General features: G+C 42.0%; 6 protein-coding genes and 1 long non-coding RNA gene across 10 annotated transcripts; 5 read left to right on the forward strand and 2 right to left on the reverse strand.

The window, feature by feature from the left end:
- The first annotated feature begins 3,383 nt into the window (after positions 1-3,383).
- On the forward strand, positions 3,384-4,410 carry LOC135432529 (uncharacterized). Its single transcript, XM_064688254.1, has 4 exons — positions 3,384-3,531; positions 3,592-3,665; positions 3,730-3,877; positions 4,298-4,410. The coding sequence occupies exons 1-4, from the start codon at positions 3,417-3,419 to the stop codon at positions 4,408-4,410; spliced, it is 450 nt and encodes a 149-aa protein (XP_064544324.1). The 5' UTR covers positions 3,384-3,416.
- Positions 4,411-6,314: 1,904 nt separating this feature from the next.
- LOC135432055 (uncharacterized) lies at positions 6,315-7,990 on the forward strand. 2 transcript variants are annotated; one of them, XR_010436881.1, is made up of 3 exons: positions 6,315-6,739; positions 6,873-7,225; positions 7,455-7,990. It is a non-coding gene; the product is annotated as an uncharacterized LOC135432055 (long non-coding RNA). The 2 variants fall into 2 exon arrangements; XR_010436880.1 differs by lacking the exon at positions 6,315-6,739 and having other exon boundaries at positions 6,763-7,225.
- A 2,279-nt stretch (positions 7,991-10,269) lies between these two features.
- Positions 10,270-68,616, forward strand: Sema2b (Semaphorin 2b). Of its 3 annotated transcripts, XR_010436879.1 has the most exons (16): positions 10,270-10,524; positions 27,351-27,969; positions 53,509-53,596; positions 55,173-55,224; positions 58,232-58,300; positions 58,554-58,664; positions 58,884-59,021; positions 59,580-59,712; positions 60,035-60,391; positions 62,316-62,544; positions 63,076-63,579; positions 64,288-64,440; positions 64,690-64,798; positions 65,383-65,497; positions 65,648-65,774; positions 65,881-68,616. XR_010436879.1 is itself a non-coding variant. In XM_064687513.1 (15 exons), the coding sequence occupies exons 2-14, from the start codon at positions 27,783-27,785 to the stop codon at positions 65,488-65,490; spliced, it is 2,235 nt and encodes a 744-aa protein (XP_064543583.1). In that variant the 5' UTR covers positions 10,270-10,524; positions 27,351-27,782; the 3' UTR covers positions 65,491-65,497; positions 65,881-68,616. The 3 variants fall into 3 exon arrangements, 2 of the variants coding, with proteins under 2 accessions (XP_064543583.1, XP_064543582.1); XM_064687513.1 differs by lacking the exon at positions 65,648-65,774 and having other exon boundaries at positions 58,557-58,664; XM_064687512.1 differs by lacking the exon at positions 65,648-65,774 and having other exon boundaries at positions 10,271-10,524.
- On the reverse strand, positions 49,747-51,968 carry LOC135432091 (NADP-dependent malic enzyme-like). The gene is made up of 4 exons (XM_064687564.1): positions 51,809-51,968; positions 51,633-51,759; positions 50,377-51,576; positions 49,747-50,298 (listed from the first exon to the last, which is right to left on the reverse strand). The coding sequence occupies exons 1-4, from the start codon at positions 51,850-51,852 to the stop codon at positions 49,846-49,848; spliced, it is 1,824 nt and encodes a 607-aa protein (XP_064543634.1). The 5' UTR covers positions 51,853-51,968; the 3' UTR covers positions 49,747-49,845.
- Positions 68,617-70,279: 1,663 nt separating the features above from the next.
- On the reverse strand, positions 70,280-72,243 carry LOC135432112 (NADP-dependent malic enzyme). Its single transcript, XM_064687593.1, has one exon. It carries the CDS (start codon positions 72,187-72,189, stop codon positions 70,351-70,353), a length of 1,839 nt encoding a protein of 612 aa, XP_064543663.1. The 5' UTR covers positions 72,190-72,243; the 3' UTR covers positions 70,280-70,350.
- An 8,462-nt stretch (positions 72,244-80,705) lies between these two features.
- On the forward strand, positions 80,706-83,555 carry LOC135432054 (protein G12). The gene is made up of 3 exons (XM_064687514.1): positions 80,706-81,399; positions 81,812-82,020; positions 83,329-83,555. Exons 1-3 carry the CDS (start codon positions 80,742-80,744, stop codon positions 83,434-83,436), a joined length of 975 nt encoding a protein of 324 aa, XP_064543584.1. The 5' UTR covers positions 80,706-80,741; the 3' UTR covers positions 83,437-83,555.
- A 1,146-nt stretch (positions 83,556-84,701) lies between these two features.
- Parp16 (Poly(ADP-ribose) polymerase 16) lies at positions 84,702-86,149 on the forward strand. Its single transcript, XM_064687604.1, has one exon. It carries the CDS (start codon positions 84,855-84,857, stop codon positions 85,944-85,946), a length of 1,092 nt encoding a protein of 363 aa, XP_064543674.1. The 5' UTR covers positions 84,702-84,854; the 3' UTR covers positions 85,947-86,149.
- Positions 86,150-123,120: the final 36,971 nt, after the last annotated feature.

The raw sequence follows: 123,120 nt of genomic DNA on the forward strand, positions 1-123,120 counted from the left end.
AGCACGCATAAAGCAGGAGGCAACATGTGTGTGTGGCGGCAGCAGCTGAAATTCCTTATGCCAGGCAAAGTGAAACTGTCACTGCAAAGGTTGGGGTTTTTTTTCCTCTCCGCTCTTGGATTCTCTTCCTTTTTTTTTTTTATTTTGGCAAGAAATGTAAAGTGTGTGGAATGGTGAAGGGCGCAGAGTAACCCAACATACTTACAGAAGTACAAATGGTGGGGCTGCATATTTAAATTTATGATTATGTCGTTATGCTGTCTGCCCACATTGCTTAGGCGAACGAAAAAGTGACAGCGGCAAACTTAATACAAATTTATGTGCAACATATTTTTGCACTTTTTGTGCTGGGCATAAAACAGCTCACAGCCAGTCAAGTAAGCACCCGGCTCCGGACTCTGGCTATTCAGTTGGCCAAGAACATATGCTGCCTGCTCTGGACAAAGTTTCACTTGATGAGCCCAGGCAGCACGGCTCAATGGCCGCATTTTTGTTGTTGTTGTTGTTGTTTTCTTTTTTAAAGCGAACATTAAATAAGAACATTAAAATGCCTATTGCTGGGCTAAATTGCATTTCATCTAGTCGAGTCATGCTCGAAAATGACAAATTCTTACATAATAAGATGCCGGCAAGAAAAATGGCATTCATTTGGCAGGTGAGACGGCGTGAAATTGACTCAAAGCTGCGCAACAGCAACAACAAAAAACAACGCAGCACAAGCTGCGTAGCTAACTCATTTTTAAATACAAATTTATGTTGTTAAATTTTTGTGAGCGAACGGCAAATAAAAAATTTGATTAATTCGCAGCGCCTAATGGCTGGCTATAAATTCTGAGTTAATAAAACAAGTAAGCCAGAACATGCCAGCCATGGAGCTGTCAGCCTGAAGCCTTCTTTGCCTTGTGCTAATAACAAATTTGTCACGAGCCACTTTGACAGTTGTGTGTCACAACGCTGAGCTCCATTTCTGGCCGCAAAACCGCAAAGGGGAAAAAAATAGCAACCCGCCCAGCCACAATGTCAGCTGCCAACTGCTGCTGACAGCGCGACCAAAAGCGCACAGTGGGCCAACAGGTCAAGATTAGGAGTTCAGACTATTTTCTACTTGACATATAGTTGGGCATCTTCGGAGTGTTCGCTGGTAACAATTTTTGAAATGTTAAATTTTGTGACTATCAAACTTATGCACGAAACCCACATTGAATTAAAATATAATCAAATTAAGTTTGTACCTTATTGCAAAGGTTTAAAGCTATCCTACGGAATTTTTTTATATATCTTTTAAATCAGCATTTTTTAACTTATTATGATTTTACCCATGCAAATGCCGCATAAGGCGACCTTACAAGCCGATTAATTAATTAAAAAAAACCTTTTTAAGCAGCTTTTATCAGCTATATTGAAACATTTTGTTCCACTGTGCTTCAACGATAACAGTTTCTACCACTGTTGCTGCGGCTGTTCCTTTGTATTAAAATTAGCTTGTACAAAATTTAATTTTATTTCTTAAACATTGCGCGATTAGCGAATGTCTTGTAGCTGGCCATTGCCCCTTTAATAGTTGTACTACTTTATCAAAACAAGAGCTGTCTAGTCGGAAATGCTTCCTTTTGACTATTATACACAGTTTGCTACAACTATGATATTCTTTTGGCCCATTTCAAATGGGTTGAGGGTGTAAAAAATAAACACTAATAAAGTAAGTGAATTATTAAAACATGGCTAATCAATGGCAGAGGCGCACGCACAAAGCTACTCGCAATTCGATTAGTAAACCGACGCTGCCAAACTGTCAGCGGCAATTTCCACATAGCGCACACATTTTGAGCGTCAGTTGTAATTACGAGCAATCGGGGCGGGGCCAGCAACAGCTAGAGAAACACGAGCTTCCAGGAGCTGGGGCTGGCTGGTAGATTTGGAGGTAGCTGGTCGTTGCCTGGTAAAGTGCATTCAAATTGGCTTAAACTAAGACTGTTAAGCGTGCAGCTGTCTAATTGTATTTGGCCCCGCCCCCGTTGAGAGCAACCCTTTGGCCTGGCCCGAAAGTAATGTGAAAGTGCCAGCAACTTCAAGATTTATTAGCATCAAGATTAAAGCATTAAAAATTTGCAGACTGCGTGGCACACGAACCAGCAGCAGGCAGCTACCCAAAAGAAAGTACCAGCCCCCGAGCTACTACTGGAGAAAGTGAGTGCAATTTTCGCTGGGCTACATCATCAATTTAGAGTCGTTGCTGCTGCTGCTGCTACTGCTGCTGTTGTTGCGGTTGCTGCTGTTGACTGTTTCCGCCGGAAGCGTGGCGCGAACAACAACAATAATAACAACAACAACTACATTGCGCTGCGCACTTTGGCGGTCAAAACTTTCAACATTAGCACTTAATTTACTGGCGCTACTTAATGAAGTCTACACTTGGCTAATTTACGCGAAACGCGTTTGCCTCCCACTTATGCTGAGCGTGCGTGTGTGTGCGTGTTTAGGTGTGTGTGTGTGTGTGTGTGAGCGTGTGTAGTTCCTATCCCAAGCACGATGTCGTATACCGACATTTTGGCAAAACTTTTCACATATCCTGCGTTCAGGCACACTTCAATCACTTTACATTCTTGGCAAAAAAAAAGGAGAAATAGAAACTTTACATGCATTGTTATAGTCAAGGCATTAGCGGCATTTTTGAAGTTCTCTCCAAGGTAACCTGTTCTCTAATGAAATTTACATTAGCACAATTTATATATACTTGAAAGTTGGTTGTACTTTTCATATTTATAATTATCAAACACAATTAGGCTCAGGATCACTGTGCTGGCGTTTTCCCGGTTTTGCCTGCATATTGCATTGATATACATATTATTAAGTCTCATCTGAAATCAGTTTTGCGATAAGTGCAAAGATAATATGCTGCTGATCTGTACTATAAACTTATTGGAGATGTGCTCTTCAATTAGATCAGAGCCCCTTGGAATAGTGCAGTATATTATATAGCTCCAGGGGAAGAAATACTAGAAAAATGCTTGAATAACTATTTTTGCGAGCTTTACTTTACTCCCAACATATATGCTTAACCGTATCAAACCGGGATACTATATCAGAGGGAATGACTGGGTAATTAAGACAGCTTATCATACCAAGAAACCACATTGATCGTTATAAATATATGTATATGCTATAGAAATTTTTGCTGAATATAGATGACTGTTCATTCATTTTTTGTGTGTAAAAATATATATCGCAAATATGTTATATGTGGCATTAAAAAACTCATTTGCATTTAATTGTGATAAGGAATACCATAGTTTTACATACAAATAATAATAGGTTATGCGTCAGTACCTTCAGCGGGGATTTGTGTGGCAATATCGTTCAGTTCTTCAAGTGGGTTGCCTGCAATAGGTTCGGTTATTTAAAGCGCGCTCTGCGAAATGTGTCTAAGGTGCTCGAGCACAAACGCGCGCCTGGGAATTGCGGCGCTCTCCCTGATCATCTCAATGGTTGTCATTGTGTTCGTGGAGGGTCTGCCCCGGCGGTACAAGCAGGGTAAATGTGCGAGGCCCTTGCCTAGACTGATAACAAATTAATAAGATAAGGAAATTACAGATCAGCTGTTTGTGAATCATATATGTCTGCTACAGATATTTGCCAGCTTGCTGCTATGTGTGGGTTCCATTAAAGTGAGTTGTATATTTTTATTTCCATGGAATATGTTCTCTAAAAAATTGCGGCTTTTTTTCACAGTGTAATCATTGGTACTTTATGCCTTGGCTGCTTATCGCTGTTGTTTTTGTATATGCTTTGGTCAATAAAAGTCTAAACTGTTGGTTCCACATTCTGCGCGATACGAAATATTCCCTGCTGATCATTGCGTTGCTTTACATCATATCAGGTGGGCTTGATTACAAATGTTTTCTTTTTTACCTTGTGTCCACTGAAAAGAAGTAGAAGGAATTTCCTATTTGACAGCCCAGTCGACAATGTCATGTAGATCTGTTACTGGTTCTTTTTGTTCCGTATATTAAAGAGCGTCGATCTAAGAAGACTGTAGGAGCTAGGTATATCAAATGTTGAAGGTAAACCAAATGCAGTTAATATAATTTCCGCTATGCGTCTGTCTGAATTGTTTATTTAAGAAATTATCTTCCAATAACAAAGTTGAGGTGGGAAGAAAAGAAAGAAAGTAAATATTAACGTGGAAATCTGGTTTAAATCTAATTGGAGTTGGGTGCATGGCATCTGCCAGTCGGGCATACCCGACTAGAGCACTTTTAACACGCAATGAATAATCTTATGTACAATATTTGCTTAGGTTTCTGGTGCTATTTTATAAATGCCGTCTTGCAGGATTTTCAAGAAATGCGTCGGAACCGCAAGACAAATGCTCAAAAATATGTTTATAATCAAATAGTTGAAATTATATAAAATATAAAGCTGTATTCGATACCAAATGCCAAACCTCGTTGACTAATGGCTGGCCCTGGAATGGGAGGCAACAAAGTTGACGCCTGGCAGTCAAAGCCGAAGGGAATCGCTGCCAACTGCTAAGTGTGAAATGCAATTGAGCTGGAAAAGAACATGCAATGCGACGTCGACGTCGACGCTTGTGCAAATTAGTGTGAACATTGCGGCTGCCAGCATGAGTGTGTGCGAGTGAGTGAGTGTGTAACCGGAAGCGTAGCCTAAACTAAAATAAGCGTTAAAATGTCTGCTAAAGAAGTGGAGCCCGGCACCAGTCGCAGTATCAGCTGCGGCTGCGGCAGGCACGCGTCTGCGGGGTTGCGGTGTATGTGGCACGTTGCATGCGTATTGCATTACCAGTGTATAGCCATACACACCTACACACCGACACCCACACACAGACACTCACTCGCAGGCAGGCATGCACCAAAGTGGCATATGAATAGATACATGCGTTGTTGTTTGTTTGTCTCCCTCTGTCTGTGTGTTTGTCTAACCGTGGCTGAGTTGTCGTAATCCAACGAGCAGACAGGTTAAATACACCGCAAGGACAGGCCACATACACACACATACACACAACCTGCACAAAAAAAAAGATATGGGCAAAACGAGTTAGGATAAAGTGGCAACGCGGCCCGACAAGGCGGCAAACATGTGCTGCGTGTTGCTGCAACTGTCGCAACAACGCAGCTTCACTAAGGACCTGCGTCTGGGCAGGGGCGTGCAGCCAGGGGCGGGCAGCCACCAGGCCAGACGCAGCCAACAAACAATAATAATGCAACAATAGTGTGCGCCGCAAACAAATTGCTTTTGTGTGTCTGTCTGTGTGTGCGCGTGAAAGTGTGCGTGTGTGTGTATGTGTGAGCTGTTCATCGGGTTCACTTGCAGATTAGTTTTGTTGTGCATTTTTATTTGCGTTTTTACACACACATATGCACAGAGAGCGCCACACTACGGTGCACAGGCGTAGATTTCACAAGCTTGTGGAGGGGTTGCAATTAGCTGAGCAAAAACTCACACAAAACTTGCCCAAATCCAGCTGCGGGCAAAACTTCCGTTCACTAAATAGCAGTCTGCCAGCAGCCGTGCAGCCCCCTCCACGGCGGCGCTACTGTGTACGCGGCTGTCTGCCCTCTGAGCTTTTGTTGTCTGCGAAGTTTGGCTTTGACACAACATTGCCACCTGGACGCCCGCCCCCCCAGATCCTGCTCAAAACACAAAATCCATTCACTCAAACGTGTTCAGCTGAATTGAAAATTAACTATAAATTTGATGGCAACACGGCAAAAACTGTCTGCCACAACGGCAACTCTGTCCAAGTGCTACACATTGGCCAAACGAAGGTGTCAACAACTCCGGCAGCAGTTGACACCTCTGTCTCCAGCTCCGGCGACTCTGCTGAAATTTAATGCGACTGCCCCGTCCTGCAAGAATTGCCAATACAAAAAATTCATTAAAAAACCAGTGTGGAATGAAAAACCCAAATTGAATTGCCCAAAAATTTGTTTGCCGAGCGTCGAAGCCACACAAAGGTGCGAACTACTTGTAAAAATACAGGGGGGGGGGGGAGAAGGGTGGCAGGGAAGGGGTCCGGCTGTTAACCCTCTTGACAAGCCGTGCCCCCTGGAGAAGTGGGCCATAATAAGTAAAACATGTTTTGTTTCGCATGAGTGTTGCGCAAAAAGGACACCTCAGCCCATTTTATGAGCGCCGCCTTTTTCTTTGTGCGTGGAATTAACTCGGAGCTGTAAATATAAAAAAGTGTTGAATTTAAAAGCCTTTAAAAAGCCGCTCTTTTGCTTTTTTTGTTGTTGTTGGGGTCAGAGACTAAAAGCAATTTACACAAAATGGCAGACGAATAAAATGAAATTCAATAAAATGTTGGGCAAGTATTTGAAAGGACTGTGAAAACAAGCGGAGCGCCGAGCGCACCCACACGATAAACAATAGGCTGGCGCTGAAACTAATAAATTTTGTCAAATTCAACAAATCACACATATTTACTCGTATTTCCAGCTAAGCACACACACCAACACACACACACATTGAAACGTTGGCGGAAATCATTTAAGCTGCCAAATCAGCCAAGCAGCTGGGCCAAAGCCGGCGTCAAGCTGAAGGTATTATTAAAGTAGTGACTGCGGCTGTGGCTGTGGCAGCAGTATGGCCAGATGCCGGGGCAAAAAAGGCGATTAATATTCATTCAGTGTCGCGCGTATATCACTTTTTATTTGCACAGCCAACGAGCGCGCGCCGGCAAGTATGCAATGGAATTCGCCGCACGCAGCAGCAGGTGAGCCAGCCCGCGCATGTGTGCGTGAGTGTGTGTGTGTGTTTGTGTGTGTGGCGCGTGTTGATGTGTATGAGTAACGCACAATTACATACAACAATTTGTGCTTTGTTTCTGTGCACGTCCGTGTGACTAGCCATCGCACCCAGCTCCCAAATCGCCAAAGAGCAATCGTGCAGCAACAGACCAGACCAAACCCCAACAGAACCAAAGCAGACCAGCACAAGAGCCGACTCGTTCTGTGCGTGTGTGTGTGCCTGTGTCTGTGTGTGTGTCTGTGTGAAAATCTCTTCGCTTTTGGCCCCCCGCTTCCCAAAGGAGACGTGCACTTCAAATTGGATGCCCAAACATCAAGTCAGCGTGCTGCGAGTCTGCCAAGACGAAGGCACTTGCAGATGCAATTTCGCAGCCTTTCGATGCCCGATGCTCCGATGCTCGGGCACTTTTCGGTTTCTATGTGAAAATTGAGAAAAATTGCCAAACGACTTGGTAAGCGATATTCTGTTTTGACAAGCTAACACACTGCCAAGCTGCCAAGCGCCATTGTGCAACGCTCAAGTGGGCCAGGGCCAACAGCAGCCAGCAACCAGAGTTGGTCTGCTGCCAGGTGTGGCAGCTGCATAGCTGTTGAGCTTGTCGAGCTGCTGCTGCTGCTGTTGCACAGCCTTTTGGCACTTATTGTTAGTTTAGTTGGATATTTCTTTTTTGACAACTTTAGACACTGCCAGCAAGTCACAAAGGCAGAAACGATGTTGCGTCAAATCAAATGAAATTCGACTGCTGTCCAGCGTGTTGCGTTACAGTTGAAATGTGGGCGGCCCAATGGGCACGGCCCACAAAATTACCACTGGGATCAGAGCAAATGACGCGAAACAGTCACACGAGCAGGACCAAAGCAGAGAGTGAGAGAGAGAGAGATTGTGGGCGGTAAAGCGAGTAGCAGCAACAACAACAACATGCCTTACATAACAAGTAACGGGTGCTCCAGTTGAGAGTAGCCGACTAGAAGATGCCCTGTAGTTAAGTGTGCATAAAGCAAAGATTAAAGCTATGCTATCATAAATATGCTGCTTCTAGCTCAGGTAAACCTTGGCTGAAAATCTATAATTGTCGCATGGTTTAAAAAGAAGAAACTACATTTCAATTTTATCTCTAGATCTAAGATCGAAGATTTAATACGGGTTCATCAATTGACTCCATAAAAGATGCTATGTAAAGCATATTAAGATATATATCTCATTCTGCCTGCCATAAGCAATATACCCTCTCTTAACCAATTTTACTGCGCTTAGGGTATAAAAATCGTGCAGGCCATGCTAAACGTTTATCCCTTTTAGCCCCCAGAAAGCAGAAGAGCCGGGCCAACAATGGACGTCTTCAGTTTCAATGGCCCGTTTAGCTACTGCTGCCTGCTTTGCTGCTGGCTCGTAAGCTGAGACTGATTGTGGGGCTGTTGTAAGTCGTATCCAGATAAATGCCGCATCATTGGTTATTTATATGCGTGCATCGCAGTGGGGCACAGCGGCTCAAGCTGCTGTGCCAGCCACCTGGCCCTTATCCGACTCCTACCTGGGCTCAAACGATATATTTATTTGATTTCATTGATGAATGTATGTAACCGCTTGGAAGTATTTCGTCATGGCTACCGCTCCAGTGGCTTATGTCCTCTCCTGAACTTAACTTGCCCCAGCAATGTGCATAGTTTCAGTTTTGATGGCTGGCAAAACATATGAACGCACAACAGTCTGTTGAGACACGCGCAATACGTAATTGAAGCTGTCTGAAACTTGTGTGTGCGTGTGTGTGTGTGTGGGAGTTTGTGGCGAAATTAATTAAATGGCATTCAAATGATTGGCTACGTGCCATTATTAATTTGCGCATAAATTATGCACATGTCTTAATGCCTAATGATTTCCTTTTTATGGCCAATCACTCGACTTGGCCACAAATTAATCAGCCAGCGTTTCCCCATTCAATCTGCATGAAAATACTCGTAAATATTTAAATGCCGCACGTTTTCCATTTGCTCGATTTGTGTGTGTTGCTCATTAGAACGGGTTGCTTTGATTTATAGAAATTGATTTGCGTGCCACAAAACGCGCTGCGCAATTTATATTTCCGCTTAGTAATTCGGCATAATAATTATAAAAATATTATATTAAATCACATAGTTTCATTTTATGTTCCGATTGAACAATTCCAATAAATATTTAATAAAAGGAAATATATGCACACATTTATTAATCAACCATTGAGTCATAAGCAAGTGGGAATGTTGCAATCAAATGCAGACCATTGCGTGAAACTCATTAAGAGTCAGATTAAACAACTCAAATAAGCTACTCGCTTAATTATACATGTAGTTTTTATAAATGCATTGATAGACGGCATCGTGAGCTTAGCTGATTTATATTTGTATTTAATGAAAATATAAGAGAAAAATAAAGTTAGTCTGTACTAGGTTCAGGTAGACATGTTGATAAAACTTCTGTTAAACTTATTAAAACCACGCTCATATATATCTTTAATTTGAAATCTATATAGCACCTATAGCAAATATAATTTTGTTAACAACTATATTTGGCTGTATTATGAAAGATAAAGAACTCTCAATCGTTTTACGTTTTATTTGAATTATGTTTGTTAGTTGATAACTCTACAGACTTGTATGTCATTTCTTGGATCGCATTTCTCGGCCTATAGAAAGTATAATCATACCCATACTTAAGCTATTGATGATCTGAAACAAAGATCTGTTTCAGTCCATCTTGCAGTCCCTATTAAAAATTTATTGCCCATAGAGCTGACGCTGGGAGCTTGTCAGTTAGCCCTGCGGTCATCAGTGTGGCCTTTTGTTTTCCAATTTATTTTTGCCCGTTGCTCGATTAGTTCGTAGTGCTCATTGCCATATAGACATGGGCAGGGTTTGCCTGACAGTGTGAGGTTTTGGCTAAGGATTTATGTGCTGTGCACTAGATTTATGTGCTTTTTCGTTGTGAAATTGAGAGTGCGCGTGTGAAAGCAACTGAGCAACTGTGCTAATTGAGTAGAGGAATGAATGTGGCTCCAGCAGCGGAGGGCAAACGGAGTTCTTCAGCTATATGCTGAGGGGAGGCATTACGTTTTCAGTGTAAACATAAGCCTTTGGATTGGCCAACATGCAATGCCAGCATCAAACAGCTCGCAGTTCGTAGTTGATGCAGGAACATATTCTGCCGGTGCCTTAACAGTGGCCAATTGAAGTTAACAGCTGGCGGGGCGAAACGCCTGCGCGCTGCAACGTAAACAAATGTTAACCAAAAAGCCGGCAAGTGTACCCAGTAACATGGCGCAAACGTGGGCAGCGTTGCCAGCTGCGAGAGTGAAAAAAATACTGGTTTATTGTCTTTGCCATGCAGCCGAATGCGAGAGAACGAAAGCCCGACGAAGCGGCTGACGAATGCGAAACGTTCGGCAATGGCAACTTGAACGTCGACAACGGCAACAGCAGCAGCAGAAACCAGAAACAGTTTCAGTTTGTGCTGCAAACGCGTTTGGAACGGTTGCATGTTGCATGGGGCGTGTGGATAAAAACCAGAATTAACTCGTATTAGCCAAATACAAGTAGAATATAAATAATAAGAAATACATCAGTATAAAATACGACATGTGCTTAATGCAAATAAATTGTGACTGTGTGTGTTTGTGTATGTGCAGTAACTAAAATTAAAAAGAAAATTAATTGTTTTGACAGTTGTCGATTGTGAACTGCAAAATTGTGAATTGCATGCCAGCGGCGCGCACACAAGGTGAATATATACAAATACAAACAGCATCAGTTATAACTCACATATCCACATAAATATATATACACATATGTATCGAAGTAATGTTAATGTGTGTGTGTGCCACAACCTGAAATTTAGTTTGACTCGTTGTGTGCAACATCAAGTGTCCCTTGTTTGGTTTTTTTTTTTAAATTTTTATATATGCATCAACTGGCAAACTGGCAGCGTCAGCTCCTCAGCTCTTAAGTATTCATGGGTCTGTACTCGATACTGCGTCTTGTACCTGTTTGCATTTGCCAGCACAGCTCGTTTTGTTTTTATTTCGTTTTTTTTTTATGTCTTGTTCGCCATTTCATGAACTCAAAGTCGTTTGCATTTGGCTGACCAGTTGGACCAGCTCTTGGCGGCGCTTGACTCTTGACTTGCTTGCAATATAGCTCTCGCTCTCTTATTATTGGCCATCATTTGTGGGAATTCTCAGGCTAATTGCAAATAAATTCCAATTGCTATGCGAACATAAAAGTAGCTCAGCGTAGGGCAAGCGCAAGCTTGTGAAAACTTAAGCTCATGGCAATGAAAAAGCGCAACAAAAAATGCATAACATAAATTCTATTTGCATAAAACATAATTGTTATTGCCACTTAGCAGCGGGCTAAACCCAGCTGAAATGCAACAAAAAATAAAGCTAAAACAAAAAAAAAATGCAGAGTCTGCAAGCAGAACCAGCGGCAGTACCTGGCTTATGCCGGAACGTGGCCCAACAATAACCAGAAAGCAACGTAGAAAACGGCCAAAATGCAAGCCAGACACAAAAACAAAACCGGGCAGCGCATCGCATGGCGAGGTCATTTTACATTGCCCTTGCTCTGCCGCTATCCCCTCGCTATCCCCTGCTCGACCCGCACCTTTTCGCGGCTGCGACAAAGAACTTCAAAAGCATTTCAGGCTGCGCAAAACTTCGCATCGTCTGTTTTTGGTCATTATGAAAAGAAAATATGCGGCAGTAACTGCGACAGCGGCACAGCTCAAAAGACCCAAAAAACATTGAACCCCCAAAAACTGAGCCAGAGCAAAATTACAACAACAAAAAATAGCAAGAAAATAGTGAAAACAACCAACTATCGCGGCATGCTCAAAGCATTTAAGCGCCTTTGACACCCAGCCGGCAGTTGGAGTAGGAGCAGAAGCGGCAATCAGGCCAGGCTGGAGCTTAGCAGCGGGCTCCAGGTGCGGGCAATTTGGCGCGCATTTTGCATGTGCGACAGCTGCCAATCAACGGCTTCGCTTTTTGGCCATCGCATGTCAGGTTACAGCCAACAAAAACAATGCCAATTCCAATGTTCTGTACGACAAAGAATAAAACCAAAAAAAGTTGTTCTAAATTCTTGTCAAATTGTAGTAATTGTGCGATAATAGGACAAAGTTATTTGCATAAATAAGCAACTGGTTTTTAGCCTAAAAAAATCGAAATATTATATTCGGCAGTTCGATTATTAAATTCCCTCGTAAATATATGCCCTTTATACAAACGTTTTATTTCCGATCATAATTTAAAATATATTTATTACTTATTGTATAAAATATTGTTAATCAATTATTTGGCAAAGTTTTCCCTGCACAAGATTCACATTTCGACCGATTCTTTCTATAGAACAATACGATGTAGCAGACGCATGTTGAAAGACAGATGTTGCAAAACAGAAAAGTTCTTTATAAAAAACCTGAGCTTACGACTGATCATTTCCATGGCAGATAAATGATATACTATTCCAATCCGACCAACTGCTATCAATAGCACATGTGTACAGAAAGGCGTACCTATGCAAAGTCAACATCTTGTCGTTAAACATTTCGTGGCATAATCAGAATACCCTCTATTAGGGTATACAAAACAAAAATTAACAATGAACGAGGGAGAAGTCCACGTAATCAACTACTTGTGTCGTAGAGTCGTTGGTAAATTGCCCAAGACTTATCCACTTATAATAATAACTTCACATTCAATTATTGGACAGTTAGTGGGGCAACAAAGACATTTTCTGATCATTATACGAATGAAGCAATTACTTTGTTATTACTGCATATTTGATTTAGGTGAAACAACAATTTCAATTCTTGCAAGTTCAACAAAATTACGTTTATAGATGTTCACAATGCATTTTTATGCTCGGTTATGGTTTATTTTAATATTGTGCCTACATTTTTGCAAAATCGTTTCTATGTCTTTTAATGAAAACATTTTATTATTTCCTAATTGGCTCTTTTCTTTTTTTTCCTTTAATTTTTTAATTATTTGCTAAGCATACTATAAAGAACTACAATGCAAAGAGTCTGGTAAAATAATTATTTTAGCTGCTGGTAGTACATATATTGGAGCTGATCAGCTCAGATACTGATATATAAAGCTACAGTAGCAGCTATAATTATGCTGAACATGATGTTGCTGAAGACTTATTTAATTTTTTTTTGAATATCATTCACATGTAGCTTGGCAATTGTTTTTGGTAGTTATTATGGCTTACTTTCAATACGCTAAAATTAATTAGTGTATATTTCTATTGAACCTTCAGCTGCCCAAAAGTTTTATGTACCAACTTTCCTGTTGTAGCAACAAACATTTTGTGCTGTGACCGCAATTAATCAAAAGTCAAATATTAAATGTTCTATTGCACCAAAATAGTTAAATTATAATAAGCCTGCAGTCGGAGCTTATCGATTCCTATTTCTGGCCAAGTTAATGTTTTCATTGCGTTTGCCGGAAATGCCGTGTCCCGTTTTTGCCTCCAACACCAAACGAAGAAAAACGAAATTACGCCTAATGGTTTTTTAATTGTAACAATAATTGCTGTCGCCATTGCATGAACAAAAGAAAAAAAATGAAAGCCAAAAAAAACAATTAAATATACGGCACGCCGAAGCTTAAATACCCTTGCAGGTATACAGCTTGGAAGTGCTTTTATGCAATCATTTTCTTGCCGTTCAAATGTTCTACTATAGGAAAAGTATGATAACTATATCATATATGGCATTTGGTCTTCTAGATATGTTAGAGAAATCTGGAGAACAGAACAGTTTTCCTACAAACTAATTTTTGACAAATTCTGCCTATATGATTAAAGTCCCATGTTGATAATATTTGTCTTGAATGTAAGTGAAGCATGTGAATGGTTAAGATATCTCCATAAATCGAACTAGACAAAAAAGTTTTTCCAATAAAACTCGTTAAAGCTGTGCTAATCCAACTGCCCTGAAAAACAAAAAAATTTATAAGCAAGAACTGAATATTCGACAGATCCATTCTATGGCAACTATATGACTTTTGATTTAGCCAATTCCGAGATATGCAAAGTACTTGGCGAAATCGATTCGTCCATTGATACAGATCAGGAATTTATATACACTTCATAAGTTGAAGCCTTACACAATTCATGACAAAATTAAAATACCCTCAACAAGTGTATAAAAAGCTGGTAACATCGTCGCTATTAATGAATGGTCTACGCAAGTGTTTAGATGGCTGTGAATTGACCAGCGACCGGACAAATGGAAGAGGAAAAAAAAAAAGAATTCTTTGGCAAAGCTCGACACATAATCGCTCATTTGGGCCGTGTGTGTTGTACTTGTTGTTGTTGTTGTTGTTGTGCGTGTCTATAATTAAGCCTAAAAGTGCTGGCCTATGCCTTTTTTATGAGCCAACTGTCCCAACAGCGTGCAGAAGCCTCGCAACTTGCTGACTTTCCATGCTGAAATCTCGCTTTGTTATTTTATTATTTTCTGCTTTTTGTTGCTTAAGGCCAAAACTCGCCTTTTTGTGGCACGGAGTCCAGTTGATTATGAGCATTTTGTGTAGCTTGTTGCTGGTTGGTTTTGTTGTTGTTGTTGTTGGCATTTGGCAAGTTGCACAGTTTTTGGTTTGCTGGCATCGCACACTTTTCTAGCATACTCTTGTGCGTTCTGCGGTCTCTAATGTGCGCCATTTTGGTTTTAAGCGCATGTATGCGTGTGTGCGAACTGCTTCTGTTTCTTTGTTGCCGCATTTGCCCAGAGGTCATTATAGACGCCTCGCCCGTTGCTCAAACGCCGTGCTGCCGCCAACTTCCGCTGAATCTGCTGCCTCGGTGCCTCTGGCTTTTGCCTCTGGCCTCTAAAGTGGCAATTTGTCTAGTTTTGTAAGCGCCTCTTTTAACGATAATGATGATTGCGCTTTGTTGCGTTTTTATTTCACTGCACAGACACACAACGCACACACTCAAACACATACACTCACGACCCGCCGCACACACACACACACAAAGACAGTCGCACATGCAGATCCACTGTGGTCAAGCATTAAAATAACCTGAAACCGAGTCCATTTTCATGGCTCGAACTTTGTTTTGCTTTCATTTTGCGGACACATTTGTTCTGTTTGTCTCTTTCGCAGCGTTATTTGCTTAGAATTTTCCGATTTTCATTCATACAATGTAGGCGCGCTCCGCCCACCCAATGCGAGTGTCAGTTCATTCCGTTTGTGAGTAGTCTAGTTCAGACAGTAGCTATTTTTACTTTTTATACGCTCGCAAAAGGTATTTTTATTTTTGTCACAATGTGTGTAAGGCATGGAAGGTATTTCCGAATCTAGAAAGCATATTCATTACTAGTATCCACAGTCGAGTCGATAAAGCCATGTCCGTATGTGTCTCTATGTTCTAATTTATATCTATCGTCCTGGAGCCTTGCATAGATCCGGCTTTTAATTGCAGGCAGCAGAAATGTAAGAGTTCATCCCACCTAAGCTCTATGTGATATGTCTGAAAATAAGTTTGTGTATGGAAAAGTCAACTTTTTGTCAAAATATCTTCAGGAATCTTGGCATTTTTGAGTTCATTTAAGCGACGTATCCTATCAACCCTAGATTACTATATATTAAAGCTCCATATCATATAGCTCCTACAGGAAAAGTCGGCTTAAAATCAAGCGAATGCATAAATGCAGTTCAGTCATGTGTCCATAAGGGTATTTAATCTGCGGCGTGCCGTTCTCTCTGGTTGTTTCTATTTCTGCATTGTCCGTCAACGTCTGTCGCTGGGCTGAGGTCCTGTTTTTCTTTTTTCGGACTCTTTTGCTGCCGTGTCGTCGCCATTGTTAATTTTTATGTACGGTTATTTTCGCATTTGCTTTATTGGCCATGTCCACGGTCCACTGTCTAGACAATTTGCGTGGCAGCTCGCGTGGCCACTCGTAATGCCAATAATTTTCCGTCTGCCTAGGCAAATGTTTATTTGTTTTTGTACGTATTGTGTGCACAACTATTTGATTTTTGTTTTGACATCAAATTTGTTGTGCGTCTGTGTGTGTGTGTGTCTGATTTATTTTCATTTTGTGTTCAGGTAAATAAAATATGCGCCTTACAATCGGAATTTGTAAATATTTTGCCGCAAACGTGCATAAATAAAATTGAATTGCAATTTGCAGACGCATCGAAATTGATGTCCATTCGAAATTTGGGCGCACAGTGCGTATGATAGATGCTTTAATATAGCATGCATATAAAATCAATAAACGTTTTGCGGTTTCGGCCATTTTATTGCGATTGGACACCAATATTTGCGGCTGGTCAGTGACAAGACAGCAGCTACGTAGCTGGCAGCCAATCTATCGATTTATCTTCGCCTTTGTCAAATAACATCAACTGATTACTTTATCACAAAAGCGTAAAATGAGCAACACACATACGAACACGCACACACACATACACACATTACTGTTCCAGCCACTGAGGTCAGCTCCATAGAGAGAGAGAGATTCAGAACTCCGACGGCATTCACGTGCTGTGGCTGCCACATTGAATGACTTTATCGGCTGCTAAACGTCGCTTGGTCATTTGAAGCGCACACGTTTAACCCGCTTTTACGCACACACACTTACACGAACACACACACACTTATAAATGTTGACTGGCATTACTGATTTTGCCCGTTAACCCTCCGTCCCTCTGCGTGTGTGCGTGTGTATGCGCTCGACTATTGGCTGCCGCTTGGCCCTCTAAAAGTTTATTGCTTCATTCTGTTGTGCAATTTAATCGATGTCGATGTCTGCTCCTCCATCACCTCCTCGCCACCCTGCCTCTCTGCCATGTCCTTGTCTGGGTTTTCTGATTTTAAAGCGCAGCTAATGTAAATCGCTGTAATATCGCCATTTAGGGCTTAATGAGGCCTGCACAATTTAAGAGGCTTGTTCCCATGTGAGCTAGGGGGCTCAAAGTTACGAGCATTTCTGTATTTTTGGCATTATTTTCAGCTGGCCTGAAGTATGCTAGTCTATTTGAAAACAGGCAGATTCACATAAAAGCCAAATTTTCCGAATTTAATCATTGCATTCTCCGTTGGCAATTAAGTAGCGAATGTTGGGCTAGTGAAGTGAGATAAATTATAGTTGAGTAAGCTTATAAAGTAGATACATAGCAAATGGCTTACTTGGCTTAATTTTCACAGGAGAATGCTAGATACCAGATAGTGTAATCAATTTTTAAGTTTATTATTTATTTTACAATGTTCATGGCAATATTTGTTGTGGAGGACAAACTTCCCTTTATCATAAACTCGTCTACCTTCTATTTACTTTGCACAATAGAGTTTAAGATACAATTTAATGCAATCAACTATATTAATATGTTTTGTCCATGGCAATATTTGTCGTGAGGATAAATATACCAAATGCACCTACTTATCTGCATTTCATTTATTTTGTACTAGAGATTTTAACATACAAGATAATGCAATCAATTCTTAAGTTACTTGTTTGTTTTGTTTATGGCAATTTTTGTCATGAGGATAAATTTTACCTTAACTATAAACTCATCTATTACATGGCACTTACGTCTTTATTCTTAAAAATAGATAAGAATTGAATTTAGATATAGTAAAACTGCTAACAAATAGAAAAAAATAAAGTATAGTTCAGTTACACATATTTATTAGTAACTAGAAAAGTGTGAAAAGCTAATCTTTTAATTGGCTGCCAATGAAAAATACTTTTCTTATACAATCAAAATGCGCTTCCAATTCATGAAGATGGGCGTGAATCAAACTCCAGACTTTGTGTATAAACTTTTTGGTTCGTTATTTGGTTTAACCCTAGCCAAAAGTAGCTTTATTAGCCAGACCGCTTTCACGGGGACTTAAATATTTATGCTTTTCATTAAGTTTGTTTGGTACCGTGTCAATCATCAAACGCCCCCCAAAAATGTTTGCTTGTTCTTTGTGTTTTTTGTTGTTGCTGCTGCTTTTCGGTTTCTTAAAGCAATTATCTTATAACACAACACGCAATCCGAGGGGTCAATCTGTGCCGATTGCTCCTCATTTTGCGCTACAATGCGCTTTCAAAGTATTTAAGTACCCCGAGCAGCAACAACAGCAGCAGCTTCAACAACAACAACAACAACAAAGGAGCCAGAAATTCATCCGTCTGGCAGTTAGGCAGGAAACACTTTAACCCCTTTTTGGCCATTATTGTGTACGCGTTTGTATGTATACGATTATGTATTTTGTTTATCTTCAAGCCGAACGCGACGGGAGCCCCAAAGTCGTCGCTGTCGTCTCCTGCGTCCTTGTAGGTCCGCCACCAAAATACGTACACACCCACACACACACACACACTCATAGCGGAATTCCCGTCTGCGCCAAGCAAAAACGTAATGAAATGCAAAATCGCTTAAGTTCGTTGTGAAAGCACCCACCTCTAAAAAGGCAGTCCTCGCCGTAACCCTGTATTCCCTAACACACACCACACCCTGGCCCCATGCCACCCCCCCCCCCCTGCACCCCATTCAATCCCTTGCCCTTTGTTGACAGCGTGTTAGTGCAAACTAAATGAATTTCTCCACGGACTGTGGGTTTTTGTTTCGGTTAGTGCGTTTTTATTCGGGATTACGTCTGCCTGGGTGACTGCCTGGCTGGATGCTGCACTCATTTAACTGTGCTAATGCGGGCACACATAGACACACTCACATACAATTAAAGCGCTTTTTCTGCCTGCGTGTTTGTGTGTGTGTGTGTGTGTGTGTGTCGGTGGGTCGCGTCAACTTCAACATAATCATCATCATCCTCATGCTCAACAACTTTACATCCACATAATAATCGACTTTACGAACATGACTGTGGCCATTGTATACTTATTACTGCTGTTTATACCCTGTAGCAACTACCCTAAGGTGTCTTAATTAAAGGTTAATGTGTACACAGAACCTATGAGAAAGGTCTTGTGTCATATAGTAAAGGAATTTTCTATGAAGGCTTGCCTTCAATTAAGTACGCCATCTAACAACACCTTTCCGATGGAAGTAGCTTAATATTTTAGTAGTGAAACGTTTTAATTGGGAAACTAATTAAATACCATTTTGTATATGCTTAGAGCAAAATAATAAATGATCTGCAAACAATAAATTATGAGTAAAATTTGATGTAAATAAACGCAGATGGGTTCAACTCAAAATATCCAGATAACTTTCGATTATTATCTCATTGAGGCAGTCAACGAACGGTAAAGTTTTATAAATACTTATAAATGTTCTTTCAGTGTAAAATTTATGAAGATATGCCCAATTCTTCCCAACGAGCATTTATTACGAATTTCATTTAAAAGAACTTTAAAAATTTCTAAAGATATCAGAGATATAGTCAGATAGAGCATGACATGTAGTCGAATACCCTGCTTTAATCCTCAGACCTTTAAGTTATTTCGTTGTTGTCTCTGAGCATAATTGAATGCGCAGACACTTTGAAATTGTGCTTCATGTGTTCTCCGGCTGTCTCTCCGTCTGTCTGTGTGTATGGGAGTTGTTTTCAATGACTTCCGCATAAGTGTTTAATTTCCTGTGTATTAACATGCTTAGCAAACGCACAGCAAAAAAAATAAAACGCAACGAGCCACAGGCGGCTATTCAGCGCAGCAAACGCACCTCTTAAGCGTACAGCAGGGGGTTGCAAAAAGGTGCGTGCCACAGCCCTCGGGCGGCATAACGATTTGTGCCAACAAATTTATTTAAAAAGGATTATCAGCAGCTAAGCGCCATGCTGGCACACTTCAAAGGCACAGACCCCAGACACGCCCCCTGTCTACCGTCCCGTTTCAGTTGCCAGTTACCCCGCCAAACCTCGGTGTTTGTACGTGTAGAAATTTTGCACATGCACAAATACACACACCCACACACTCACACACGCACACCCTCACAAAGGGCATGAAAACAAACACAAAAATGTAAGCATTGATGGCATATGCAAATTTCAATGTCAAATTCATGCCACATATGAAAATATATATAAAATTTGACATTCAATTTTCTCTGGCACTCAGTCCGTGGTAAGCGTGTGTAGGCGAAATGGGGAATATTCAAAATGACAGCACAGTAGGCTAAGTGGCTTTATTTAGCGATATACTGAGTTAACCTGAGCTATTTCCATTCAGTGTTGCCTTTGATGTCGCCCGGCGTTGCCAGGCGTTTGGCAAAAGTAGTTGTTAATTAAAATTCTATGCGATTATTGAATTTATATTACTTAGCAGTGTTTAAATAATTAGATCTCACAGCAATGCTTTAAGCTGCTCTCGCTTGAGATCCCTCGCGCATTTGTGTGCTCCATATGAAGTGTTTCTTATCGCTGGAAAGATAATTTGGTGACACTTCGTTTTGGAAATAAAATATTTTTATACTGCTTAAGCGGCAGCTTGCAGATACCACAGACTAATAAAAAAAATAAAAATAAAATACAGTAATAAACAAATAAAATAGTCATAAAGGAAATCCGTAAAGTTTTGTATATTTGTGGTTGATTTCCCATAAAAATATTTGTAAGTATTTTTAATGTACTTTAATCTACTTTTTCCAATCACAAATGCTTTACTTAAAATCATAAAAATTTGCTTCAAACAATATTTTTTTTTATGGGTATAAATATTTGCTGAGTCCAGAAATAGAATCCTATTTTGAGCTTTCTCTAAATATCTGCTTGGAAGTATAAATAAATGAAATAAATAATTTAACCAATGAAGAACTTTTAACACAATTGAATGAAATTTGATTCCCTTAATGGGGACTCCAGGTGCGAGTTAAATAAGTAACTTGATACGAATTCAACCCGAACCCTGAAAGGAGCTTGTGCAAAATTTTTGACATTTTTCTACGGCAGCTTCTAGACAAGTGTTCGTCATGCCTGCCTGCAAATGAAGTTCCCCGACAATTTTGCTTAAATTTGACTCAAAATTACAAATTTCCAACGCCCTTGATCTATATATATATATTTATATACATTTGGGGCGTGAGAAATTCAATTTGCAGGCATGTCCATCAGCGCGACGGTCGAAAACCGCGGGGGCAGCAGCGAGCTGGCCTTGGTTTGAGTTTCACTGTTATTGAATACTTTAAAAGGTTTTACGGCAACAAAAGTGTCGGGTTGATGTCCATGAATGCCATGAGAGTTGGCAAGCGCCTAGCGCCCCATGGCAATTTTAGTTGAAATTTATTTTCTAATTGCTTATATTTGAAAGATTTCTGCTGTGACTGCCGCCGCCGCCGCTGCTGCTGCTGCTCCTACGGCTGCTGCTGCTGCTCTGCTTTCGTGGGGGTTTTTGTGTGCATGTGCGGAAGTTCACACACGCCTGAACACCACTCGTTGTAGACATTGACAACGACATGCGTGCTGTCAAACGCACTCCAAGCAGGAGCAACAACAGCAGCAGTAGCAGCAACAGCAGGCACATACCCAGGCTCGCAGCCAACACGCTTTTGCTTGAGCAGCTTGAAAAGCAGAAAGGAGTTCTTCAACTTGCACAAAATTTCAAATTTCCGGGCGGTTTTACCCACGTGCCATGACTTGCAGAGGATTTAGGAAATTGTGTACGCATGTTTCTGGCACTTTGCATGTGTGTGTTCGTTTATATGTGTGTGTGTTTGTGTGTGTGGCCTGAACTATTTAGTATTTTAGTATTATTAATGCATGATTTCAATGCGAACACAAAATTTCAATTTACACAAACTTTAGCCACAGGGTCTGTGGCTCTGGCCGTGCGACGGCTTAAAGATTAGACCATGTTGCATTGGCTATTAGCAACAAATTTCAGCTAGACGATAACCGTTATCGCAATCCAACAATGCACCCACCCTTAATGCCTGCCATATGCGTTTCCGTGTGCGGTCGCTGCTCGTTTCCGTTCGCCTCTGTCCCCTCCACCCTTTGCCCAGCATCCAGTGCCTGTTCGGCGTGCTGTATCTCGTTGGTTGTTGCCGTGGCTGTTGCTGTTGCTGTTGTTGTGATGCCTTGTCTGACGTGATAATCCGCAGGAATTAATAAATAAACCATTAACAAATAAACTAGAGTAAATCCCATGCAGCATTGCACTGACTGACCAGGACTTGGGCGACCCTTATCAGTGGCGCACGCCCGAGCAGGCGTTGTGTCGCGGTCTCTGGAGGGGGGGTGACTTGTCGTTGACTTTCTGCAAACATCAGCAAACAGCATTGTAGCAGCCGCCCTTGGGCAATCGCAATCGTACAGTGGAACGTCTGTTAACGTGGATTTACATACCGGGTGTCCCGTATATCAGTGCCTCGCCAGCTTTTGCACTCAAATGTCCTCCGTTGTCCTAGCCTTCAGTTCCTGTTGTTGCCTTGTTATTTTTGCTTATCAATAATCGCACAGCGGCAATAAATTTTATGAGCGTTGCCTTACATTATATTCATGTATACTAACGGGTATAACCCGGCTTTGCTCGGGCCACTTTTTTAATTATAATATTTGACATTACTTTTTAACCCATTATTCAGTGAGATATTGAAATGCTTCGCACTATATTTGTATATTAAAGTTCATTTGAATTCGATCGGATGAAAAACAAATTGTAATTTACATTTCACCTTAGTGTTGGGCTTCTCGTTGATCATCAATCAGTCAATCAATCAATCAGTCAATCAATCAATCAGTCAGGACATAGTGTTTTGTATACATAGACAGCATTACATACGTATAGTTTAGTCGAATTTTTATTGTTGAAAATGACATTTGTGCGTGTTTGAGTGTGTTTAGAAGACGACTCTTGAATTATTAGTTAATTAAATGGCAGCCAATAAATAATTGACAGTGGCGGCGGCATACTTTCAGGGCCTGTCGCACAGACACAATGTCACTTTAATTAAAGGGTGCGTCGTTTTAGGAAAAATGTCATTTAAATATTTAAAATATATGTAGTGGAACGCACTGGTGGTTGGCCATTGTCATTGACACTGACACTGCGCACGACTTGGCCGCCTCGCGGCCAGAACAATGACGTTAATGACAGTGACGAGTGGCTGTGCGCCTCCAGGCACGCACATGCATCGAATACAAGCAAGTAAACAAACAAACAAACAGATAAAATGTGCGCAGCAGCTAAGGCTAAGGCAATAGGCAGGACACGGCACACGCACACACAGACAGCAAAAAACAATCAAATGACACGGGCATGCAAAATGGAGCAGGCGGCTTAGCTAAGTGTGTGTATGTGTGAGTTGGGTGTGTGTGCGTGAGGCTTGCACTTGCCAACACCCGCTCACACACTCACGCATGCAGATTAACAAACACCAACACAGACAAACGTCAACAAATGGCGCCTGATTGCATGGAAAGGCAACAGAAACAGCAGCAGGACAAAAAACGACAACCAGTTTGTCTGCGTGTTTGCATTTCTAGTCCGTCTGTCTGTCACTCAGTCTCTCTTGCTCTCTCACCATCTCCCCTTCCCTCTCCCCCTGTACGACAAACATTCAACATTTTGCCGCCATTAAAATCAAATTGCGCTTTCGTGCACGATCCCGGCTGGCATAACCAAGCAGCCAGCACCCAGCGAGTTCTGCCGTTTCGGCAATTTCGACTATTTCAGCATTTTTATACCCTAAACCCATTTAAAATACTTGCCAGGGTATAATGTTTTTGGGCAAATATATGTAACAGGCAGAGAGAAGCATCGTCGAGCATGTTCGTCTGCCTGTCTGGGATCTCAGAATCTGGAGATGTGAAATTCGAAAGACATATTCTCTTATACAATATGCAGAGCGATATGTGCTCTTCGATATATACTTTTATTGGTTTCCAGAAATGTTTTTTAATTCATAACTCGTACAGATTTTTGTTTCCCATTTAGAAGGAGTCTGGCATCTTTCTGGGTATCTCCTGGTCGGGCACTCCCGATTGAAGCACTCGTACTTGTTTTATGATTAATAAAAGCAAATGTAAATAGTACCAAAAACCAGCTAGCGTAATGAAAGCGAATGTGCGTCCGCTGCTCAGTCCAATTCCCTGCTGCTGCTGCACTTCGTTTCAGCTCGACCTTCACACGCTGCAGGGTGGCTCGAATTTGGCTGGTTCGGTTTGCAGTTGGCTGGCAACCAGCTCTGCCCCCTCCATTTGTGCACCCATCAGCATCGTGCAGCACTTTCGTTTAATTTCTATTAGCGCTGCCGCGACGGCTGTCATTGCTGTGGCACGCGGCGCAGGTTGCTGAGGTTACCATTGCCATGCCCATGAGGGTGGGTGCAGCAGAGGTAACATGGCTTAGCCAGAGGGTGGAGGGCGCAGGGCAGCGGGCACAGCAGACTGGCTGCTTGATGATTGTTTGTATTTCTCATGGCACTCGATGTCAGTCAAAATCGTTTCCATTTTCCCAATGCGCCTGGCTTTACGACTGACAATTTCGTACCAGAGGCAGCGAAACAGTTTTTAACCTGTCAAAAAAAAAAAAAAGATCCCATAACTGAATTAGAGATGTGCGTGCCTCTGGAACGTGCATGTTTAATATTGGTATATTTAAAAGGGCCCAAAGAGGGAATTTAAAAAAAAAATATACTGACTTTAAGTGCTATATATGTTTAATTTTAGTTCATTTTTTTTATATTATAAAACCTAGAAATTATAATCCAAATAAAAAGAAAAATAAAATAAAATAATAAATTTATAAATACATATTAAAAGATTCTTATATAAAGGAGTGTGTTTTTCGCATTATCCCTTTTCCTTACATATTTATTTTGCATTTGAGATCCAATAAATAACAACATTTGACGAGTACTAATTGTTGTTTGCCTCTAATCGTAAACTTAACGTCATCTGTATAAATCGTAAATCTACCAAAATATATCTTAAGGTTCCCTACGCGTATTGTATAGATATTTTAGTGCATATTCGTCAGCTTCTCGAGTATCCGTCGCTGAAAAGTATGCAGCACTTTATTCCATTTCCTGATTACCCCTTTGCTTATTGTGGGAGCGCATCTGAGAGCCATGTCAGCCGTTGGCGGCGCCGGTTCCCACTCATTTTGTGCTGTTTGTTGTTTGTTTTACAACGTTTTTAACTTGTTTGCAAGGATTAGGTAAGCAACTCAAACACAACAACGTCGAGCACGACGTTGGCTCTGGATGAATAGCAGCCAAATGCAAACTCATAAAAAAAGGCGAAGCTGAACCTGAACCTGGTATCGTCGTCGCATTTGGCAGTGGGCTGGTCTGCTCCCTTTGGCTGGTCCTGAAGGGTAACCTGCAGCGTTTGGCGTTGCCAACATTAAATGCATCGAATTACATTTTCTATTAACCAGCGCGGGCACGGGGCCCAAGGATGCGAATGCGGGTGAGCTTGAACCGGTCTGCTGACTTTGACGTTGCCATTGGGCGGCGGGTATCGCCCAGCTGGAGAAAGAGCAGCCGCTGCTTGTGGACGTTCCGGGTCGCTGCGGGTCGCTGGCTACTTTGTGGCTGTAGCTGTGTACGTTGTGTGTGTGTGTATGTGTGTGTTGTATATGTGGGTGTGCCCTCGGCAAATGTTGCTCGTTTGTTTGCTATTTGTTTTGCAATTCATTTTTTAACGCTTTTTCGCTGTGATTCCTTCGGCCGCTGCCTCCTGTCGTCGCTGTTGTCGCTGCCGTTGCTGACATTGTTGTGCGGCGCCTTGAAATTGCAGTGCCAGTGCCTTGCTCCTGGCCCTGTTTCTGTTTCGGTTCTTGCTCCTGTGGCTTACGTAGCCGCCTCCGCCTCTGCTTTGCGCCTTGCGCCTTGCCTTGATTGCATAAGTTTTTTGCTGCGCTTTGGCCAAGAAGCCGCCGGCTGCACGCGGTCTACAACCGGTCGGTACCGTCCCAGCGCCGATGTCCCGTGTTTTGTTTGGCTGTGTGTTGTTAAAGTTATGAAAACTTTTGTCCTTGTTTTTTGGAATAAGCCTTCTTCCTCCACGTATTTGCCGGCTCTTTAAGCGCACATTAATCAAAGTTTTTTCTACCCCGTGTTGGTCCAAGTTTGAGGGCATTTATAAGGCAATTGTTGAGCTTGTTTTTGTGCGCTCCAGTGCACAGGACAGGTGCGGGTTCCAAGCGAATCCATGCAGGATGCCGTGGTGTGAATGCGCTGGCTCTGCTGTCTGGGCAATCGTCTGAGTTCCCTTGATGGAACAAATTAAAGCCTTATGCTTTTCGCTGTCGCACAAAGCAGCCACAAATTGTCTTGGCTTCCCAAAACACACATCCACACACACACACTACCAAACACGCATACACTTACAGAGAAATTCCAATGCACAAAATTTGAGCCAAAATGCAGCAAACGCCAAATGCCAAAACTTTGTTTAACTTGCGGTCAGCTGAGCAGACAGTTTGCTGCTCCCGCTGCTGCTGGCCTTCGTCTGATCTGGAGTCAAGTCCAAGCGCGCCATAAGTAGCAAAAGTATGCGGAAACTTGTTGGGCTGTCTGAAAGTTATTACACTGCAAATAAAGCGGGGTGAGCCCGATAAAAACAAATGCTATATGCCTATTTTATAGAGATTCAGGGCGCCGACAGCTGTCTTTAGTTCTGAGAATTCCATATTGTATGTGAATCAGTTTTAATTATCGAGACTCTACTGTATTAGAATAGCTTTTAGCTTCTTAAGAACCTTGGTGCAGCTTGAGTTTTATATCGTATTTTTTCGCATTTAAGAAAAATAATAAAATTTAAGTTTTCATGCAAGTGTACTATACACACACACGCAGCTACTGCTGGCTATCGTCTAATTGTCTTTGAGTGTCTGCCCTGCAGCTCGGGCCGTCTGCGTGACTGTCTGAGTGACTTATGTCTGGCCTTAAGAGAACTTTTTGCAGCCTATACAAATGCAGCATTGAAATTGTGCTGAAATTTCCACAAGGCAACACGCGAAGCCACAATGTAAAGAAGGCAGGCAAAAAAAAATGAAGGAAAACATTTAGCCAGAGTCTGGGCACACAAACACACATACATACAAAGTATTTCTACTGCAATTACAAGCATATGCATAAATAATAATGCACGAAAATGCTTTAAGTGCAAGTGTGTCTGGGTCTGGGTCTGGTTCTGGTTCTGTTTCTGAGTTGGAGTCTGGTTTGGGGCCGAGTCTGGCTGTTGGGCCAGCTTGGCTGCTAACGGTTCCTGTCTGCCGTCTCTAGTGTCCTGTCTGCTCCTGGCTGGCTCAACTGGCAACAGTCTCGTCTCGCCGGCTCTCTGCTTAAAGCGAGACTGCATTTAACTCCGTCGCTGCGGGGGTGTCAGCAACAGAGGCAGCCGCTGCTCTTCAGTTTGAATGTGTCTGCAGTTACCCTTGAAAATTGTGTGGATTGCATTTGTTGTTGTTGTTGTTGAACGCATAGCGTTGCACGTTGCACGTTGCACGCTGCATGCACTAAATGAGTTCAATACACTTGGCTGAAGACTCGTAAACATAAACAAAACTGGGAAATATACAGGGATATTATGCGCTCTCCAGGCGCATGCGCACTCGCCATCTCTCTCTCTCTCTCTCTCTCTCTCACTCACTCACTAACTTATTCTCTCTCTGTCTCGTTGCAGCACAGGTGTCTGGAATTGCCGAGCCGTCGAGCCGAGCTGTCAGTTCGTGTCGAATCGTTCGTCGTGCTGTGTGTTTATTTAACACAGTTACTCGTGCTTTGGCCACTCAGTTCGTATTTGCAGCTCGTGCCGTGCGTTCGTCCTTCACACACACGCACACACACACGCATTGTGAATCCTCAAGTTTTCGCGTATATCGCGGCGAACATGTGAAAACAGTCGAGCACTTCCGATCAGATCAGAACTTTTTTCTGGCTCAATGGTAAACGCCGTGCTCAAAACGTGTTCGTCGATTTTGCATCAATTTAGTTGGAATTGCGATTGAATCCTTCTTTTTTGTCGCCTGATCGCACGCGTGTGCGTTTCTCTGTGTGTCTGTGAGTGCCACCTGTTTTTAGTTACATAGCCCCAGAGCGCGCCACAGGACCAGGCATGTTGTGCTCCATGGCCAAGTTGCGGCGGAGCCTGCTCAGCGCTGCTTGGCTGCTTGTGCTCGGCGCGCAAATAATTTATGTGGATTATGCTCGGGCGGATTATGAGAACACTTGGAATTTATATTACGAGCCGCCTTGTTGCACGGGCGCAGCAGCTGTTGGCCATCACCTGCGGCATCACAAAGGTAAGTCCCGCCGCAATTTCCATAAATCCTTCTCGGCATATTTCATATTACTAGTTTTTAGTTTTAAGTAAGTGCAGCAGCTGCTGTCAAATATGTAACTTAATTTATCAACCTTCAGGCCCATAAACTTATTGGCCATATGAAGCCAGCCCACATTCGTCTTATCTATTTCACGCAATCTGGCTAAACTAAATGGGGCGCCTCCCACAAAAAAATTGTTGAGCAGCTAAGCCGTGCATACAAATCTTAACACAACAATAGGCGGCCAAAGCAAATCGAAGCGTGGTAAATAAGTCAACAGCTTAGGGCTTAGACAGCCGCGAATGGCCAGCAGAACAGCCGCTTAGCCATTTTTGTACACATGCACGAGATTCCCTTCGATTTTTTTTTCTTTTTCGGCTAAGGAATAATTTTCACTTTAAGCGGATTTGCTTTTGTTGCCGCCCACGTCTGCAGTCGCCGTCGCCGTCGCAGTCGCAGTCGGAGTTGCTGCTTCCATTGATTTGCCATTTCGTTTCACTTCCGGCGTCTGTTATCCTTTCGCAGGACTCGTATTGCTTTTGTATTTGGCCATTGTTTTATTTGCTTGGCAAAGACGTTGCTCCGGAATCGACTCCAACTTATAGACTCATTCGCGCCAACAGCAGCCTGTGTTGCCTCAGTCCTCAACTTGGGTGAAATTAAAAAGTTTTGCGTTTTCCACAGCTTTTCTTTTATTCTTCTCTGTTTTATTCCATTTATTTTTTTTGCGTTGTTTTGTTTGGTTTAATTGCAGGCTGCGACTGGGCGACTGGCCAGTCCGACTTGCTGGCATTTCCGCCACTTGAAGCTGCCTTTGCGCAGCTTTTTGTTGTTTGCTATTAGTGTTTAATTAGTTTTCAAGTGGTGTTTTTATAGACTTAAAGTGGGCTTATGCCTGGCCAGATTTGTTGCCCGATATGTGGGTAAGCGGCTCTTGGACAGCATACACATGTGTGTGTGTGTTTGTGTGTGTGTGTGGCCCACATTTTGCCTGTTGAATAATTAAAAGTCATTTGGCTAAATCAAACATGAAAATTACCACAGAAGTGCATCAAAAATGCAGCTCACATTAAGTAATCCGCTTTAATTTACTCGCATCCACATCCATTTACCGTCCACCCACACACACAAACACACACACGAGCACAGAGCTTTATTCAGCGTCACCCGCTCATCCGCTTACAGTGCGCCACAAAAGTTTGCTGCCTGTTGAAAGACAGCAACTGCTATTGCGATGGCTGCTGCTGCTGCTGCTGTTGCTCCCGCTTTGTCGCTTAGTTCATTTGCAGAGCAGTAAATAAAAAGTTGAGCGCAAAAGTTTTAATTTTTATGTTAACACACATGTGGAATTATGACAGTTGCGCCATGTTTTGTGGCACACGACTTTCCTGCTGACCAAATCGCCGCCAGTTGCCATTATTTTCGCCTGCAGCTGTGTTGCCAGCGCATTGGGGTTTGTTGCCGCCGCACAGCCCCAGCGCAATAACGAACCATGTACAACAACAACTGGACAAAGCGAAATATTTAATTCAAATTATAAACAATAACTGCATTCATGTTTGTACATTTGTTCGCCGTTCATTGTTTGCAAATGCTGCGCAAATTTAATGCAGTTCAATACAATGTGTTGATTTTACGACTTAAACTTAGTTTATTGTTGTTGGATAAAAATTCCTCTTAAATATTGTCAATCTCGTTGGGTAGGATAGAATTAGCTAACTTTTTCATTTTATTAATTTTTATTGAAATTGGTAGTACTTTATTTCTGTAATTCAGCATTTAATATGTCAATATGAATAGAAGACGAATTGTCACGGGAATTAAAAAGAAGTCAGCTTCTTCATACTTTGAAATTTTCCATTTCGTCAAAATTGAAAAAGTAAAAGCATTTGCTATGCATCTATTTAGATGATTTCTAAACCACACAGAGGATGATAAATATGCATTATATATAGAAATTCAGAATAAATATATATCCCTTATTGAGCTCTGTCTAAAGGAATGGGATCTATAATTATTTAATTGGCAATTAGCTGAGTGACTAAACCTTTAGGATGTTAAGGAGAAATATTAGGAGTTTGCATTTTGAAAGCCGAGTACAAAGACCTAATGGAAACCGAGAAAACCGCAGCCAGTTCAACAATTAATGCAATCAAATCAAAGACAAAGCGCAATTGTTCTAAGATGGTTTTGTGGGCGCGGCGCGTGGTTGGAAGTGGACGCTTGCTATGCAAATAGAGAAATGGAGTAATAAGGTGCTAACCCTTTACCCAGCCCCAACATAAAGCAAGCAGCGAGTACAAATTTTAAGCACCAAAGTTTCCCGGGATACCCACAAAAAGTAAAAATAAAACGGAACTTAATAAAGGTATGCAATGGCTAAAGTAAGCAACAAAAAAAAAGGGAATGGAAAAAGCCGAAAACATAACAAAAACAAAGGCGAAAAGCAAAAGCAAAGTAGAAAGTAGCATATCAGATGTTTGTGTTGTTAATTAAAGAAAAACAAGCAAAAGTTTAATGGCGAATATTAGCGAGAGCCCCCCCCCCAACCCTCTACCCGCTGGCTAGCTGGAAAACCAAATGCCAGGCCGAACTTGCGGCCGTTGCGTAAATAGAAACAACAGCTAAAAAAAAAAGGAGAAAATACTCTGCCAAAAAAGGGTGTAAAAATACACAAAAACTTGCTACACTTTGGCCAACAACGCTCGGCCCTCATTTCGTGCACGCACGCAAGCCCCAAAGAAATAAAAAATATAAAAAAGCAAAAAACCAAAAAGGAAAATGAAGAAAACTGAAAACTGCGCACAAATGTTTTGCTTGTAAACTTAAAGAATTTGGGGCATTTAGCGCTGCCCACTTTACAAAGCAGCTCGACAAACTTTTCCTGGCAAAGTTTGGCGCCAGGTAAGTATGTGGGTAGCCCTCGACCGGCCGGGTAAATTAGCCAGACAGACAGAGAAAGGTGCGACGGGCGAGCGGAGGCGCGTCCAGGCTGCAGCCCAGCAATTAAGCAACAATTTTCAGCTGTAATCGCAATGCCAAGCATCTGGCAGACCAGCACCAAAGTCAAAGAAAAAATAAATAAAGTTTTGGTCCGTCTTCCATAAATCCATCAGCAAATTTACGCAACTGAATTGATAGAGCTTTTGGCTTCGTCGTATATCGCAGCATCAATTATTAAGGCATAATAAAGTTGATGTGCGGCAAACAATTTGAAGGCAAAGCAAAATGCTTACATGTATACACACGCACACACTCTCGCACACACGCGCGCATAGCCACACACCCACATTTGCCCGCATCAAAATCAACAGCAACAACAACAATAACAACAACAAAACAGCGACAACGACAAATAATCTTGAGTCAGGTATTTGTTGATGTGCACACATGCCCACACACACACACTTGCACACACACACATTCTTAAACAGCACACACACACACACACGTTGATTGTGCGATGCGGCGTATGCGCAATTTACTGGCTGCGCCTTAAAGTAGGCACTGTGAACTTAACAAAAGCTGACAAATTGTCACACCGACGCACATAAAATCAATACATTGAGCAAACTGACGCAAAATAAGAAGAAGAAGAAGCAGAGGATGTGGGTTGGCCTGTTGCTCATTTTATGAGATTTGGGCCAAAAATAAAAACACGTCCAATCCTTACCCGAGAATCCACAAGCCTAAGCGGTTTTGCTCGCCTTACTCGCTTTTCAGCTGGCTTCTAGGCAGCCTTGTTAGCGCCCGAAATTCGTATAAGCCATAATTTACGGCACACACTGTTGACCCAATTTCGTAGGGTAACGCGTCGTCTGCGTTACGCGAAACAACTTCATTAGGCAGCTGCAGCTGCAGCTCGGCTGCCTTTGCACTCGGCGTCGGCAAGTGGCAAATGCCATAATTCAACTTATGTGTAACGTTTGGCCAAACAGTCGAAAGCCGCAAGTACAAATACTTGTCAGATACACACAAACACACTCACACACACACGGCGCGTTGGCCGCAAAGTGTAATATATCTTGGTACACACACACACACCGATACTTGTACATGCTGCTTAGCATCACATGTGGCATACATTTTGGTGCACCACAGCGACTGGTAATACATTCTCTTTCTCCTGTTCAGTGTGTGTGTGTGTGTGCCCTTGTATTGACACCTACTAACACAACGACAAGAACGCACACAGCAGGAGTCTTTGGGCTTGCCGCTTCTCATTTAAAGGCGTCTCCAGTTAATGACTACAAATTAATTAAACCAAAAATGTCTTTGCCACTAAATTTTATTATACAAGTTTTGTGCTTTTTTGCAGTGTTTTTCAGTTGTTGGTTTTGTTATTTTGCTGTAGACTGTAATGAAAGAAGACGACCCTGACCGCAGAATATATATTATATATATATAAAAAATATATGTATATATTTTTTGGATGCGCCAATTGAGCTAGCTACATATGTCAGTCTGTTTCTAAGCAAAGATATTTAAATAAAGATTAACTTAATTTAATTAAAGTTGACTGAGATGGGTTTGTTGGGATCACTATATCATATGTAAGCTGACATTGGAACTAACACCGCACAAGTATTATGTCTATATATCCTTGATCTCTTAATGCTGGCTTAGGCGACCTTTCCATTTTATAAATATTAGTTTAACTGCCTGGAGGTCTGATCTTTATTAACAGGCGAGTCGATATAGCCATGGTCGTCAATCCGTCTGCTTCTTTGCTCCTTCGTGTTAAAGATATCTTTCTTCCTTCAAGCGAAAACATTTTTATCAATTGAATGCTGAGTCTTACAAGACTATCATGATCATGAGTTTATTTCGTTGTATTTAATCTGTGACACTCCACAGATAATATTTTCTGCATTTTTGTGGTGGATGGTAAATTGTGGCTTGTCAGCCACATTTCAGGCGCACATTTTGAAACATTTCAACTTATTGGAATTTTTTATTTATTTATATTTTGCACTTAAGCACGGCGCTCAACTATTAATAAAAATAAATGTAATAAAATGTGTAATTTATTTAATTTATTTTAAACACATGTCGCTTGATTTAATTAACTGGACATGGCCGTTGCGGCTAGGGCCAGGAAACAGGCTATCAGCCTGTTGTGCTGCCAATGCTGACACACGACTGCCAGGAGCGACAGCAACAACAACAACAACGACAACGACACAGCATTGTTTTACAACAAGCATTTTGTGTGTGTGTTTTTAATTAAACGCTCGCCGTATTGAACAGTTTATTGAGGTTGAACTTAAAGCTTTAAAGATGCCCGATAAACGATTTAAGCAAATACAATAGTAAATAATAATTTAGATTGGCTATTAGCCATGGCTTTCAGGCACACACACACACACGCACACACACACACACTCACACACGCACACCTCAGTGCCACTTATTTACACTTAATTCAATTATCTGTTAATATTTGACCATTACATTTACAACTGGTCGCACATATCATGGCTAAAGGCAATTCGAGCTGTTTGCCAAACATGCGAGTACTTATTCAAGTTATGGCAGCAACTACTTTGCCAGTAATAGCATAAAACACGCTACCGGGTGGTTGAAAATTCACTGAAAACGCTGCCGAACGCCACGTCCAGTTCTTGTGCGCGTTATTGTTGTTGGGGTTGCTGGTCAAAAAGTTCAGTCGCATAAATAAATACTTACAGCTATCATAAAAGCAAACCAACCCTCGCCTCATATCCACCAAATTTGTCTATTGTGAGTGCGCTGCATTGGACGCCAAACTATTTTGACCAACGGCATCTGCCAAAAGGGCGCATAGCATCTGCTTGCCGTGGGGGTTGGACTTGGACTTCAGTTGGTAATTCCAAGCATATTGCAAAAGTTAAATTGGTTTATTGTCAGCCGTGGAATTTGGCCATAGAATAATTGCATTAAGTGCAGCCAAGCAATATGGGAAGCTGTTTGCCATCAAAGAGCCTGTGTGTGTGTGGGTTGTGTCTGGTCATGCATAGGAATGAACTGCTAAATGCTCAAGCGCCCCCCCAGTAATATGCAATATGACCAACTGCTAACATACTCTATGTGGGCCACAAAATTAACACATCATTTAAGCGACACACAATGGCAGCCCTTAACAAAGCAATCACACAAAACTCTAGCAAAATATGTGTACAATATGCTTGTGTATAAACAAACAAACAACCAATTTCTAATTATTGCTTGCCTATTCAAGAACTTGATTATTGAGCGTGTGTCTGAGTGTGTGTGTGTATGTGCAGGAGTGTGCGTGTATGGCTTTGAAAATTGTTCACACAACGAAACGCCCACAAAGGATCTGGCTAGAAAGCGGTGAACAAAATCGATTGACCCGTTTCCAAACAGATAGCGCCTGCACGTATATACATATGTGCCGACCCCTACATCTAAACCCGAACCCCAACTGCCGCCCCTATGCCCACCCCAACTAGGATCACAACAATAGCAGCTCACAGACAAAGGCCGGCACGCTCAATAATATTATTAAATAATGAATGATAGGTGGGCGGTGCGGTGGGGCGGGTAACGGCTGTGTGCCGACTGCTTGGTATGTGCAGTCATTTATTATAAATAATAAACGTGAAACAAAGGATCTCATCCGCGCCCACACCACAGCGCACACACACAATAAATAAAGTGGCATAAATGCAAAAAGGCAGACAACAGCCAACAGCCAACGGAATTATGACCACGAACTTGTTCATATCTCTGTTGCATGTGTGGCAAGATGGCTGCCTAAGAATTCATTTTGCTTCAGCTTCTGCAGCTTGGTATCAGGCGCCGTGCAAACTATATTACGTATACGCAGCGTTGTGGCTCTGCCGGCAGGAATATTCAAAATATAAATAATAAAAAAAATAAAAATTGACACGCAAACAAACGAAATCAATGCCGGAATTATGCACTCCATTTATGGTTTAATTTATATGACAACGTAACGCCAGGGTTTATGATAAACAAGCACATCTCAAGGGCGTTTCAGCACGCCAGTTGCTAAAGCCAGAGAAAGCACAGCTCTGAAATACCCTATAATAAGCTTTAAGTTCTCCTAAAAAAGCACTACTTTTTGAGAAATATTCTTGTATTTATTTTAAGAGATTTATTTTCTTACCCATAAGCTAGTGTGTCTCTAGCTCTCTCTCTCTATAAGATCTTGAATGTCATCACAGAGTCAGTTCACATTCCACATCTGAATTTCTTTAGTGCGCATAGTCTCTGAGAGCGAAACACAGATATAAGCACAGCTAGACATGCTAATAACGTCTTCTCTTTAAGTCTTGATCATAAATATATATGCCCCATTCGGTCGCAGTTATTACTATCCTTTCGTTACATGCAATTGCACAACTTTATCATCCCCTTTCTAGACATTTAAATGGGTACAGGGCATATTGAGCGACTCAAACACGAAATGCTTTATAAATGAAGACAACAAGAACTGCAATAAAATGCCAACAACATGGCATATCAGGCACACCAAATGTCAAGTTAAACAACAACAGGCAGACACGTGTCTAATGTGCCAGTCGTTTAAAATATACAAATTCTCAGATTTGTGTGTGTGTGTCAAATTTGCGAACATTTCGTATGTCAAATGTGGTCTAATATGAAAATATAAATCTCGGCGAGCATTTTGCATGCGGCTTGGGCGATGCTCAAATTATGCGTGGAGCATAAAAGCCGCATGTGGAACATGTGGTTGGGCGCATTAAATTGCAATTGCGCTCAAAAGTATGCAATAAAAATTTGCTAATGCGCACAGCCCGAAAACGAGCTTGGGCCAAGGCAAGGCGTGCGTGTATGTGTGTGTACTTTGGCATGACTAACACACACACACACACGAACACAATTGCACATAAAACCGCCAATTTAAAAATGAAAACTGCCGGCCATGCGGTACTGAGGGCATGGCACTGGCAGTGCCGGTTGCCCGCCGACACGCTCTGTTGCCGCATAATTCCCTTTTTTGTTACTGCTCAATTTCTGCTGGGCTGCGCCCTGGCTGTAGCTGTAGCCACGGCAATTGCCATTGCCACGCACACACACACACATATATACACTTGGCGCGCAGCTCGGAGTGCGGCTGCGAAACAAAAGTGAAATTTAGCGGCTGCAATTACCGCGCAATTTCGTCCAAATTTCCTTTTTGCGCTATATATGTGTGTGTCTGTGTCTGTGTGTGTGTGTGTGAGTGCGCAATTTGCCACACTTATGCCGCGAACTGAACGTCCTCGAGGGGGTGTTGCCAAAATAAAGTCTAAAGTATAGTATAGCTAGCCGCAAACAACAGCCGGCTAGCAATCATAAAAGGTAAACACATAAAACCCAAAGGGAAGCGCGCTAATTTGAGGGGTGTACGCACTGGTCTCTTTCTCCCCAATTGCTGACGCCTGCAAGTATGCAATGTGCTTTGAAATTTAAATTCTCTACCATAAATAAATGCTGAGGTGTTGCACAAGTGTGCCGTCTGTCGTCTTTACCCGGGAGTTCTTTCCAAAGGGCGCTTCTCTTTAAATTTTGCCGCAAGACGGCGCCGTCGGCGACATTGGTTGACTCTGTCTGCCCGTCTGCCCGGCTGGCCTCAACATTACCACAAAGCTGTAGCTGTAGCTGTATCTGTGCCTGTCTACGGTCAACTGCAACTCGTCTCGTCGCGTCGCTTTGGCTTAGCCTTAATTTATGCACCCTTCTTAAAGGCAGCCACGGGAAAACCTGCTGCGTCTAGTTATGGCATTGCATGTGGCCTTCTTCGGGCTGGGGCACCCTTTGTGTTATTTTTTCCCGTCTTTCCATATTTATTTTTGCTTGGTTTTGCAGCTTTGCTTTTTCCCTCATGTTGTTAGTTTTTTTTGTGCTTTTTTTTGTTGTTTTAAGGTTTACGTTTACCCAATTGAGGTGAAACGGAAATGAGCTGCCGGAAATACCTGACGGCGTGTACATATGTACCTATGTGCATATGTCTGTATGTTCGCATGTGTATGTGTGTGTGTATTTGTGTGCTGCATAGTTGTTTGTGCGCCTGCCCGCAGGATTAACGGCCTCACTTTAATGGCCGCCTTGTAATTTAAAACAATTTAGGCCACGCGTCGTTGAAACTAAATTGGCTGAGCGTGAGCTGCTGCCAAGGAAACTGCTGCTGCTTCTGCTGCTGCTGTTGCTGCTCTCAAGCAAGTTAAAGTTAACCACATAAATGTAGTAAATCTTAAAGCCTTGCTGTATAGGCGTGCCACTGGGCGACAGTGGCTGGTCGAATAACTTCTGTCATAAGACGACAGCACGCACATGCCTGCGTCTCAAGTTGCCTTTGTCGAAATACACGAAAGTATGTCTCAGTCTGGGTCATTAGAGATGGAAAATATTGTGATTTTCGGTTCACTGTGACTGCTACTCTCCATAGTAATAATTGTGGTATCATTCAAATGAATTTATTTTTCTTAATATTGGAAAAAGCCATTTAATGAAGTATAAAATTAAATGGATATCTTTTGAATGTTCTAAAGTTTCCAAATGACAGAGCTCATTTTATTAGGATTTCTTAATTATTAATTTGTAGTACCAAGTGCAGTCCGTTTAATGCGACTCTCACTGTTCAGTCCTCTGTTATTTAAGATTGACCTTGATAATCCCTAGCTTATTAGCTCTTATTTCTCTAGTATCAGCTGTCTTAACCCGAGCTAAGATAGTCTCAGCCTGACAAGCCGCTAGAATGTGCTCTGCGGTTGCTGTCTAGACGAATGAAAGGGTTGCGTTCGAATACTTTTACAACAAGCAGTTAAAAAGAAATATATCTCAATATACCTTCTACATTTTTTACATATTCATTGTCTTTCTGTTAAAACCAATTCAAGTTCAAATTCAATTGTTACCATTTCTATTCTAGATGTTTGGGTTTTGCTCTAGGTCCTAAATTTAATCTATTTTTTCGCCAGGATCTTACACCTAGCTTTGCAAGCACTGGAAGAGCTCGTACCTGTAGACATAACTGCGACTCGTATCGTGTATATAAATATTGCTCATCCCTAGTGGCTAGTTGTCGGCAGATATTTGATCGAGGTGCAAAGTTATGCGCATACGGCAGGAGGGAAACCTGAGCGAGAGTTGGGAGGGCAATACGGCCAGGAGGCGGCAAAGCGTTGCGTGCGTGCTGCAAGACGTTAGCATACTTTCAGGTGTAAATACATGTAGGCAACTCGAAAAGTAGGCAACAAAGCCGCAGCCCAGTCGCACACACGCACACACACACACACACACAGACATATGCACATACACAGCGAGTAAAGTTGCCTTTTGTCACGAAATAGATACGCCTTTGTGTGGCAATTCGTTTGGTGGCGCGTCTTGTGCTACTTCAGTTTCCGTTTTGCGTGGCGCACAGGCACCAAAAGGATAATCAAGTCGAAAAGAAGCAAACGTGTTGAAAATTAAGAAAATAACAGGCTAGCACCACCCAAAACAAGCCACCCAACCACCCAGCACACGCGACCTGCTGCCAATCAACGCCGCTTGGCACGACAACGCCAGCGGCATTATTTTTGTTGCTGTTGGTTTTGCCCAGCCACAAATTTGCTGACACCACATACAGACAGACAGAGAGATGGCAAGAGAAAGAGAGACAGAGCAAGCTCTCTGAAGTTGACACAAAAGGTGTATCTTGAAATAAGCATATTATTATGTGCTATGTTTTGTTGGCATTATGAAAGGCGCCAAAACGACAAAAATGGCCAAATCTAATGAGGAAACGCAGAGCAAAACGAGAAAAGGCTCCCCCCTTGCACAGACAAGTTTTACGCTTACCGAGCAAACAAGCCACATGATTTATGGGAGCAAGAGGCCAGGGCCAGGCCTCAGACACACATATAAAAAGTCCTTATATTATTATAAGTAAGGCGACCAAAGAAAATCATTTGACTGGCACACCTTAAGTCTTTTATTATGATTGGACTTTTTTTTTTGTCTACGTTTTTTATGATTTTTATGAAATAAATCAGACAACATGCAATGCCCAGCCTAAATAACCAAGCAATGCAATTGGGGGACAGTCTGTTTATTTCCAAAATGAAATGCATATAAAGAAGGCAGCACATGCGACAACTGCCAGGCACTCTAAGGCCCTTCAATCTGTCAGTTTGCGTTAATTAGTTGAGGACTGTTTAATAAAACGAGCTACATTATAATTGTATAGTACATACGTATGCACAGACAGACCTACCTAGATAGAGTCGAGTTTCTGTTATCCTTTTACTTGAACTTGCAACTCGTATTTACATTCAAGAAACTCTGCTACAATGTGGGTAATTAAAATTGCCGTCGCTGCGAGACTTTGTGCTTGGTTGTATTTATGTTGCCAGCGTGTTTGCCACACACACACACACGCAGAGAGACAATGTCTTACCTCTTTCAGTTGAGTTACTTTGTAGGCAGGCTGCACGGCTCAGCCGTGTCTGCCAAGCCATCATTATGCAGTACTCTTTTAACGCACAGTTTCAGTTTTTCCAACTTTAATAATGTGTCTTATTTATGGCTCTTACTGCCGGCGACTCGTTCCTGTACATCATTTTGCCAACAAAAACGAAAAGAAAAAAAAACAAATAGCAACATAATTTCTGCCGCATAATTGCAACATTAACAGGTTAATGGCTGTCAGCTTACTCACGAAATGCCATTCTATGTGCTACGAAATGTGGGTTATTATGATGCGCAAATGTGTTATAAACAAATAACGCCAAGTGCTCGTTGCTGGCAGCGTGGGGCAAGGCCATTGGCCTGGAAAATAAATAAGCTGCGGCTTATTTAAGAGAACGCAACACAACTAGCTAGTTAATTACACAGAAAAAGAAAAGCAAGCACGTTTTTCTAGCAGCATGCTGTTTAATATCGTTTTCAACACTGAGAATGCTTAAATGTACTAAATAAAACCTCTCAAATTTAAACATCTTCGAAGGAAAGAATACACTGAATGATAGCATTTAAATTTTATAAAATAACTAAATGAAGGTCGCAGACCTGCTAGTTAAATATTTATGTATTATAATAAATTTATGTCCACTTGTCCACTTTCATGGTGAAAGAACTTAATCTTACCTTAACTACTATTGCTTTTAATGGCTGAAGAATATAATATAATACCATACACATGCATGAAATACACTTATTTTTACAATTTTTCCTTTTTTTCTTAAGTATTGTTATATATGTATATGCAAAGTTTCTGATCCCTTCCAGAAAATATAATCTCCATCTTACCCCCCACTTCCAACGTTTTTCAACAGCAAACCCAAAACACAAGTGTTCAAAAGTATTTTGAAAACAATTTCAAAAGCAAATTGTTTAGCTGGCCATAAACATTTTAAGGACTTGTAAATTGTTAGCAAAGTTACAATTTCACAATTTCTAGTAGATAAATATATTTTTGTTTTGAGCATGACATTTTTTGATTACTTATGTCGACATCTGTATATATAATTATGATTTCATAAAACTTTGAATTGTGCATGATTCAATTATTTATGATATTTCATTATGGCACAGACATGAAATGTATAGCAACAGTGGGTCGTCTAGCAACCACCCTTAGTACAAGTCGCCACCCCAAAAAGAAAAAAGGAAACAAGCGCAAACATTTTTCCACTTAATTAACATGCAGGCCGCACCACACCGCACCACCCCGCACCGTGTCGAACCGCACCCGCTCAGGGGTTAAACACATTGTTGCAGTTATTAAACTATGTAACATGTTGGTCCAAGACGAGCAAAAGTTGCGCTCTAGATATAGGTATAGGTATACGGATAGGAACATAGCAACCACCTCCGTGGTGGTCGAGGTGGTGGTGGTGGTGGCAACGCCTGGCCAACCCATCCTCTGGCCAGCTGTTGTGTTCATTGACTTGATGGGCAACAAAATGGCAAATAAAATGCATGCAATGCGAGCTAAACTTAAGCATTGGCAAAGCCAACTTTTGCCGCTGCATTAACATTTAAATGAGTTTATCTGAGAAGCCGAGTGGTGGGGGAAGGGGGGGGGGGCAGGTGGTAATCAGAAGGCGCAACTTGAATTGAAGTTCTTTAGGCGTTCAGCGTGGCAAGCGGTGTGGCGCATAAATATTTATAGTCGTCCCGCAAGGGCACTAAAAAAGCAAACAGCTTGGGCGAGCCAACAGTTTTTTTTGTTTTTTAGCGGCAGCTTGAAGTCCCGAATGACGCCGTCTGATTTATGTGCTTTTGAACATTTTTGCGTAATTTAATTAATGACGGAAATAAGCTGCCACAATAAGGGGCAGGCTACGCAGCAAGGCAGCCAGGCAGCCGAGCAGGTGGGCTGCGTCTGGGCGCGTTAGTTGCCCAGGGCGTGCACTTCATATCACCTGGGCAAGGGCTGGTGGCGAAGATTAATTAGCGCTTGTAACGCAGCCAAGGCGCGGGGGCAGCTTGTTTAGTGCCGCAAAACAAATTGCCGGCAATTGCGCCAGTCTATCGCTATGTGTGGGTGCTTCTGCGTGTGTGTGTGTGTGCGTGTGTATGCCTGAGGCATGTGTGAGCTTTGGGAAATCAGCGCAAAGTGCGCGGGTGGCTGCAACAATTAAAAGACCATTTTATGTAGGCGTGAAACAGACAACACACGACTGCACACAGTCCGCTCCTTACCGGCATCGTAGTTGCAACAAAATGGGGCTAGCTCGAAAGTATGCTATATGAAATGGGGCCAGAGCCCAATGGAGATGCTTTATGTCAATGTCACAAGTTGTTCATTCAGTCGCCAACTGGGCAAAAACCCAGAAAGCACACACAGAAGGCTCTAAGCGAGCGGCAGAATGTGAGGCTGCGGTTTGGTGGAGGTGCCACAGAGTGAAAGTGTTGCAATGTAAACCGTTGCAACGCCATTTGCCAGCTAAGCAAGCATAGTTTACGGCTAAGCACGCAGCTAGCGCAATCAGAGCCTCAGCTCTGATGCTGCTAGCGGTGAGAGAGGGAGAGGGAGGACGGAGAAAGAGATAGAGCGGTGCAGTGACACATAACCCCAGGGATATAAAAAAAATTTACTACGCTCTTAAAAATTCAAATCACCTAAAAATATGCAAGAGTCAGGTTCCCTTGCAGCGTGGCTCTCGTTGCCGGTGTTCACAGCCATCGCATGTTACTTTGTATTTGTTTTGGGCGCCGCTGCTGAAAAGAAGTCCAAAATCCAGCCCCACAGCAAATAGTACCCACCTAACAGCCTGCACTGAAAAAAAAATTAATACTAACCAAAAAAATAACTGAACTAAAATTATATTCACAAGAGATATTTGAAAAACTTATACCTGCACATTTAGAGATAGTTTTCAATTACTTTACTGCGAGGCTAAATTATGTATTCCATTAGCAACTGGGATCAGGGATCAAAAGCAACTTAATGACAGCACACTGGTACCAAATGTTGAAATCCTGGTCTTTGTGGACAAAAAACCCATGAGAATTTTAATAAAATAATTAAAGCATCAAATATCGCTAGGTTTGCCTCTACCAGAAGCATCATTATTATTAGAAAATTTTACAAAAGGAATATTTATAGAAAGGTAATGGAATTATTCTTATATGCATTCTGATTTGTTCTTCCCAAGTTGGAATTATGCACGACAGGCTCTTTTTTAAACGTTACGTTTTTCTCAGTGCATGTATGTAAATATAAAATATACAGCTACATAGTACATATACATATATGTATCCGCATGCCCGTATAAACTGCATAGACCGAGACACTCTTTGGTTTTTCCCGTATAAGAGAATGCGGCGTATCTTTGCACACGTTTAGTTTTCATAAATTTTCGCTATAAATATTTATGCTCGTGTTTTGAAATATGTAAAATCGGTAATTGGAAAATTTTTATCATGCTTGCATTTTCATGAATTTTCGATAGCACCTCACGGTGCGCCCCCCAACATGTTGACCCCTCCGCCCAACTGTGTCTGATCATATGGCCAGGGCTTTATTTTAATTTCGCTTGGCACATATGCACGGTGACCCCAACGTGGTCTGATATTGAATTCCAATTATGCAATCTAATTATAAATTGCTTTACAGCGCACAGCCAATGTTGAATTTTCCGTCGAATTCCGTAGGAAAATTTTAGGTAAACTTAAGTGGAGGACTGCAGCTAAAGCTATGCGACATGCCACAGCTACACAGAAATGACAACCCATATGTGTGCTTTTGTGTGTGTGTGTGTGTCGACATTTTACTTACATGTGTCAAAGAGCAGCCGCCCAGAAGCTAGCAGAACCATCGACTCTGCGCCTGCACAAGGAATTCGGGCGCAAAAAGCGCAGCGCCAGAATCCAGGAAGTCGGGACGCGTATTTTTCAGCATATTAAACAAGCCAAAGGTTCGCATGCAGCTTCGACTTCGACCCCTTCTTCTACACGGAAATGGGCGCAATGCATTTGCCATTTGCCATTCGCCTCCGCCCCCCGCTCTCTACATCAAGAAGAAGCTGCTGCTGCTGCTGATGTTGCTACTGGCTTTGGCTTTGAGACTTGCCGCTGAGACTTTGCCTGGCCATGGCCTCTTGCCGGCTGTCTGGCTGTCGGGCCACGTCCTTGTCTGCCTGACGTCTCAATTTTTGGCTTTCTTTTTTACATCAGCGCTTTTCCTGCTCACGTTTTTGGGCTGCCATGACGCATGACGTAGGTGTCTAGACTTGCTAATGTTTCCTCTTGCAGTTGCACACACACACACTCACACACAGAGCCTTACACTTACACACGCGCTCTTCTTTTGCTGCCGACTCTCCAAGATGAAGACATAAAATTTTCTGCTGAATTATGTAGTTTGCTTTTTGTTTGGCCAACTGCAATTGGACTTAAAGTTGAACACGTTCGTCTTGCCTGTGCTTGATTTGAGTGAAGTTGACCCCAACTGCTTTTATGGCTATAATGCACTTGAGCCTTGTCTGGCCCTGTCCGTCTGTCCAGGCTCGTTCCTAATTGCCTGCCTCGGTTTATTTCCCAGCTGCACATCTGTGCGATCTGTGCTGCAAGCCAAATGAGCCAAGTGACAGCCAAGGATCATCAGAGCCACGACCCGACTGCCGGCCTTTCTGTTGGCTTCTATTTATGTTGCATATTGCTTTGGCGCCTGTTTAAATATTTAGTTTGCTTTAAGTTGTCGCTGCCATTGACTCCAGCCGCAGGCCACTGACATACTTCTGGTAATGGCGGCAGCCAACTTGTAATATATTCCCACGCCGTTTCATGTCGAGTGCATATACACACCCACACACATACACACTCACACCCAGTCTTACTCTTGGCCACATTTACAGCAACACAATTGCACGTTTGTGTTTTTAGATTACAGCATTGTCTAGTTGCCTCTTCCCCTGTCTCTGCTACTGCCACTGGCTGTTGTGCATTATGGTATGAACTATATCTTAATGTACGCTTGTATGTGTGTGTGTATTTAGTTCAAGTACTGGCAGGCGGACTGCTTGTCTATGGCTTTATTATACCCTTGCTATGGGTTTTAAGATTATTTCATGACTTGTGTAAACTATACAAGTAGACATGTCGTACATACTCCTTAAGGTATATATTTTCTTGATCAGCTCATCTGTCTCTTTATTATGCAAATCATTCTCTCAGTTGTAGGGCTCATTTAGCTTTATATGAATAATCGATATTAAAAAGACCCTACGAAACATATCTACTAGACTATTAAGTTGGACTACTATTTTATATGGCTTCTACAGAAACAATCGATTGTCAAAAAATTGCTTGTATTAAAGGACTTCTAGGCAAGGGTATTCAATTTTCGCTTTGCAGAAGATAGCTGTTCCTTCTTGTTTTACCATACATATCTCTATGTATCTCCCGCTCTATCTCTCTCACTTTATGTTTGTGTGTGTGTGTGTGTGTGTCTCTGTGTCGCTTGGCGCTGCTTTTTACGGCATGGTTTTGCGGCCATCATAAAATGGCATAAAGAAGCAGCAGCAAAATGAAACCAAAAGCACAGCGCAGTAAAATGAAGTCTAAAACTAAATCCCACCTAAGGTACAAACGTGCTCAACACAAATGCCAGGTGCTTACTTCTACACGTCACTGTTGGCACCCGGCGCCTCCGCCGCTGCCTTCGTTGTTTACCTGACTGGATTTTTACAGTGCCAGCCAGCTATTTGTACCGAACGTTTGTTGTTCTTACACACACCCGCTCAAATACATGCATTTAAATATATGTATATCTATATACATATGTATATGTTGCGGCAAGTTGATGTGCTCGAACAAAGCGCTGAGCAAACTTGCCAACGGCAAAGCTAAATTTAAGCCAACAGGCAGTTGGCGCACACTTTGCATCTTTGCATATGGCCCGAGCTCCGCTCAACTGGAAGCTGTTAAATATCGAACACACATTTCTACACTCGCACACACACTATAGCACACGGCTCTGGTTTGCAGCAGCGATTGCGAACAGACCCAACTGACTTTGGTAAATGGTCTGAGATTTGTGCGACAGTTTCTGCTGCCGGACCAGATAAGCCTGATGCATGGCCACCAAAGGCACAACTTAAAGCCAAATGGCAGCTAATGCACCTTCAATTTAACACACACACAATCGCACACACACACACACATAGTAACATATATAAACACACACACACACACACACACACACGAGCAATTAAAGCCCAAACTCAACTAAGTGTAGTCAAGTTTTTTTGCACCAGGCTTACACTAAGAAAAAATTAGCCTAGTTAAACAATTAAATTAAGTAAAAATATTTAAATTGAGAAGTTAAGCAATAAGTAGATTGACAAGCAGAAGGTGAATTTTAATAAGAATAGATATAATTATAGATAGATAGATAGATATAATATTTAAAAAAAATGTTTTGTTAAGATGAGTTCTACAAAAGGCTTCAACTTAAAGTACAGCAAACCCAGCCAATCTCATTTTTTTTAAGTGTATTAGATGGTGTCTTAGCTGGCGAATTGCAGTGCCACAGCAGAGAAAATGAAATCAGAAACATAAACTCACAGAGACACTAATGAAAACACGAGCACGCACCCGACTGAGGCAGGACTCAGAGCTGTCAGCTGCCGGCCAAATCAAGCTGAAATCTGTCAACACCTGCTGTTGTTGCCACTGCGAGTTCTGTCTTCATATGAACCGATTTTCTTAGCAATTCGCATAGAGTAATTGGTTCTTGTTGTCCTTGCTGCTTGCCACAGTGGCATTTGTCTTAATAACGTTGACTTTGCCACTGGCTCTTGCCGCAGCTGCCATTTCTAAGCCATTTGGCTTGCGCCGCAGCTGAGTTGTTTTTGAATTTGGCCGCCATTTTGCAGCTGCAAGTTCTGAGTGCTTGGAGCCCAATCATTGTAAAATTAACGCCATAAAAAATGACGCACTTGCTCCCTGCTCCTCTCAAGAGAGAGAGAGAGGCAGGCGCAACCAAGCTGGCAGAAACTGAAGTAAAATCAAATAAAAATTAAGTGCTGACTCAGTTCGTCTGGAAAAACCGGAGAGTGTGCGGCATGCAAAGCACAGATAAGAATATTTTCCACTAAAAAAAAAAAAAAACAAGAAACAAGAAAAACAACAACAACAATAAAAGCGTGCGGAGGTATGGTCGGGTGCCCAAGCAATAGACAGAGCCAGTCATTTACATGGCCACAAAATACAACAATGTAAGGCAGAATTGTTGCCCAGGACTTGAAGGCGAGCTGCTAACGCATGAGTGCGTCTGCTTTGCTGCTGCTGCTCGTTGGCCATTGAGTAAGTGAAATGTGAGGCCAAATACTCATACAAATAACGGAGCCTACACATGCTTTGGCTAACACAAAAAGCGATTTGAAGCTGGCCCAAAATGCATTTAGCCAATATGCCCAGCCGAGCCGAGCAGAGCAGAGCGCGCCTCCGCAAACTGCTGAAACAAATGATGCAAATACATTTTCAGTGCCCTTTTCCAAGAAAAAGAAAAATCGACGAGAATTTTTCTTAGCTCTCTGGCAATTTTTACCTGCCGCCAGTTGGCTGCCCCAAGCCGCATGCTGCTTCATGCCTGCGCTGTGGCTGTTGCACGTGTTTGTTGTGGGACCGTTGCCGTTGGAAGTTAAGTATACGTAACGTAAACGCAAATTTAATGCTTGAAAAATTCGCTTAAATGGATTTAAGTGCGGCATTATTTTTTTTCTTTACGTTTATTTTGTTGTTCTTGCCCCCGCTGCCGTTCCAGTCGGGCGGCTGCTGGCGCTGTGTGCGTTATCTTTGCGGCCAGCGTTTGTCGGGGCAGATAAATCTTTAAAAAAGATGAAGTAGCAGTCACGGTCAGGGCATGGCCTCTGTCTGAACAGCAGCAGCCGCATCAGCATCAGCATAAGCATCAGTTGCCGAGTAGGCTTTTGTGTTTATTGAGGCTACTTATCGACTGTACACAGTCAAGTTCGCTTTGACCCTTGATACGCTTCAACCCAGTTGACCCAATTGATGCACTGGCTGACTGTGATGAACGCTTCTAGGCTGAAATATGTGCTATTAGAGGGCAGCTTAGAGCTACGACTTGAGTGCACAGCACTGCGTATACGCAATGAAAACTTAATCAATTGCATTGCTTGACCATGAGCAGGCACCCCGCCCTCGCTCAGCCTACATTTAATTGAACATTCGTTTGTTTTAGTACTCACGCACACACAGCTGGAAATGCATTTGCATAATAAACTGGCGACCCAGTTTGCAGAGAGACTTCAAATGTATGCCGCCTGGATAAATCAGTGCACAGTCTCTGTATGTTTTCTATATAGAAAAGCAATCACTTTGATGCACAGGCACATGAACAGCAGAAGGACACGGCTGCAATAACTGTAGATTTGTGTGTGTGTGTGAAAAGGATTTGGCCGCCTGCTTGGCTGCTTTTAATGCAATTGACTTGCATTTGATTCGAAATGTCGAGCGGCATCCAACTGTAGCTTGTTTTGTTTATTGAAACACGAACAGGCCGAGAGTGCACACGACCTACTGCATGTTGCCCAATGCTTTAGATGCCATGAAATTTATATGCTGACGCACTATATAATCTACGAGCGTGTCGCTGGCCAACAGTGCTTAACCTCTGATAGCGGCATTTAGATTCAAGCGTTTATTTTTGCGTGCTCCACAAATCGATGGCAACAGCTTCTCTGGCACATTGCCTTGGGCTTTGGGTACTCAATATTTACGACTCAGCTGGGTCTCGCCGGTTCAGCAACAAGCCGCAATTTTTTTATAGGCAATTAAATTCTATAAGCCATGGCAACTGGCACCGAGCGGAACCAATGGCTGCGACGTGGGCGTAACGGCTTGAAGGATCTGAGAACATAAGATTTGCATTTTTTCTATTTATTTCGCCAATGTCTATATTTTGTTAAAGCTTAAGTGCAGTCACCGCCCCTCACACTTTAAAGTGAGGAAAAAGGTCAAATGGAAAATGGAAAATGAGTGCGGCGAAAAAAGAGACCCGAAACAGAGCAGCCGGGTCCGGTCAATGATAACCTTCAGCATTATAGTGTGAAGTAATGAATATTAAAATGAAATTCGCAGGGACATTTTACACAAATACACACACACACACACACGCACCCACATTTACACAGTTGGATGGAAAATCGAAGACGCAGCTTGGCCAACAACAAGAACAACAACAACAGCAAAAGTAGCGCACGTTGACAGAGAGCAAATATTTTGACAGCTGTCAGTTGAAGAAAATGATTTTACATTTTCCTTCTTTTTTTTCTTGCCACCATATCGAGCTGGCGGTGCCTTCTTTGTATATTTTAACGGGTATTGTATGTGAATGTGTTTTTCTGTGTGTGAATGTGTGTGTGTCCTTTTCACACCAGTTGGTGCTGGAGTAGGGTCTCTCGAACTGGCAGTCAGGCGAGGGGAGCTGCAACCGCATGCCAGGCTGATAGACAGGCAGACAACGTGACTGCTCCTTTAACACCAATTGCTTTTTAATGCATGCATGTCCTGGCAGGCGGACTGAGAGAGAGAGACAGGGAGGGAGAGAGAGCAACAGAGAGGGTAGAGAGTGTGCCAGAGGAGGTTGCAAAACAAATATATGTACGCAGGACGTTTAAAAAAATTGATTGACATTTTTGGTGAGCACACATTTCGTCTTATTTTATATGCAAAGCAGCAGCGCACACACATGCATATGGGCATGTCTGTATGTGTGTGTGTGTGTGTGTGTGTGTGTGTGTGTCTGTGGTATGGGCGTGCATACATATGTCAATGTCGCACTGACAGACAATAATGACGTTAAAATTCCCAGCATTTTCCTGACGCTATTTGGGTCGCATTTGTTGCTATTGTTGTCGCCTCCATGTGGCACATTCTGACGCGGTCGACTATTTAAAGTACTGCTCGCCCACTGGCAGCAGCACACCTTTTATGCTATAACAAAAGATTGGGCTATTTTTCGCCTTTGGCCGTGACCACATGATGGTTAATTACAGACACCTTGCTTCAAATTGGCAAACGATCGGGTTGAGGATAGCCACAGCGGGTTTAAATAAATTTTAACAAAGACTGGGTGATGCACATTGGACAGCTCTACAAAGTATAATGACTATAACCATATCAATTAGTTAATCAAGTGTTTGTATAACTAGTTAATTGGCCACGTCTGTTGTTATGCCAGCTGACAGATCAATAAGCTGCTCAAATCATTTGTCTAGGCTTACCCAAGATCCATATTAAATAAATACTAAACGATATTCATAATATTCAACTATACCAGCTACTCGGAATTTAATAAGAACAAAGTGTTTATGGAATTACAATTTTATAAAAATATATGTGAACATATTATTCTCCCACCTAAATTTTGCACCCTTTATCATCGCCTTTAGGCAAGGGAGGTGGCATTTCTGGATACTTCCAGGTCGAAGGTAGAGCTGCATGGCGATCCGTGTAGTACTGATAGCTCTGCACAAACTCACAAATATTCGTAGGTATCGGATACACATTTGCGTTACCCTCGTCTATTAGGAGCTTTGCCACAGCAACAGCCACGGTAAAGGCCACATTTGCAGCTTCCTTAATTGGTGGAAAAAGTGCAGCGTCGTCTGAGGAAAATTCCCTTGAGTATTTGGCGATTTCGTGGGCCGCTACAAGGAAAACTTTGTCCGGTATTGTACGGGGACGGGTACATAACACACCCAGCGCGACGCCGGGAAAAGCAAACGCGTTGTTGGCCTGCGTTGGTATCAGCCGTTTGCCGTTTATAACAACTGGCGGGAAGGGTGAGCCGGAGGCAAACAGAGCGCGACCCTGAATTAACAAGTAGTTAAGGCACATATAGTATTTGTTAGTGTAGTAGTGTACAAGTGTGTATGTGTCTGTGTTTACCTCTGTAATGTTGTATGCCTGCTCGGCGGTGCATTCAGCTTTGTTTGTCGGATTCGAGCAAGCGAAAATTGCCGGCTGTTTATGCTCGGTTCCCATGATACGCAGTATGTTTTCGGTAAAGATGCCGCCCTGACCTGTGGCGCCCAATATAATGGATGGTTTAAGGTTCTTCACCAATTCCTCAAGATCCTTAATGGGTGGCGTGTCTTTGGCAAATAGCTTTAAGTCTGGAATAGCAAATTCCTTTCTATCTTTGGTTATGAGACCTTCTACATCGGTTATGTAAATGTTCTTGACAGCGTCTTCTTCGCTTATCTTTCGGCTGATCAACTCCTTGACCAGCAACTTGCTAATGCCCAGCGCTGCACTGCCAGCGCCCACAAACAAGACAACGTGATCTTTGAGTGGTTTCTTTGTGATGTGTTCGACGGCAAGAAAGCCCGCTAGGCCGCAGGACGCTGTGCCCTGTATATCATCATTGATATAGCAAAATTTGTCCTGGTACATGTTGATAAACTTAAAGGCATTTGGCGTAGCAAAGTCCTCGAAATGGATGAGCGTCTGGTAGCCCCAAACCTTGACAACAGATTCCATGAACTCTTGCACAAGATCTTCGTACTCCTTGCCTTTGCAACGCTCTTCGCGCACGCCAATATACAAGGGATCGGAGAGCAGCTGCTTGTTGTTTGTGCCAACATCAAGGACAACCGGAATAAGGTATTGCGGCGGTACTTTAGCCAGAGCCGTGTACAAATCCAGCTTGCCCACAGATATGCCCATGCCACCGGCGCCCAGATCACCTAGACCAAGTATTCGCTCACCATCTGTAACGCATACAGCACGTATATCCTTGCTCGGCCAGTTACTGAGAACATGAGTCATGTAGCCCTTATCGTACTTGCTTACATACAGGCCCATGGTACTGTGGTAGATCAGGCTGAATGCCTGACATACCGCGCCTACCGTGGGCGTGTATATAATGGGCATCACATCCTCGATTTTCTCGGTGACAAAGCGATAATAAAGGCGCTCCTGGCGAGAACGCAGCGTTCTCAGATAGAGGTAACGGCCAAGATTCGTCTTCTGCGATTGAAAATTGGCATTTACAGCATCAAGCTGATCGGTTTCGCTGCGATAAGCGCAGGGCATGAGGCCAATTACATTCAGTCTTTGCCGCTCATCATGCGTATAGCCCATGCCCTAGTAAGTGGTAGTTTTAAAGACTACTTGTCAATATACAATCCCATGTTGCTCACCTTGTTGTAATGCGGATCTGTGACTTTGCGATAGTCTGCTTTTATGACATTCGCATGCCGGTAACGCTTTGGCGGGTTGGGAAACTCATTTATCTCGCACTTCTGCGGTTTGGCGCACAATAAAACTCTGTGATGAGAGTTGTAAATAAGTTGCGAGACATGCGCTCAGCGCTTACCCGAAATTTCGTCTAATCCCAACCAAGAGTTGACTATAAGCCATCGCGTATTTTAATTTAGCCTAAAATTAAGTCAAAGCCTAGGAAAATATATGAATTTAACCAAATCAGAATAATAAAACTGTGTATTTAAATATTGAAGCTAAAAAGGAAAGGCATGTATACTTTGTGATCCAGAATATTCAATATTCTGTACAAAGCTAATAATGTTCGTATGTTTACATGTATGTGTGCATGTATTGATCTTTATATGCATGCAAATATATAATTGTTTGTATTTGTGTGTGTAAGGACTTATGTATGTATCAAACTCAAAGAAAGTTACCTACTCTTTCTTGCCTTATTGTGTGATTCTCATGAATTCAAGTTAGCCCTGGTCTTCACGTTTTCGCAGCAAGGATATGTGTGTAAAAGTACATGTATGTTTGTGTGTACGTATATTTGTATGTGTGTATTAAATTAAATACATCAACTTATGGGTAAAAAATAAAGCCAAATAACGCATGACACAAGAAATAATGAAATCATTTCAACATAGTTAATAAAGAAAGTTAATTCAGTAAACTGACAACGAAGTGGGCGTCAAATATAAAAAGAAAAAATTAGAAAACATTACAAGAATGCTCTTAAAGTTTAAGCCCTGGTCTGGTCAACAATGACTAATTTGCATAAGGGTCATCTTGTCAGCAAGCCAGCGGAGACTGGCAAATTACTATTTACATAGATACTTACTTATTATTCATTATGTATCTATTATTATGCAAATCAGTGGCAACTCAATGTCTAAGGCTTTGCTCATTTTAATGAGCGTGTTTTGCCATTATTGTTGCTGTAGCTGTTGTTATTGCTGTTGCTTGTTTTCTTTTTATGGCGGCACAAGTTTAGGGATCTGGACCAGAAAAGACCCATTGTCAGTCGGGCTGCTCATTATTTGGTGTTTTATTTTGTATGTTGACATCGAAAAAGAGCATAAAATGGGGAAAAGCAAACACAAATTGACTCTTAGCGCTGCCATCAAAGGATTTGCCTGAGCAGAGAATGGAAATATAAAAAAAAGTTGCCCACTCACCCATTGTCTGTTGCCTACTAATTGCGCCAAATTAGTTGACAACTTAATGTCGTAAAATTTTTTAGCTAAATGCCTCAATCTTTCGTTAATGGCATTGACAGTGGTGTTACCTACATACATATTGCGAGGATGCGGCGCACGTGATGTTTCTGAGTACGTGACACTTGGGCCGCAGTGGCTGTCAAATCTGCAAGGACATGCTTTGCCTGTTTGTTTACAACAGCTGTGCATGTGTGTGCGTGTGTGTGTGTGTGTGTGTGTGTGTGTATTGTTCCTGTTTTATAGACGACTTCTTTTGTCTTGCTGCTGTGCCTGCAGCCGCCCTATAAATTAACTTTCTCAGCTAAATTATAATAGTTTAATTAGTTTTTTGTTCGCCTGACACACGCTGCTGCTGACAGTTTCATTAATAGATGCATAAACTTTAATTAACTGGAGTTGAAATCTGCAGAGAGTGAGAGGTCCAGGTCCAGATCCTGGCTGACAAGCGCGACCCCTAGCAGTGACCTTTAAACATGCTGAGCTTTTGTTGGCTTTTGTATTTATTTTATAATAAGTAAAACACGAGGCGTATGCGCAATATATATATATATATACTCATATCACTCTTATCTCTTTTGGACTCTTGCAGAGCATGTCAAGGACTTCAGCTGTGGCCCGCTGCACTACAAAACCTTTTACATGGATGAGCGCAACAACGCGCTCTATGTTGGCGCCATGTAAGTACCCAGTTCAGAGATAGAAAAGGACTTTAAAGGATAAGTGCTTGATTTATAACTGCATAAATATGGGGCCAACTATGCAGACCAAGTTCAGTTCACTTCGGTTCGGTTCGGTTCGTGTCGTTTCGGTTCAGCGAGCATTTGATGCCCTCAAATCCTCCGCAGCCGCCCCACCTAACGCATCTGTAAGCGATAATTACAAACTTCCGCTGTGACTGTGTGAACTTCCGGCTGGGGCTAAAAGCAGAGCTACTCAAAAGCTTCAACGCATTTTGAGCTGCATATTTCATTTTTGGACGTCCCTACGTCCAAATGCCGAGAGTTGTTGGCAACACTGTCGGCATACATAATTATGAATTAATGCTTGACGTGCGGTTCGAAGGGGACTGCGGTAAGGGTCGGGTCGGGTCGTGTCGGGACGAGTCGGTCCAGGTCAGAGTGTAGAGCAGAGGACAGAGGGCAGTTCGTTAGTTCTCCAGCTCAATTTGACAATGCCCGTCGTCGTCGGCGTCGTCTGCTCATTTGTCTGCCGCAACTTGAACATGGCCGCATTTTAACAGTTGCGGTCTCCGACTGCGACCCCCTAAAAGCAGCCAAACAAAGTAACCAAAATTACCACTTGACTCGAGCGCCATTTTTCCAACGCAGCCCACAGCCGGCAGCCGGCAGCGCTCGTTGGGGCATCATCAGTGACTGCTCCTGCGGCTGTGGCCCCAGTCTGGAAATGAAGATTAATGGTTTCGAGTTGTTGGGGCTGCCTCACTGGCCTCGCTGGCCCCACCGGTGCCTAAAACTCTGCCGGCAACTACATAAAACACACTTTAGCGCCGAGTTTCGGCGTCGACGCGTTTCCCCTTTTTTACAGTCGAGCCTCAAAAAAACTTTCGAGTAGCCGGAAAGTGGGTGATGCCATTGCAAATGCTCTTGCCGCTTAAAGTTGGTCCGGTATAGCTGGGCGCCCGCCCCCATTTCGGCCACGTCCATAGCCGCAATATTGCGACATCGATGTATCAATCCATCAATCAATCAATCACAGACCCGTTCAGTGCAATAAACGTAACAGGGCACCGGTGACGAGCAGGTGCGTCAAATCCAAAAAATATGCTACACTTCAACCAAGTGCAATGCAACGATTTTTCAAAATACCAAACACACACTCACACCCACTCGCACACACACACACACACTTGGCTGACAGAGATACAACCAGCAAATAGACAATTTCAATTGCTTGACGGCAGGCAAAGTCGTTCTCGAATCTCGCTGCTTTTCCTGTGATGCCACCAACTGACAAGCTGACGGGCTCCTGCTCAGCGGCAGCCGCTGTTGAATCTGTGTGTCTCTACGAATCTTGTGTTTGTGTGCTTGTGTGTGTTAGTGTGTGTGATGGCATAATGTCACGCCCTTGTGCTGATTGCGTTTTGCAGCACAGCATTAACTTATCGTATGTCACGGCACGAGCGCGGGATTAGCTCAAGTGTCACTCTAGCAGACGCATATCTAAACAAGTATTCCGTAAAACAAAAGGAAAATACAACCAGCCCTAATCTATATTTCTTGTTGTCTCTTCCAGGGATCGCATTTTTCGTCTAAATCTGCGCAACATCAGCCAATCGATATGCGAGGTAAGCAAAAGTAATCATTCAAGTCAAATCAGAATTGACTGCAGCTAAAAAATGAAAAATTATTAACAAAATAAAAAATTCTTAAAATATAACTGATATTTCGGCATGCCGAAAACTAAATACACTTGTATACATATAGCTTTTATGGTTACATGTTAGCACACAATAATTGAATTCTTGACCGATCGTTTCTATGGCAGCTATATGATATATATGATATCTGCAACAGAATAACGAAGCTGTGCAAAGTTTCATGACCAAGACTTTAAACTGAGAGACTAGTCTGCATTGAAAGAGACAGGCAGACCTGGCTATATCGACTCGGGTATCATAAGAGCGCATGTAAATGCACAAAACGCTTACACCTACACATGCAGACACTCTTAGCCACTTGAGTGTTGCCTGCCAGACAGACCGTTGTTGACACACTACCACACACACGCACACACACAAACACACGCACACACATACTAACAGGCTAAGTTCACTTACAGGCTTTTCACCTGGCCAGACAGACTGTGAAGATGTTTGTCGAGTTTGCATGTTGGTTGTTTCTGTTTGTGTTCGCACACTTTGTGACATGCTCTCTATAAGTATACACACACCTGCAGCATATGTTTGTTTTTGCATATGCTTGGCTGCGATGCTTCTCTTAAGAGTTTTGCTCTGAATTTGATGTACTTATTCATTTGAAAATTGATGCGTTGAATAACAATAGTCAAATATCAATCAAGATGCCCGACTAGCAGATATTCTGTAACCAGCTACGATTCTGTATTGTGCACTTCACATTTGTACTCTTTGCTATATTAAGCGTACGAATACCCTAGTAGATTCAGATATTCTAGCTCTCGATTTTGGAGCATTTATAGCCTGCATTAATGCAATATTAATGCTTGACCTACTTTAATATATCCCTTTTACCATTTGTTATGGATACAGGGTATAATAATCATAGTTATTTCTGAAGAGAAATAAATATTTATAATAAATGCCACATATTTAAACCGACAATATATACATGCATAAATCTCAAACTGAATTCGGAAAAAAAAAATTGAATTTATAAATTGTTTAGTATTTTCATTATTTGTTTTAAGAATAATTTTGTTTAGCAAAACCAAATATCGTTGCAATAAATTTACGAAGATAAACCATTTCAAGTCAATCGATATTTGTTTGCAAGGTTTCAGTATATGTCCTGTAAGCAAAATGATTTAGAACCATGAAGTATTTGCGATTTACGATTTTCGGAACTGGCAGCCAAATCGAACTCGAAAAACTTAGTTTTTTTTTTGCCTGTTCGCCTTCGCATCCGTTGCAAAAGATCTAGACAGCCACCCTCAGTTGTCCAGGGGCAGGCGCACAATTGCACTTTAATGATTTCGTCTTCAACTATCAATATCCGTTTCCGTTTCAAGTTCATTGCATTCGCATTCGCATTCGTTTTTCGCCCACTTGCATTTCGCATTTGCAATGGAACTGGAAAAACTGGACGAACCATTTTCAGCCGTTTGCCACATCTTTTGAGTCATCCTTGCGCCACTTTGCCCAGGCGGCGGCAAATGCTTTCAGCAGCAATTATTTGTGCTGACTCCTAAACTCCTCCTAGACCCGATCCGTGCTGCTCGGCTCCGGGCTGCACAAATTGCGTTTCAAGTTGAATCACACAGCACTTAGCCGCTGCCCAGAGTGGCGGCTTAAAGTGCAGCCAGTCAGCCAGGCGGGCAAACTGTAAGCTGTCAACAGGACAGGATATTGTGTCCACATGGCCACAGCGCAAAGTGTGTCAATTTGGAGATTTCTATATGAGACTCATTGAATTCACGAAGAATTCACAGTACCGATTGCCCTAACAAAAAAAAAAGAAGTTATTTCGACGGCACGTGCGGGAATGTTATGTTGCTTTTTCTATTCCCATTCGGCAAAACTTCGACTTTCAAGTTATTTTCAGCAATAATTCGCATTGGCGTTTAAAATTCAAGTGCAAGCGAAAATCGAATTAAATAAACAAATGCTCAACGTGAGTGAAATACCAACAACAATGGCTAAAAAATAAAGAGCTGTGCCGCCTCGCCAGGCACATGCACAATAAGAAACCAGGAATTTTTCCGCCAAGCCATAGATCAAATACACTTGCAGGCGACTGGCAAAGTAGAACAGTTTGATAGGGGCTTGTGGATATTTTGGGTTAATTGTAAAGCTATTGAAAATTATGTCTTTGTTATATAAATATTAATTTTTCCATTAGATCTATATGATATGGTGTTGCCATGCTCTTGAGATTATAATTATATGTAAGAAACATTCTTCTGAATATCTTGAAAGACAATTAAGTTTTCCATGCTTGAACTTAATTTTCGAACAATCATTTTTCTGATATATCTAATTGATATAGTGGTCCGATCCGAAGACTATGTACTATATTATACTCCCAAGAGACTAATAGACTAGATTGCACAGTAACAGACAGAAGGATCGAATAGGCTATTGATGCAGAATAGGGACAAATATACTTAAGAGAGAGACGTCTTCTTTTATGCGTCACACAGTTAATTGCACAATTGGAACACTTTCTGTTAGGGTATACAAATATGTACGTACATACATACACATTTATGTATATATACCATTTGAGGTACACAAATACAGGCACACGAGATGGGCGCCATGATTGTACGTGTTTGGAGCATGTGCCCACGCACACCCACACCCTCACTTATACACACACCCACACACACACACATGCGCATACAAAAAATCTTCAATTGTTGCGCGTTCTTTTGTTGTGGTTGTTATTTTGGCTGTCGCGTCGCCTTCTTGATAAGCATGAAATTTTATCACGCTTTCAATAAACTTTTGGAATATTTGTTAAGCGTATCTCATTGGCAAAAGCGTAAAAAACACTGTCAGTTGACAGTGAAAACGCTTTAAATATATATATAAAAAAAAGTAGATGTGTATTTTCTATATTATAAATTTAATTTGAAAATATTTTTCATTCCAGCGCGACGTTCTAATACTGGAACCCACTGGCTCCGATATACTCAACTGCGTTTCCAAGGGCAAGCGAGAGGTTTGTTACAGACATTAATAACATAGATAAATGTGCATACATGTCCATTTCCATGCAAAGAAAATTAAACAAAATTGCATGCAAATATTTTGGCCATCATCTTGATTCGATACTCATGCATTGCCTTCACATTTCTGTCTGTCCCATTATTGTATCCATTAAACACGCACACACAAACACAATTATTTTGTTGCTTAAACAATTGTTTCTATTATGCATAAAAAACAACAACCACATTTGGGCACACATCAAGAAGGTGGAATGCCGCAATCACATACGCGTCATCCAGCCCATGAACTTCAACGGCCATCGCCTCTACGTCTGCGGCACGAATGCGCACAACCCCAAGGATTATGTTATAAATGTAAGTATGAGATTCAAATATATATTTTACATAAAAGATTCATTGGGCAGGTCCAAGGGTTACACCGGGACCACGATAAGTCGTTGGGCCTGGGGCTGGCTTCGTCAACGCCTAATTGTGGTTGTCAGTCAAGCTGGAAGTTAATTTGGCGAGCAAGAGCAGCAAATTCCAAAATTAAAGTCAACTAATGCGCTTTTCTCTATCCTCTCACACTCCTAGGCCAACTTAACACATTTACCCAGATCCCAGTACGTGCCCGGCATAGGGTTGGGCATCGGCAAGTGTCCCTACGATCCCGCTGACAACTCAACCGCCGTCTATGTGGAAAACGGAAATCCCTTTGGTTTGCCTGCGCTGGTAAGTCCAAGTCTCGCTCCCAAGTCGCAATGCCGACGGAAAGAAAAATAAAAGCAAAAGAAAGCCGGAGGAAAAAGAACGAAAAAAAAGGGAAAAATGTCAATTGTAATAAAATTACAAAAGTAAAGTAAAGGCAAAGGACGAAAGAAACAAGTTGCAAGTAGGAAGCAGCAGCAGGTGGGGGGAAGCTAAAAGTTCTGTGCGGCTATGGGAGGCCAAATGGCAAGAAATTTAAAAGAGTCGCAATAAAGCAGCTGAAATTAAATTAGAGTGAGGCACATACACACACACACGCACACATGCTCACACGCACAGCCCAACACTGTTTGGAGAATCGGGTCGGAGGCACGTGCTTACACTTTACGCATAATTGTGTGCGTGCCTGTGTGTGTATGTGTGCCTGTATGCCTGTGTATGTGTACGCCTGTATGTGTGCTATATTTTGCCTTTGCCTTTGGAAAATCAAATTTCCCGAATATTTGGCGCTAATTTGCCGGCATTGCTTGCGATCCAACAGAGACTTCCAGTATAATCCATTTCCCTTTACTTTGTACGCAGTACGCCGGAACCAATGCTGAATTCACCAAAGCCGATTCGGTTATATTCCGCTCGGATCTCTATAATTTCACCAATGGACGTAAAGAGGCCAATTTTAAACGCACCGTCAAATATGACTCCAAATTACTGGACAGTAAGTATTCTAAACTTTCATATATTTTATTAAAATGTTTCTGAAACTGACTTTATTGATGAAAAATATAACATTAGTTAGCTAATCAACTAATCTATTGTCAATTTAACATAATACATCAACTAATAAAACATAATACATAAGAAAGAAATGTTTTAAAAGATCAAAATCTAAAAATATAAAGATATGAACCATAAAGATAGTTAGTTATGTTTAATATAAATACGCATTTGGATAAAAGTTTTATTTTTATTACTAAATCAGTTACAATGATTGCAGAAATATTTTAAACTAATTCCTTTCTTTTTGTTTTATTTTTTAGAACCGAATTTTGTTGGCTCCTTCGACATTGGCGATTTTGTGTACTTTTTCTTTCGGGAACACGCCGTGGAGTACATCAACTGCGGCAAGGCTGTCTATTCGCGTGTGGCGCGCGTTTGCAAGAACGATCGCGGTGGCAAGTACATGATCAGCCAGAACTGGGCGACATATCTGAAGGCGCGCATGAACTGCAGCATCTCAAGCGAGTTCCCCTTCTACTTCAACGAAATACAATCCGTCTATAAAATGCCCAACGATGATAGCAAATTCTATGCTACATTTACAACGAATACAAACGGATTGATTGGATCGGCGGTCTGCAGCTACGATATAAGGGATATCAATGCGGCCTTTGAAGGTTAGTGGGTGACTGGGTGTGGTTAGTGTGTGTGTGTGTGTGTGAGTGTAAGCGTGTGACTGTGTGTGTGAGGGAACATGCTTGGGTCTGTGTCTGCCAAGTGTAAGCGTGAGATTTATTGCATTGGCAATAATTCTCTGCGGCGCCATTTTTACGAACGTGCATGTGGCTACGTTTGACTTCTTCCAGCATTTCCCATTACGTACGGCTGCAGCTGCCGGAAGAAATTACGCTCACAGGTGCTGCATGTGTGTAGGAGCTTGCGTGTGTGTGTACATATATATATATATATATATATGTGTGTGTGTGTGTCGTGCACAGCAGCTTTGGCATTTTAGCGTTAAATGGTGCGAGCTGAATTGATGTGCCTGCTGCCACTGGGGGTCGTTCTGCGGGCGGCTTTAAATGCTTTAACATTTGCTACAAAACGGCTGGCAGTGCAGCCTGCTGCCTGCTGCTTGCTGCTAACTGCTGGCGTGCTGCTTGGTTAACGGTAACAAGATATGCGTGACAGGTGCTAACAACGCCCCATGAACTCACGTGCTGCCACGCACGCAACCAAACGCATGCAATTTGTAATGCAACAACGTTTCATGCACACAAAAATAACATTTGGCGGTTGCACAAAATCTGGCGTGCAGCTTGAAATGCATGTCATATTTGCATCCCAGTGGCACTCTCCTCAGTTGCGCATGCCACTTATGCGGCAAGTATATACATAAAGTCGTATGCACTTACCCATTCTCGATGAGCATGCAAAAGGCAGGGCTGCCGAAATGGCTGCAAGTGTAGAAAATGTTGTATATGTCAGCATAAGGGAACGACAACAACAGCAGCAACTGCTGATTTTCCAGCAAGTCTCAAAATTCATTTCCGTTCAGTTGAATTCAATATGCGAACGACAGAGCTGAAGAGCAAGATTAATCAGTGGTATGAAATGTCTGAAGAAAGTTTGAAAAATTATTCAAGTGCAAAACATAAATAACTCTGTCCTATCATTTCTCATTTCTAATTTAAAAAATTAAAATTCAAATGATTTTCTGAATTCCTGACAATTTAAGTCAAACAACTAAATTTAGTTATTCATTTAAAAAGTAATGAAATAAATTAATTAAAATAGCTTCACACAAAAATATTCCCATTTTTGGGAAATTTTCATTTTGAATAGTTCTAATTATTGAGCAATCATTGAATTTATAATAATTATATTTATCATAAATTTATTCTGGTGACAGCTGCCAAATTCAAGTAGTGCCAAATGCATACGCAAATTTTACGCTATGTGTGTATGTGTGTGTGTGTGTGTGTGTGTTCGAGTGCGCGTTAGCACTTTGCTGAAAAGTTCATTAACACCATAAAATTGTGTGTATGGAGTTGTGCCAACTCTCTCAGCGAGACCAAGAGACAGCCAGACAGACAGACGCACATCGTGGCAGACACAACGCCAGCAGGCAAATGGCAGTAAAAAATCTGGCATACACTTAAAATTCATTATGAAAAGTTTGCGGGCATGTTGCACACACACGCACATACAATATCACACATATGTATATACATATATATATCTATATATATATATAAAGCGATGTGTGAAAAAATGTTCCAGAGCTATTGCCAACGCAATTAATTATGAAAAACAAATGATTATGCAGCAAACACTTCAAGTACTGGCTCAGTATATCTGTATGTGTGTGTGTGTGTGTGTGTAATTAGTAGCTCGAACTGTTTCACTTTTGGCCAGTCTCTGTCTGGCTGGGCCACAAATCAGCGCTGGGAGCTCTGTAATTTATCATTTACCACAGCGCTGACACACATAAATTTAACATAGCATACTTTTCTGCGCTGCACTTTTATGCACCATATAAAATATAACACTCCATCTCTCTCTCTCTCTCTCTCTCTCTGTGTCTCTTTCGCTTCGTAGGCAAGTTCAAGGAGCAGGCGTCATCGAACAGCGCCTGGTTGCCAGTGCTGAACTCAAAAGTGCCGGAGCCACGTCCGGGCACATGCCACAACGACACCGCAACACTGCCGGACTCGGTGTTGAATTTCATACGCAAACATCCGCTAATGGACAAGGCGGTCGATCATGAATTTGGCAATCCTGTATTTTACAAACGAGACGTTATACTCACCCGCCTCGTTGTCGACAAGTAAGTAAAATGTGTAAATGTATTCATTAGCGAGCTGCAGCAGCTCCAGCTCCAGCTTCAGTTGCCTCTTGGCAACTAGCCACCTATTCGCCTGCATGTGTGTGTGTGTCTGTGTTAGTGTGTGCTGCGCTTGTTGACATTTGCCAAGTTTATATACTGTGCAACCACAGCCAGGACAACAGGCAGCCCAACGCTGACATTTGGGAGCACTCGCTCACTGACAGCCAAAATGTTTTTGTTGCACCGACTCAGGCTCCGGCTCTGCGCCCGACTGTTGTTGTGTAACATAACGACTTGTAAAATAACTTGGCCGGAACTTATGAACATTGCGCCGCAGGATATGCTTTTAGTTAAACGTTTTGTTTTGCTGGGAGCAAAAAAAAAAAAACAAAATGGAAGAAAAAACAACTTGGCCAAGTCGCGTGCATTTGAGATTTGTTGCACAAAAACTGTCGGAGCAGGAGACTTGTGCGATTTATCAACTCTTGCTCTAACTCTTTATCCTTCTCTCTCCTTCTCTTTCTATGGCAGAATACGCATAGACAAACTGAACCAAGAGTTTCTCGTCTACTTTGTGGCGACCAGCACTGGCCAGATCTACAAGATAGTGCAGTTCATGCACTACGGCCAGCGACACTCCAATCTGGTGGACATCTTTGAGGCGTCGCCGCGCAACGAACCAATACGCGAGCTAACACTCAGCCAGAAGACGGCTTCCCTCTATCTGGCCACCGACCATCAAGTGAAGCAAATCGATCTGGCCATGTGCGCACGCCGCTACGACAGCTGCTTCCGCTGTGTGGCGGATCCCTATTGCGGTTGGGACAAAGAGGTCAACGCCTGCCGGCCATATCAGCTGGGCCTGCTGCAGGACGTGGCCAATGAGACGTCCGGCATATGCGATACGAGCGTGCTGCGCAAGCGTGTTACTTCCTCCTACGGCCAGACGCTGCATCTGTCCTGTTTCGTCAAGATGCCCGACGTGCTGCGCAAGAAGCAGACACGCTGGTACCACCACTCCACGGAGAAGGGACGGTGAGTGGAATTTGTTTTTTTGTCATTGCATATTTGCAGGTCGAAGCTTAAATACCCTAAGAAAGGCTGCCATAAGAAAGCTTTATTAATGACGGATTGTTTCCATAGGAGGCATGTGATATAGATGTCTGGGGTTCGTTCCGATCTTATGCCTGCAGAGTTTAAATTCAAAATTGGCTACAAACTTATTATGCCTTATAAAAAGCAGTCTTAAATGCGCGTAACCTTAGATTAAACGCTCAGACAGGCAGCCTGGAGACTGTCGTTGGCTGTCTTAAAGCCAGCCAATGAAAATTGAAAGCAAATAATGAAACCGGAAGTGTAACCGAAACTTCCCTTCATCTCAGTTAGCGATGGCTGCGGTAAATTGACACTTTAAAATGTGCTGTTGAAGTCTGCTTTTTGGCGTTTACGCTTTTTTGAGTACGCACCACGGCGGCCACTGTGCACTGTGGGGGCAATAAGTAGTCTGTCTCTCTGTCTGACTGTCTGTAATGGAAAAAGTTTCAGCTGGCGCTGCCAAAGTTTCACACACTTTATATTGATTTTTATTGTGCGTTGCCAATGAGACACTTTTTCACGCACTCGCGCTGCGCTGAACTGTGCTGGCAAAACAAACTGAAACTGGAAAATAGAAAATAGAAAATAGAATATATAGCAAATAGAAAATCGACTTATCGTGCTTTCTTTTTTGGTCTGTCTATGCAGCTACGAGGTGCGCTACACACCCACCAAATACATTGAGACCAACGAAGGCGGCCTGGTGCTGCTGGCTGTGAACGAGGGCGATGGCGGCCGATATGATAGCTATTTGGATGGCACCCTGCTCTGCAGCTATGGCGTCACTGTGGATGCGCACAGGTGAGAGTCCTTGTCCCAATCCCACACCCCACACTCCAATACCCACCCACTCCCCCTGCCCAGCAGCAAGCAACCCACCCGGCTGGCATTTAAATTTACCGCTTCGGGCGTCAAAATATCCGTTGCGCAATTAGAAAGTTGAAACTTTCGACTTGTGTGTGCTGCTGTTGTTGTTGTTGGGTGCACACTTTAATTTCCGTGCACGGGACATGCCGATAACTTATTGTGCTGCTCTTTTACTTACATTAGATGCTCGCCGCCTTCGCAGAAGCAGGACTACCAGAAGATCTATTCGCACTGGTGCAACGAGTTCGAGAAATACAAATCGGCCATGAAGCAATGGCAGGCTAAACAGGAGGTAAGCGAAATCTGCCAATTAAATATAGATTTAACAACCGGCAGCAGACGGCACAACTGTTATTCGCAGCTGCCGTTAATTGTTTTTAATTAATTCTTCATGCAAATCGTTGATTCTGTGCCTAATTTCCTTGCCATGCAATTAACGAAATTATATATGTATTTTTATGCCCAGAATACCCATTAAATATAGTTAAGAAGGGAATGATGGTTTGTCGAAATGTTTGTAACAGGCAGACGAAAGTAGCTTCGTCCCCATAGTGCATAGTTATATATATTCTTGTTCATAATGGTAATCTAGCCGTGTCCGTCTTTCCGTCTGAGTGAAGCTCAGATATAGAAAACTATAAACACCGAGAGACTTTAAGATACTTAAAATGTGAAATATATATATTCTTCCATGCCACACGTTTTGCAAGTTTAAATATTTTTTCTTTAACATTTTCTTCTATTCTACAATGTATGCCATGTTTGTGAAATCAGCTTGAAGTGTGGTTCAGGGTATCTCCTAGTCGAGCTCTGCCGACTCATCTTTCTTGTTCTTGTCATTTTTATCTAATTAAGTTTCTCGCTTGTGTTTTGCAGCAATGTGGCCTCAAGGATAAGACGGCAACAGGCAGCAGCAGCAGCGGCAGCATCAGCGGCAACGGCAAACATGTCAACGATGTGTTCAGCAACGACGCCCTGGTCTGACCCAGAAGTGAGTAGCCGGCTTTAGAGCCAAGTCAACTTTTAGCCTAGTTCCTACCCACTACACAAAATTCCATACAAAAAAAAAAAAACAAAATTAACTCACGGCCTTTGCCCTCCTCTTCTGTGCCTTCCCACCAAATATGCTGCCCACTCTCAGAGTACTTGTACAGCTATGAGTTCTTGTCGGCGGGTGTACGCCCAAATTTCGGCCATCATTTGTACATTTTCGTGTTTCTGCTAGCCCTGTGTACTAGTTACTAAAGTCTCTAGTCCAACTAGTTAAAGTAAGTTTTAGAAAGCAAAAACACCACCACGCCACGTCTAATCCTGGCCAATATTGAAATGGATATAAATGTTTTGTTTTGTTTGCCAATTCAATTTCGATTACAGCCAGCAAAAACGCCAAGGAGCAGCAGCAGCAGGGAGGAGAGTAACCAGCACCCAGAAAGCAGTGACAAGAGCCGAGCAACCAACTACAAAGACTGAAATTTTTAAGCTTTTGAAAGACAATATTTCAATATGTTTTCAATATGTGTTTTATTATTTGTTCTTTTGCTTCATTTACATGTACAGCAATTGTTTAGTGCTCTACGTTTGCCATTCGAATTAACAACAAATATCAGATAACAAAATTCAAAGCAAAACCCAATAGTGCAACAAAAACAACAACCACTACTACAACAAAAACAACAACAACAAGAAAATGTTTGATTGATTTGAATATTAAGGTACACACAACTAGCCAGAATGCAGCAGAAAGCGCTAAGCAAGTGAGTAAACGTTAAAAGTTACTAACAAAAGGATCCTGCCATAATGAAAAATGGAAAATACGGTTTTACATAGAACAGAGTCTCTATTTCTATTTCGAATTCTATTTCTATTGCGATTGCTTCAAAAAGAAATCACTAAATTATGCTAAGATAAATTACGAGTAATTTAAAAAGCGCAAATACAAACCACCTACATGACACACTGACACAAATACACTTACATAGGCAACACACACAGACATAGGCTACAAGGACATCATTCAATTTGAGCTCAACGGTTTTTTGCCTCAGTTTGTGTATAAATTTTACAAAATGCATTTGAGTTTAGGTTCTAGGATTGTGTGCATACCCTTCGGCACATACACTCAACAAAATATTATGTCTACATTTTAGGAAATCGCTTTCAAGAGAAATATTTCTTAATATTAGACATGTTTCCTGTTTAAAAGAAATTTTCTTTATAGGAGAATTTTCTAAAATAAAGAAAATTGTTGATGGCGATTTTCAATAATTAAGGCTCAACATTTTTTTGAGTGTACAAAATACAAATGCAAAACAAAAAATATGAGTTAGCGTCGCTTGGCCATGGGAAGATCTTAAACGAATTTGTATATTAACTAGCAATATTTGTTTAATAATTCTAGTATTAGTTATATGAATAGCTATGTATAAATAGGTCGTAGATATTGTATTTAAAAAAATATTTAGATACAACCTCTGGGTGTGCATTGTATTTTACGGAACCAAAATTTCACAAAATATACAGAAAAAGCCCAACTCTGGGCTCTGATATGGTCTCTAGGTTAAGGCAAGAGTTTGTACATAAGGTCGCTTTAGTTATAATCAAACCTCTTTAACAGTTAATAAGCATTTAGTTTACTTAACTCAAAACTCAAGTATTTAGTATTGGCATATTAAAAGCAAAATTCGTCTAAGCTGGCATCTAATTTGAATATTTAATAGACTTTGGTTTAAAAAAAGAAAAACGTTTTTGGGCAAATGAAAAATAACACGCTGACGGCATTTTGGCCGTTGTTGTATAGATTGCGCGTTAGCCTGATGTTTACTATAAGCAATATATATGCATACATATAGTTACTGCAGATTGAGACCAATATGCTCATATACATACACATACACATACACACACACCCACACCCACACATACATTTACATACACGTATATTTAACCATAGATATTAAGTAAGTTGGTGTGGCAAATACATTTTAGTAATGTTAAACTAAATTCTCAAATCGCAATCGTTGCATTATATAAACATGTATGCGTAGTACCCCAATTCGGAATTAAGCAAAATGCATTCAAATCTATTGTATGTAGAGTAATACATACGTATATCTAATAGATGGCCGTTGAATAATTCAATATTTAATGAGCAAGCGATAAAACAGAAAATAATTAACTAATAATATTAACAAAAAACAACAACAATATAACTGCCATTAAGTATGGAAATGCATTTTGAAATACATGGAAAACTAAACGCTTCTCTGAACAGTAAACCATGCAAATTGAGAAAGTGCATTAACATAAATCCCATAGGTACTTACAACTGCCAATATATATACATATATATATATACAGTATATATATATGCGTAAATTAACAAAATATTTTTCTAAAAGTTTTCTCAGCAAAAGCAACAAAATTTTAATGTTTCCATCTAGAAGTTACCCACAAAAACACACACGTTTTAGCTTAGTACTCGAATCTAATCCATTGTAAATGAAACTACAAATAAAATATGTATTTTTCAGCTAATAATGCTCTGAGCTTCTAACTTGAGATACACAAGTTTCTTTTGCTTTTTGTAGACGATTTGATTTTTGATTTACTGTAAATAATTTAAAGATTATGTGAAATGTTTTGTATGACAATCACATGATGTTGAGCAAATAAAATATGATGACCCGTAAATGAAGCTAATTGCAATGTCTGTATTTGAAGTAAACAAAAAGAATTCAAATAATAAAAAAAAAACGTAAATTAAAAAATTTAATATAAACACAATACATATACACATATAAATATATATATATATCTTATATAGTTAAAATAGCGAACAAAGGAACCTTGTAAAAATAAAAATACTAATCGAAGCGTATTCTAGGCAACACCCGTTTTACAAAGTATTCATACAATAAAAATAAAAATAATTCGCGCTTGAAGTACATTTGCATATATACTTATGTATGTATACAGTTTTCTGTCTATGGTAAAATATATTAAATATATAAAGAATTATTACAACAAAATAAAAAAGTAAAGAAAAAAAAAACACAACAAAGCTGCCCTGAAGAACGTATCATGAAAAAACAACAAAGCTGCCCTGAAGAACGTAGCATGAGCTATCTAAAATTTCATAACAAAGAAAAAGAAAAAAAATAAGAAACGACATAAATAATTATGAGAACTTACAATTAAACAAAGAACTTAGCTGTAAACATTAAAGTAAAATGCAGTAAATAAATGTGATAAGATTCTTTAATAGAAAACATTTTACTTCATCTTTACTTGGCGAAAACGGGTTTGTTTATAAACAAATTTGTTGTGTTAATTTTAATAAATATGGTTTAAAGTTAATAAACAACAAATTTTTATATTTATCTTGTTGCTTTTGCAGTAATATTTTACATTAATCTATTGAAATGTAGAACTTAAAAACTACCCAGTTTTAATTTTAATTGTACAGTAGTTTATTTTATTATTAGTTATTTTTATTGTATAGTAGCTTATTTTATTATTTACGTTCTCAGATAATTCGAAAACTAAAAGCTTTTGTACTTTAGAAAGTATTTATTTTACTTTTTTGCTAAAATGGTGTCGCTCGCTTGAAACATTTTTCCAAGTTTCACTCTGCAAAGTTAATAGGTCTAGAAACGGGGCCATTCATAACAACTAGCCCCAGTTGCGTTTTACCTTCGGGTCGCGCAGATACTTTAAAAACTTTTCCTTAACCGGGAGCATCAGTTGTGAATTGTTTCCGGGGCTTAAGTCTAAGAAATATTTAACATTTACGGCTGGTGTGGCCTGTGTCTGGGCAGGCGCTGTGGCTGGGGCGCTAAGTACATTCCTGTGTAAGTACTTATTTGTTTATGTATTAAATAAATAGGAGGGGTCTTAACTATAACAAGTTTAGTTGAATTTTACTCGCGGCTGCTTTAAATTAATAGAACTTTGCAGGCAACAGCACATAGCTGTTACTTCTGAGCGAATTACAGACTTTGATTTGACTCGAAACGTGGCGACATATTTAACAATTAATCAATGCACAACTTGAGCTGCAAATAGAGACATTTAACTGTTATGAAATATTTTAGAGCTATATTGCTTTCAATTAAGTGTAGCTGGGCAAATGCGATCGCCTGACCTCGGGTCATTTGCCGTTGTTAACCGCAAATAGAATCGAATGTGGTGAGGTGGCAGTTGCGGGGTCGCATGTATTTCATTTGGCATATTGATAAATGAAATGAAAGAGCGAAAGAGAGAGAGAGAGCTCACAAAAACACGCTCCCCAGTGGAGTACCTGTCAATGGCAGGCACACGCACACACACACACACACACACACACAACAGTCGCATACTCATTCGCATGCAATTTAATTTGACTGCCTTTTTGTTGCGGCTTTGTTTTCCGCCATTTTACGGTGGTTGTTTCAATTTATTATACAATACAACTGCAATTGGGATTGTTTTTAATAGTTTTAAACTCTCGAACCAGCCGCAGGTCAATAACACACACACACACACACACAGAGAGTGGGAGAGACGGGTTGACATGTGAAAATTGCATGCAGCTAATTGGCCACTGGCTGTGACTAGACTACAATTCTATGCAGCTCAGCTGAAGGCTGCCAAAGGAGGCGATGCCAGCTGTGGCAGCCGCATTGAAATTACGGGTTTGCTTTGACTTGTGCAATTTGTGGGGACCTGGGGGGACTGAGGGGACTGCAGCAAGATGCGACATGCACCGCTATTAGACGCATTCCCAGATATGCAATTTGTGTTGCGTTTTTTTTTTTAATAATTATTCCGAATTATAATTAAATCGATTAATATGAAAGTTGTGCGCTATATCTTCTGTTTATAATACTGAATTGATTCGGTGGTGCCAATTTGATGATCCGTAGTGCAGTATATCGGCTGAGTGACCTCAACGTAGTTGGGATTGTACATCCTGCTCTCAATGTAGTGCTTGGGGTTGCTTGGCTCCGGCCAGAGGGTGGCCAAGCCGCGGCGATAGGAATAGGTGAACACTGCGTGGGCTATTTGCATATTTATGCATTTCAGTTTGCGCATGGGCGGAAAAACATCGCGCTTGGCCATGTCGTTGGGCCACACCAAGCTGGCCAGCCGATCGGCGGCCACCAGGAATGTCTCATCCGGCACGCTCTTCATGCCCGACAGCATGACACCGAGCGTGAGGCCGGCGAGCATATACTGGACATTGCAGTAGCCGGGCTGATACACTTTATTGGCATACTTTAAGGACGGCAGGTGAGCGGCCGAGATAAATATGCAGCGGCCCTTGGTGTACACAAAGGCGTCATTGGCACTGCATTCCGCCAGCTCCAGTGGGGTGGACATAGCGTATATTATGGGTTGCTCTGCGCTCTGCTCCATTGCCCTGATGATATCTTTGGTAAAGACATTGGGCTCTGAGCTGCAGCCCACCAGCACATTAGGCTTGAGCAAATTAATTGCTTCAAGTAGACTGCCGACTGGCTGGTGCCTGTGCTTGAATTCCAACAGTTCCGTGGGCACCTTGTGATCACAGCGACCGTGGACTATCAGCCCATGAGCGTCACAGAACCAGATGCGGTCCCTGGCTACACTGTCATCCAATCGCCAACGCTTCAAATAGGCCAGGCACTGGCGCGCCATGCCAATGTTAAAGGTTCCGTTGCCATAAAAGAGCAGCTTGTTTGACTTAAACGTGACTTCACTAATTTTGTTGGCGCACAGCAGCCCGGCCAGACCGCAGGCGCCCAAGCACTGCAGATTAATATCCATGAAGCATTGCTGGTAACGATAGCGCTCCAGCTGTTTGATGGAGTCTACCGCACCAAAGTTCTTCGTTTGGATGATTACACGTGGTCCAAAGAGCCGCAAGACGGCAATAGTAAACTCCTCGAAGAAGGCCTCGTACTCGTCTCCTGTGACACGACGTTGGGGCAAGCCCAAGTATAATGGATCCCGCAGCAGTTCGTCGTTGTCAGTACCAACGTCCAGCATAACGGGCAGGCAGCTATCGGGATCAACGCCGCCGTAAGCAACATTTTGGTACAATTTGTAAAATACGACGGGAGCTGCATTAACCCCATAGTCGCCCAGACTCAAGACGGATTCGCCATTGGTCACAACCAGATAGCGCACATTGTGGCGTCGCGGCCAATTGCGCAGCACATCGTAGATGTGGCCACGATCCTTGATGGTTACATACATGCCCCGGATATTTGTGTGAAGGATGCTGAAATTCTTAACCGAAAATTCAAATTCCGAACTCTTAAACACCGACATATAGGTTCCTGGATCGCTTATCAATAGATTAAAAAACAGCTTGCGATTGAATGCCTCCAATTCCGTTAAAAATATATACTTCTGAAAGTTCGTGGTCCTGGTGGGAAAATGTTGCGCGCACGCCTCCAGTTGCTGCTCCACAGTGAACACGGCGGCTGGCATAAATCCGTGTATGCTGAGCAGTTGTCGCTCCCGATGCGAAAACGCCGTCGCCTTGTTGAGCGCGCTCTTACTGAACATACTGTGTCCGCTCACCCGGCAACGTGGCTGTTGCGTATCGGTGCGCCAGAAGGTGTCCAACTCTCGGGGCATGCCCTCCAACGCGAGGAGCTTCGCGTCCTCATCAATGCACTCTTGTATAGGCTGCTGCTTTTGGGAACGCATTTTCATTCGAAATTAATATAAGTGTATGTGCAGGTTGGAAAAAGCCGGCTAGGATAAATACTAATGTAGCTGTATAAATATACATATAAGTATGTATATGAATATGGTATTATATATATGTATATATGTATTTATATACATTATACTTCTTAAGTTATGTATGTATGTATTTATGCATGTATGATGTTTAATACCTTTACTGGAAGCGTACTTTTATGCAGTGCCCTACTACGCGATTCTCATGAATTGAAGTAGTCGCCACAAGTCAATATTTTGCAGTAAGAGAAGTGTTACATGTATGTGTATGCATGTGTGCCGTGGAAACAGCGAACGCAGGGTAATTTTGGTCCGGTCAAGAAGAGTATCCTCCCAGTTGTCTGATTTATATTCATTTGAGAAAAAATGTTCCCTCAAAAGGGTTGACCACCTAATTGGAGTGTCCGTTAGAGGGGTTTTTACTGTATAAATATATTCTAAGGTTTGTATGAACTATTTATTTTCGCCAGCAAGTTCAGAAAGTTTTCATAAATAAACGAGTTTTGTTGACAGTCTAATAAACTGTATCTCTGTACTCTCACACTAGCTCCATTTTATTTTATACATCTTTCTCTCTCCTGATTTTATCCTAAAAGAAATTACTTCTTTTGTTCATTTGGTGATATGTATTAATTAAAGTTCAATGTGAACCTTTGGCTTAGTGCGTATTTACATATTTATATTTTATACACAAGAATATTTTATATGTTGGTGAAATTCAGACATAGGAAAGAGTTTACTCATAGCACCTTATATGTATGAATGTCGGTGTGTAAATATGTAGCTTGTAGCTTAATGCACTCTGGCCACATTTAATTTGTACTCATTTGCATATTGGAGGTCCTGGGCATTATGTAAATGTATCTAGCGCACTTTGTGGCGACCTCAGACCCAAAGTGACACCTCAAAATGTCGTTGTGGATTCCTTGTCGGTGCCCTTTCGGTCCCGGACGCATCAAATTCTCGAAATTTGATGCAAAACATCAACTGCGCCAAACTTGAGCCCAAGACACGCTGGCGCCCAACTCGCACACCTTTTATGCTAAATATTCCGCCAAGGAGGGCGGGGGTGGGAACGGGGCGGACAACAGCCATTTGTGGTGAGCACAAGTGCACTTGGGCAGCGGCCTTAAGTGAAATGGCAACATCGTAATATTTCGACCAAAGATTCGGGTCCTGGCAACGGCAATGGCAACGGAAACGGAACGCAGCGCATTTAAAAACAAGAGCCTGGAGTACCAAACGGCTGGCCATAAGCGGCTTAATTCCAGTGGGAGGGGGGGTGGTAGAGGAAGACGCTTGGTTAGCGTTACTTTTTAAAATTCCACAGAGATCTGGGCAGTCGAACTGGCCAACTGTTGTCGGACAATTCCAAATAAATTTGCATCAAACAGAAAAGAAAATGCCGCAACTAATTTGCAACGAGTGAATGTACGAAGTGCGCCCGTAGTCAAAGCAACGCATAAATTGAAGATGAATGGGAGTGAATAACACACACACACACACACACACAAGTACTCGAAAAACAATTCAGAAATCCAATTAAATGCCGGCAGGTGTGAGCGGGAATGCATCAAATTCTCTCATAATGAAATCAATTTTCAATCAAATGTTCTCGGACATCGAAGCAGTCAAAACTCGAACCCAAACACGGAGCGGAACGCATTCGACGGGGCCCAACAACTGCGACACAGCAACAAAGTGACCAAAGTGGCCAAAATGTTCGACAGTTTGTGTGTGTGTGGGTGTGCGAGTGTATGGGTGAGCGGGTGTGAGTGTGTACGTTTTATTTCCGTAAGGGCCAAGAGCGCTTTACGGCAATTTTTTGTGCGCTTTGTTTTGCCCGGCAGTGGCGGCGGCACATTTGCACTTTTTGGACATTAAAGGCAACACCATTTGCAGTTTTTTCTGCCATCGACTGCGGATGTGCTGCAAATTGAATTTCTGCCACGGGACATATTAAGTGATCGAACTCGCTCGCAGCGCCTACGGCTTTGGCGTTTTAACATAAAAATTTATGCGCTAGGTGTAAGCAGAGTAAAAGGTAAAGGCCAGCCAACAAGCAGCCCCCTGACACAAGTCCCCTGAATTGATCGAAAGGTGTGTGGGTGTTGGGAGACTGTTGTGTAGCATACACATATATTGTTGTGTGTGTGTGTGTGCGTGTGGTGTGTGTCTTTCAGTTGCAACGTAGCAAAAAAAAATGTTTATGCGACGTTTATACTACAGCGCAATTTGAATATTTTATGGATGAAATTCGATTTCGGCCATGCCCGGCACGTGCACTAAAAACTTTTGCATATGGAAATTGATTTCCTTTGGTGTCATACCTTATGCATGCTTGTGTGTGGGTGTGTGTGTGTGTGCGTAGGTGTGTGTCTGTCCAGTTTGGCCATTTGTTGGCTGACTATTTGGACAGTTGTCAAGAGCATAAAAACAAACGTAATTCGCACCTCTTCGATAACAAAACGAGTTTCAAGCAAATTTGAAGCATGCTCAAACTAAGCAATTTATATGCTGAACATGTTGCACAATCGCCAACATTATTACGCATACGCCATATTGTACAAATTGAAGAGAACTTCAATCATTTTTGATTAAGTAGATCAGTTCTGAAAGAACTCTATTTGTGTCCCGTCATATAAATCGATCATAAAACAAGTTTGTCATGAGCAAAAAGTTAACTTTTTATTTATGACAATTTATTTTTTAGTCCGTTAAAAGACTGGGAAGTCCGCCTTCTAGCCTTAAATTAAAACCCTTAACTATAAACACGGGAAATTGGAAAATGAAAGATATATATTTTGATTACGATGTCGAATATGATTCTATTGTATCATATATTGTACATAGATTTTAAAATATTATAATTAACACGATAGTCTTAAAGCAATCGATTTTCAAACATTTTGTTCTCTTGATCACCAGTCAGTCCATCAGGACAAACAGTTTTTTATAAATTGATAAGCGGGCGGGCTAAATAATGTATTTATACCTATCAAATGGTTAGACAGCATATATGGATACTTTTTATGAATATTGACACATGGCATTTCATAAAAAATAAGCCAGTTAGTGAAATATTGAAGGCTTGTTATGCAATTGTAAACCAAAAAATGTCACAGCCCCGATTTATTTGTTGATTTTTTTGTTGTTAGCTGTTTGCCGTTTGCTAGTGGCAAATATTGAAAGCCGATATGTAAAGCGACGTCCATGAGTTAGTCGCACAAAAAGTGGCCTTTCTGATGTGCCGCAAAAGCGACCAAAAGCACATTGCAGCCGTTTATTAAATGATATGTCCGCTGCAGAGAGCTCAAGTGGGCCAAAGCCAAAACCCAGTGCTGCAGTTTTCCATAGAATTTTTGGTTCTATGGAAAATTTCAAATTGATTTGCAGCCCGCCGGGCATTCAATGAAATACCTCATAGCTATTTTTTGGTGGCATTAACGGTTTTGATAATTCACGATGCCAATTGACAAAATGCTGTCCGAAATTTTTGGGGTTGTTGGGGGGGGGCGGCATGATTTACTGGCAGCATTCAATGAAGAGAAACTCAAATAAATGTCACATGAGTGTCGTAGTTTTCTTTTATTTTGGCCGCGAGCCTCGTGCAACTCGTTCAAAGTAAAAAGTCTTAAATAAAAAATTTATAAGCTAAATAAAACCGCTGCAGCAGCAAAGGCCACCGAGGACGGGGGCATGTGCAGAGCTCGCACGACTCCTGTTGTTGATGTCGATTCCTTTTGGCTTTCCGGGCAGGCAGCCGCGGCTTCAGCTTGGCGTGTTGCTGTGCCACACACACACCACACACACACACACACACACATACACACATACACACACGCGCGAACTCACAGGAGAAACTTTGAAATCGGCAGCTACGTGCGTCAAAGCCAAAAAGCGCCAACTTTATATCGTTGACGTTGTCGTTGCTTTTACTTGGGAACTTCAAAAGACTTTCAGCTTATTTTCGTACATCTTTGCTGCCAGTTTGTTATTTATTTTACTTATTTTTTATTTTATTTTTTTTGGTCCGCATGCAGGGCACGCTTATATTTTCTTTGAGCATCCCAAGGCCCAATTGTAGGAATTGGAATGCCAAATAATTTAAGCAATAATCAAAATAAAATCACAATAAATATTAAGCAGAACAGCAGCGGCTAGAATGGCATAATTAACTTGTTGCACGCTCCTTTTGGCTTGCAATCTGGGCCAATCTAATCGCATGTATCCGGCAAATATTTCTATGCCACAAATGGCACAAATACACAAATCCACAAATACTTGTGTGTGGGCATTAGTGGCAAATTAAAGAAAGCATAAACACGAAATCAGCACATGCGAACTCTCTGTACAAAGCAGCTCTGTCCGCCTTTCAAATCCGCACATAAAAATTGTTAACGGAAGCGAAAATTAATTAAAGCCATGGACAAGGGCAAAGTACGCGCCGGCACGCAACTCACTGGCTCTCAGGCGGGGACTGAGGAACGTGGGGAATGACTCCACTGTTGTGGACTCTGGCAGAGCAGGAGTCTGGCCAGTTGGGAGGCTGGTGGCTGCAAAATCAAAATATGAGCACCCCGCGAACGTTACGCGCTTTTAGACGTGCTCAAATATTTGCGAAACGTGTCAAAAGCGTTGCAAACTTTGCGCTTCAAAGCACCGACCACCGCGCACCCACGCTCCCGCTGCCAGCAGTAAAAACAATTGATTGAACGCTGTGCCCGTGCAGCAAGGGGGCTGGGCACCGGCAGTCCCAAATGTCACTGGGTTAGCACAGGCAGCTGCGAGTAGCTGGCAGGTGCGTCCACACCTGCCTCCCTTGTGCTGCTGTGCGGTCAAGCAGGCAAACGATAACTAGATAGTCGACCAAATAGCGCCATTGAACACCAAAAACAACACGCTGCAATTGTTACCAAATTCATCAAAATTATCAAAGTACTTTTTTTGCCCGGACAGCATGCGAAAAACCTTGTGATAGAGGCCATCTAATAAAGGTACTCAGGCATTCAAAGGTATCCTGAAGATATATTTGTTACACTTTTTATACAAATCAAGGCTCAACTTATCGCTGACGCCTGACGGCTGACGTGCTGTGGACAGCTGCGGCTGGCTGGCAAACGAAATGTCAATGTTAGTGTGACGTTTGCTAAGTGCTTGGCTGAATCATAAGCAACAGTGATAGATGCCTGTGTTGAGAAAATAAGGAAAAACTAAATAATTTTGCAATCAATATTCAGTGGGGCTTTCATTTTGCGTATTTCACGACTTGGTAGCTTTAAAGATTCTTTGAGTACATTTTCAAAACGATTGATTCTCAGTAAGTAACAAGAATATTGAATAGAAATGTAATTTGCCTACTTTTGTATCTCGCAGATACTTTTGTAGAACACAGGTACTTAAGTAGGCTATAGAAATTGTCTGACTATCAGTTACTCGTACAATACTCCGCAACTCTTGTCTCTTGCAGATGCTTTTACACTGAGAGATACAGATACTTTCCAACCTCAATGATACTTACTGATACTTACGTATCTAATTGAAAGTTTCGTGTTTGTTTTTTTATTGCCTAGATGCATTTGTTTCTAACAGATACTTTATACATAGATACTCTCGTATTGGTTTTTGCCTAATGTGTCTTTTTTCATCCCAAAATCTCCCGTATCTCACAGATAACTGTCAGGCATTTGATGGAGATACATTTGTATCTTGCAGATATTTTTGTATCTTACAGATACTTTTGTATCTTACAGATATAGCGCGGAGTAACTTGGCAAACAAACTCATTTGGCACGCTCCGAGTCTACAGGCACATAATTAAAACTACCCGAAACTCAACTCGGGCAGCGGCAACGACAACAATAATAACAACAGCAACAATAACAAAAGCAACAAACAGTAACAGATTAAACAAAAATCTGGCAAGTCACAGTCGACAACTAGGAAAATGCTCGCGCAAGCAGTTTGCCGTTGCCAGGACAAGTTAATTTATGGCACTCACTGAACCAGGCAGATAGCACAGACAACAGGCAGCCGCCAGAGTAGGCAACAGCCAACAGACAACAGCAGCAGCAAGTCAAATGGCGGCTCGACGTTGATTTTGTTTTGCGCTTGAAACTGGATTTTATTATACCCCAAACAAAATGTCTAAAAGGGTATAATAGTTATGTGCAAAAGAAGAAGGAAGCACGATCGCGCCGATTAAGTTTCATACAAATCGATCGATAGCCCAATCGGTAAGTAAAGACTTTCAGATTATGTTTTTTGAGATATCACGGAGCTTATAGAGCTAGAGAGCGTCTCAAAGAGTTCACACACATTCCGTATTTTTTAAAGTTTTTTTTTTATATTTACCACTCTCCCGCAAATTTGAAGGCATAGCCATGGGCTTTAGTATATATATACATTTGGATGCCATATTTAAGCTCTCTAATTTTCAGAAAGATCAGACAATTAATACCTTAGTTAATCAAGGAAGCATTTCCCATACCTAGTGTGAGGAAAATAAGACATGAAAAACATATATGTGTGTATAAAATATAGCTAGAATATTTAAACGGCAGCTGGCTTCAGGGTATCTCCTAGTCGGGCACAGCCGACTAGTGCACTCTTACTTCCTTTATTTTATTTTTGTGTGTGTGTTTTTTTTTGCGAAAACTTTTGCTAATTTGCGGTAATGTTAATGCTGAACTTTGCACAAAATTAGTCAAGTTCTGGCGCGTCGGATTAAGCGCAATGTTACGCCAAAGTGTTAAGTTGGAAATAAATGTTGACACTTGCGGTAAAAAGCGAGTTCTTGGGCCGCAACATAAACAAAAGCGCCGAACGTTTTAAAACAACCAACCACGAACACACACACACACCGACACACATCTTTGGCAGCGCCAGGCGCCATGAAATTAAGTTTGCGCCCCCCCCAAAGGAAGCATGCAGCACGGCGGCGGCTGTCACAGGTGCGCGCCGCATAAAAAAGCCGCCTTGCCCCGCCTCCCCAGCCGACACCAATCAGGGCGCAACCCCTGCTGCTGGCAACGCGCCGGACTGCAGTTAATTATGAGTAAGTTGGCCATAACCGCAACACTTGCGCCTTGCAATTCCTTAGGCCGAGCGGAGCAGCTGAGGCATGCCAAGCGCTTGCCAAAGTATTTTGTGTGGCAAAATTAATTTATAAGTTGGGTCCGCGACAGTTGCGGCAGGCCGGGGCGATCAGGCGACGTTGGGAGCAGGGGCGACGGGACGATGGGCATTGGCAACCTGGGACAACTTTTGGCGTGTTTCGTGGCAAAGTTACGACACTTGCCAAGAGTTTCTGGACGGCCGTTCAAAATTTATAAAGTGTCATATGTTAGGAAATTTGCCACACGGCACTTTGCATAAAGTTAAGCCAAGTCAAATTATTTACGTAAAAAATTGCTACAGCAGAAGCCAGTTGGCGGGAGGAGGGGAGGGGCTGAAGCTGTCACCCGCTGACGATGATACAATTATTGGTTTGTATGCGCACAATTTACATTCACATTACAGACACCCACAAACACACACACACGCTGAGGCTGTTGTTAGGGTGTGGGGCTAAAATCGTTAGGGGCAGAGGCTTGTAATAAATCAAACCAAGTGAATAAATCATAACTGTGCGAGAGTCTGTGTGTGTGGGAGTGTGTGCATTCCATAGTCGCAGCTTGTCACATGCGAAAGTGAACGCGCCGCCCGCCGTGAACGACAAGTTGAAATAATGACATGAAAATTGACAATTTTATTCCTACTTAACTTGCTGAATGAACGAATGAATATATCAAGCCTGAATGTGTCCCACTCTCCCACGCCCACTCGCACACTCTCCCTTTCAATGTATGTGTGTGTGTGTGTGTGTGTTCGTTATACTCTATAGCAGATATTTTATGCACAGTTTGACGTGCGAGCGAATTGAAGCCAGAATGAATGACAGCCAGTGACTAACTGAGTGATACAGCAACAGCTGTCAAAGTGTGAATGGCACACAGACTGACTCACACACACCCGCTTTGGTTTGTTTTTCTTGTAAATTGCTTTTGATTTGCATATGCGGAAGTGTATTTAATTATATAGTCAGCATATATATATGTATATATCCATATCCATTTCCATACTCAAACTGGACAGGAAATGTATCGCTGCTTTAATTTCAATCTGCTGCCTGAGGCTAAGTTTTATTGTCCGCATCGAATTGTCTTCTCAGGCATTGATAAGCTAGATAAACATAATTTATACGCAGCATATAAATCAATGCTTCTATTAAATTATGAAATTTGCCTGCTGGCCCAAAGATGATTCCGGGTGGAACTGGTAGCTGTCAATTGTGTTGCCCATCGCTCGCGTCACACACAATCAACGCCACAGAAATCGCACATAAACATGTACCTAAAACCGACTGAATGGCTCAATTAAATAATCGCCCACAATAAATAAAGTCTACAGAAGTCTACAACGCACTCGCACTCGGCAGCTGTGGAGGCAGCTCTGCTCTTAGTTCACTTACCAGTAGCAAAATGAGACGACAACGCGACGCATCTCTGAGCCTCCATGGGTGCCTGCTTGTGGCGATCGCGATCTGTGCCGTGGTCAGCGGCGCGCCACAGTCGCAGGCTACAATTGAGGAGCTGCTCAAGGATGACGACGTTGGAGGCTCGGACACCAAAGTGGCGCTGGTCACGCTTAGCGCGAGCAGCTCCAGCGAGGAGGACAGCGCATCGAGTAGCAGCAGGGAGGCAAATGTGTCGGACGATTTGATATTTCTGGCTCGCAAAACTGCGACACAAATGCCGGCTGCACAGCAGCAGGAAAAACACATGGAGGCATCCTCTTCCTCCGAAGAACTAGACGAGGTGCCACCAACTGTTGCCGAAGTCGTGCCGCCCATTGATATGAGCGCATTTGTGGCACTGATACCAGCTAGACAGGTGCAGGCCATAGTCGCCAATTACTATCGCCATGATAAAGAGGTCCAGCGTGCGTATGCCTTTCTGAGCAGCGAGTTCTTTGCCGAGATGAAACAGCAAATACTGCAGCTGCCTGAAGTGCTGGCATTTACGCGCTATCTGAACGCCAGCGGGCTGGATGTGCTGAAGCTGACGCAGACCGTGGTGCAGGCTACTAAAGCAACCACATTGCCGGCCTTGGAGCCGACGGACAGCACAACGGTCAGCGGTGCGTATGAGTGACCGGGCCGGAGTAGCCCTGGTCCTGGCCATGACATGGCACAAACAACTTGCTGCATAACTCTCAAGTCATCCAGTGCCAGCCGGGCTCAGTGTCCCTTGTCCGTTGTCCCTTGTCCGTTGTCCGTTTGTCCGTCTGTGCCTATGCGACCATGGCATTATGCTCAATGTCATGGTCCAACACAACTGTCTGCTGCAACCTTATCAATGTTCACACATGCTCGCCTCTGCCGGAGCAGTGACAGCACCTGGACTGAATTATTTGCAAATAGCAGCAAACTATGCAGACGAGGCCAAACGAAAGGGAGGGGTTAGTCAACATTGGGATAGGGTACTAGGACATGTGCATTTAATTAAATATTTTGCCAGTTATTAAATAGAATTTGAAATTTTGCTTGCAGCTGTGGAGGCATTGGGTGGCGTCAATGGGGAGCCCAGCTCGAAGGAGCTGAATGGACTGCATGGCCTGGTCGACAGCGTGCTGGATGTGCTGCCACAGGATCAAATCTTGGCTACGTTTTTCGATAAAACCGAAACGGATCAGCAGTTCTCCAGGCTCATCGACAGCATCGGCACGCCCAAGTTCTCGAAAATCTTAAGCAATCTGCAGGTGAGTCACAGCAACTGCCATTCCCCGTGGCGCTCACCTCCGGCACGTACTTGAATTTCAAAAGGTTCGATCTGGGCACATTTGAAATTTTCTTTAAACAATTATTGAAGTGTGTGCGTGTGTGTGTGTGTGTGTTGGCAAAGGCAACAGCACTTGGAACTAGGCAGACCGCGGATGCCTAATAATTTTCGAAGCAGACGTGAGAAAAATTTCATAGTAGCATTTTATTGGGCCTAATGCTTTATTACGTTCGGAGTGATTCGTGTTTCGTGTGGCACATCTCTTACGCGGCTGCCCCGAGCATATGTACTCGTATACAAATCAACTTCCGCCAGTTCCGCCGCTGAACTTCACCCGAAGTCCCAATTTTAAAGCAGACTTGCCAAGTGCCCTGGCATTTTTTCCTTCTTCTAATTGGCAATTGAGCTGGCCTACGTGCGGCACATATTTATGAAATGGCGAGATGGCAAAAAGCAGAACGCGTTTGTTTTCCCTAATGCGCTGCGCCCGGCATCGAGAAGCCAATTTATGTTTATGTGTGAAAATATGCCAATTGATTTGGCGCAAATGGGATGCCTATAATTGAAAATAGAAAACCTGAGCATGTTCTGGCTTAGGTGAAAAGCACTCGCAAATCGCAATAAAATATCCTTGATTCGCTGTGCTGATTGACAAACAGCCTCCAGCATATATTTCTATCTAATTTCATGGCAATTAACAACAAGTGAGAGTGCCACGCGGATAACTAATTGTTCTGGAAATATAAACTAATTGTTTAGTCAACATTTATTTTGTGCCCTGTGACCACAAAGTTGGCAAAGGGGGTAGAATGTAACTTTGCAAGGGTATAAAGATATCATATTAACGTAGATATGATATAATCAATGTATCGATGCATTTATACAGAAGGGCTGACGGGCATACTCACATGAACGCTGGACCAACTCGAATGTTTGAGAATTCATATACTTAATAGAGCTGCATGTGTCGCATTTTTGAACAATTCATTTTCATTTTACAGGGTATACATTTTAATTAATTTGTATACTTCCTAGATCATTACGCCCTCATTATTTGATCATTTTAGAAATGCAAATTTAACACTTTATTTTATATTATTCATCGTCCATTTAAAATTCAGAATGCACGCACAAAAAAACTCGATTCACACGTTTTGCATGTTTCACTCCAAACATTTGATTTTTATGTACTTAATCGTAGTGTAAATATGTTTGACTACGCAGGCAAAATGATTAATGGGTTAAGTCAGTTATTAATTGAGCCTAAATATCGTTTAATTTCTTTCAGAATTCTGTTCCAATACGCAATCTGATCTTTGAGCTGCACAATAATGGCATCTATATAGCCCGAATAGTTGAATCCCTAAAAGCGTATTTCTTTCTGTCCAGTTTTTAAGGATGATGCCAAGGATGTGTTAACGTTTTTGTTTTTCTAATCGGCTAATTAACAGTTAAATTTCATATTTGCAAGCTTGGCCTTGCATAGACTGTCGAATACTTATAAGAAAAGAAAGACACCTGCTAAATGCGCAAATGGTTATTTTTTGACTTTTAAGACTTTTAAGAATGCGAAACGAAAAGAGTTTCGATTTCGAGCATATGCCAGGCAATTATTTAGTGGCTCTGCCCCTGGGAATTGGCAGTGGTATCTAGAGAGAGTGTGCAAAAGGAAAAGGGCGCATATTAATAACGCTTTCAGGCACCAAAAAAACAAAAAAAAGAGGGTTAAATGACGCAAAGGTGGTGGCTTTTGGTGCGTCAAAAGTTTATCTACGAAAAAAGTTGGAAACTGAAGCAGCCTCTCTGATTTATGCCGCTTCGCTTGGCTGTGCCGGGGCCAGCTCTCCATGGCCAGGGCCAGGACCAGGGCCGGAGCCGGAGCCAGAGTTGGGGCCAGTGCCAGCTACGGCGCAACAGTTGCAACTCTCTTAATGTCGGCGTTTATTTGAATAAACTCAAACTTCTGATTTCACAGGGCAGCTGCTGGCAGAGTGGCAGCAAAAGCGGCAACAAAGTTGCAAAACTTTCTCGGTTAACTGATTTCTATACCGACACCTGCAGCTAGGCACCGAAAAAATGTACGCTCGCGCGCCCCCCAGGAGACTCATAATTTAAGCAGAGTATATCAATAAATTACGCATCCTGCTGCCAGCACTTTTTTAAAGTAGATAAAGCGACGTTCGCTGAAATGCAGAATACACACGCACGCACACACTCTCTTACTTATACTGTATGTATCCATGTGTGTGTATGCGGCAAATGAAATTGTTGCTGATCAAGAAGAGCACTGCCAACCCCTGCAGCCCTTCGTCTATTGCTGACCAGCTCTGGACGGGCGCACGGACGGCTGCTGATGGTGGTGGCTTTCCAGCCCAACCATAACTCAATGCGGTCCAATTGATTGCCCTTTGGCCCGTCGCTGGCGTCGCTGTAAACATGCAAGCTGACATAAGCTACGCGTCGTGCATCGGCTCCATTAATCAATTACGGACACACCCTCCAACGGCAGGCAGAGAGCGCCATGCAGTGCGTACTCCATGCCGACAATCACAACATGTCACAGAAGTGTCTAAATTCAATCTGCACCAAAAAAAAAATAACCAAGAACAATCGTCAATCTCAGCTGGCAACGAGCAGCAGGCACCTGGGGAAAAGCGGAGCTTTTCATTTCCAAATGTCATTGTAGCAAATTTTGGAAAACTATCGGAGTCAAATAAATTTACGCTTTCGATAAAAGCAAGTGCATTGTACCCTGTAGTTTTTAAAACAGATCAGTACGTTTCCTTCTCGCATCAAAATCCGGAACCCTTGGCCATGAAGCTAGTCTCGTATCTGGAAAATTCTGATGGCGTCGGCTTACCCAGCCTGGCAAGCAGCCCGAACCACGCAAATGATTCGGAGTTCTGTGTGCCGCGTGCCGCTGAGCCCACGACCAATTTGCAACAGTTCTATCAGGTGCAGGAACGCCTGCAGACCGATCTGCTAGCCTGCGACGCGCGATTCTCGCTCTTTGTGGCGGCTGCCAACAGCTATATGTACGAGACGCTGCTGCGGCCCTTCCCCAAGGAGTTTCTCGACAGCAATCAGCGTCCGGACATTAATGCCATCTTCGATACCGTTGCCGACATTGATCGACTGGAGACCATTCTCGCCCAGCTATTGAAGAGCAACTACAGTCGCTATCACGTCAAAGTTATGCATCTTCTGCACGCTGTTCTGGTGCGGCACGGCGAGCGTGTGGCATTGAGCACACTACGACCATGTGAGTTCGAAGATCTGTATACGCATCTGCAGATTGGAAAGCCCCGCATGGCGCCCACACAGATCTTTGAGGTCACACCGAGCCTGAAATGTGCACATACCAAGGAATACACCAGTCTGCGCGAACAGTGTCCGGTCCGGATAGGATTTTACGGCGCCAAGCTGGAGCAGCTCTATGCCATGCTGACCGTGGGCTGTCTACCCATGGACAAGCCCTTGGTACTGGCCAGGAACGTGGACGAGGCGCTCCAGCTCAGTCCAGAAAGTCCAGGCTGGGGCGGCTCACGCTGCGGCGCCATGCTTAGATGCGTGGCCGTTGTGGAGTATGTGGTGGTGCCCGCGCATGTCTCTGTGGATGATGACAATGGTCTTGTGACCGTCAGCGAGGCCAGCTGCATGCAGATCTCGTATCTGATGTTCTTTGGCAAGAGCTTTGGCAAGTTTGAGATACCGTTGATGCGTCAGCCCAAGTTAACCGTCAATTGGAATGAGACGGTCAAGTGGATGGAGGACAATAAATATGCACTTTCGCTCGGTGTATACCTGATGGTTTTATCCCTGTCCTCGTCCAACGGACGTGGCATATTGCACAGATTCGCTTGCACGGGCCTGCATGTGCTAAGGAAAGGATTTCTGAAAATTTAAGCGTTTTTCTGTCCCTTTGACTGACTAATTGGCTAATATAATCACTTTATTGCCCTTTGCTCGCCGAGAGCAATAAAGTGCTTATATGCGCCAATAAAGTCAAGACTCCCTGAAATTCAAACATTCAATCAAATAAGCTTTAAGTAAACAAAATTTAACAGCTACATTTGGCATACCAAATATTAAATACCCTAGCAGACATATTGCTTACGGCTTTGTAGATATGTGAAAATAATTGAAGATGAGGCTCGAGATTGCTTGCTGAAGATATCTTAAAGATACAGAAGCGTTTCCCATACAAATTCTGTTTTTTCCACCAGCTTTTCTATATACCTATATGATATTATTGTGGGTTGATGTGGATTTTGCTCATATGTGAGCCACATGAAATAAGTCTCAAATGCTAAGTTTGATCAAGATATCTTGATAAACAAATTATATGATATAGTAGCCCGATCAAGCTTATTCCGTAAAATTCACTCTCTGCAATAAGGAGGCGGACCTATGCAAAGTTTCATAGAAACTTGTCGGCTATATGGCTATATCGACTGATCAAGAACGTATATACATTAGAGTTCAGACATGTCTCCTATGCGTTGCACATGTCGTTAGAGTTTTTGGATACCCTCTGCAAGGGCATAAAAATGGAAATCTAAAACACTGAAAGTGCTAAAGTCTAGAGATGGAGTCAAGGGCTGGAGTGTGGGCAAATGTTGGCATGAGTCACACGCAACTAGCCATAAATAACAACAATTTAGCATTACAAGTGACGCAGTAAAAATTTATACGCTCTCGCACATTTTCAATTTTCTGCAATTTTTCTAGCAATTGTGTGAAATTCCTTGCGGCCATTCGGGCGACTCCCAGCAGCTGGAGCTAGAGCTGGGGCGGCCGCGACGGCGGCTGCATAAAAAGGACATGGTCAGATTTGTGTGCGTGTTTGTGTGTGTGTGTGTGTGTGTAAGCATGTGTGGGCACATAAACCGAGTGCAGGCAGTCTATGGCAGTCTATGGCCCTATGCCATGTGCCCAATAGCGAACACTGGAGCATACTGAAAGTTGGCATTATGTGTTGCCGGACACTTTTAGGGTCACACAATTTAGCAGCTTGGCTGGGAGCATTTCTTTATTTTTATATTCTCCTATGGCGACCACAGCTGTGTGTGTATCTCTGTGTGTGTTCGCCTGTGTGTGTTATGGCATTTTTTACATATGCTCGTCTAGTTGCTGCTACAAGTTATGCAGAGAATGCGCTGCCCCTTCGCCAGACATGGCCTGGCAAATGGCTGGCATTTGGAAAACGTAGCTTGCGCTGACAAAAGGCATTCGCGAAATACTTTTGTTAACCATATTTCATAGCATTTAAGTGTAAGGCTTGCAATTACCCCCACCAAATGGGCCGGGGTCTGTGCAAAAGCTATCAATTATTTGAGTTTGAGTTTAAGCTTGAAGCTACCATCATTACCCCCACGTCTGTGGGGGACCGGGCTCCAGCAGCCATTAATAAACGCACACATCAAACTTGGCACTGTCACATAAAATTCAATTTAGTGGCTTTTATGCTAGAGCAACAACAACAAGAACAACAACAATAAAGACGGAACTGGGCTAAGTGACAAAAAGGGCAGCAACCCTCATTGTCAGGTTTTTACGCAGCTAAGCTGAATGCACATTAGCATGAGCACGACTACAGGTTAAAGGCAGACGGAGATCTCCGTGGGATGGGGTGCCGGTGGCTGGGGCACGCACTTACGACCGGGTCCCAGCTCGGGTGGAAGTCCCTGCTCGGGCGGGCGCCCTGCCACGTTGCACTCGACCTGAAATCAAAATAAATGTCAACGCTGCTGTCACACAAAGCAAGAAACAGCCCCCCACCCCCGCCCAGATCCAGTCGTCGCCCCTTTCCTGGCTTGCCAGCCCCGCATTTTGGGGTCTAAGTTTTTGACTTCCTTAATGACAGTGTGGCAACGATGATGATGACAACAATCACGTCGACCACGAAGACGACAACGGCAACGACAACGACGGTGACAAGGAGCACGACGTCATCAATGGCATCAGCTCGAGTATCGGGCCACACAGGACACCGCGCCACAAGTTGATGATGATGCAATTTAAGAGCTTTTTGGCTTCCCCTTCAAGCGCGAGGCTGGCTGGCGCCATTCTTCGGTTTGATAATCTAACAAAATTGATAAGGTGTGAAATGCTTGATTTTATTTTCTGCGTGCTGCACAAGAAAATGCTTTTTCTTGCCAATTTCTTGCCTTTTTTTTTTTGTTCGTTTCCCTTTTTCACAGGCTGTTTAGGCCAAAAGCGTGCTGCCTTTGATGTTTTTGATGAGGTGTTTGTTTAGTTTTTGATGTTGCGCATAAGGCGACATTTTGTATATAATTCAGCTCCGGTTCTCTATCACCTTTTCTTTTTTTTTTTTCTCCAGCGTTTTCCATTTACATTTTAAACGAAATTTAATCCAGTTTATGTGCCCCACACAAATCTGAGGCAAGCAGCGACTTTTGCTTTGTAGTTTGTGTTGTCGCTTTGAAATTTAAATAAACAAGAAAATTGACTTTGCAGCATGGATTTTCTTCAGCCAACTAACTTACTAGGACTATGCTCAATTTGTGTGCCCGCTTTTTGGTCTGCCACTTTTAGCTGAGGGCTGAGCGGCGATTTTTCTTTCTATTTCCCATTTTTTGTTGTTGTTATCAAACGCACTCGTACATGCTGGCCAGGCGTAATTATCGGCACGTCAATTGCACAAAGCGGCACAAAAATTGTTTAAACGTTGGTCAGCCATAAATTGATTTGTACGGCAAACGAACGATCCGTAGTCATCACTGAAATGGTTCGCTTCTCTCTCTCCTCGCGCTCACTTCGGGCACTGTAGCACAAAAAAGTAACCCAAAAGCATTTGGCAAAAAAGTAAGAGTGCATTGTTCGGGAGTGCCCGACTAGCAGATACCCTGAAACCAGCTCCAAGCTAACGCTATAAATATTCTCGCTTACAAATATGTTTCCTCTTCCTTTGCCCCAAACTACGCAGAATGAAGTCTTGTACAACTTCGATATCCAAAGTCCGTTTCTTCTAGAAATTTCAAGGTCTTGTGGACTCCAACTTTATGTATATACCAAGGCGCAGGGTGAGAGTTGAGAAAGGCATCAGAGAAGTAAAATATTCCTAGTCTGTATAATATACCAGAGCCTGCCTAGCTCTTATAATCTACCAGTTATTCTCAAATAACCATGTCTCAAAATATATATTTATCTATATTCTGACTATGGAGGGAGATTTGGAGAATGTAGATTTTAAATTACGAAACTCTAGCTTTCATGATCGACTCATTCACACAGACAGGTATAGCTCGAATATATATACTCTTTGGGGTTGAAGTTGCCTTCTGCTGCCTGTTACATTGACACAAAACCATTATACCCTTTCTTACCATTTTCAATGGATGCGGGGTATAAAAACGGAGCTGCTGCCGGCGATTGCTTTGAAATTGGCAGCAGCCACAGCCGCAGCCGTGTGCTGGGTTCGAAATGAAAATGTTAGGGAAGTGCAACACGAACATCATAGGACTTAGTTCACTTTGTGTAGGAATCAACAAGCTTAACAGCTGGCGATATGCTTCAAAATTTAATTGAATCCAAACTTAGCCACAACTACATCATGCTCTAGGCTACAATTGGCCTGGTGTATCAGCAATAATTATACTTTTGTCAAAATGCAACTGCATTTTATAGACTCCTATCAAGATAATCTGAAGACATTTATGTGTTTGTCCCACGTGTCTCCGGGAAAAGTTAAGCGAAGCTAAAGAAAATGTATTTTCTTTCATAAAATGTGAAATAATTGAATAAATTAGCTACATTAATAAATTATTAAGGTAAAGGTTAATAAAAAAAAAGAATATAATTTTTAGGTTTAACCAACCTCATCATTAAACACTTAAATATTCAAAACTGAATGCGACGCTCTTCAATCGCAAACTTGATTTTCAATTTAAACGCTTTTCGAAGTGTTGCAGCATTTAAAGTTGTTGAGGATATTGAGTTGAGTGACACAAGGCCCTCCAGCCCGAATGACTAACTGATTGTTTAATTATTGGTAATACGAACGGCAAACGAGCTCAAAGGAACAGCTAAAATTTGTGTGGCTGTGTGAGTGTGTGTTTCTGTGTGTGTGTGTGAGTAAGCAACCAATCAGTGCATCAACAGCGACTGGCAAAGCGGTAATGTGCATGCTTTAAGTGCCGAGGCACTCGGGAGGCTATGGCTTAGTGACCACACACACACACACAGACACACAGTGGGCGGGAGATAGGAGTGGAGTGTGGGTTAGTCCAATATCTGTTGCTGTGGCAACTTAATGTCAGCCGCATGTGTTGAGCAGATCAAAGTGCCCCCTTTGACTCGCTTAAGTGAGCACAAAGGATAATGCCACAAAGGGTCAGCAAGCGTTTGCATCCAATGGCCAGTCGATACTCCAATATTCAATTCAGTTCGATTTCCCAAGCTGAAAGCACTGCTTGAAAATGCTTTCAATATGGAAAGTGTGATAATTAAATATTAATTACGCTACTGGAAAGTTGCGCATACGCCAAGTTGGCAACAGAATTGAAATATTGTGAAAAGAACGATTTTTTTTGTTTAATAGTAACACATTTTAATTGCAACCGTCAGATAAATAAGGTAGAATTTCTAGAGCTGCGGTACTTAACAGAAAAAAAGTAAATGAATTTGTTTTCTCAGGGCTTATGGGATTTTCTACCAGGCATACAAATAGGCCCTATCCTCCATATTTTTGGATACTTCATAACTTCAATAATCGTTTAAAATTTGGCAAACAATGTCGACTTATTTTCAAAAATGTTTGTGGCCAAACCCACAGTCGGTGTGGTTATACCAAATGAATTCATAAAGTTCTGCGATTAAATAAGATTAGACAATCCGTAACTTACCCTCATGACTGTGCGTATGTGTGTTTCTGATGTGTGTGTTTGTGTGTGTGTGTGTGTCCCAGTCGCTTAATACGCATTTTGCACAATATGCACATATTCAATTGTTATTATCGATGCAGTGGCGCATGAGCGCGATGGCAAAGAGTGCAACCACCGATGTCGTGGCCCGCATCAGTGGTGCTGACTTGATGATTTTTGTATGTGTGCGTGCGTGTCCGCATGACATTTGCAACTGTTGATTTGGCTCTGCATCAGGCCAGGCCAAATGCATATAAAATCAATTCAATTGAATTGAAGCGTAAATTATGCAACGCGCTGATAGACGATATTTGGAACGCTTATGTTGTCACATTGCGATTGTTGGCCAAATTTTGTTGTGTCAATAAAATATTTTTGCATATACCTCAAGCTCTACCAGTATTATCGTAGGGGCCAGATGGAAAATATAAATATATGCAACAAATAGAAAAATTAACAAACCAATAATATAAATTTATTTGATTTTATTGCATTGGATTACAATAAATTAAACATATTCAAATTGCGATAAATCAAAACGATTTGAAAGCCAATTTCCATAATTCAAAAGGCATTTATTTTATTGCAATTTACGTAAGTACTTTTTGCAACAGCAAAATAGAAAAAAAAAAGAATGTTTATATTAATCCAAATCAGTTTACAAGGCAAAAAAGTTGGGCAAAGCAGCTACAAAGTTTTGCTGCATGCGCGATAATGTTGGCAGTTAACTTAATTTTGTCACATTTGACAGCACGTTAAAACAACAAAGCTGCAACAGCAGAAAAGAGCAGACACTGCTGAAAAGTCGAAGCTAGTGGCATGAACTTGGGCTCTGGCACACGAGCAACATGCAGCTGCAGAAGATAAACAATGCAAGCCGCAGACAAATGAGTGATGGCATATAAAAGTGGATACTAGTGCGAGTACTCGTTCCCCGACTCATACTACTCATAGGCATCAGCCGAACACGAAATGCACATTGCCAGGCAATGGCAAGCGCGAACCCGTAGGCGAGGGGTAACGGGAACGGGAACGCGAACGCGAATGCGGCGACGACAGGTTAAAAACTCCAGCGCGCCGCAAAGTATGCAATACAAATTCAGTGCGCGACGCGAAGGCTCTGGGCTCATCTAGGGTACGAGTATGACGTTGTCGTCAGCTGCAGCAATGTAATTTGTGGCATAGTGCGTATTACACACTCACACACATACACACACACACACACAATGCACACACACGCACCCATACATAGCCGTCGCTAAGTGAGTGAGTGATTCGCCAGACAACGAGACTTGAAGGCAAAATGTTAAATGACGATGCCAGCGACAGCATGTGCGTGTGTGTATGGGTGTGTGGCATAGTGTATTGCTTTATGCGCGGAGCTTAAATTGTTGCCAGACTCTGCCTGAAAGCGTGGGTTGGGCGCACTGAGCAGATCTTGTCTCACACTAGGCCACATTATTTGTTTAAAGCGTGCTTTTTTCTTTTCTTTTTTCGGGCTCGGGCTTGTTGCGGCCAGCATTGTTGTTATTGTTGTTATTGTTGCTGGCCTTGTTTACATATAAATATTCTATATGCGTGCATTTTATTTATGATTGCACAACGGACAGCTCACTCATTGCACTCAGCCGAAGGCTAACAGCCCGGCACTCCGTGCTTCCCACTTGCCACTTCCCGCTCCCCCCACACGACACTCTACAGTCCGGAGCAGCAGGAATGGGGTACGCGGAACGCGAGCAATTCACATTTTGATGGCATCATCTGCTCCTGGCGGCAATATTTATGTGGGTACAACGCAGGCAGTTCAAAAGCGTTGTTGCTGTTGCTTTTGCTGCACTTAAAAGCGATTAAATATAAATCAATATAAAAATTTGCATATTAAATGTGAGTGTGTGCGGCCGTGCATGTGTGTCTGTGTGTGTGTGCTCGTTTATTCAATGGCAGCCACTTCTTTATGGAGTAAATATGTGCATTCGCATGTTTATTACTTGTAAAAAAATATTAATATTTATTATATTCCTATGCTCCCACACATATATATATATGCGCAGCTTAAGGGTCTACGCTCGCTGGCATAAATCTGACTCTAAGTTTCTCAATCAAACCATTGCAGCAAAAATAAAGTATACAATGCTTAGAAAAGATGAATAGCAGAATCGAATGCAATGCTCAGCTTTACTGGATTACCCAGTATTTAATTCTAAAATCGAATAATTATAAATAAATATGCGCAGTCCTTGGTGGATGAGCTGTCTAAGTTATCGGGGCTCAAATCATATCATATCATATCATATCATATCAATAAAAATGTATATAAATGATTCCTATTAAATATTCATGTAAAGGTTTTGGTCAGAACTAGTAGAATGATAATGTTATCGGTTAAGACATATAATCGAATGATCGGTAATTGATCTTATTATGCAATGCTTCTTTTTAAATCCGTAAAAAATGAAGCGTATCTACATGAATTATACATCCATGCAACAGATTGTTGGCGGGTTACGTTAGTTTTTGATCGACATCAGGTTCGAACAAATTCGAACTTTCGAATGGTTCGTTTTAGAGAATAATATTTCTAGTCAAATTGAACTTGGTCAAGCACTATTCGGTTTCAAATTGTTGAATATTTTCGTTTTAAAGTTGACAATTGAAAAGATTTATATAATCTGATATTCGCAAAAATGTATATTAGAAAATATATTTTTAAAGTGGACTAAAAAGGATTTTTATATATTTGCTTCTTCTCTGAGTTTTAGGATACTTGAAGAATAACGATTTTAAGCACCACTTTAATCGCTATAAGTTTCAGCTTTACGACTTGTTCTCAAATTTCAGTACCTTACTAAATTTAATAAAAGTCATTTTGCCCGCGCGCTTTGCCTTTATCGCTCGATGTCTTTGTGTTCTAATGCCCTTATGTATATGACTATAATCGTTGGGGCTTTAGGTTTTGTTAGACGAAACGCACATATGCAAATGCCATAAAAGAGCAACATGTTTTGGCGATTGAAATATTGTGAGATTAGCTTGTGCTCGTGACGAACCCAAACTGAAGTTGCCTTTACGATGCCCCGATGCTTGGGACCCAGGCAGTTTTCCGTTGACACTGTCATCGAGCATGTCAAAACAAACAGCATTATATGCAAAGTCCCATATACCTCGCACTCGCGCACACCCTCACGCATAGGCAGGCATATTTTTAATGCGTTTATGCTAATCGCGTGGGTTTTAATGCGGCCAGCGTGTTAAATGTGCCAGGACTGGACGGTGGCGGGGGATGGTTGTGAGCACCGCCTGTCAACACATTTCGCTGATTGCCATGTGTCTGTACTGTCTTCGGCGTTGCTAGACATCCCAAATTTGCATAAATTGCGTTTAAAGCAACCGCTCAAAGCCCCCCCCAGCCCACACAGGCCATGCAGCATCATCAGCTCATATGAAGCGGTTGGGGAAACGGAAGGGGCCGGGGGGACATCATATCCAAAACTAAGCGTCATTGTGCCCGTGTCCTGGGCTTGGGTTTCAGGTTTGGGCTTGGGCTTGGGCTCGACTCCGCAGCCTGTTATTGGCACGGGGCTGGGCTGGGCTGGGCTGGTTGCTGTGGAGGAGTTTTCGCAATTACAGTGCTTCAGGTAATTATGTGGCCGTGGCCCTGGCAGCCTCAAGTGGCCAGGCACAATGTTGTAAAATTATACATCGATGAAATTGAATGACTCTGCTGAATTTGACATGAAGTTTAAATTACTTTGACAAGCACACGCACATACACACACGAACGCACAGCAGACAACAGCGTATAATCAAGTGGCAACACTGGCAGCAAGGGTCAACGGTCAATGGTCAACACAAAACACAGAGCACACAAAATTTGCAATCACCAACGGACACAACACTTGAGGCCAACTGTGTGCAGCAGCGAGGAGCGCGGGACGAGGGGCGTGGGGCGAGGGGCGTGTGGCATGGGCCACAGCTGAGCGGTTCACTGAGGCGGCTAAATTTCAATTTTTGCCAAATTCATTTGCGCCTTTTCCTTTCCTGGTATTACGTTGCCCTGTGCCCAGCAAACCGAGCATTAGGCACAAAATTCTCAATTCAATTGGCCCTGATAATGACAACTTCATGCATTATGCGTGCCCCTGTGCGCCATATTTTGAGCGACATGCAATGGCAGCGCATTGGGCGCAACAAGGGGGCAGCGGCTGCGGGGCAACTGTGGGGCAGGCACTCAAAAACTTGACAATCTCGTTTGCCGGCCGCAAATATGCGATTGCCTTGTTCTCGTGCAAATGAATGGCTCCAGCGCCAGCCCAGGCCATGTCCCAGTCGGGCTGACGAGCGCGCCATTTTGTGCACAGTTTTCTTTTTTTTATTTTTGGCTTTTTTTTTCGGCTTTTTTTTTTGGGAAATTGGACAGCGGGCGTTCGTTTTGTGTGGTGCTGCTGCTGCCACTGGCCTCTTGTCGCTGTGCAGTGCAAATTTTCCAAAAATGTACCAAACATTTCGTTAAACATGAGCCAGTGTCTGTGCATGTGGCAGGCGGCAAGCGGTAGGCAGCAGGCAGCAGGCAGCATGCTGCATGGGGCAAGCGGCATGTGTGCAGGCATCGAGCAGCGCACACATGCCAGTTATACGGCCGGTGCTGAGATCGGGCCTGCAAACCTGCCTCGCTGACTTATGCATTCATCCATCCAACTAGGCAGCCGCTAGCATGCCCGTGTGGTTCGCTTTTAATAAATTCATAAATATTTATATATGCAAAATCTTTGGGCAAAATGCTGGCAGCCAACTGGCAAGCGACTGGCCCATCTACCAATCTATTCAATTTGGGGCCACAGCCGAACACCGTGCAGAGAGCATCGAGCACCGAGCACCGAGCACCAAACACCGTTCATGTTGCTGGCCAGGGGCTGAAACTGGGAACGTGTATGGAAACAGGCATGCGGATGAGACTGGGATCGAATAGCTGTGCCAGTGTACTTGTAGTGAGAAAATGGTGATAGATTGATGCGGCATGTCACAAAACCGCAGCAGAGCCAACAACAGCAACAGCAACAGCAGCAGAAACAACGACAGAGGCCGAGGCGAGTGCAATTTCCATATTTTGTCGCAGGGTGAGAGTCGTCCTAGTGAATTATAAGTAAAGTTCTCAACTGGCAGTGAAAGTAAGTTGAGTGAATATGCAAATAGCTGCGAGTTGAACTAACCAAATTTAAGACCATGTCCAATGTGCTGAGCGTTGCTTCAATCAACGCTAAATACAAATCAAATTCGAATCAAATCTTTGCACAAAGAGCAAACTGTGCTTCAGCTTAGACCTTGTACTTGCCCCTGCCCCTGCCCCTGTCCCTGTCCCTGTCCCTGGGCCTGTGCCAGCCGACGCCCACGCCCATGCCTTCAACATTGCCCTTGTATCAAAATTCAGAATTTGCCTGCTCAACTTCACACTCGCAGATACATCGAAACATGGTATTTCTCGCATACACACACATGCTTGAAAGCGGGCTAGCAAATTCCCATTGAATTCAGCGCAGTTGACTGCAACTGTCACATCAGGGTGCTGTGCGGGTGTGAGGAGTGCTCCGGCGGTAAATCACAACATGCGGTGCTCTGCTTATGTGTGTGTGTCTGCTGGAACACTCCTATTTTAATCTTGTTTTTGAATACTCGTTAACTTGGCTTTTGTTATTCTTATTTTCATGCTTATTTGCATACGAGCGCCCGTCCGCGCCCCGGCCCGATCCTCCCAGTGTCAACATCACCAGCCCACCCCCGATAGAGTCGTCTGCGAAAATGATTTAAAATCAATTTATTCTTTTCTGTCCTTCTTATGTAAATCATTTGACGACGACTACACACAGACCGCTGCGAGTGAAAAAGCGGCAAAAGTTTAATCTAAATAAATCAACTCGATGCGTATCTAAAAATAAGTGAATGAGCGAACGGACGCATAAACGAATAAGCGAATAAGCGAATGAATGAATGAATGCTTGTGGATTTATTTACAAATTCGCAAACAAATTTTCACTTCACATTCTCTTTTTTTTTTACACGCTTTTTACTTGCCTTCAAAAATAAATATCGTAAAGTGCAATTTGTTTTTTTTTAATACTTGGGGCAAGTATTTTTAATCTGTCCTAGTTTTTATTGCCTACGAATGTGAATGAATGCATTAAGAATTATTAACAAACATTTCCCAGTGACATAGTATATGTGGTATAACCACAATATACAATTTTTATATGACAAACAAAAAGCTAAATTTAATATGCATAACTGCATTTAATGGCTTTTGAATATTTATACGATAATAAAAAAATAATATAAAAAAGCGAGTTGACTAGTCGAGAGATCAAATCTAGTAGATACCCTTGTTAACTACTTTTCCAAATAAAAATCTTTATACAATTACCCGTAACTTCGGGTTTTTCCTATATCCATAGCAAGAAAGTTGGTCTGGAGGTGCTTTATAAAAAGTAGTTCTCCTTTTTCTGGTGGAAGCTGAAAAAGCGAGACATTTATTTGAGAAAATAGAATTGGATTTCCGACTCTTGTTCTTATAGTTCAGAAATAATCCCAACTCACCATCGGCTTTTCTTGTGACCTGATTTCACCTGCTGATATAGTTTTACAGGGTATAGAAAACAGAAGCAGAGCTTTAAAAGGCATCTAACAAAATGACAACAAGAACAACAACAACTGCATGGCAAATCGTCATGAAATTTACATAAAAACAAATAACATTTTGCCGTGTGCAAACGTATGAAAAATATCAAATTGCATAAATAACTAATTAAATTTAAATTTGCAATTTGATGAGCGTAATTTATGAACGTGTGAAAATTGCAAATTGTTGCCGTTTACGCTTTGGGAACGGTCTCTGCTGCTGTTGCACTCATTTGGGAACGCATTATTATTAATTTAACACAAATTGAATAGACAAACTGAATATTATTTGAAAATTAAAAAAAGTATAGTTTTTTATACAAAGTTCTTTCGTGGATATACTGGGCAACTTTGGGAACGAGATTTCTTTTTCAATAACTTTGTGGCAAAGTTCTTGTTCACGTCAAGTTTCTAAGACAAAACATTTTCTTTAAGACGCTCACAAAAACTTTGCATGACATTAATTAAAAATTACACGCCTTCAAAGCTGCGTTTTTTTCGTCTAGTTACAATGTCAAGCTAATTAAAAGTTTTGGTCAAAGGAAGAAAAAAAAGTATACCGAGTGCGGTATTTTCAACTTATTAGTAAGTTGTTTTCTATATGGCTTAAAATCTGAGCTCCAGCCCCGAGTCTTGGCCAAAGAAACCAAGAGGAAAGTTTTCAAGCATTGTAAAAATAATAAATAAATAGAAAAAACCTAGGCGAAATTGAAAATATCGTGAAGTGGCTTTAAGTACACGATAAGTAAATACACAGAAATTGTATGAAGTAAGTATCAGAGCGACTTCAAGTGCAGAGAATATGGCTTAAAACCGAAACTGGGTGCTCTCGGGGTGCTGGGTGCTGGGACTGCATAATGTACGAGACAAAAATGATATAAAAATAGCTGCAAGCCACACACACACACACACAAGCACTCGCACTCGTATTGCGAGTGTGTGCATAGGGTGTTCAGGCAGGGAAATCGCATGGCTCTTGCCCCATTATACGCTGTTAAGTTGCCCCAAGTGGTTGACGCAGACAGCGAGTCGTTGATGGCAACAAACTGCATCATTTTCAAATGAAATAAATCAAAGCACACAAACAAACCAACAAACAAACAAATAAACAGACAGACAAATGAAGAAATAGCGAAACCTTGGGGTAAACCCTGAAACAAATTGAACTGAACGTCGTATACCACGAATAGATATGTATTTTCAGGGTCATTCCATGAAAAGGGAAAATTACGCAGAACTGTCTATTGCCCAGTTCGGTTGAGAAACTGATGAGGGTTTGTGCCTTGTGAACAGCGTCAGTTGTGCACATCCCCTGGCATATAGACTTATACGCATTGAGGCCACAGTTATTTTAAGCAGCTTCTTCCATATGAAAAATGTTACATTTCACATTTTATGGGCACTCTCATCGGAGGGCTCGCAATGAAGACAAAAGCATCGACGCCCATTGACACTTAAAACTTCACATGTCGCATTATGCAAAGCACCTGAAATGCTGCAACTTTTTTGACCCTTTTTGTTGGCGGCAACCCCGCATGGTAATAATCATAATGATAATGATAATAATGGTAATAATATTAATAACGCCTTTATTCCACAACAAAGGCCAGACACGGCGCCAGGCGGTTTAATTTAATTAAACAACATGAATCCGTTGTATGTGGCCACCTTTTGGCCCCAAAAAGCTTACTTTAATAAGCCAAGCCACGTCAAGTGCGCCCCCCCCCCCCCCCCCCCTTGCAGGCAGGGGCCAAATGCGTGGGATTTACAACTTTTTATAATAATTTTCAATTAAAAAACGCACTCCAGACCCTGGCAGCGTTACGAGTAGTCGAGTATTTTACAATTTTGTTGTTGTTTCCTGTATATTTGTGTGTGTGTGTGTGTGTGTGTGTGTGTGTGTGTGTGTGTGTGTGTGTGTGTGTGTGTTTTTCAACTGACAAATAAGATTTGCATGTCACTCACACTGAGACACACCCGCACACATACGCACGCTTGAGCTTGGTGTTTCTGTCATATTAACGGTACTCTGCACACACGTGTCTAAAAGGATTTAAGTCCTCCTTTCTGTACGCGCCGCACGAACGCGTCCCTCGTCATCATCGTTGCTCTTGCTGCAAATATTTGATTAGCCGGCAAAAGTTTTGCAACTTTTTAATTTTAGCATAAAGAGTAAAAAGACAGGCAGGAGTGCTCTAGTCGGCAGTGCCCGACTAGGAGATACCCTCAACCCTGCTCCGAGTTGGCGTTGCAAACATTTTAGTTTTAGTTTTATGCAGTCTCTTCTTGTTCCTCCCTTGGCTCCACAAAAGTGAGTCTATACGAAATCTCTAAGACACCTATACATTTTGGGGGAATAGGAGGAGGAATCTGGAAAGTCAAATATTCGGAATCTGAAACCTACATCCTTACATTTGTGTCTCTGTCTATAATGAGCTACAAAGACGTATACCCTTTTATCCAGTTTCTGGGCTATATAAAGGGTATATAAGCTCACATGAAACGAGCTAAGTGTACGTTTAGCAAGCACCTACTAAGAATTATTATAATTGTCTTAATGCTTTCTATCCCACTCAAGTATATAAACAATTTGTGATCTTTTAGAAGTTCGGGACACCTTGGTGCACCCAGACAATTCTCCGCAAACAAAAAGCAACTCGCGACCGCTCGAAAGTTTCCCAACCGCATTTCCAAGCAAAACGCAAAACCGCAGCTCAAGTTGAAGACACCAGAACTACTACAAACTGCAGTCAACTGAGATTTGCCAGGCAAAAATCCCTGGAACCAGCCCAGCCAGCTATAAGTGTGGGCGTGGCAAGTTGCGCCGCAACATTTCATATTTTTATTTTTTATTTTTTTTCTGCTGAATTTTTCGCAGCAAGTGCTACAAAGTTGTTGCAGCCGCTTATTTTGCTGCAAATGCGTGTAACTTTTTAATCAAATTATGTGCAAATTTTCTTTAGCAGTAATTTTAAGTAAAAATTTTACACAAAATTACTGCCGCAGCAGTGGCAGTAGAAAGACTGGCGACAGAGCCTCGTTTTCATTTTGTTCGTCATCATCTGTGTGTCTACTTCGCACCGCTTGTATTTCATTTTCATGTGCTACACACCACCCACACACCCACACCCAGCCCCTGGCTGGAGGGGAGCAAATATCACTCTCTCTCTCTCTCTCTCTCTCTGTCACTCACTATTTAAGACTCGTTGGCTCTGTCTGTCTGCTGTCGCGGCTGGGATTGCATAATTTTTAATTGAATTTTAAAGTTTCGGCAAGCCAAGAAAATTTTTGTTTTCATTCGCTTGCCAAAAACTTTGGCTTGAATTTAATTAGAAAATGATTTTGACTGCGGCTTTGCCGCTTGCAATGCACCGCCGACTGCCGAGCACTCAGCCGAGCACTCAGCCCCGAGTCCAGAGTTTTTGCGGTCTGGCACCGAAATTAATAAAGTAAATTGCAAATTCAGTGCCAATATAAATAAAATGGGGTACGAGTCGAGTTTACAGCCGTTAATAAGAGCTGTGGATATACATTACATTAGTAGCCATGTTTATTTCATTTGGACGCGCACAGCGGGCAGCCATTTAAAACTGGACACGGATCGGACAGCTCCGTGCGCCCCCTTTTCGGTGCGTGTGCATTTGGTTATTGTCTGCCCTTTGTAATTTGCAGCAGACACATTAATCAAAAAATTGTTACTACCCATGGCTCTGGTCGCCGGCACATGTGAGTCCGAGCTCGAGTTCGAGCTCGAGTCCGAGCGGGTCCTGGCCATGGTGGTGCAGCAGCTGCCAGCAGCGGCAGTGCCATTGTTCTGTGCTCCATTTGAGGTGGTGGAGGTAATTGAAATGTCACCGGAAGTGTTGCTGGCCGCGCACTGTCTCCGGTGCAGCGTTGGGCCGACGCACTAAACCACGGCCACGACCACGGACCACGGCCGCGTTATGGTCCCGTCACGGGCGCTGGCACATCGTGCTGGTCAAGGACTTGTGTCCATTTGATACGCTCGATCGCTGACAGCAATGTTTGTGGCTGCTAATGTGACTATAACGGTCAATTACGAGTATTTGCGCAATTTTCTAATTAAAATTGCAAACGTGCAACATTAAAGGGAACGTGCTGCAAAAATATAACGCTCCACGCTGCCCCTGATCCAGCTTCTTGGTGGCTAATTAACAACAATTTCAGCTTTATGGTTAATTTTGAATTTAAAGTTGCAGCAACTATCCGAGATACATGTGTACACTATATTAGCGAGTGTTATCCGGCGTTGCACGGTCGAAGCTATCTTTCTTTGAATTTTATGCATCACTTTCCCAGCTTAAATCGACCTCTCTCTGCTTGAAGGCAAACATTAAACTTGCACAGCACCTGATCAACATTTTCCGGAGCTCAAAAATTAATTTTCACAAGGCTCTTTAAAGCTGATTTTCACCGGATGGACAACAGAAAAGATTCATGCAAACGCTTTCCATGAATTTTCCACACTTGCTGGTAAAATTTACCGTCTTTCACTTATATCAATGAGGATAAATTTACTACTACATCCTTGCTCTCACGGTTTTCTATAAATTTGTATGTTTTTAAAGTCCTGTTTATATTAGAGACAAGTTTTGGAAGAGCAGTCGGCAGGCAGCTTGCACTGACAGCGACGTCAGTCTTGGTGCTTTTACCTTCGAATTTTATGAACTTTTTCGTATCCGTAACTTTTTCATTACATTTCGACTTGTACAAATTTTCTGGTTGCCGTTGTTGTTATTTGGCTGCAATTGCCGTGCTGTCTGCTTCTTGCTGTGGTTGTTGTTGTTCTTGTTTTTGTTTATGAGCTAATTACATAAGCTCGTTATTAGGCGAATTACTTGTTTCTTCATTTGCAGCTGGATGCTGCTACCACTGCTGCTGGCTCAGCGGCAGCAAATAAGAAAACTTTTTTAATTATAACCTCATTTAGATTTGACGTTAGCTCCGTCGCGTGTCTCTGCCGCTCCCTTATCCCCTTCCTCCGGACCAGCTCCTTGGCTATGCCATTTATGCTTTCTGCTTCTTATCTTTACAATCTAATCAGTGCATATTTAATTTGATTTTCATCACTGTGACAAACAATTGTAGTACATTTTCCAGCCTCATCGCTGCCCGCAGCTTTCGCTCAGTTGTTCCTTAGGCGGGGTACAACGGACGCTGCTGCCAATCAACTTTCTGGGCAAGTTTATTACAATTTCCTGACACCTCTAAAATTTTAAGACACTTGGCGTGTTCAATCAGAGTTCTCAATATGATTTTAAAGTCTTACTTTCCATAGGGCAGAGCCAAAAATTGTTTAAAGCTCAACGAAAGTATTGATTGTTATTAAGAGCAGAGCCGAACTAACGTATGAACACGTCGGCCTTGGAGACTGTGAGAGCTAGGCTCAGATGAGAAAGAAAACGTTCTTTAGTACGCCTTTCTATGCGATTCTCATGAATTTAAGTGGGAACAAGTGATCTCATGCTTTAATTGTTTCAAAGAATCGTATAAAAACTTCTCTGGCCTTTTCCTTCTCTCTCCCTTCTCTCGATCTGGTTCTCTTTAATTTTCCATCTTTCTCTCTTATGTTACACCTCTTTTATCCCTTACTCTAAACTGTTTCTACCTCTTTTTCTTTTAGCTATCAGTATATAAACAAATCGGACACTTTACCTCTAATAGATGTCAATAAAATATGTATGTGAATTTTTGGGTAAGTGCATATTTTTATATATATTATTAACATGACAAAAAATATATTTGGAGTGCTTCCACATCTGGTCAAAATGAACTTGATTATAATTTATTAACCTTAAGTTAACAGATTTGTTTGCAGTTAATGCTTTCTTTTGGATACTACGAAGCAAGTTGTTCCTTTTGAAATCATTTATTCACATCTTAATCGCATTCTGGAATTAAATTGAGAATTTTAATTGCTTAGCTTTAATACGAATATACCCAAATTTATCCATAGCAAGCAATTGATATATCCTTTTCAATATTTTTATCCACGCTATATTTTTTTATATACATTTTCACATCTACCTGTTAGTATTGGGCGCTCCAGCTCTCTGTCGGAAATTCCCTTTGGCTGTTGAATCAAATATATTTATTTTCTGCGTTGCTGGCGGCACTGTAGTTAGGTCCTTTTCATTGCTTTAGATGCATATTTTACCCAACTCGAGATGACATTACAAGGGGTATATTGGATATTAGTTTCAGGCAATAAAAACAACTTGTTTTCCTAAATTAATTAAATAGCAAATTTATTACAATTTTTTGTTGTGCGTCAATTATCTTTTGTTGTTTCTTGAGAAGTGTCTATTAAACATGCATTACAGGGTATCACAGAGGCCACCCATCAAATGTTAGACTCGTGCCATTTTCTGTTCCAATGAAGCGTTAAAATACGTGCTTTTTTGCAGCACAACAGAAATATACACATACTATATGTATGCAAAATTTAGTTTATGCAGCATTTGCATACATATAAGTAAGTATCTTTGTACTCAGTTTCCAGCCAGACGTAAGGCAAATACATAGCAAATGCTCGCCTTGTTAGTTGTTGACTGCAATTTCCTTGGCTTGCAATCGGGTTTTCTTTCTGCCCTGCTGCCCCTCTCGTCTGTGTGAGAGTGTGTGTGTGTGTGTGTGTGTGTGTGCTGAACAAATATTTGGTTTACGTCAAATTGACACGCATGAGTTAATCAAAAGATGATTTGTTATTTCTTGCAAATGCATCCGCATCCACATCCACATCCGCATCCGCACAGTATACGATCTCAGCTGAAGGCAGAAGCCAAATCAGCAGCAGCAACAGCCGCAAATTTATATTGGAGCAACAGCTCAGAGCTGAGAGCTGAGTGCAGCGAGCACTTTGGCGCTTATTTCACGCGCTCTCATTAATAAACGCAAGCATTTCCCATAAATTTGCAAGCCCGCACAACACTAATACACACGCACACACGCACACACACACCCACACACCCCGTCCAGTACTTACGTTTAGTTAAATATATTCGCACATCTTGAAAGGAAGCACAGGCGGCCGGCCGGAGGCGTTCTGGCCAGGGCTAAACAAGATAAATGAGAAATGTGAAAATGAAACATCACCTTTGCCTTTAAGACGACGCCCACGCACAACCCTAGACACAAGTGTTGCCACATACTGTGGCTGTTAGCAGGGCAGGACTTGACTATTTTTTATATTTCGTTTGCTTGCCCTGGCTAAGCTCTGCCTCTCTCTTTCGTTCCATCTCCCTTCTGCTCGGTGCAGAGCAGCAGATAACATTTTAATATGGTAGGAAAAGCACTTGTTAGTCAGCCGCAAGTTGTTAGCCTGGACTCGAGTTTGAACTTGTAGTTGGACAAGGGACTTGGACAGAGAGTGGCAGTTGGACCAGGGCCGAGACCAGTAACAGGACGGGGACCAGAACTGAGCTACCTCTTCGCTCTGGCCATTAGGTTAATGTGCACTTCAAACGAAATTAAGATGAATTGATTAAAATTACAAAAGTGTTTGGGTTTTGGTGTTTCCTTTGCTGCTGCCGCTGCCGCTGCAAAGTTCAAGCACAAGATTAAGTGCTTTCATTTGCCTGCGTTTGAGAAATGATGCAGCCCCAGAAGGTAGTAGCTGCTAAATGGGACGCCTTCAAGTAGTATTCCTTGGATAATATTGAGCCAAAAGTTTTGGCTATTAATGCAGGTGTAATGAATGTGCCTGCATTTATTAATGCTCCCAACTTTTGCAAATTAATTGGCATTTAATTTATATTGCGGCTAAACACAAGTTGTACAAGCGAAGCAAAAGAGTCAGATCCAGGGCCACATTACTTACCAAATTATGCAACTAAATACTTATCAAATAAATGGCATTGCAGGCAGCTTGAATCTAATTGTAAATTAGCTGGCTGCTGCACGAAATTGCAATTAAGATAATTATCTAGCAAAAACAGAAATGTAAATCCCAATTTCAGCACGGATTATGTGTGCCAGTGTTTTTATGCCGCCATTTCACAAACTGCTTTGCATAAATTTCAAATGAATTTCAATGCCAAAAGCGCAGCCAAACAATTGCCACACTGATGAAGCTGCCTGCCCCACCAGCACCTTCCGCACAGGTGGCTGCCCAGCTGGCTGCAGCAATAACCCAATCAAAGCAAAAGGCTACCAATATGACCGAAGCCAGAGAACAGCGAGTCGAGTCGAGTCGAGTCGAGTCCAGGAGCCGGACCTGTAGCCGGTCGCCTGGCGAGCGAGCGAGCGACTTGTAAGCGTAAGCGAAAAATTTTGTGTTTTTCTTTCGGATTTTCTACTTTGTTGGCAAAGCAAGCAGCGACTCGCCTTGGAAGCCCAGCCACCCAACCAACGGGTCGTGCTTTCATTTGCTCAGTGCAAACTTGTCGCCTTTGTTGGATTCGTGTCGCCTTCGCTGCTGACCAGGAAAAGCAAACGCCCAGCTCAGCGCAACTTTCTTTCAGATACTTGTAGTCTGCACTTTGCTTCAATTATGCAAAAATGTCAAATGAAATTTTATGTGCAGCTCAAGTGGCTGGAGATTGTTTTCGTTACTCTCCCTCTCCCTCCCCCACTCTCTGTTCAGCTCTCAAATAGAGTGAGTAAAATACAAAATGAAAGCTTTAACGAAAGAACAATAACCAAATACTGAGCGAATTTCGAGAACGTGGCACCACCCATTTAAATATTTGATACGTCAGTGAAAGCATTGACTGCAATTATATATAGTTTGTACACTCTCCGCTTTGCTTTTGTAACAGGCTGTAAGCCCTATACAGTAGACATAATTTCGATCGGTTTCAACAGCTGAGTTGGTCTAGTCAGGGTCTGTCTGTATAAACCAACCGATCTTAAATACTATTAAGGCGAAGGCATCATATATTGGACTACACATTTAATATACCAAGAGCAGCTCCAGTTTTAATTTAAATTATCGAAAGTTCATTCCCAACTTTCCTCGAATATCGATTAATATGGATTTCCAGTCCTGTTTTTTTCAATCATATTTCACATATACTACCGATGACCTTCTCTAAAGCTTGGGTTATAACTTCTAGTCACAGTTTGAGGGACACTGCTTTGGGGTTACAGTTTCAGAGTCGCATAGCCGCATAAAGAAGGATTGACACATTGCCCGACACCCTTATAAAGTACATATTTCGAAAAACTTATAATTATTATTTGGCTAAACAAATTTTCGGACCTGTTAAAGCTGGAATAGCTAGTTTATCTTATATCAGAGATCAAATTCGATTACCACATTTTTGATTATTTTTGTAAATCTGTGTATATGTCTACTTCACTTATTGATCCCAGATCCACTTCGAGCTGTGCATACAAATCACAGCCGTGCAATATCTCAGAGTCTTAGGTGTTATATTAACGTTCCATTCGTATGTGGAGTAGAGGAAAATGACAAAGCACTGAAAAGTACGAGCCCAGCTGTGAGTTCTCGTAACTCACTAAATTTATCGCTTGTCCAATTGTTGTTGTTGTTGGGCAGAACTTTTGCAATTTGGTTTTACATTTTTGCTAATTTCAAATGCATTCGGCACTAGTAGTCGCTGGCCGAGAGCTGGCAAAAAAAAAGAAGGCAGCTGCGTGCTGTTTGGCCCGGCCTAGGCACGAACTGGGCCACGGAATCATCGTTGGGGCATGAGCAAAAGGCAAATGAAGCTACAATTACGGGCGCAGGCAGCGCAGCAAACGGACACAAACACACAAAAGGAAGTAATTTGCAATTAAATTACGACGAAATGGGCAATAGAAAAGAAATTAATTGTCCACGAAATGCAATTATGCTCCGGTTGCACAGAACTTAGAGCCAACAGAGTGCGCAAAGCGCAGCGCAACGGACACAGATTGGCGACTGGCAGCTGCTCAAGTGGCTAAAAGGGCGACTGCCGCTGACAGCCAGTTGCGAGCAGTTGCCAGCTGGCCAGTTGAGTAATGAAATTGCATATTAAGAAGTTGTCAAAATTATTAGTTTTCAAATTATAAATGGCAACTTTTGTAATCCACGTATCAAGCATAACAGCAACTGCAGCTTAAAGCTTAAACGGGACGAAAATCTTTGCTGGCCAGCAGCGGGCAGCCTTACCCTAATAAATTACGTACACTCTTTTTATTGAACTTAATTTCCTTTTGTAAACCACATTTTTTGGGCCTGACCAAGTAAGCCGCTGCAAAGAGATATATGGCCCCGGTCAAAGATTACATTTAGTGGCCTCGCACACACATATACCCGCACACCTACTTACACACTCACACACTCACACACACACACATAGCTGGCTGGGCAGCACTTTGCTGGGACTCTTTCAAAGTGAAAAGATATTTCACTGATTTTTGCTTGCATGCGGCTGCACTGCACAAGGTTGACTGCTGCTTGCCTCAAGCAAGCCGCAAGCAAAATGCAATGCCTTTCATGTTCAACTAATGTCCCCCCCACCCCCAACCATTACCACCCAGCTGCCCAGCCCCTGGCCAAGTTTGTCTTAATGCAAAGCAAGCAAATGATCAGCAACAGCATTTTTCGGTTACTCCGAACACCGAGTTTCGAGTGGGCCGCAATGTGTTCACAAGGCTCAGAGAGTGCTGCATGCAGCAAATGCGTTTGCATTACGGTCAAATGTTTGCGGCTTGCCTGCCGCACACACACACGTACACACAGACACACACGTACCCACACACACCCATTCACATATAGGGAGCTTGTTGTTTGCGCCTTTATGGCAGCCAAACTTTGACCACATTTTGCTAACAAAAATATTACAACAATGTTGTCGTCGGCTCGCCGCCTTCAGTTAGTTGGCAACCACAATTTCTAGCGCTGGTTTTGCCAGTAATTTTTGGCCAAAGAGGATGCAATTAATTTTGCAAAAGGGACAACTTCATCTGACAGCAATAATGTATTGCAGATTCGGTCATTGCATAAATTTTGCTGGTGCTATAAGGCCGCGTTATCCACATCGCTCAAGGCTGTGAAAGTAACTGAAACGGAAATTGGTAAAGGATTACGGCCAAAGATTAAAATGTGCTAATGCTGATAGCCTCAACAGCGGACACTCAACAGCAACAACAACAGCAACAACAACTTCTGGTTACTCCTCGCTGCTGTTCAATGTCGTCCGGCAAACTTTTTACTTTGCATCCACATAAAATACATACCAAATAAAATAAAACAACAACAACAACATAAAAAGGCTGTTGGGTGCAAAAACAAAAAAAAAATGAGAAAAGTTTTTAATTTATATTTAAACTTTTTCAAAGTGCTGAAATGGGGGTGTTATCTACTGCCGCTGCTGCTGCTGCAGTGGCGACTGCTTCGCATGCAAAATAGTTCGGCAACACCCAAGGCTTCTTCTGGCCATGTCTACATGTGGCTAGTTGTTGATGCCAGGCAAAAAGGCTAACAAGCACACAATACACACAAGATCAACATGGAGACGAGTTCATTAGGGAAATTCAACAAAAACTCAACGCAAAATCTTCAAGAAGCGAAAAACGAACTGTGTCATTAAAAACGCACACTTTGAAAATTTGTCGCTCATCTCCGCTAATGTTTTATAGCGCAAAAGTTAGTTGTATGTTATATATAACGTGCATCTGGTCAGAACGACAAACCGATTTAATCTGGCCTGATTAATATGGCCTCGATCTCAGAGACATTAGAGAAATTCTTAACACTGTCATTCAGATTCGTCTTCTCTATGTAAAGGTTATCTTCTGGTTTGGATCTCTCAAATAGATCACATAAACTCTCATAGAAACTTGACAATATTGTAAATGCATTTGTCAATTTTATGTCATGTTTAATTTTCAATTCTCATTAGCCTTTCTTAATGAAATTACTGAATATAAATCAACACAACGCTTAAAAAGCGCAACCGTTCGACCAATTTCAGCGTTTAAAAATGCGGTATATCAATATCAGCGACCATGTAATTTACGCTTAATTTGTAGCCATTACCACAAAAATGCATTAAGTATGTGTGCGTGTGTGTTTGAGTGTGTGTGTGTGTGTGTGTGTGTGTGTGTGTGTGTGTGTGTGTGTGTGTGTGTGTTTGCGAACGCCTTTAAATGTGCTGCAATTATTTGCAATGCAATTTTAATTGAGTGCTGAAATATTTGCAGGCAATTCGCGTTGCAATAAAATATATAACGAGCATCAATTATATATTTATTGAAAATCTCTGCAAGGCTCATAAAACCATTTACAACTAATGCCTATACTAAATAGGAAACATTCGTAATTGTCTTGCATTAAAAATTGTTATTAAATTACATTTATGTTCGCTTTGACCTGTGTGAGCAATAATTATTCCACATTGGTAGCAAAAGCATCTCTCTTTATTTCAACATAATAATTAATATTTCGGAATACACTTTATCAATTTAAATATAAGCGATGGCCAAACTTAAATATGCAAATATCTATATTAATTAATCAATTACAAAATACCAAACAAAAATATCAACTATCCAAGATATATTTAAGAAGGAATATACTTATTTATTTTTATTAATTAATTTAAAATATTATATCGGGGAGAAAAATATTTTGATCCTTTTAAGTCGGAGGCATTGCTTAGATCTCTGATATTTTATGTAGCTGCTTGTTATTCTACAGTCCAGTTATATGATAAACTAGATCTGCAGCTGACTTTTTGGATAGATACATGCGATTGCATTCCATCACTTTTGCATCGTATATCTTAGCCTCTGCCCCATCCCAGTGAGAGAAACGCCACTTAAATACAAATGTGCAACGATCAGAGTATGGCTGCGTATGTTGCAACTGGCGTATGCAACTGCCAAAGCTGTTGCACAAATGCATTTGTAATAATTTAGCTGGCAAGCATTTGCAGCTAGCTGCATGCCCTAACAATGTCTGCCCCTGCCGCTGCCCGTGCATGATTCCCCTGGGCATGACTATATCCGTGTGTTTGTTTGTATATGTATGCGTGTGTGTGCGTTAATAAATTGAGTTGGCCGTCTATGGGCAAATAGTGCAACATACAGCATTAGAAGCATTCCAAATTTGGTAACGGCGACAGAGGCAGAGGCCCAGGCAGAGATGGAGGCAGAAACAAAGGCGGAGGCGGAGGCGGAGGCAGAGGCAGAGGCAGAGGCAGAGGCAGCATCAGCGTTGGCGTCGCACTGAGCCTGTCGATTTCATTTCAAATGCGCCTTTGGGCCATAAAATTTGACACAAACACGAGCCACACATGCACGCATGCAGCACATGCAGCACAAACACACATGCAGCAAATGCACGCATGCAGCATGTTGCATGTGCTCATTTGCAGTCGTTATTAAATTGCGTTTTTAGAACCAGACTGAGGACTTAGCAGGCAGAGACTCTAGCAGCGGCAGAGGTCCTGGCAGCGGCTGCGGCTGAGGCAGAGGCATTTTAATGAACTGACGCATGGGCAGGCAATGGGACTGCCCTTTGTGCATTTATTTGTTTGCATTGGCACTGATTGTATTTGCATTTGTGTGTGTGTGTGGTGTTTGTGTGTGTGGTGTTTGTGTGTGTGTGTACAATTGGCAAGCGTTCGATTTCGTGTAATGAAATTTTCTAATCAAAGCGTTTTGTTTATTTGCCTGGCTGCTGTTGGGCAGCGTTCAAGGTTTGGATTGGCTTGTTGACCAGCGACCGCACAACAAATGCACACACACACACACACACACATAAACACATAGTCGTATATATTTGAATGTTTTTGTTTGCATTAGGTCAAAGGTTGTCAGTTGTGCAAATAGTAATTAGTTGTAATTAGGTTTTACATATGCACTGCATCGGCTCTGGCATAAACAATTGAATGGGCATGTGTTTTGCTTCGAGGCGATCAGCTTAAATGTCAAATTGAATATGTCAAGGCTTCAAAGTCGCTTTTGAAGTGCAATTTAATTGGCGTTTTATGCGGCCAATTTGCATTTACGCGGCGAGAAATGGGAACAATAAACCATAATTTATATTTGTCTATATACATATATAATTAACTCTATTTCCCACAGGCGCGGCCAAAGTCTTTGAAAACTCATTTGAATATGAAATTCTGAAATTCATATTCAAATTCAAATATTCGCAGCTCTCTGCACTGCTCTGCTCACCACGCTGTAGAGTTCAATGAGGTGTTAAACCATAATTTGCACAAAACCCACCCGCAAGCCCCGCCTCACCGTCTCCCCTTCTTTACCCTACCCTTAACAAGCCGCGCACATTTGCATTTTACGCGTTTTGGCGCTTTAATTTTGCCACAGTCTCTACAGTTTTTCTTTTTAGCTGTTTATACCCTGTTCGTATTAAAAAAAAATTTGAAAAGGCATGCATTGCTTTCATTTATATTTTAAATGGAATGTATTGGTTTATTATTTATATAAAAAAAACTTCAAAAAATGTTGGCTAACGTATTGTAATGGGCAACACTTTTAAAGAAATACCGATGTGTTTTTTCTGACTGTTAAAAAAAAGTGACTTCAGAGGCATTGAAAAGTGTTTGGTGTGTGGGAATCGAAAAAATGTTGCCTAGGCGGCATGGATACGATGACAAGGAACATTCATAAGTGCGTTATTAATTTCTACGCGAAGCTATACTCGCTAGTTCCCCTCGCCAAGTTCTCGCTTAGAAAGTCAATAAATAGATTTTAAAAACCTTTATTTTTTGTACAATGCAATACTTCCCACTCTCTCTTTGGGAGTATTGCGTAAGCTAATATAAGATGTGGTATTACCATCCTCTCTTCGAAATTCAGCTGCAGGGTATCTGCTGGCCGTGCATGCTAGACTAGGGAAATTCTGCTTGTTTTTAGCTGATTTTCTCAGCTATTTTTTCTGTGTGCGTTACATTTTGGCTAGCATAAAAGGCGCTCTATTGTTTGTGTTCGCAGCCACAGCAGCAGTGCCTCAAAGTGTTTGGCCACAATTACGCAATGGAGCTGAGCGGCCAGAGGAAGGGGGCAGATGCTGAGAAACTGGAGCTGGAGCTGGAGATGGAGCTAGAGCTAGAGCTGGGCGTGAGATGCATGCGCTGCCATCAAATTTAATCGCCATGAAATTTGTGGGCCATAAAATGGATGGGGAGGAGCGTGGGCGGCGCGTAACGTTACACCAAATTTTATTAGCTTCAATTTAACAATTTGTGGGGAGGGTGAAGGAGGCTGGAGTGGTCCCCCTTGACTTTATTATTAATATTTAAACAGGCGGCAGCAGCATTAGAATTATGCGAGCGGCGACTTCATTTCACCTGCTGCAGTTAATAAGCGGCCAGCGCTGCCCAAAAGCCTGAAACAGAAACCATTTTAATTTTTCACATGGATGAGTGCAAAATTAAGACATTAAATGAATGCGCGTCCCCATCTATGGTGGGCGGCCAAATTGAGCTGGCTGCCACGAGTCGCACAGCTGGCGCCCGAGCAGGGACCCAACACTGTCTGGCTGGGTTGCTGACGAACAACTGATTTTAATAACAGTCATCTGCCGCTGTGCATAACGATGCGTAACGCGAATGCGAACGCGAAGGCGAGTGCTCCCTGGCCACGTTATGACTTTGATTCATCAGCAGCAGCCGGAGCAGGAGCTGGAGCAGGAGCAGCAGCAGCCAAGGCAAACGGGCACAGACACTGTCCGTGTCGGCATTTGCATACAAATGGGCGTTGCCATAAGTTCACTGGCGTTGCCACAATTTGCTTTTAAAACGTGCATATTCTAATTGCCAGCAATTTGAGGTGGCGTCTGCCGTTCCCGATGCCGATGGCGTTGCCGTCACCATCGTTGACAAAAGAGCAAAGTTTATGGCTAATACAGGCATTAGGTAAGCTGGTAATACCCGCAAATCTGTCCCCCTACCAACCACATGGAGCGCGAAACGCTTAAGACAAAAAGCGACTTAAAGTCAAGCAATTCTCGTGAATTCCCCAAGCATTTTGCAAAAGCTTCGCTAGCCCACATGCTTCTCGCAGCAAGTCCTGCAACTCGTTCCCCAGGCAGCGTCAGTAATAAAACTTTATTGAATTGTATTGATTTTAAAATTATTACCGCTGAGGCGGAAGTAATGCCATGTATGTGTGTGTGTGAGTGTGTGCGAGCAATGGCAGCTAAGTTTTGGCTGTGTGTTTGTGTGTGTGTGTGTGTGTGTGTGTGCGTGCGCGCTCGCTCAAGTGTGTGCTGCTGGCAACGGCTGTTGGAATTTCACAAACAACAACATTTTCATTATTGTGTGCAACTGTGCAAAAAAAGAACAAAAGGCATTGCGTCTTATTGTCGGCGTATTTGCAAGGAGTGTGCGCTCGCCAAAAAAGGGGTGGAAAAGGAGCGGAAGCGAGAGCTGTGCCGGAGCAACAGAGCCGGTTGCCTGCACTTTAAGGCGTTTCGAGTGCTTAACTTTCCATTTCGCCGGCGCCGCAAAGTAGGCAATGCTTTTTTGTAAGCCCCACACTCACACTCTCACATACACACACACATATATAAATGTATGTATGCTCTGAGGTACATATGCCAGCAGCGGTTTAATGAAAATCCAATAGCAAGCCGACGTTCATTGTAATTTTCTCAGCTATTTGAGCGTTTTACTCGCAAAGTGTTTGTTGTGGCACGTGCGCAGCAACAGCAGCAATGGCAGCGATTATCTAAGTACCTAAACAATACCAATATGCAGACACGTGTGTGTGCCAGTCCGTGTGTGTGTGTGTTTGTGTATGTGTGTGTATATGCGCATAATCACGACTAAACACACAGTTAATCGAGTGTAAAAATGCTCTTGGCTGCCCCTGCAAACACCTGCCATGCCATGCACTTAAAGCTTGCCCAGAGACTGATCAATTTTAAATGCTCTCCATAATAAATGATTATTTTATTATTTTATTATTAACAAGCCAATCGAATGGAATATGTAATATTGTGTATATGCAAATATTTACAACCGCAGAACTGACGCAAAGTGCATGAACGTCTCGCATTAGAAGGTTAGGCCACATGAACTTGCAGCACACACACCTACAGAGAGAACGTGTATGCAAATGTGAAAGCAGTTAACTTTTTTGGCCCCCTGGCAGCCGAGTGGCGCTAGGTAAGCCGCAGGATATGTTTGCCATCGCCACTATGCTCCAGCTGCAGCTGCGACTGCAGCTCTCTGTACTGTCTCCGTGTCCAGCTCCGGCCTGCCAATTCATTTCTATTCATGTTATGCAATTCAATTGTTCTCTTCCCTTGACTCTTGGCGCCCCGCTGCCCAACATGGTCATGGCTCCGCTCCTGTTTAAACTTCCTTTAGCTCTCGTGATGCCGCCACATGCATATGCACAAGCCCGCAACGGGTTTGGGACTGGGTCTGGGTCTGGGTCTGGGTGTGGGTCTGGGTCTGGGGCTATGTTAGTTCTTTTTTGCAACCTGCTTTCACATTTGCGGCCAGTTGCTGCTCTCCATCTACTGACCGAAACCCAAAGCATATCCTGCTGCAACTTTGTTGTTCCTGCTGCTGCTGTTGATGCTGTTGCTGCTGCTGCTGCTGTTGCTGCTGCTGCTGCTGCTGGCGTCGTGTAAAGACAGCACTTGCGGTTGAGTTGATCTGACCGCTTGTCCGGCAAGCCATAATTATGCAATTTCTTGTCAACATGCTGTGGATGCACTTGCCGGAAATGGCCAAAGTGCTGTGCGGCTGCGGCCAAAAGACTTGAACATTTTAACTTCTTGAAATTGCCAGACATTTATAGGCAATTATGCAGAGGTTTTAGCTTCCGTTCATGTGCATATTTTGGCCCAGTTGCTTGGCCGTACTTGTCACACAGGCTACTGCCATAAATAATTCATAGCCTCAATTTTGCTCCCTCAATCAAAAGCCTAATTTTCCATGCTTAGCCGAGCAGCCGAGCAACTGACTCTACACACAATGCAACATTGTGCACAGGATCCAAGGAAAATGATTGCATATAAAAATTGTTATATTTTTCATGCTCATGAGTCCTAATCTCCTCACACACACACACACGCAGAAAGCGGATAAGAGACGTGGGCAAGGAGGTTAGGAAGTACATTAAGAGGCATGTTAAGCCAGTGCGGCAAGTGTCTTATCTACTTCCGGCTGATGTTTACGATGCCAATGCCACTGATTACCAACTGCACAATAAGAGCGAAGGCGTCTTGCGACCAAACGAGAAGTTATTGCAACGAGCTGGCAATGGCAATGCCTGAAAGTTGTCATGGCGACAACAGCCTGGCTCCGATTCCAATCTCCATATCCAGAGCCATATCAGTGTGTGCGCCCTGTCAGGGCAACAGATTATGATTGAGTCTGGTGCCGTACTCCGTGCTCCGTGCTCCGTGCTTCTGTATGCTCCCAGCTGGATGGCGTCATTTGTTTGGCTGCTCTGGCTGTCATCTGAGCGACGACGACATGCAAAGCTATGGCAACCGAAGCGCGTGAAGCCATAACGCGCATCATTATTAGGCGAAAATTATTATCGCGTAGCCGCACTTTACAGCCCGCCCCTCCAATTCTCGCCTTTGCTACTTAAGTTTGACGCGATAACGACATTTGCTTGGGCGAATCTCATCAGCTGGATTTATGGCACGCATAATTTTTATTGTGTTTGAACTGCAGCCGGCGCAAAATTGGCAACGAGCAACGAGGTGCCAAAGCCAATAATGTGGCTTACATTGCTGCATACACTGAGAAAAGTAACTGAGTTATTCCAATTAAATTTCAATCCAAGCGAGCTTCAATCGAATGTTCGCTCAAAAAAAAAAATACAAAGCTTAAATGTTAAATTAAAATTAACAGTCACAATAAATTAATTCTCAGCAATATTTAGACTATGAAGAACAGAGTATTGCATAGTTGGTAGATAATGATTACCATAATTTAAGTTCTTTTCTCATTTAACACGTTTCCGTTCATTCGATTTTCTCAGTGTATTTAGCTGATGTGGCACATGCCAGCGCATTGCTCAGAAGTTAATTTCTTGCGATTTCTTGTGTATGTGGGTTCAGCTCTTTTATTAACCATAAAATTCTTGTAATTTTATGTGGCAAAAAACGTTGCAAATTTGCATGTGCTTCATGTATGGAGCTGTTGCTGTGTCGCTGGCAGTGGCAATGGCTTTTTATGGCATCATAAATATGTATGTTTTGAATGGATTAAAGTCGGAATGGCGCATTAAATTTTGGGCCGGCTGACTGAAAGCATTTTTAGTGCCCTCCAGCTATGTTGGTCGTAGATATCAAGAGTAATTAACAGAAACAGAGAGAGGCGCATGCTAATGCATGTATTTATACGCACGTTCACATATAGAGAGTGCCTGAGGCAGCTGCATTTGCAATTAAGCAGCTTATATTGACCTCCAACAGCCCAGCACTGTCACCTTGCCTGTGAAGTGTGTCTGCAGCAGCTGCTACCCAACAGGCAGGTTAATTTGAGCCCCTTCGGCAAACAAGCAGCAGCAGTAGGAGTGGAGAAATGTGAGACAAAGCCCGTTGCGCTTAGACTGGGTTGGCCTGTGCAGTGGCCAGCAGTAGCCTTTAAGGCACCCAGCGGCAGCTAATTAAATTTATTATTGTATAAAATTGGACACTTCCGGCGCGCAGGCACTCAACGGGTGACAGCCAATTCCAAGATGACGCAGCACTGATGAGCGCCGATACAGAAATTAAGCAAAATGCAAGGCGTTAAGCACAATTTTCATGCCAACTAATAAGTTAACAGCACCATAATGGCCTGTTTCCTGCATGAATTGCCAATTATGGGTATACCCCCAAACCCCCTGTGGTGTGGCACGACCGCACCGAACACAAAGCACCAAATTGCAATGTCACGGCTGCCAATACAACAACAACAAGCAAGGAGCACTGCGTACTGTTTTCACCGACCCTTGGCCTTTGTGCTGCTGCCCTGCGTGTGATTGATGATGTGTCTGATTGAAATCATCAAATAAAACAAGAGGCAATCGCTGTATCAGCGGCACAATGCAATTCCTATGCAGTTCCAGCGAAGCCTAACTGATTAAACTGACCCTAAACTGAGAGAATATAAACTTGACTTAGGACACCAGATTCATTAGCTTAGGGAAGAGATAAATCTTAACTTTCGTCAATGTGAATAATATTTTTTTATTCGTATTTTTTTTTTATTATAATGATTATTATTATTATTATCATTCTTATTATTATTATTGGTATTATTATTATTGGTATTGTTATTATTATTATTATTATTATTATTATTATTATTATTATTATTATTATTATTATTATTATTATTATTATTATTATTATTATTATTATTATTATTATTATTATTATTATTATTATTATTATTATTATTATTATTATTATTATTATTATTATTATTATTATTATTATTATTATTATTATTATTATTATTATTATTATTATTATTATTATTATTATTATTATTATTATTATTATTATTATTATTATTATTATTATTCTTATTGTTATTATTATTATTATTACTAATCTCATTATTATTATTATTGTTATTGTTATTATTATTATTATAGTATTAGATACAGCTTTTAACTATCAACCTAACTTTTTTCTAATACTACACTAGCCTGAGATTTGAACCAGCGTCCTTCTTGTTCATCCCTCTGCATGACTGGGTAACTGAAGCAGCTCAGCTTTATTAAAATATATTACTAAGCAATTTGACAAAACACCTACTCAAAAGCTGGTTATTTAGTATTCATTCCGTTATCCTGCGTATTTTAGCAATACGACAGACCTCGTAAAGCCATTAAACTGGCCAAACTGGCCGCAGTGTTAATTATAGCGCTTATCTGTTGCCGCTGGTATTTCCAGAGAACTTGTTTTTGTGTTGTCAGAGAAATTGTTTATGTTGTTGGTCTTGTTGTTACTGCTGTTGCTACTGTTGTTTTGGCCAACCACCCGCAACACGCTGGTGTTGATTATTAATTACAAGGCTTTAAATTAATTACAGCGCTTAAAATATTAACAACGCCGCCGGCCGATTCCTCTAAACCAAAGCAAGGCCGAGTCGGGTTGGAGTCGATGTAACAAATTGATTTCAAGTCGTTCTCAGAGCAAATGTTGAACATGTACCGCGAATAAGTTACATGTGAACATAAAATTGATGTCATTAAATACCATGTACTTGTGCTGCCAAACTAACGAGTCCCTCTCAGACCTTAGATGTCATCAGTATCTCTTATTAAAGATGGCCGAGAATATTTGAAGATTGAAGATTTCTGTAACAAACAAGAGAAATTAGAGCATTGCTCTAATACAAATATCTTGCATAATCGAAAGAATTAATTGTAAAGCCGAAATCGATTTCAAAGGTGGTTATAAAACTGAGTCATTAAAAGACTCGAAAGAGTCTGCCACAAACTTATAATGGGACCAACAAAAATGAAAAAATAGAAGCCACATCCACACAATTAACAAGTTATTTTCGTATAAAACAACATTCTTATCCTCGAAGCGTACCCATTTAAACCACCAAAAGTAACTTTTCACAGACTGTTGAATGAATTGTTTGTTAGTTTGTGTGTGACCATTAATCAACACAGCACACAAAAATACACGTCCACGCACGCACACACACACACGCCCACTAAATACACCCCAATACACATACAGACACACACACACACAATGAAACTCTTAAAATTGGCAAATTGCTGTGTGATTTACCAGCAAATAATAAACATGTTTAGCGAATAAATTCATCAAAAGTTGCTTTTCATATAGACGATAGCACTAACGAGGCGACCAGGAGGCACCCAAAGTCCTTTGCAGTGTACACACACACACACACACACACACACACACATACACATACATACAACATGTATGTTGACTGCGTGTATAGTGAGAGCAAACAAAAATGGCAGCGCGCACAGGTGACATAGGTGAACGTGGATGTGGATGTGTCAGTGGTGGAGTGGGCATGGCAGGGCTGGAGGGGGGCAAGCCCTGGGCGCGGGCATAGGCTCTGGAAATAGAAACAACTACACATACAGCAAATAATACTAATGACAAGTACGCAATGCAACGAGTTTTGAATGGTCATGCACATATGAAAGTGGGCAAATAAGCTCTTTGTGCTCTATAAAAAGAGCACGATGGGTGTTTACGACTAGCCATATTTGCTAGTCAGCAAACCTTTTGGAAAAGGTTTTACAAATAGACGAACAAGTAAGGAATAAATCGTTAGTCTGATTTACATACGGTTCATATATATAAGCTAGATTTATATTAAAATTGTTTCCAAGCTGGACCCAAATCATATCTTTGAGAAGGCTCAACAACATATGTGTCTGTTGAGTTACCCAAATCAATTCTGCTCTTGATGTAGATCAATAGTATATATATGCTTTATAGGGTCGAAGAGGTCCCTTTCTGTCGTTTACACTTGTACAAATATGCTACTCCTATTTTAAGCCAATTTTTTTTTAAAAATATTTTAAATATATTTAACTTAAATCGGACATTCCGATCCTGATATTGTTTATATATCTTGATTGTTATCGTATGTCAGGCCTAGGGTAATTCGCAGTCTAGTAAACTCTGGACACTTTCTTTTTTCTTGTTTTAGTTAAGTTCTGAGAAAAAAAATAAGAATTCGGGTTTTGCATCTGCAAAAAGAACAGAATATACTAGAAGTTCTTTATATAAGCCTGCTAATCATTTTGCCAGATATCTGTGCTATTTTTTTGTGTGCGTTCCATTCATGTAGTTGTTCTTGTTGATTTGTGTTGGTAACCTGCCGATTGAGCGCTTAATTTGTTAAGCTGCAAAAGTAGAAACTCAAACAAATCAGAATATCTGACCAGAAGTCAAGGTGTGTTTGCTTTGGCCCTTGTTTGTGCGAGTATGTGTGCGTGTGTGTGTGTGGGGTAGAGGTATCTGTGTGGATTTTGTGGCTGCTCAACGGCTGCCGCTGTCTATCAGGGGCCACAGATTTTATCAAACATACGCAGCGAGGGGGAGAGAGACATATCCAAAATTTGTGTGTGCGTGTGTGTGTGTGTGACTGACAGCAGAGCACGTTGATTGTTTGTTCGTTACGTTTTACTCATTTCGATCCTTTTTTTCTGTTGGTCGGTGTGATGTGCAAAATGCGACTGGTTTGCCTTTTCGGGATGCTCTATTTTTGGCTTTTGATGTGCAGGAAGCTCATCATCAAAGGCTACAACAGTCGGCGCTGTGATAATTGTGTGTGTGTGTGTGTGTGTGAGTGTGGGTGTATGTGGGTGTGCGGGTGTGCGGGTGTGACTCCACGGCTACCTAACCAGAAGTTGTATTTTTTGTTGGTTGTGTATTTTCACATTGAGTATTTTTTGTCGGTCGGTACCTGTGTATGTCGCTTTTTGTGTGTTGTGAGCTGTTGTTGGCATTGACGTTGCCTTTTTGTTTTTCTTTGCCTTTTAGCTGTGTGATTTTGTGCCCTTTTTTTTATGCGCTTGCCGCTTGCCGCTCGCTGTTTGCCCCTGACAAATATTGACCCGCATTGATTGTCGTTTTTCCGCTTGTAAAATTGTGTTGGCGGCCGCCCTGCTGTCTTCAGTCTCACGCTTCCGGCTTATGCGCAAAGTTTTCACTTTCGTGTACACGTAATTGGCTGCCAGCTTTTCGGGACGGGCCCAGCAGCACATTAGGGGCGTTTAGCAGTTGCAGTTACACAGTCATAGTTGGAACTGGAGTCCGTGTACCACATACGTATACGTATTATGGCCGCTGGGACAATGATATTGGCAATGCCACAATATTTAGCCATTTTATGCATATTTCATAGTTTTTTTTTTTTGGACGTCATCGTTAAAATGGTTTTTATTGTTTCCGCTGCCAGCGTTATTAATGTTGTTGTTCTGCTTTTGACTTAACTTCCGTCGCGCACTCACATATATACACGCACACATTGCCACAATTTATATTTTTCAATTAAGCAGCAAAAGTTTTACGCTTTGTTTCGTGCAACTGTAATAAATTTCAACTACCCCTCCTACCTTCAGCCGTAGCTGAAACACCCCGCAATGTTTCACTTCATTTGGCCGCATATGTACCGGCAGCATCTCGACTCTGTTGTTCTTGTTGTTGTTTTTGTTGTTGTGATTGCATATTTGCGCGTTATGGTTTCATTTTGGAGCACGCGTGTAATTGATAGCCACCCATGGCTTAATTGATAATTTCGTAGTTTCAACACACGCCCCCACTCACACGAAAATTTCAGCACATTGCCAAGCTTTACAATGAACCTTTCTCGCTTAATTGCCCGTCTGGCAATATTTATTTTTTAAATAAAATATTCAATTTAACCAGCCGCCATTGAACTGCAATTATATTCGTTTACTAACTAACTATTCCAATCAAACTAAACTTAAAAAAAAAATATAAAACCAGTTCTTGAAAATAATGTTTTTTGAAAGCATCCTCTGATTTTTTAAAATTAAAATAAAAATACTTCAGCATATATATTATTTTTTAGAATATGCTAAAACAATGGAAAATGGTTGTACGCAACTTTATGGACTATCATCCAATCAGCCTCAAGCTAATTTTCCAAGATTTTTTAAAAATACAATGTATACGAAAGTTCAATTTTTACATGCACAACTTCAAACTAATGTTAAAGAAGTAATAATAGAAGAAGAAATAATAATAATTATTTCAAAAATAGTTCTAAATACATTCCAAAAGGAATATATATTCTTCATTAAATAACCAAAAGAATTGAAATAACAAGAATCAAGAGTTGAGCGATAATTTGCTGTGTTGCCCTTCATTAATCATACGCCCCGTAAGCAAATCAATTGAAATGGACTGTTTGAGCTTTTAGCAATTTACAATTGACTAATGCTTGCGTCATCGTGTCCTGCCACATATAGAAGATAAGAATTCCTCTGCCCAGCTTCAGCGCACAACTGCCACTGGCAATGCCACCGCCCCCACTTCCCGTCCGAACAGCCCTTGTCAGCATTTGCCAGCGATTGCCGCCCATGCATTATGCTCTTACAGGACTGATTCGGGCTAAAGGACTCGTTTATCGCTTCGTTCGTGTTGTTGTTGTGCAATCATCAAACGGTTTAGCTGCAAAACTAATTGCATTACATCAATTTTTCTGTTAAAAGTCAATAACCAATCAAATACACACACACACACACACACACAGATGCAGGGCCAGACGCAACGCGGTTCAAAGTTTGCAAACGTGCAGTTAAATGCACACAGACACGAACACACAAACACAAACACACACACATGAACAGAATCAGCCAGCGGTCAATTTAATGGCAAAGCGATAGAGCGAGAAGGACACAGCCACATGACAGAGAGAGACAGAGACAGGGACAGAGACAGAGAAAGCAACGCAATAATGACAGGAGTAATCACATTAGCCCCACATAAACTTTTGCGTAGCATGCTCTGATCTAAGGGTTGTCAAGTGCCCTTAATTGAATGAAATTCAATAAAAACTTGCCATCACTTAAATTCAAGTCCATAAAGTACGCCTATAAATTAACTC

The sequence above is a fragment of the Drosophila montana genome, unplaced genomic scaffold, assembly GCF_035044405.1.
Source record: "Drosophila montana isolate Dmon_TW-CO22-7 unplaced genomic scaffold, ASM3504440v1 contig_3200_1, whole genome shotgun sequence".
Taxonomy (NCBI): domain Eukaryota; kingdom Metazoa; phylum Arthropoda; class Insecta; order Diptera; family Drosophilidae; genus Drosophila; species Drosophila montana.

Coding starts and splice junctions, on each gene's coding strand:
- LOC135432054 (XM_064687514.1), top strand. CDS start 80,742: ATGAGACGACAACGCGACGCATCTCTGAGCCTCCATGGGTGCCTGCTT. Junction 81,400..81,811: donor GGACAGCACAACGGTCAGCG/GTGCGTATGAGT, acceptor TTTTGCTTGCAG/CTGTGGAGGCATTGGGTGGC. Junction 82,021..83,328: donor AAATCTTAAGCAATCTGCAG/GTGAGTCACAGC, acceptor AATTTCTTTCAG/AATTCTGTTCCAATACGCAA.
- LOC135432091 (XM_064687564.1), bottom strand. CDS start 51,852: ATGGCTTATAGTCAACTCTTGGTTGGGATTAGACGAAATTTCGG. Junction 51,577..51,632: donor CAGATCCGCATTACAACAAG/GTGAGCAACATG, acceptor ACCACTTACTAG/GGCATGGGCTATACGCATGA. Junction 50,299..50,376: donor AGGCATACAACATTACAGAG/GTAAACACAGAC, acceptor TTGTTAATTCAG/GGTCGCGCTCTGTTTGCCTC.
- Parp16 (XM_064687604.1), top strand. CDS start 84,855: ATGAAGCTAGTCTCGTATCTGGAAAATTCTGATGGCGTCGGCTTACCC.
- LOC135432112 (XM_064687593.1), bottom strand. CDS start 72,189: ATGAAAATGCGTTCCCAAAAGCAGCAGCCTATACAAGAGTGCATTGAT.
- Sema2b (XM_064687512.1), top strand. CDS start 27,783: ATGTTGTGCTCCATGGCCAAGTTGCGGCGGAGCCTGCTCAGCGCTGCT. Junction 58,301..58,553: donor TTTCCAAGGGCAAGCGAGAG/GTTTGTTACAGA, acceptor GCACACATCAAG/AAGGTGGAATGCCGCAATCA. Junction 63,580..64,287: donor CACTCCACGGAGAAGGGACG/GTGAGTGGAATT, acceptor CTGTCTATGCAG/CTACGAGGTGCGCTACACAC.
- LOC135432529 (XM_064688254.1), top strand. CDS start 3,417: ATGTGTCTAAGGTGCTCGAGCACAAACGCGCGCCTGGGAATTGCGGCG. Junction 3,666..3,729: donor TATGTGTGGGTTCCATTAAA/GTGAGTTGTATA, acceptor TTTTTTTCACAG/TGTAATCATTGGTACTTTAT. Junction 3,878..4,297: donor GTTGCTTTACATCATATCAG/GTGGGCTTGATT, acceptor ATATTTGCTTAG/GTTTCTGGTGCTATTTTATA.